Below are 121,896 nucleotides of genomic sequence, written 5' to 3' on the forward strand. Positions count from 1 at the left end.
AAAACTCTTTTGGGGCAGGCAATGGGTCTTCCTATTTATTTCTACAGCAGCCAGCATAATGGGATGCTGATCCTCATCAAGACCCTTGGGCACAACAATCGATCAATCGTTATTAATAATAAAAACACGCTGGCCCCAGTTCTCCCAATACAAGACACAAAACTCGCTCTGAAGTCCATGGGATCCAATGAGTGAAGAATCAGGGTCAATATCAGCAAATAAGCAAATTAAAAATAAAGAAAATCTGTTCATTTAAAATGACATTAAATCCATTGAAAACAGACTTTTAGCTGCCTGGATTCCCCAGCCCCCATCAGAGCAATAAAGTACACAAGACAAATGGCATTAAGATACTGCACAAACGGGGAGAGATGGAGGCACTCCCCCAGAGCCAAGTACAATGGAAAATGAGAACCCTGGCTCCTGTCCCATTAAAACTTATCTAAGATTAATCACTTTAATAAAGTTCCATTTCCCCCTCAGTTCACTAGCAGCTCAAGGCCTGAAAGAGCCCCTCAGAGAGGTAGTTAGTCATGTCAGGGGCATACGATTCCAATAATCAAAAATAGGATCTACAGTCTTCAGAACACTTTCTAATACTGCTCCTACATGATAGTCTTTGGTAGTGGTGAGATCTGACTGAGAAAATGCTCAGAGTGGAAAGGTTCATTGTACCCTTCTCGCTCATCAAGCATGTGACAGGAAAGAGAGGAAACGGAATGATGAAGCTCAAAGAAGAGTCACAATTGGTGCTGACCCACTTGAAGGGGGGAAAAACGTGTCTACCCACGAGTCAGACACCTGACCACACAGACAACCTGAGTGATTTATGAACTCAGTAAGCCTAGTCGTGGGCACAGAAAAAGATAGGGTTTTTCTCTATGTTGCTAGTCAAAGAGCAAGTGAAGTGTTTTTGGATGATGTCCCTTTAACAGGAGAAAGGATGGGATGCTGGTTCATATGGTTCTGGGGCAGCTGAGAGCAGTGGCAGGGAGCAGGCAGCTGAAGAGGGGATGACCTTTGGGGGTGAGTAGTTGAGAAGTGGCCAGTGGATAAGAGAATTGGGAGGGGGTGGCTGGGAGCGTGAGTTGGCCCCTGGATTGGGAGTGGTGGCTCAGAATGACAGTTGGGAATCATGGTGGCATCTGGGAGTTAGGACTGCCAGTCTGTTTGGTGTACTTATTATTTAAGTGCTCCCATCAAACAGTCTTCTCTGGGGGCATGAACAGAGTTCTTTAAAAACAATACTAAAAAAGAAGACACACCACACAGCGATTGCAATATTTGTTGAGCCATGTCAACTAGATTAAGGCCAGGTCTACACTACAAATGTACATCGGTAGGGTTACATCTCTCGGGGGTGTGAGCAACGTAATTATACTGACCTCCCCCGGTGTAGATGTAACCCACTCACTTCTTGGGTGTGGTGTTCTGTCCCCTCTCGTGGCACTGAGACCACTTAGAAATTAATGAGGCTGCTACACCCTTAGCTAAGAGTCACATGGCTTTTAGCTCATGCAGGAGAAGCTCATGCGTTTAACTCCAGAGATCCCAGGTTCGATTCCTCCTGCCAATGACTGTGACATAGACAATGCTATGGCAACAGGAGAGCTTCTTCCACTGACATTGCTGCTGCCTGTCACGGAGGTGTATTAAGAAGCTCTCCCATTGGCGTAGTAGCGTCTTCACTAAAATGCTGCAGCTGCACAGGTATAGCTACGCAGCACTGTAGGTGTGGACAAGCCCTTAGATAGATTTGCTCAAAAATAAATGTACAAAAATGGGTGCAGCTCCGACATAAAAGCTGTAGTGCCTAAAAGTGCTCTCAGATTTTGGGTGCCACAAGTTCCCAATGGCCAGCTCAAGACTCCTGATTAGCAGAGATGCTGAGGGCTCACTTTTCTAGCTGATACCAGTAGGAGATACAGTTGCTTGGCACCCTTGAAAAATCAAGCTCAAACTGTCTCACATTGGGCCCCCAAAGCTGGAGGTACCTCAAACTGGTGGACAATTTCAACAGTGTTGGCCTCAGAGGACACAGTCTTTGCATCAAGCCCTAAAGATCAACACAACATGTGGGCTCAGGCAAAGCAGAGTTAGAGGGCCCTCCCCTGAAAATGTCCTTCCAGGAGCCCGTAGAGATTTAAAATCTAGACAGGGCCGCCCAGAGGGGGGGGGCAAGAGGGGCAATTTGCCCCAGGCCCCGGGCCTCACAGGGGCCCCCACAAGAGTTTTTCGGGGCCCATGGAGCGGGGTCCTTCACTCGCTCCGGGGGGCCCGGAAAACTCTTGCGGGGCCGGGCCCAGGAGCTTCTTCCGCTCCCGGTCTTCGCCGGCGGGGGGTCCTTCCGCTCCGGGGTGGAAGGACCCACCACTGGCGAATTACCGCCGAAGCGGGACCGGCCGCCGAAGTTCAGCTCAGTCTTCTGCGGTAATTCGGCGGCGATGGGCCCTTCCGTTCTGGGACCCGCCGCCGAAGTGCCCCGAAGACCCGCGGTGGGGGCCCCCCGCTGCCGAATTACCGCCGAAGACCGGGCTGTACTTTGGCGGCGGGTCCCACTTCAGCGGTAATTCGGTGGCGGGGGGGGCCCCCACCACGGGTCTTCGGGGCACTTCGGCGGCGGGTCCTGGAACGGAAGGGCCCCCCGCCGCCGAAGACCCCAGGCCCCTGGAATCCTCTGGGCGACCCTGAATCTAGAGAATGTTAACAAGAGCATATCAGCTGATTTGAATGTACAGAAGGGTGCAGGGCATAGGATGGCAGCCAGGGCTGGAATGGGGCTGAGTGGAATAACACCGGAGAGCAGGGAGTTGGAATTAGGCAGCTGGTGACTGGGAATGAGAGCAATCAGGCAGAAGGGAGTGAGCAAAAGGAAGACAGAAGATGGTGTAGTGAGAGCAACAAGTCCCCCAGGAAGAGCAGAGAAACGGCCTAACCAGGGAAGAAAGGTTGAGCTGGGAAATAAAGGAGATAAAAGTGGCTTCCAATGCCAGTTTAAGGCTTGGTCCTAATTTCTAAAGGTATTTATGGATCAAGTCCCAGCTGCATTTCAGTCTATGAACCACTGAGACAGCTGTGCTTCTCTGGGACAACACAGAGAGCACAGCCCAGGACGAAGCACGTGAGAGCCGGAGGCCAAGCATTCTAGGTCTAAGGGATCCAGCTATGGAACAAACTTCCAGAGACAGCCAGGAAAATCTAGAGTCTGTCAGTCTTCAGGAAATGCTGCAAAATCTTCCTCTTTGAAAAAGCCTTTCCACCATCAGAATTACAGAACATGGACCACTGCCATGGTGATGCTGGCTTGCAAGGAGGCATGACCAAACAGAGGCAGGGGACGTGCTGATTCAGGGCAGTCCTGCAGCAGCTTCTGCTAGCGAGAATCCTATGGAGCCCCCAGTGGAACTTAAAGCTGCCCCCACAGCTGTGGTGAAAAGCTACCTTTTGGCACAATCTGTATCCTCCAGCACTAGGAAAAGCAAATCCAGCCCTCAGGTTCTAATGCTGCCATTATATAAACAGGCATGTCAATTGGTCAGGAAATGTGAGTTCAAAGTCATGTAACTTGTGCCGTAGTGGGGCCATCTGCCTCCTGAGCGCCCCCATGCGGCAGAAGTTACATCAGTCTGTGGTGCCCTGCTACACAATGTCCCCCCACATCAGGGCCCCTTAATAACTCACAGTCCGCAGGTCATTACAACATTCCTCGGTGCCATTTAATGAGTCCTTACACACTGGCCCTCCAAACCTCAGTTCGGTCACTCTCTCCCCTTCTTCCCAGAGCTAGGTCCCCAGTCAATGTTTCACCAGCTTTACCTGGCTCAAGCTCAGCCAGCTGGTTCCAGCTAGCAAGGCCCAAACCCTTTTCTCAATCAATCTCAAACTATACATATAAAATGCTGGGGTTTAAATTAGCTGTTACCACACAAGAAAGAGATCTTGGAGTCATTGTGGATAGTTCTCTGAAAACATCCACTCAATGTGCAGCGGCAGTCAAAAAAGCGAACAGAATGTTGGGCATCATTAAGGAAGAGATAGATAATAAGACAGAAAATATCATATTGCCTCTAAATCCATGGCACGCCCACATCTTGAATACTGCATGCAGATTGGATCACCCCATCTAAAAATAGATATATTGGAATTGGAAAAGATTCAGAACAGGGCAACAAAAATGATCAGGGGTATGGAACAGCTTCCATATGAGAAGAAATTAAAAAGACTGGGACGTTTCAGTTTGGAAAAGAGACGACTAAGGGGGGATATGATATAGGACTATAAAACCATGACTGGTGTGGAGGAGGTAAATAAGGAAGAGTTATTTACTTCTCATAACAGAAGAAATAGGGGGTCACCAAATGAAATTAATAGGCAGCAGGTTTAAAACAAACAAAAAGAAGTCTTTTTTTCACACAACGCCAAGTCAACCTGTGGAACTCCTTGCCAGAGGATGTTGTGAAGGCCAAGACTATAACAGGGTTCAAAAAAGAACTAGATTAATTAATGGAGGATAGGTCCATCAATGGCTATTAGCCAGGATGGGCTGGGATGGTGATCCTAGCCTGTTTTGCCAGAAGCTGGGAATGGGTGACAGGGGATGGATCACTTGATGGTTACCTGTTCTGTTCATTCCCTCTAGGGCACCTGGCATTGGCCACTGTTGGAAGACAGGATGCTGGGCTAGATGGACCTTTGGTCTGAACCAGTATGGTCGTTTTTATATTCTAATCAGAGCTGGCTAGCCCTGGCCCTTAAGGGGCAAGCCACCCCTTACGTGTGCCAGTCTGGCATTTACTAGGTGTGCAGTACAAGCATAAATTATACTCCCTTATTGGCATTCTGTGAAAATACAGCCCCAACATAAGGGGATGCAGCGCCTACTGAAGTTAATGGAAATTGAGTCTGCTTCTACCAGGCCTCTGTTTGCTACCTGGCGATTTGCGACAGGTGCAGGAGTAAGTTAAAATAGGGGGACTGCTTTATATTACACCCTCCTGTCAGTTATTTTCTGCCAACATCCCATTTTCCTCCCTCTCAGCATGTAAATCACACTCAGTTTGCACACTCCCTGAATTCCGGAAGTCACACCCCGTAGCCACTTACGCTCACCTACACCTGTTGGCAATTTACGCCTGATGTGTAACTTACATCAGTTTATGTTACTGCTCAATTTCTGTAGGAGATTTGGGGGATTTGCACTTACTGACTTCAGACTGAATTTGCTCCTGTATCTAATCTAGATGGCAAGGGCCCAATTCTGCCCTAAGATGTGTGGATATAATAATAATAATTAACAAGCAATAATCCCTAGCTTTTATTGAATGCTTTTCATTAGTAGTGCTCATTATTCCATTTTACAGATGGGGAAACTGAGGCACAGAGAAGTGCAGTGATTTGCCCAAGGTCACCCAGCTGGCCAGTGACAGCGCCAGGAATAGAACAAAGGTATTTTGAGTCCCCATCCAGTGCTCTATCCACTAGGCCATACTGTGAATGCCATGGATTTTGCTGGGACTTTTACCTGTGTTTCTGAGAGTCAGGTTTGTTATTTCCAGCCTCCGTTGATCATTTTCTGCCACTTTTGTGCACTGCTGGTGCTCAGTAAATAAGGGATAGTAATGAAAGTGCAACATTTTCTCAGGCTAAATAAAACCACCATGGTAGATCACCGCTTCAAAGAAAGCCACTTGTTTGACAGACTCTGGCCGACCAAGGGTTGCAAGCATTAATGAATAAGGAAGATATAAACCTTTGCAAGGGGGGCAAAAAAATGGATCCTGATTTTTGGCCCTGCTTTGCATCACCCACCAGCATGAAACAGCCATAGAGCTGTTTTTCATGGCCCCTGGAGAATTCCCCATGCATGGGGACATCCTTGTATGGCTTGGTGACCTTCCCAGCATCTAACATAGGGATGTGGCCAGGGAAAAGAGAACATGGCCCAGTGGTCTCTATTCGCTGGCTGCTGGAATGGGCCCCTTGCTCTAATTTAGGCAGGGACCAAATCTGTGGCTGGATTTCCCTCCGGATCAAGGGAACACAAAGCCACACTTGTGCATCTCCTTGCTGATCTGCACCAAGTACAGCTTGTCCTTCTGGCCTATGCACCGTGCATCCTCCAAAGGATCGGTTTGGAAAATTCTAATTCCCTCCAGGGTTGAAAGAGATACAGGAAGGACAAGATTTGAAATGTCTTGTTAAAACGGATTGCACTGAAGCCAACATGGGTGAGATTTTGCAGGTCTGGAGCTGGAGCTTGGGGAGGGGAGGATGGCAGAGGAAAAAACTGTGTGAGAAGACAGCGCTGCAAATGCCTTATCTTTACCGGGAGCAGCAGCAGCTGTCTAAAAGCCTGTGGAAGCCAAAGCAGCAGTGACAGATTGTTTTATAAGAATCTGGAGCTAGTCCAAAGTAATTATAGTTCCAAAGTCCAGATCCACCTCGATGGCTATTTCTGAGAGTACAATACAAATGAACACCTTTCAGGAGAAAAAAATATACCCACTGCTCAGTGTAGGTGCCATGGGGAATTTTTTTTAACAGCAGGAGTTTTGATAGGCTGTACCTTTTCCTTTAGGTTTCCCATGCGGGGGGGAGGGGGCTGCCAAGCAGTGACAATGTGAGAGATTTAAATCATTCATGACTCAGTTTGTTAAATGGCTCATTGGGACCCGTTGCCAGTGCTCTCATCATCAGCGGGATGAGAGACAATGAGCAGCAGGTAGGAGTGTGAAATTGCTGCTGCAGCTTTTTGGGTGGAAGAGGAAGAGGAAGCTTGAAGAGCTGGGCTTCCCTTTTAGCCTAAAGGGGGAGAGGGATCATTTTACACAGTCATTGTCAGAGAAAAAAAGTGCGTTTGAAGCACAGGAATGGGCACCAGGAACTCCTGGATCCTAATCCACCAGGCTCTCACACTGACTCACTGAGGCCATGACTGCATTACCAACTTTAGTTGATGCAAATTACATTGCCGTACAGCTGCCAAAGTTTGTGTATCGACCAGGCACATGCATACTTGACTGCTTGCATTGGTGCTTGCTACACCACCAGGAGTGTTTGTGGTGATGCAAATGGCGGTGTGCCATGGGTAGGTATCCCAGTGTGCCATATGCTACCATCTGGTGCCAGGCCTTTTGGGAAATTCTTGCAATGTGTTGTGGGATAGAAATGGCTCTCCCAGGGATCTGTGAGATCTAAGGGTCAAGTTCGCAGCATGCACCTTTCTCCATCCCATAATACCATCCGTATCCCATAATTTTCACACCTTTTTTTTTAAATCCCACAAACCTGTGTGGCACTTTTCAGTGTCCGCCATCCCTGACAGAAGCATGGAGCCTGCAGAGCTCTGTGCTATTGTGATGAATGTTGCAAATACAGGATGCATAATTCTCCTGTATTTGCAGATCCACAGCAAGTTTTGCAGTAATAGGGGTCATGATGATTTCTCGGAGGACAGTCTGCTGAGGGACACAGTTCCAGGTTGTTCATGACATTCCTTGAGCAGCTGCAGATGGTGGAGGAGTGTCACATCTGGGCCTGAGAAACAAGCACTGACAGGTGGGATCGCATCATAATGCAGGTGTGGGACAACAAGCAGTGGCTACAGAACTTTTGGATTTGTAAAGCCACATTCCTGGATCTGTGTGCCACGCTTGCCCACCCCAACACTTCACGACAGCGACACCAGAATGAGAGCTGCATTGATAGAAGCAAATGACTCTGGAACTTTTCAACACCAGATTGCTACTGGTTAGTGAGAAATCATTTTGGAGTTGGGAAATCCACAGTGTTGTCTGTTATGCATGTGTGCAGGGTCATTAATTGTCACCAGCTACACATGACTGATTCTCTGCAATGTGTAGAACAGAGTGGATGGATTTGCAGCAACGGGGCCCCGTTGCCTATCCCTATTTTGGCAGCACACATTTACCTGTTTTGATACTAGGGCACCTTGCCACAGAATACGTCAACAGAAAGAGCTACTTTTCTGTGATGGATCAACGGGGATACTTCATTGACATCACTGTGGGCTGGTCTCAGAAGGCACATGATGCTCACATCTTTAAGAACACAGGACTGTTCAGAAAGGCGCAAGTAGGAACAGTCTTTCCCGGCCAGTGGATTACCATTGGCGATGTAGAAATGCCAAGTGATTCTGGGGAACCCAGAGTATCCTCTGCTCCCCTGGCTCATGAAGGCGTATACTGGCCACCTCAACAGCACGAATGAAAGCTTCAGCAGGTGCAGAATGACTGTTGAATGTGCTTTTGGTAGGCTGAAGGGACGCTGGTGGTATTTACTCACTAGATTGGATCTCAGTGAGCAAAATATCCCAGTGGTTGGAGCTGCCCGTTGTGGCCTGTGAGGCAAAGGGGGAAAAGCTGCCATCTGGGTGGAGGTGCAGCCAGGGGCGGCTCCAGGCACCAGCACGCCAAGAGTGTGCTTGGGGCGGCAAGCAACTGGGGGCGCTTTGCCGGTCGCCGCAAGGGCGGCAGGCAGGCTGCCTTCGGTGGCATGCCTGCAGAGAGTCCGCTGGTCCTGCGGCTTCGGCCCTGGGACCAGCAGACCCTCCACAGGCAAGCCGCTGAAGGCAGCCTGCCTGCCGTGCTTGGGGCGGCAAAATGTCTAGAGCCGCCCCTGGGTGCAGCGGCGGTCTGGTGAGCTTGAACAGCCAGACACAAGGGCCATTACAAGATCCCAACATGGAACTATGCAGTTGAGGGAGATTTTGAAAGAGCACTTTAATGATCAGCCATTGTAGTGTTCTCTGGACCTGGAGCTTTGAGTGCTGTTAGAAATTGTGTATTGCTCGCTGTACACTTATAAATATGACTGGTTGCATAGCGATACTCAAAACCCACAGTATTTGTAAATGTACAGCATGCACCACACACAAGCTCAGGAAAGCATTCTGCAGTATGTATTGTGAATTGATAAAGATAACTGTTCTCCATAAATAGAACTTTATTGGGTGAGAAAAACAAAATGTGCAAAAAAGCCCAAGGCAATGTCATACATAGGGGCCCTACCAAATTCACAGATTGTAATGGTCAATTTCATGGCTATAGGATTTGAAAATTGGTAAATTTCACATTTTCAGATGTTGAAATATGAAATTTTATGGTGTTGTAACTGTGGGAGTCCTGACCCAATGGGGGAGGGGGTCAAAAACCTGTTGTGTGTGTGTGGTGGTGGGGGGGTCATAGGATTGCCACCCTCAGTGCTGTGCTGCCTTCACAGCTGACCCGGAGGTGGAGGTGTGTCTGATCTCCCTGCCCCCACCTCCCAAGCAGCTGTGCCGGGGATGGACAAATTCTGTCCCTCCCCAAACCCAGTCAGAACTAGGAGTCCTCTTCGCTTTCGCACTCCGAGCAGCACAGGGAAGACTGGACCCACATCCACAAGTCTCCAGCTGCAGGAACCTCTGTGGCCACTGCCTAGTCCCAGAGCATCCTGCAGCAGGGATAGGCACCTGGAGGTGGGTCTGATCTTTCCCCCACCCCCCAAAATGGCTGTGTGTGGGGATGGACAAGTCCTATCCCTCCCCAGCCCAGCCGGAGCTAGCAGCCCCCTTTGCTGGGGTGCTCCTAGGAACAAGGGGACACTGGATTTCATGGGGAAGGGCTTATTTCACGGTCTGTGACGCATTTTTCACGGCCATGGAATTGGTAGGGCCCTAGTCATACATATTTGTCTTACTGTCTGGAGTGGTTCATGGCCATGAGTGCCAGCCCCAGGTCAGACTGTCATGAAGCAGGGCAGAGACCTCAAACTGGTGGTAAGTTCTATAATTAGATTTCACCAGCCCAGGAACAAATGTAAAGTCCTGAAGCACTATAACAGTCTTACCATGGAGTCACAGACAATCCCCTTGGCCATGCCAGTCTCTCTTGCCACCCAGGCAAGCTGGGCTTAGTGATAGTTGGTTGCTATACACTAGTGATTTCCCTACATACAAATTTAGTGACTGTTTGGAAATCTGAATTTAAACTGAAACATTAATACACACTTTAAAAGCTTATACAGTGTATGATAAAATATGTGTATCTGAAAAAGTATAATAGATTTGAAAAGTATGAACATAGACTAGCTTCCTTGCTTCCTTATACAGCTGTTTTTTATGATGTCAGTGCATTCATTTCGGTGATGTTGGCCAACCTAATAATTTCAAATGATGATTTGTAAGCAAAGTCTAAATGAGCTCTCCCTGACAGCTAGTGATGAGCTGGGGGCTAAGGCTTCAGGGCCAGATTATATTTACATTCCCACCTAATCTACCTAGGTATTCAGCAAACAGAGCTGTGTTGTCCAAGTGATAGATTTTGGCTGGGGTTGAGTTACAAACCACTTGAATGTGGGGGGAATGGAGGATGAAATGTTGTTCTTATTGTATGAGTAAAGGGCAGTAGAACTGTACTTAGCCTGTGATGATTTGAAGGCATCAAGAGAGAGGGTGGGGACCTGTCCCTCTCCACTGTTTAAAGTCAGAGTTGATTAGGCTCCATAGATAGTCTTTTGTTCTGTTAAGTGACCACTGCAGCTGAAATCACTGATGATCAGGTGTAAGTGCTTAGTCCTGTTGTGGGGACAGTGTTCCTGTGGGTACAGTGTTTTTGTGTAAGAGACAGCCCAGACTGCACTAGCAGCGAGGTTCCCGCACTGAGGGCTCAGCTGAAATCACTGAGAGCTGGTGGAACCTCAAGAGACCAACTCGCAGAGGTCACAGTGGTAGGTGACAGCAGAAGGTGACTGTGCAGGGCCATTGGCAACAGAGTGGTGGAGTGAACGGTGGCACAACGAACAGCCGTGGCCAGAGCAAACTGTGCCTTTTTGTCCCCCACCTGGAAGGTGTACTCACGTGAAAGCACCTCTGAACTCTGAGTCTCCACTGACCAAGGACAACACCGGTGAGTGGAGTGCGGTGGAGGGAAAAGTGAGGGGGGCATGTTAAATAAAGATTTGTTTGTTGGACTATATTTTAGTCACTTTGCTCCAGAATGCTAGATTTGTGACTGAGAATGGAAACTTATATAAATATGTTTCCCAGTAGGCCAAGATTTTTAAAATGCAGTATTTGCCAAGGTTGTTATCTCACATTGTTGCTATCTTGGGAGGTCATTATGTTGGGGAGTTTCTGTACTAAACATTTTTATTATAATTAATTTTTACATAAGAATGGTCATACTGGATCAGACCCATGGTCCATATAGCCCAGTACCCTGTCTTACAACAGTGGTCAAGGCCAGGTGCTTCAGAGGGAATGAACAGAACAGGGAATCATCAAGTGATCCATCCCCTGTTGCCCATTCCCAGCTTCTGGCAAACAGGCTAGGGACACTCAGAACATGGCGTTGCATCCCTCTCATCCTGGCTAATAGCCACAGATGGACCTGTTCTCCAGGAATTTATCTAGTTCTTTTTAAAATCCTGTTATAGTTTTGGTCTTCACAGCATCCCCTGGCAAAGAGTTCCCTGGGTTGACTTTATATGGTGTGAAGAAATACTTCCTTTTGTTTTTTTAAAATCTGCTGCCTATTAATTTCGTTGGGTGATTGCTAGTTCTTGTGTTATGTGAAGGATTAAATAAAAATTTCCTTATTCACTTTCTTCGCATCAGTCAAGATTTTGTAGACCTCTATCATATCCCCATTAGTCATCTCTTTTCTAAGCTGAAAAGTCCCAGTCACTTTAATCTCTCCTCCTGTTTCATACCCCTCATCATTTTAGTTGCCCATCTCTGTACCTTTTCCAGTTCCAATATATATATTTTTAGGATGGGTGACCAGATCTACACACACTATTCAAGGTGTGCACGTACCATGGATTTATATAGAGGCAATATGATATTTTCTGTCTTATTATCTATCCCTTTCTTAATGATTCCCAACATTGTTTGCTTTTGTGACTGTTGCTGCACATGGAGTGGATGTTTTCAGAGAACTATCCACAATGACTCCAAGATCTCTTCCTTGAGTGTTAACAGCTAATTCAGATGCCATCATTTTGTATGTATAGTTGAGATTGCTTTCCAATGTGCATTACTTTGCATTTATCAACATTGAATTTAATTTGCCATTTTGTTGCCCAGTCACCCAGTTTTGTGAGATCCCTTTGTAGCAATTCGCAGTCTGCCTGGGACTTAACTATCTTGAATAATTTTGTATCATCTGCAAATTTTGCCATCTCACTGTTTACCCATTTTTCCAGATGAATATGTTGAATAGGACTGGTCCCAGTACGGACCCCTCAAGGATACCACTATTTATCTCTCTCCATTCTGAAAACTGATAATTTATTCCTACCTTTTGTTTCCCATCTTTTAACCAAGTTACTGATCCATGAGAGGATCTTCCCTCTTACCCCATGATGGCTTACTTTTCAAAAGTCAATTTAAATTAAATACATTTTTTTAAATTATATATTTTTTTAGAAATCTAGATCTGTTATGTGTTTTGGTGTAACTTGCATTTTCCTTATGTTAAATTTGCATTATCCTAACAAAACATTTACTTTATTCACTTTCTTCACATCAGTCAAGATTTTATAGACCTTTAGCATATCCCCCCTTAGTCGTCTCTTTTCTAAGCTGAAAATTCCCAGTCATTTTAATTTCTTCTCCTGTTTCATACCCCTAATCATTTTAGTTGCCCATCTCTGTACCTTTTGCATTTCCAGTATGTCTTTTTTGGGATGAGGTAACTAGATCTGCACACAGTATTCAAGGTGTACATGTGCCATGGATTTATATAGAGGCAATATGATATTTTCTGTCTTATTATCTATCCCTTTCTTTAAAAAGCTAAGGTTTCAGAGTAGCAGCCGGGTTAGTCTGTATTGCAAAAAGAACATAAGCTTTCGTGGGCTACATCCAATGAAGTGGACTGTAGCCCACAAAAGCTTATGCTCAAATAAATTTGTTAGTCTCTAAGGTGCCACAAGTGCTCCTGTTCTTTTTAAAAAAAGCAAACAGAATGTTGGAAATCACTGACTGCCGCTGCACACTGAGTGGATGTTTTCAGAGAACTATCCACAATGACTGCAAGATCTTTCTTGAGTGTTAACAGCTAATTCAGACTCCTTCATTTTGTATGTATAGTTGAGATTGTTTTCCAATGTACATTACTTTGCATTTATCAACATAAATTTCATCTGCCATTTTTGTTGCCCAATCACCCAGTTTTATGAGATCCCTTTGTAATTCTTCGCAGTCTTCCTGGGACTTACCTATCTTGAATAGTTTTGTATCATCTGCAAATGTTGCCACCTCACTGTTTACCCATTTTTCCAGATCATTTATGAATATGTTGAACAGCACTGGTCCCAGTACCGACCCCTCAGGGATACCACTATTTATCTCTCTCCATTCTGAAAACTGATAATTTATTCCTACCCTTTGTTTCCCATCTTTTAACCAGTTACTGATCCATGAGAGGACTTTCCTCTTACCCCATGATGGCTTACTTTTCAAAAGTCAATTTAAATTAAATACTTTTTTTTTAAATGTATATTTTTTTAGAAATCTAGACCTGTTATGTGTTTTGGTGTAACTTGCATTATTCTTATGTTAAATTTGCATAATCCTAACAAAACATTTACTTTATTCATATCTCTTTTATATATCTCATTGGTCCTGACACCCCCCCTGTAAATTCGAACACCCCCCCTAATTTCAATTCCTGGGGAAACCACTGCTATACACCAAAGATCACGAAAGAGTCAGGCAGCTTCCAGTCTCAAGAGACCAGTCACTTATCCCAGATCAATTTCTACCTTAGATCTCACACCAAAGATAATGCTTATAACCAGTCCTACTGTAAACCATCTAAGGATTTATTAACTCAGAAAAGAAATGAGAGCGTAATTACGAAGTTTAAAGCAGACAAACAGATCTACACAAATGAGTTGCTCTATGGTTTTAAAAGGTGACAGAGGTGTAGCTATCTGTCAGCTCTGAATGTCTTTTAAGGCTAAGCCAGGACACCCTGCTGATCTATGCCTCTGTTTCATAGCTTCAGCCCTGAGAGAGTCCAAACAGCAAAAGAGAATAGAATATTTTCTTGTCAGCTATTTTTACTTCCTTCTTCCAGAATTCAAGCTAATGGGATGAGCCGTTTTGCATGTAGCCTCTTCATGGGTGTGAAGGGGCAGTTAACAAAGTATTTGTATTGTTATGTTCCATAATGGGCCATAGGTTTTGACAGGCCTCCTTGATAACTAGCACATGATCCCTCCTGACTGAGTTCACAGTTTCAGAGCAAACCTTTTTAACAGTTATAAAGCAAAAACTTAACTATTGCCTTATAGCATGTGATAAAGACACCATATGTGAGTTATTACACGCTGCAATTTACAAGCATTTTGTAAAGACTAAACACATTGTTATAAATTCAATACCCATCTTAACCATAGTAAAATGTGGGTGAAACAGATTGGTTTCCAGTGATGAATTTGTCAGTGCTCAACTAAGGCCTAAAGCCTTGGCAAAAGCTGGCACCTGGTCTGCCAGTGTCACAATATTTTTAACATAAATTAACAGAGTGGAACTTTAAAACTGGAAAGGCATGGGAGTAAACATTTCTGTCTATTTAAGTGCACAAATGTAGTGTGTTGTGGCTACAAATTACCCCAGTGGTGGTTCTCACAGGTCAGTATGTGGTTATCCTTTCTGGCGTGGAGCAGTCGGGGTGTTGATATGCCCTTTGATACCAGGTGGCATGTTGAAGGGTGTAGGAAGCAGAGATCATGGAGTTCAAGGACTGCAAAGGGTGGAGGGCCCAGGATTTTTGGACCTGTAGATCATAGAATATCAGGGTTGGAAGGGACCTCAGGAGGTATCTAGTCCAACCCCCTGCTCAAAGCAGGACCAATCCCCAACTAAATCATCCCAGCCAGGGGTTTGTCAAGCCTCACCTTAAAAACCTCTAAGGAAGGAGATTCCACCACCTCCCTAGGTAACCCATTCCAGGGCTTCACCGCCCTCCTAGTGAAAAAGTTTTTCCTAATATCCAACCTAAACCTCCCCCACCGCAACTTGAGACCATTGCTTCTTGTTCTGTCAACTGGTACCACTGAGAACAGTCTAGATCCATCCTCTTTGGAACCCCCTTTCAGGTCATTGAAAGCAGCTAGCAAATCCCCCCTCATTCTTCTCTTCTGCAGCCCAGTTCCCTCAGCTTCTCCTTATAAATCATGTGCCCCAGCTCCCTAATCATTTTCATTGCCCTCCACTGAACTCCTTCCAATTTTTCCACATTCTTGTAGTGTGGGGCCCAAAACTGGACACAGTACTCCAGATGAGGCCGCACCAATGTCGAATAGAGGGGAATGATCACATCCCTCGATCTGCTGGCAATGCTTCTACTTATACAGACCCAAATGCTGTTAGCCTTCTTGACAACAAGGGTACACTGTTGATTCATATCCAGCTTCTCGTCCACTGTAACCCCTAGGTCCTTTTCTGCAGAACTGCTGCCTTTTCTGCAGAACTTCCGTCCTAAGTGTAAGACTCTGCATTTGTTGAACCTCATCAGATTTATTTTGCTCCAATCAATCATTTGTATTTGCTGCCTGAGAAGTCCCATTATGTTTTGGTGCATTTCCCTCTCCTTGTCCTGCAGGACTCTTAGGACTGTCTCCTGTCCCCTCTTTCCTTCTCCATGCTGTCTGTCATATTGGCCTTCCAAGCCCTATGATCTCAGTCCGATGCAGTACTGGCTTGCAGGATCTCACTTAACATGTCCTCTTCTTTCTCCTCCTCAGGCTCAGGCATTCTGCGGGCATGGAAGCGTTATTCCTCAAGGCCATCACGCCAAACACTGCTGACAAAACCAGACCGATGTAACATTAGATCTACAGTCACCACGGAAAGGGAGAGAGACTTTTCAAAATGATTTCCATAAACACTTTTGATAAGAAATGCTTAGTGATGCTTCAGCTCTGGAGCACCTGCACACAGGGCTGGTTTCCAGCCCCAGCCATGGTGAGCATGGCCTGCCAGGGGCAAGCAGGGAAAGGCTGATCTGTTGCATTTCAATCTCTATTCCAAGGCTATGAGTATAGGGCAATGGCACTGAATATTGGCACTATTTTCCACAGGCAGTGGTGGTTCTAACTGATGTCTCACTCCGGAGGGTTACAAAGGCACAGAGAGAAAAGCCTGATACACTTATCATGAGACCCCCTTTCTCTGCTGGAGTAAAGAGGCCAAGAAGTCACCATAACTGATTATCAGTGAATTTCCCTATTGTAAGGGGTCTCCTCATGTGGTGTAGAACAAGCTGTCAATTCCCCTGTCACCCTTCAGCCTTCCCACAGGCCTGTTCTGGTCATTCCCTCTGCAGCATCTGGCACCAGTCACTGTCAGAAGGATACTGAGCTAGATGGACCCTTGGTCTGATCTACTCTGGCCGTTCTTACGTATGCTTTATTTTCAGGGTGGGGGCTTTCCTGGGGAAAGAGGGTGTGGCTGGATTGCAATACTCAAGCTATTCTTGACAGCTTGTTTGGGGCTAGCCCAGTGCAGAGCAGTACTTAAGGGTGCTCCAACTTTGCTGCTGTCACCCCAAGAACCCCGCAGTGCCAATTGGCAAAGGATTCACTGTTCTGTACGGTTCCTGTCAGGCCTGACAGACTCATTACACCTCTCATGCTGCTTTCATAGTGTAGCAATGCAGTGACTCACCAGCACGGCGTCTCTTGCTGGTCATCCAGAAAATTAGATTTTCCAGCCTTGGCGCACCCTCTGCTGGCCAATGTCCCCACGCAGGGGAACCCCCAACCCTCTACCCCCACCTCACCTCAGTGACTACTGCAGTCACCACCTAGCTCCCACTCACTGGGGCAGACTGCAGTCTACACCACTCATCATCAGCAAGGAGTGTTTGGACCTGCTGCCTTTGCAGGGGCGGCTCTAGGATTTCTGCCGCCCCAAGCAGGGCAGCATGCCGCAGGGGGGCGCTCTAGCGGTCGCCGGTCCCGCGGCTCCGGTGGACCTCCCGCAGGCACGCCTGCGGATGCTCCACCGGAGCCGCCTGCCGCCCTCCCGCTGGGACGCCACCCTAAGCGCGCGCTTGGCACGCTGGGGTCTGGAGCCGGCCCTGTGCCTTTGCCTACCCTGGGCTGCACCTCTGCAACTCCAGTATCCTTCCCAGTCTTTACCAAGGCCTGCAGCCTGGGGGTTTTCCCCACCTAGAGCTCACCAGCTCCTCTGGCCTTTCCCCAGCCCTGCTCCACTCTAGGTACCCTGCTGCACTCCCAAGCCACCAGGCCTATCTCTCTCCACCTCTAGAAAATGACTGTCTGAGCACCTGCCTCACAGCCCTTTTATAGGGCCATCTATGGCCTGATTGGGGCATGGCCCCAGCTGTGGCTGCTTTCCCAATAAGCCTACCCTATTGGCTCAGCTGCAGCCCTCTCTAAGGCTGCTTTTAACCCCTCTTAGCCGGAGTGGGGTGACTGCCCCGCTATAGATAGCATTTATCCAAAAAGGGTCACGTGAGGTGTCTATTACAAGCTTATATCATACTGATCCTCATAATCACGGTGAGATATATAGATGGATGATATTTAAAGGGTTATGTTACATATGTAGATATTCTGAAAATATGTCTTAGAGTCTGTGTCCCAGCAGATTTGTCACACAGGTTCTGCTAGCCAAAGGGATGTAGATTCACCTGTCTGACTAGATTCATATGTAAATTAAGCATTGTAAGCCAACACAGTAGAAGTCCATTTTTCACATGGAGTCAGCAGGAGGATGTGAAACCAATTTGGAGCCAGCACCTTAGGAAAGGAGCCACAGAAGTCAGCCTGACTCTAGGGACAAAAACAATGGACTGTGGGGGAGAAGAGGAAGGTCAAAATCCTTTTATTCCTTACTGAGAAAGCAAAGAGGACAGTGCTTTTTGCATTAATGAAAAAGAAATCCCAACCAGTGCTGGCTGGTGATGCTGGGAGATTGCTTTAGGTGAGAAACTGTTTAGACTATGAGAAGGGTGTTCTACTTTTGTTCTATTTGTAACCATTTCTGTTCCCACTTCTTATCCTTTCTCACTAGCTTTTAGATCTTAGCCTTTTGTAATAAACTTGATTTTCACTATAGATATATCTCAATGCTGTGATGTTATAAAGGACCCGATCCCGGGTTGTACCAGCCAAACTGCGTTTAAACTGTTTCTTTAGAGACCGCAAACCTGGCGAATTCTGTGAGTGTCCGGTGGCTGGACACAACAGGAGAACACTTCAAGCGGGCTGGTGTATATCTATCACTAGCCTGTAGAGAGAGAGTGAGGTCTGAAGAGACCTGGAAGGCAGCGCTCGTGTGGCCAGAAGCTGATGGTTTCAGGGAGCTGAACTACAGCCTGCACAAACAAGGCTGTTTCACACTAAGGGGAGGTAGCAGTGAGGTGCCTCACAAACCTGGGTACTGCCACAGCTGGGATGAGGGATTGGAACTTGGCTTTTCCACATTGCAGGAGTGTGCCCTAATGCCTAGGCTAGTGGTCTTGTTTTCTCTCCTGTTGTTAAAGCTGTTCCATGCCATTTTTTGTATAAACTACTTGACTAGTCATTGGGTCAGAGATAGAGTGAGAATTACTCTATAGCTTGGTGGCAAGGGCATTCATCTGGGAGAGGGGAGACTCAGATTCATATCCTGCTCCAATGACTATTGAATTATTTATACACAGTGAAACAGTTTCAACAGTAGAGACAAAGGACTAGTCTACACCGAAAACTTACATTGGGATAGCAATGTCTCTCAGGGGGGTGAAAAATCCACATTCCTGAGAGATGGAGCCATGCTGACCCAACCCCTGGTGTAGACAGCGCTAGGTTGATGGAAGAATTTTTCCATTGACCTAGCTACTGAGGTGGATTAACTACTACAACAACGGGAGAACCCCTCCTGTTGCTGTAGGGAGTGTTTGTGTTGACATGGTCCAGCACTGCAACATTTTCAGTGTACACATACCCTAAGGAAAACTCACCCCAGAATATTCCATAGCCCAGTGCCTAGGACACTTTCCTGCAATATGGGAGACCCAAATTCAAATCTCTTCTTCATATCAGGCAGCGAGGGCAATTAATCTTGTGTCTCCTATGCCCCATGGGCTAAAAGTTACAAGGTTGGTAACAGCTGCACGTCTTTGTCTGGCTGTGTTGTAATCGGTGTATAAAAATTACAAGTTGATACGACCAGAAATTCATGTCAAATTTCCTGTGGGAGCTTCAGGCTCAGGTGCAGCGCCATCCTTCCTAGTCTCTCCCTGTAACACATGACACTCTAGTCTCCTGTGGGCTGTAATACTTTGTCTCATTTCGGTTGATGGGTTTAGTGTGCAGGTGCTGGCTGCTGGCCTGTGATATGTAGGAGGTCAGACTAGATGATCTGCTGGGTCTTTCTGGCCTTAAACTCTATGGCTCTAAATTCACTATTAACAAATAACCTATTTGTCTGAAAAATGTGCCTCCCTCTAGTGCTGAGGGGCTATTCTTATTAGCGATGGGGAGGGTACAGCTCTTCCTTCTCACCGGCATAGCACCAGATGACTCAAAAGATTTTCGGTGGCAGAGCTTCCCAGCTTAGGAAACCTTGACAGAAGCCAGCTGCTCAGCTCCCACATCCCCCGCCCCCCGGAACCACCACTACAGCTGGGGGCAGCAGCGAATTAGTTAACAGCCTTGATGGGGTCCGCCCTCGTTAGGTTTCAGGATTAACGCCTGGTCGAAGGGCGGGAGGGAGCTCGCGGCCCCCAGCTCCTACAGCTCCACCCGGCCTGCGGCGGCGCCAGGTCTCTCCGCCCCGCCCCTCTTCCCTCCCGGCCCCGCCCTCTGCCCGCGCTGCCACACTCCGCATGGCCCCCGACGCGCGACGCGCCCTGCCCCCTGATTGGGCGGTGCAGGCGGAGGGGCGCGCGCCCGCCCGCGTGTGGGCGGGGCGGGCGGGCGCGGCGCGCGCCGAGTCCCGGCTCGAGAGCAGCGGGCTAGGTTGCGCGGTGCGTTGCGAGCGGTTGCGCCGCGCTCTCTCCCTTGGTAACCGGAGTGCGGGCGGAGGGGCGGCGGGGACTGTCCGCCGCTGCCAGCAGCCCCCGGGACTCCTGCCCGGCTCCACCCTCCCGGCCGCCGAGAGCGCGATCGCGGGTCCCGCCGCGGGGAGCGGAGCGAGCGCGGGCGGCGGCGGCGGCTCCATCATGTCGACGGGCGGGGACTTCGGGAACCCGCTGCGGAAATTCAAGCTGGTTTTCCTGGGCGAGCAGAGCGGTGAGTGACCCGGCCCCGCCCGGGGGCTCCGGCCCCCCCCGCCTCACCCCGGCCGGAGCCAGGACCCCCCTTCCGGCACCCCCGCCGGGCCAGGCCCCCGCCCCCCCCCCGTCCCCGCCTTCCGCCGAGCGGGGATCGGCCCCGGCCCCGGCCCGGCCCCCCGCGGGAGCAGGAAACCCGCCCCCCGTCCCCCCGCGGGCCCCGGCCTCTCCCGCGGCGCCCTCGCCCGGCCTTGGCGCGCCCGCCAGGGTCCCCGTCCGGCGGGCTCTGTCCTCGCCCCCGGCGGAGCTGAGCCCCCCCTGCCCCGGAGCCGTGGCGGGGAACAGCCCCTCGCCCCACCGGCTAATGGAGCCTGCCCGGCGGTCGCCGTGGGGCTGGGCTCGCTGTCGGCCGGGGACGGAGGGGGCGCTTCTCGCTGTGCCCGGTGGGGTGCGGGGTTTGATGCCGCTGGGTCCCAGAGCCGGGCCCAGCCCGCTGGGGAAGGGTCCCTCCTCCTGGGGCGATTGTCATCTTGTGCGGAGAACGCCGGGTTGGGAAACTGCTGCGGGAAGCCGCCCTCTGTCCCCACCTTTCTGTGCATGGATTCATTTCCCCCCGTTGAAATGGTCTTGCTTCCTTAGGTTGCAGCTGAATGATGCTTGACTGGGATCTTTACCTTTAATATCTTAAATTCAGCCTCCCTTTCCCCCCCCCCCCAAAAAAAAGAAAAAAAATGGAATCAACTGGTGTTTGCTCCAGTGGGGTCAAGAGGGAAAAATGAGACTGACCAGTACTCCTCTGAATGTATTTTAATTACTATCTCTTTGGTAATGAGAGGAAGAGATAGCAAATAGTGCAGTTCTGATAGAAGCAGCTGCTGATTTCATATGACCTGGGTTTGGTTTGTTTCCTGGGGAGGGTGGAAACAGAACCTGGTAATTCTGTTAAATAGTGGATTTTTTTTTTTTTGGGAAACTGTGATTTACATTCCAGTGAAGTGTTTCTAACACCTTAAATATTTAATGTAGCAAATGAGAATTCCCTCCCCCTCTTTGATGGAAGAAATCTGTATGCCCACTTCCTCCTCAGTAAAAGGCCCTCGCTATCTTACCAGTGCAGAGCAAAATCCTGATTTCACTTCCTTGGGAGTGGATTGCTTTATTGAAATATATTGTTTGCTTTGGTAAGATGTGCTATAATGAGACACTTTGATTAGAAGGGAGCAAAAATTTAGTCTCTTCTGTCCTTGGGTGGAGTGGAGTTGGTATCTGCTGCCACAGCCAGCACTAATGCAGTTTGACATCTGCCTGGAAAGGGATGCTAATCCATAAAGGATCCCTTTTACCTGCTCTGAAATGACTTATATTTTGGTTTCGCTTCAGTCTACTTTAAATTGTCTTGGTGGTGGGAGACTGCTGTTAAAGCAAATCGAGCCATATACACGGGCAGTTCTCTGCCTCTTTCCTTTGTTGGGAGAGAGCTCTTTTCCATATTATGCTCATGGGGTGAACATCATATGCCCAACTTGTATATCTTTTGGGGTAAGTAGTCTAATACAGAAAGTGAGGTGCTGCCTGGACAGCCATTTTATGAGAATTTCAGGAGAGGGTGGTGTGTAAAGACACCGTTCATACCAAGTAAATATTGATAAAAATGAGTTTAAAGTGCTTGCTGCACACCCCTGGGATGCTGATGCTGCCTGTTTTCTTGTGTTGCTGCTGTTTAGTTTGGGAGAAGCCTTTTAGTATGGGTCTCAGAGGAAGATTTTTAGCTTCTTATACTGCTTATTACATCTCGGTAGGTAGCTTTGTTAGTTGACAAATGAATTTCTCACATATTTCAGTTCTATCCAACATACTGCAGGCCGCCTAGTGTCTACATCTTCCAATCCTGTTCATTTTTGTGCTTGAGCTAATCATGTTTGTACCAGAAAGGTTTACATGATTCCCATTGCTAATACCACATGTATATTTTGGGGGTAGGGGGGACAGGAGATGATCATGAGTGCAATGTAGCAGAATGCTACCAACTAACGCACACTTCTGATGTACATGATTAAATGAGGTCCTCATGTACAGTGGAAAAATCACTACTTTTTCCATGCTGTCAAAGTGAGGTTTAGATAGCTCCACGCCATCTTGAGGTAATTGTGTATTTTTTTATTAGCCTGTGTTTGACTCTTCAAGCACTATATATAATGGTAACTAGATAAATGTGCCCATAGTGATGTTCTTCTGTGCAATGAAGATAATGCACATGCATCTTTCATTATGCAGTGGCTCAGTGCTGTGAATTTTAATATTGGATTTTGCCACCGTTTAGCTCATTCTCCTTGTCCTTTCGGGGTTGGTGAGCGAAGGTGCGGAGAAATCTAGAAACAAACAAACCCTTGTAGAATAGCAGTATTTAAAAATCAAGCATCTGTTTAAAAAACACTGCAGCTGGAATATCTTTTTCACTTCCTGTTTAGCTAAATCATTGTCTGCCTTGTTGGAAGGCCATAATTAAAGGTATCCTACTGCTGCTCAGCAGAGAACAGAATGCTGCTTTTGCATCGTTTTTCTTTCAGTCACTTCAGAATGGCAAGTGAAATGTTATAGTGGGCTCTGCTGCTGATTAGCTGGAGATGCATGCCAGGACTAAGATCAGGCTTCTTGTGTTGGCTGCATTCAGTCTTTTCAATAAATGTATGTTCCGTGATTTTTAATTGGAGTTTGTTAAAGGTTTTAATAGCTTGCACAGGCAATGTAGTAATGTGATCAAGGATAATATCTTGCCATGTGAAACTGGATATGTTTGTGGAGATTTCCGTTTTAAATAAGACACAGAAAACAAAGTTAACAGTAAAAGATGCAAATCACATCTATTGTATTAAGCCATATTACAGCAGCCTTCTCCCTAGGCATGTTTGCTTGGACTGCAGTGATTCTTCCTGATTATGCTATTCCTTGTTATCTGCTGCAGGTTCTCCTGCTGTACTAAGATGCTAGTGCTTCTGATTGGTGTTTTTTTTTTTTTTTAAGATTATAAACCTCCACCTTCTCCCCACTTCCGGTGTCTCCTCAGTTACTTATATTGCCTGCCATTCATGCTTTAAGTATCAGAGGGGTAGCCGGGTTAGTCTGGGTCTGTAAAAGCAGCAAAGAGTCTTGTGGCACCTTATAGACTAACAGACGTTTTGGAGCATGAGCTTGGATGGGTATTCACCCACGAAAGCTCATGCTCCAAAATGTCTGTTAGTCTATAAGATGCCACAAGACTCTTTGCATTCATGCTTTAGTTGAATCAATACCTTGAGAGCTCTCCATGCTGGAGAAGGAAAGCTGACACACTGCTGCAGTCTTCTGCCAGTGCCAATCAGTCCGTGGTAGTGTGTTGGCTGGATGACATAAAATCACTTGCAGCTTCTTTCAGGATTTACTGCAAGGTGCTGGTTCTCAGCTGAAGTACATTTTTACTTCCAAACTAGATTAGCAATACTTGCTGCAAATGGCTGTAGATTCCTCACCAGCCTGCAATTTATTCCTTGTCTGGCTAAAAAGATCTCTGAACCTTGTCTTTTTTGTCTGTGGTATAAAGACACTTATTAGGCTAGCAATGAGTAAAATTTAACTGGTGCTAGCCTTGATTGGAAATAGTAATTCATGATTGCAGATTACATAGAGTTTAGTAGTGTTAAATATGTTAATCTTCCCTGAAAAGACGGAGCTTTGTGCTGAGGATTTAGATGCAGCTAGAGTAAAATATATATAAAAAAATATAAAATCTGTCTCCTTAGTACCTTTTGATCTTGTTTTCTTTCAGGTGATTTCTGGCAGACTAAATGTCTCAAGTTAATATTTAATCACTATTTCTGGGTCAGATTATCAGCTAGAGTGGCACAAACCACCCTTATTAAAGTAGTTTTTCAAATAAAATTGCTGTGTGCTTGAAAACTATAGAAAATGTTCAGCGGTCTTGTCCTCTTCATTTTTGTCTTGCATGTATGCTCCTCCTTTCATTCTTGTTATACCTCACCGGTTTCCTATCTGAGCAGGCAGGAAGAATTGTATGCCAGTGGCAGGTAATAGAAGTATTACTCTTGCTGATTTCATTGCATGTGTTTATACCATGAGTTTTATTAGAAAGGAAACCTGGAGGGCATCTATACAGGGACATCAAACACGAAGCAAGAAATCACTTGCATTGGTATGTCAGGTAGGGGTGGGGAGAGAATGTCTGTCTGCCTTTTCCCCAGGCTGTGGATGCTGCCCTGCAATGGATGACCAGAAAAATCAACTATGTCAATCTGTATCTATTTTCTAAAGCACTGTATCACCATGGTATCTAAGTGTTGTGCAACAGCTAGGGGATATATTTAATTGTATTTTGAAATGCTTAACAATTGGGTTAGTTGACGCAATGCTGGCCAGTATAGAGCGGGCCGAGTCATGGTTTCTATGTCAGCTAGCCATGGGACCAGAGGCTTGCGTGTGACTACCTGACACAGTGGTGATCTCAGCTTGGTCACCAGCAGCTGAGGACATCGTCACCATGTAACTTGATTCTTTAAGTATGATTAAACTTCCAGTGAAGACAAGTCTGAAGAAGCATTGAGCTTGCCTGCCAAAGATTAAAATCTTGTATCCTTCTCTCTTTCCCGTGTTTACCCCTTGTTCCATTGTATTTGGGATATTGTTATTGAGGTCCAATGGTTAGGGCTGCAGCCTGGGATTCAGGAGACCTGGGTTTAATTCCTTGTTCTTCCACAGACTTCCCATGTGTCTTTAGGCAAGTCACTTAAACCTCTTGTGTCTCAGTTCTCCATCTGTCAAATGGGATAATAGTATTTCCCTACCCTACAGTTGTGTGGTGACAATAATACATCAAGGCCTGGTCTTCACTTAACACTTAGGTCAACCTAGATGCATCACTCGAGAGTGCAAAAGATGTAGTTAAGCCGCCCTAAACCCTAGTGTAGACACAGGCTGAAGGAATAATTCTTCCATCGACCTAGCTACCACCTCTTGAGGGGGTGGATTAACTATACAGTGATGGGAAAACGTTTCTGTCACTGTAGCAAGTATCTACACTACAGTGGGGTAGGTGTAGCTGCAGCTGAGCCACTGTAGCACTTGTAGTGTAGACATATCGTAAGGGTTGTGAGGCAATCTGGTACTACAATAATGGGGGCTAGATGCATGTTGACTATATATCATCTGTTGGAGGATGGCTTCATTAGAGAGAGATCTTGTGTTTGGATCCAAAGACAGTAGCAGTTTTATGCAAATGCCGTCTACAAAATGGATAGAGATTAAATGATCTTCCCTGCTCCTAAAGGTGAACTGAGTTCTAAAAAATACAACTGTTTAAGGGCTTGTCTACACTACCCAGCGATTGCTCCAGCGGGGGTCGATTTATCATGTCTAGTATAGCGATTGATCCAGTGGGTGTCGATAAATCGACCACTGAGCGCTCTCCTGTCGACTCAGTACCCCACCAGAACGAGCGCAAGCGGAGTCGACGGTGTTGTCAGAGTTGTACCAGTGTGGTGCTCTGCTTTCTCCTTGTTGATATCACTCGGCTGCATGCGTGAGTTCCCTCTGTGTGCTGCCCCAGCTCTGCGCAGATAGCTGACACAGCAGACCCGACGAGAACCCCCAATAACTACAGAGTCCAGTAAGATGCAAAGCCACGTCGGCTAGGTTTATTGCGACCTCGGACACCCGTGCAGGGTCCCCGTAGATTACTTAGTCTACTGGGCGTACTGCGAGAGAGTGCCTCTTGGCAATGGACCCGGCTCAGTGGCGGGACTTTCCACTCCCCCTTCGGCCGGACAAAGACACCGCCCCAAGGATGCATTCTTATACACAGATACAAACAAGTTACACATCACACCTGACGTATTGAGGTGCAACCTTTCTACGTAGCACGGTACAACCCCTCTACGTATTAAGGTGCCGCCTCTCACCTTGTACATGTTGGTTCGATCAAAACAACTCTATCCATCATTTTACCCTTTTGCCCCTGTCATTGGGATGGGTCGGCCTGTCCTCCTGTTATCTATGGAATGTTTCAGTATAGTGTGTTCTAGTGCTGTGTTTATGCTAGGTGAATATATGCTTATGCAGCATCAACCCTTTTCGTGCCAGCTTCTGTGAGCAGGGCCTACCTCTGGCTCACAGCTTAACTTTGCTTTATGTTAGCAAAGTCTTGACCATTACTTTAGTTCAGGCCTCAGGCCTCATACTGGGCCTTTATCAGGGCCTGCACTTACTACAGACGGGAGAGTGTCAGCTGTCGACTTACTGCAGTGAAGACAAGTAGATCTAAGTATGTTGACTTCAGCTATGCTAGTCACGTAGCTGAAGTTGTGTATGTTAGATCGACCCCGTGCAGTAGCGTAGACCAGCCCGAGTCCACCAGTTAGCCTTTGGATGTAGATATTAAGTAGCTAATCTTTGCCTCACTGTTGTGAGGCAGTGAGTAGATGTTATCCCCATTTTACGGTTAGAGAAGCTGAAACAAAGGTGAAGTATCTTGTCTGAGTTTACGTGACCAATGGCAGAGCCAGGATTAGAATTTAAGGCCCCCAGGCTGCTAATTCCATGCTCTTTCTTCCAGACCACAGTTACTTGTTAAACTCCTTAAAAAAGACAGGTAAGATTACATCTGAAAACAAGAAGAAACAATTAGTTCCCTTCTCACTTGCCTGCTAAAACCTGGGTTTGCAGTTCTTTGTTAATTCTAAAAAATTGAATTTACAGACACCTCAGTTGGCGTAAGGAATGTTATCCCCATGCGTGGTGCAGGTGCTGTGAAGTGATGTATGCTACTGCAGGAAAGAGCTGTGTCTTGAGGACCTGACTTACGGCCCAAATGGGGTAAATGGCTTTTCTGCTCACCTTCTACATGTGACTGTGTCTTTCTATAATCCTGTAATATTGGAAATTCTCTTGTGGTCACTGGATCCCTAACTTTCAGGAGTAGTTAGCTAGTGACAGCTGCTTCTGTGCTGGGAATAGTCTCTCCCAAAGGGAAGATGTAAGTCCCGGAAAATGTCTTTCCTGGTATGAATGAGCCTAGTTAAATTCCAAGTAAATACCTGCACTCATTTTATTATTTGAGCCCCCTGCAGACCTGTTTATGTGCACAAGTGGACTTGGAGCTCACTCTTCCTAAGTAACTCTTGCTGGCTCAATGAAATGCTTCTAAACTAGGAGGAAAATCTATTTTGACTGCAGCTGTAATCCAGCTCTTCACCATGGTAGTGACCCATGTTTAACTTATGTGAACAAGTGGTGAATTCTTAGAATACGCTGATGGTCTCGACTGGCTCCTTGAGGGGAGTATGAGCTCTGTTTTGTTCTGCATACCGTTCTGAATTCTGCTTTGCTGCCGGCCCACTCTGCACCCTGATAAATCACTGCTGTAGCCAGAACTCCAGCCTGGGCTGCGCTGAGCTGCTAAACAGTTAAATCTTTTCACAGCTTATTTCTTAGCCCTCTCGAATGTCTGGTCTTAGATTACACTCATATAAATTGGCCTTGGGGAAGTCGTGTGTGTTCTCTCCCCCTCTCCCCACAAGTAGTTGCACAAAGGAGGTTGGAGATCAAACTGTTGTTCAATGCTTGTTTTGGAATTTTATTTTCTTTCTAACATTTTCACAAAGACAGAGACACAATCCTTAACATACCAACTGCCAGTGGATGCCAGCCCCAGCTAAAACCAATACTTGCCCCAAAGTCTCTCCCCTGCCTCCATACCTGATCAGTCTACTGCCATGGCAACAAATTACAACTTAACACCCCCAAGTTACATATGCAGCCCTCCCCAAATCATGTCACTAAACTGTTGCTACCAGAACTGCTGCTAACTCACCATCCTACTTTAATAGGTCAGATTTTAAAAATAGTCAACAAAACATAGTCGGTACCAATCCAAACTTCCCAAATTTCAGGGTCGGTTGTATCATGAAGGGGAAGGAATCCCAAAAGTGTGGATTCTTCTGCTCCAGGGACTTAACCCAGCAACCCACACAGCAAGAGCATCCCAGTCAATCTCTACTGCCATATGTGGCATAGGCTGAGGTGTAGATACCTCTGACCATTGAGGGCAACAGAGATGAGCAGTAACTTGAAATGCACCTGTAACTGACTAGGAAGGAATTGCAAAGCTCTGAGCACTGATGTTCCATGCTCATGGCAGTCACTCCTTACTGCACAAAGTCTCAGGATAGCCATCAAGAAATATCTCTTAGGGCTTGGCTACACTTACAAATTTGCAGCGCTGCAGCAGGGTGTGAAAACACACCCTCTGCAGCGCTGCAAATTGTGGCGCTGCAAAGCGCCAGTGTGGTCAAAGCCCCAGCACTGGGAGTGCGGCTCCCAGCGCTGTCCGTTATTCCCCACAGGGAGGTGGAGTACGGACAGCGCTGGGAGAGCTCTCTCCCAGCGCTGGCGCTTTGACTACACTTAGCGCTTCAAAGAGCTGCCGCGCTTTGAAGTGCTAAGTGTAGCCACAGCCTTAGTAGAGTGCTTGACAGCCCCTCCTGGAAGTGTCAGAAATAGATGCCTATTACAAGGTTCGCACCGAAGAGGAGCAGTTAGAGCTTTCTGGCCTGGTCTGAGTCACAGGGCCACTGTGATACACAAACATTTAGGAACTTTGATAGCTCTAATAAGATATTCCCAAGGCTGAAACATAACATGGGGATTGCCATGCTGTAGGCCTTGCATAAACAATGCAAAAAGTAGTAAGGAAACCGAGGTTAACAATGGACAAAGCATAAACTCATAAGTGGCCTTGTAAATAACATATAGTTAGATTTGAAAAAAATAGTGAAGAGTGGTTGATAAGCTTGCAGCTGCAGCATTGCTCACTAGCATACTTTGTAGCTCGTGGACACTTCCTGATCTGTACAAGGATTGGTTACAAAAATTAGTAGACTAATCATAATAAATTAGATCAGTGATAAAGTGGATGATACACTTAATACTATTGATTCATGATTATGTACATTGGATGTGTGGTATGCCTTGTAAACACCCCCGCCCCCAACTTGAGTCTGATCAACTCAAGTGTAGTTTGATTGTATGACTGTAAAGAAACCGCAGTGATGAGTCTGTGGTTGAACTGATTTGTTCCCAGGAACTGGATAAAGGGTTTTCCTAGAACTGGCCAAGGTGTTCTGAATAAAGTGAGTGGAAAAGAGCTCTGAAAAATCCCAGCGCATGCCAGATTAGCTGAACAGTCAGATACCTTGTCTTCATCAGTGGGCAGAATCAGCTGCTTCAGAGGCATGTGCAAGAAACTCTGCAGTTGGAAGTGATGGAATAACCCACTCCACAAAGAGAGCTTCTTCTAACCTCCATTCATTTAGAGGTTGGCTTGTACTCTGAAACGTGGGTTCAGATCCTTTCCAGCACTTTAAAGTCTTGCTGATTTAACTTCAGATGTTACTGCTCTTCTTTAGCAATGTATTTTGTGCAAATGAATTCCACAGTAAACTGACTGAACCATTGTATTAAAAGATAGGGCAACTTACTCAGTAGTTAGCATAGAGGCCACCTAGGCTCATTCCTCTAAATGTTTCCCCTTGTCAGCAAGCACAATTTGCTTCTGATTAGGTTTGAGTTGCAGCTAATTTACTTTCTTACAGTTCTTGATCTCTCAAATGCTAGGAAAGTAGTGGAAACTGTATAGTCTGCGTTAGATGAAAAGGAGATGAGACCTCCTAAGGGAAGAGCCTCATTGGCAAAGCTGTGAGCACAAGGAAAGCAGTCAGTAACAAAATGAAATTGATGTGATCCTTATCAGTTTCACTGCTGCCAACAAGGTTCTGGATAGCTGCTGTGGAAACTGGTCAGTTTTCATATCTGTAGGTTGGGAAAGCTCTGAGCCAGGGAGGCAGTGGAGCAGTCTGCAGTCATGGGAAGACAGTGCTGCCTCAGTCCACTCTTGGAAAACTTTCTTTGCGGAAGTACTTAATTTCTTTTAACAAAGGTGTTACATTCTGGAAAAGGTGGTGGTATCGGTTCCTTACCTGCTCCCTCTGCCCCCGGCAAAAAAAAAAAGTGGCTGGGAGAAAATCCAGTGGATGTCTGGGTTGGAAGGGGAATGAGAGAATATCATTTATTTTAAATGCGAAGAGCAAAAGGGCACCGTGCACCAGGATTGAATCTCAGTGAGAGCAGATGGAGTTTCGAATTCGGTAGAGGGCATTAGAAACACAGATAACTGGAGAACACTTTCTATTACAGAGGCAACTGAATCGCCCAGGAACTTAGTCCCTGGTGCACAGTCAATTCTCAAGAAATGAACAGGGTTGTTCAATTGTTTGTTTTTTTTAGCTGCATGGTTTGGCTGTGTCTGTAGCACCTGGTCCACAGCAGATTTTAATTCCTCCTTGTTGTAATAGACATCAGTGGACAAATCCCAATGTTGGAGGCTTGCTGCCTTATTTTGATCCCTCCTGAGAGCTGCTGTGACCGTCTTGTTCTTCTGGCTTCATGTTAGTGAGTTTGCAGCAGCAGCTTTTAAATAAACTGTCCACAGCTCACTCAAAATGGCTGAAACTCCAACTAAAGAAAATGTTTCATCCTGCAGAACTACTCTGGAGACTTCTGGGATAGCTTTACCTAAGCAGTGCGGCCACCTCAGGCATGCTGTGCAGCAAAAGGAGGCTCCAATTAAAAAGGCTGAACAGACTGATAGCCCCAAGGGAGTTTGGCACAGAGCCTCAGGCAGACCCAGAGCTTTCATCTCTGACCCCTTGAATGCCTTGCATAGCGCTTTCTCGAGAGCAGCTGGAAGGAGCCTGCCCTGTTTCCGGACCAACCTGTCAACTCGTGTTCCTACAGCCTCTACATCCAACAGCCTCAGCCTTCAGAGCCGGCTCCTGCAATCAGTATTTCATGTGCATGCCTTAACTGTCTATTCATAGAATCATAGACTTTTTAAGGTCAGAAGGGACCATTATGATCGTCTAGTCATTCCTCCAGCTCCCTCCATTTCCATTACTCTTAAAACTGCCTCAGCTTCCTTTAATCCAAATTTTGCCTCTTCTGCCAGACAACCACCTCTAGTGCCTTTCGCTTCAGATCATAAGTCTTCCCTGGCAATTATGGCTCCATCCTGGCTTCTCCTTATTTTAGTTGCCATATAAATCCCACACAATCTAGAGGAGGATGGGCCTTTTTTTTTAAGTGCACCCCAGATGGAATACAAGTTTCTTCCTGTCTCGATTGGTCGATTGGTGGATGATCTAATCTATCTCTCCACTTGAGAGAGGGCTTCTGAGCCCATAAGAGCACTCAGAAAAATGTGAAGTAGCAGACCAGTCCACTCTATTAAATGAAATGTCCCAAGACCTTTCTCTCTTTATCCAGAAAAGACCTCATCCAGTTAAGAATACGTTGTAGGGAAATGATGCAATATTTGTGTTGTGGTTGTCTAGATGGACTGCGACCCTGTTGTACTAGTCACAGCACAAACTTATAATGAAAAAACAACCCCTGCCCCAGGAATTTGCAATTTAAATAAAAATCCAGAGAGAGATGTTCCTGGTCTACTTTGCTATGAGTTTTCTAATTTAATCCCTTTGGGAGAACCTTGAGCTCTGAAAAGGAATTATTTGGGGATCTTCTCCTGTGGTACTTAGTCAAAGATAGTCCTTCACCCAAGAAGGAAATGGGTTCCTGAATGACTCTGTGGATAAAGTGGGTGTGGTAACTTTAAACAAACCAAAAAACCTAACCTTTGACTGTAACTATCCTAATTGAACGAGGAGTACTTGTGGCACCTTAGAAACTAACACATTTATTTACAGATAAAAATTTGTTAGTCTCTAAGGTGCCACAAGCACTCATTCTTTTTGCTGATACAGACTAACACGGCTACCACTCTGAAACATATCATAATTGAGTCTTTCTGCACACAACTTGGCCGTGTGAGAATGGGTCAGACATTCCAGATCAGCTACTAGCCATGTCTGTCTGATTCCTGGTTTCAGTGTTGGGCTCTGTCTTGTCTTTCCAGCTTCTTTCATGAGACAGCACAACAGCCCTTGAGGGCATTGACTGACTGCCCTTTGCCTTACATTTCAGGTGTCTGATCTTTCAGCAAAATGTAAGCTGCTTGCATTACCTTTCCAGAGGAAGGGAGGGGGAGGAGAGGAAAGAATTAGTTGAGTGCCTACCTGAGACGTGTAGGGAGTGTCAGAATTGCTTTCTTTGGTATGTGTCAAATAGTTTAGAGATTAATGCCTGGCAAGTACTTGTCTGAAATGCCTGATTCAGATAGGCCAGACTGCTTTTGGTTGGTCTCTCCAGGCTCTTTGCTTTCAAGGAAGAATTATTTTTTTCTGTTGAGAACAGGGAGAGCAAGGAGACATGGCTCTTGAGGGTATGTCAACACTGCGCAAAAAATATATACACACAGCTTGGGCTAGCTAACCTGGTTTGCTGTCATTGGTTAAAATAGCAATGAAGACATGGCACCTCATGTTAACTGCTCAAGTTAAATCCGATAAAGGAGCCTGGGGTTGAACTCAAGCACCTAACCTGAGTGAAAAACCAAGTTGCTGTTTCTTCACTGCTTTTTAACTCAGGTTAGCTAATATGGCTTAAGAACACACTTTTTGCAATGTAAACATCCCTTCAGTCATCTGCTAAACTGACCACCAATTCCTCTTCAATCTGAATGGAAGTGGGAGGGGAGCTCCTGTTTTGTGTCCAACCATAGATCTTAAAACACTTGTAAGGGGGGACAGGACTGAGGCTCCGCAGCTGTGACTCATGCAGCATTGTGCAGTGAATTGGCAGCTGCTGAGCTGGAATAGAATTTCTCTCTCGAGTCCCAGTGTAGTGTCCAATCCACAGGATCAGAGTGCCACTTAAAAGCAGTTCCTCCTGCCACATGGAACGAATGCGTTAAAGATGCTCTTAATTGTCTGTGTTTTGGAGGGTTTTAGAAAGAAGTGAAGAATGGTTCTTGCAATTAATTAGAACTAACAAATGTATGTCCCTCCAGTGCTAGATCAGAGAGGGAGGGGTTTAGCATTATTCCTCCTCTGAAGTGTATTGCTTAAGGGGAAGCACATTTGCTCCAAGATATGCACATGCACGGTCCCTCATCTAAGCTCAGACAGAAAGTTGTCCTTCCTTAAACAACCTGCTGATCAAGAAGAGCTGCAGAATGATCCAGTGGGCTGGGAGTCAAGAGATTGTTTGATTCCCAGCCCTGGCACTTACCTGCTGTGTGACTTTGGGTCAGTTAATCTCTCTGTGCCTCTGATTCCTCTCCAGCATTTGACTCTTTGGAATGCAAGCTCTTCAGGACAGGGACTGTCTCTTGCTGTGTGTGCTGTGCATATTGGCCCCCAATTTTAGGGTGTCTAGGATGTCTATCTTATTGATGAGATTCCATCTCGAGATGCTCACTATTACCATGAGTATCCATTGAGCCCGATCCCTTCCAGCCTGTAGGAATATGAGAGCCTCATGGAATCCTGCAGACCTTGCTTACACCAAGAGTCTCTAGATCAGGGGTCGGCAACCTTTCAGAAGTGCTGTGCCAAGTCTACATTTATTCATTCCGATTTAAGGTTTCGCGTGCCGGTAATACATTGTAACGTTTTTAGAAGGTCTCTTTCTATAAGTCTATAATATATAACTAAACTATTGTTGTATGTAAAGTAAATAAGGTTTTTTAAATGTTTAAGAAGCTTCATTTGAAATTACATTAAAATGCAGAGCCCTGTTAGGATATTGATATTCAGGCCTGTCTGCAAAGGCCTATACTTTTAAGAATTTAGGTGTATTCTTATCACTTAGCTAGTTATAGAGGTATAAAAGAAAGACAATGATTTTGATTCTATCTGTGTAAGGGCCTTCTCTCACTGTGACAGTCTAAGGCCTTGTTTAGTCATATTGAAATAAGGCAATCTGGGGCTGTTAGGAAGGTGATCCGATCTATCACCTCCAGAGAGAGGGAAGAGCCTAGAACGTGTAAAAGGAAATTTAGTTTGATAGTTTTCTGTCTGGTAAGAACTCACTTATCAATAGACACAGCTGGAAAACCCTTATGTCTGTGTAGATGTAGTTGTGAAATCCTCCCTTCTGTATTGTTTTGTATGTTTGTTTGCATGGTCTCGGTCTGGTTCTGTGATTGTTTCTGTCTGCTGTATAATTAATTTTGCTGGGGGTAAACTAATTAAGGTGGTGGGATATAATTGGTTAGCTAATCATGTTACAATGTTAGGATTGGTTAGGTACGTTTTAGTAGAATGATTGGTTAAGGTATAGCTAAGAATATTACTCTATAAATTAGGGGCAAAAAGGAAGTAAGTGGGGATTCAAAAATAAGGAAAAAGGAACTTGGATTTACGCTTGCTGGAAGTTCACCCCAATAAACATTGAATTGTTTGCACCTTCGGACTTCGGGTATTGTTGCTCTCTGTTCATAGGAGAAGGACCAGGGAACTGGGAGAGTGAAGGAATAAGCTCTCTAACAAGCCCCCTGGACCAGTGGCCAGGACCTGGGCAGTATGAGTGCTACTGAAAATCAGCTCGCATGCCGTGCCGCAGGTTGCCTACCCCTGCTCTAGATAGTTTGTAGGACCCACTGGTGAGAAATTGACAGAGGTACGTGCTGTGTAAACTGGGTCAGTCTTTCCTAGCTTCACGGTTATGAAGTCAGTCTAATACTCTGAGGGTAGCAACATCTGGGCACAATGACATTGGATTTATAGGGAGAAACTTTGTGGCAACCATTAAATAGACTAACAAAGTATATGTAATGGCTTTATGTCTTTAATGGCTTAATGTCTGCGGAACGTGGGTAATTGGGTTTTTCTTTAAAACAAAACCAACCCCCCCCCCCAATAATTAAGCTTTACTTTTCCTTAGCTTCTCTTTCTAAAAAGGCTGCATTTTGGGGAAACTTAAGAAGTGTTTTCATCTGTGCTTAGTTACGCTGGTGTATCATTAACTGGTCTAATTGATTTCTCTGGGTTGCTGTGGAATTGCATCATCTAGGTTAAACATCTCTGTGGCATGTAACCCAGGCAGGATTGTGTGCAGCTGTGGTTATCTCAGCGCAGTCCCAGGGTGCTCTTCACAGGTATCTGTTGCCAGTTTGGCTCAGCAAATGCTGCTCAAGTTCCTGCAGCGTTGTATGGTAAAGTGCACTGAATGTAAGTGAGCACTGAATGTTCATTCTGCACAATCGCTTCTTGCCTGTCTGTCACCTTCTGAAACCTCAGTCTAAATATGCCTTAAAACTGAACTAATGTGAAGATTATTCTGAATACTTCTCATGTCCTTCCACCCATCCCCCTGCCCATATCTCAATTGTCTGTGATTGCGGCAAGGGTTGGAGAGAGAGGAGCCACTAAGGTGGCTGAATTGGGAAGTTCTGTGCCTTCTTCAGAGGAAGAGTTAAGACCAAATGCTAATCTTTCCACACTTGGCTAGCAAGTGCCATTTATAGCATCTGTCTCCTTCATAGACAGTGGGAGCTGGAGCTTGTCTGAGCCCCATCTTTCAAGCAGGAGGAAAACTGCTGCTGGGCAAGAGGAAGGCTGTTGGCTGCTTGTGGGCATGGTTGGCGATGACCGGGCATGGTGGGAGTGAATTTTACTTGCTGAAGACAGGAAAACATTAGGAGGAATTTAACTTGTTGCAGGGAATGGAAAGAAAAAAATGCACACGGATTATAGAGCAAGTATGAGCCCTGATTCCAAGTGAATAGTCTACAACACCACCTTCCGGAATACCTTGTAGCACCTTTCTGAGGTACAGTATCCTGATATTTCCACAATTTTCATGTGGGGTGGTTGATATTGAGAGAGGTCAAGTGACTTGCACAATGTTGCCCAAAAAGTCAATGGCAAAGCCAGGTCCCCTGATTCTCCTCTTGGCTGCAAGGCCACAGAACATGCTTTCAAGGTTTGTACAGAAAGTATTGAGCAATAGGCTGAACAGATGGACAGTGGTGAGTTAGATTCCACTTGGAAACTGGCAGGATGGTGGTCAAGGGGAATAACTACCAGACCCCCTGTTAGCATTAAGGTGGAATGGCAAAGCCATAGGTAAGGTTGTCTCAGAGAATAATGTTAACAAGGTAAAAGAATGGAAATGCTAAATGTTTTGCTTCAGAAATATATTGCAGTGCCACCCACTCTTACATCTGCAAGCGCATCCTGATCTCTGCCTCTGGACATTCCCTCTTCTAACATCGCTTTCAGGGCCTGTGAAAAGTCCTTGCGTGTCAAATACTATGATGCTATGAAGGAGGAATTTCTCCCAGGAGACCGATTTAATTTGCTGTATCTAAACTGTTGCCATTGGACAAATGCTTGATAATGACCAGCCTTGAGGAGCAAGGGGTTCTGCCAAGCTATTTTTCTTTTATAACTTCTGGGGTGCAATTGTGGATATTCTTTTATGAGGTCTTATTGCTGCTCCGTCGATCAGATAAAACAGGCTCTAGCTCATTAAATTATGTAAATGAAGTCAGTCTTCTGTCCCCATTCAAAAAGAGAAAATGGAACGCAAAGAAGGGTTTGGATACTTGTACCAGCCCATCCACGTGGGGGTGGGAAGGAAGGTGAAAGGGCAGCAAATACAAGACGTCCAAATTGTTCTTTTCATAATCAACTCATCTACAATCCACACGCTTCACCATGGTGACAATGATCTCTGCCTTGAGACTGGTGTCTGCAAATCTACCTTTTGGGCTGAAATATCTCTCTTCAGACATGACTAGCCCAGCTTTTACGATTCTCCTGAAGCAGTTGCAAGTAACACTTCAGGGAAAGTCTTAACATCCTGTTAATCTCAGTAGTGCCTGAGGACCAACCAAGAATGAGCCCCATTGGACTAGGTGCTCTACAAACACCAGTAGACAGTCCCTGCCCCAAATAGCTTACAGTCAAAATAGACAAGACACGCTGTTTGGGGTAAGGGATATCATGTAAGCAGTGAATGTCACGTTAGTTCTGTGACTCTTTTGGGTGTGTGTGTAAATAAATTGTTAGGCAAAAGTCAACATGGTTTCTGTAAAGGGAAATCATGTCTTACTAATCTATTGGAGTCAAGAAACGTGGAGAAGGGGGATCCGGTGGACATAGTGTACTTAGATTTTCAGAAAGCCTTTGACAAGGTCCCTCACCAAAGGCTCTTGTGTAAATTAAGTTGTCATGGGATAAGAGGGAAGATCCTTTCATGGATTGAGAACTGGTTAAAAGACAGAGAACAAAGGGTAGGAAAAAATGGTAATTTTTCAGAACGGAGAGCGTGCCCCAAAGGTCAGTCCTAGGACCAATCCTATTCAACTTATTCATAAATGATCTGGAGAAAGGAGTAAACAGTGAGGTGGCAAAGTTTGCAGACAATACTAAGCAGCTCAAGATAGTTAAGACCAAAGCAGACTGTGAAGAACTTCCAAAAAGATCTCACAAAACTAAGTGATTGGGCAACAAAATGGCAAATGAAACGTAATGTGGATAAATGTAAAGTAATGCACATTGGAAAAAATAACCCCAATGATACATATAATATGATGGGGGCTAATTTATCTACAACTAATCAGGAAAGAGATCTTGGAGTCATCGTGGATAGTTCTCTGAAGACATCCACGTAGTGTGCAGCGGCAGTCAAAAAAGAAAACAGGATGTTAGGGATCTTTAAAAAAGGGATAGTCTCTGTCTTATTCTCTATCTTATTCCCCTTATATAAATCCATGGCACGCCCACCTCTTGAATACTGCGTACAGATGTGGTCTTCTCATCTCAAAAATGATATACTGGCATTAGAAAAGGTTCAGAGAAGGGCAACTAAAATGATTAAGGGTTTGGAATGGATCCCATATGAGGAGAGATTAAAGAGGCTAGGACTTTTCATCTTGGAAAAGAGGAGACTAGAGGGATATGATAGAGGTATATAAAATAATGAGTGGTGTGGAGAAAGTGAACAAGTAAATAACTTTTCCTTATTCCCATAATATAAGAACTAGGGGCCACCAAATGAAATTAATGTGCAGCAGGTTTAAAACAAATAAAAGGAAGTTCTTCTTCACACAGCGCACAGTCAACCTGTGGAACTCTTTGCCTGAGGAGGGTGTGAAGGCTAGGACTATGACAGGGTTTAAAAGAGAACTAGATAAATTCATGGAGGTTAAGTCCATTAATGGCTGTTAGCCAGGATGGGTAAGGAATGGTGTTCCTGGCCTCTGTTGTGAGAGGATGGAGATGGATGGCAGGAGAGAGATCACTTGATCATTGCCTGTTAGGTTCACTCCCTCTGGGGCACCTGGCACTGGTCACTGTCGGTAGACAGATACTGGGCTGGATGGACCTTTGGTTTGACCCAGTATGGCCGTTCTTATGGGGCGAGGTTTAGTTAGGAAGGATAAACTGAAGGGGAGAAGGAGAATGAGGGGACGGGGCAGGACACAGGAGGAATGAAGCTGAAGTGAAGAGACTGAGGAGGCAGGGAGATGGTTGGAACAAACACCCAATTAGCACAGGGCAGAGGTAGTTCAGTCAGAACTGTAGAAAGTTATCTTGTCCCTGTCCAAATGTCCCTGTTTTGGCTGCCTCTGCAGCTGCTCTGACCAGCTGGAGTCTCTGGCTGGTTCCTCTCTGCAGGTTTTTCACCAAGGGTATATGGCCAGAGGGCAGGGAGACACTCCTGGATCTTAGTCCCTCATGGAGTAGGTGGGAGGGAGTCTTAAATACAAGCTACCTCAATTGCAGTGGATGCTCCTTCTGCTATTTTAGAGATGCAGACAAGGCAGAAAATATGGATTTTCACCTGAGATTTAAAATGAGCCTTTTCCAGTTGGCAGGAAGGAGAGAGAGAAGACCTTAATGCCAACAGTGGCCAGATGTCGAGGAATGGAGAGGAAAGTGCTAAATGAGCAGGAAAGTGAAGCTGGAGTGAATCCATGAAAGGCTTGAAAAACCAAAGGCCGGCCCTGGATCCTGGCACAGATCAGTGAGCCAGTGGGGTTGGGAATGGGGTGCTATGGCCATGATGATTTCTGTAAGTGAACAGCATTCTGCATGTGCTGGAGTCTGCTTTCCTCACCAGGAGCCTTGCCTTTAAAGGTGAACTACAGGGCTAAAAATGAACCAGAGATGTGCTGACTTTTTCCTCTAACCAGGAAGAAATAAATGTTGTTGTTGCCGCCTCAGCCTCGGTGAAATCTTCTGGAAAATAAGACTAGATGTAGCATCAGTAATTCAGAGCATGGCTCATAAAGATGGCCATTTGCAGCCCAAAGTGTCTTTTTTTTTTTTTTTTTTTTTGGACCCTCTGTGCGCTCCTCGGTCACCCAGCCGGATGTACTGATTTGTATTTCAGTAGTCCCTTGAGGCTTGCAGTCAGGATCAGGGACCCATTGTGCTGTAGAAACAAAGCATGACAGTCCCTGCCTTGGAGATCTCAGAGCCTAGTTTTGTACCAAGATTTCTGTGCTTCAGACTGTTCGCAGAGTGTTCTGCTTCAGCTGGTCACAAGGTTAAATGATGAACATTAATCCATATTTGCAGTTTTGTAATAACTTCATTTTTATTTATGTAGGTAGTGAAACCTATTAGACCCCGAGGGACCAAGCTGTGACTACAGACCTCTCGTTAGCGATGACGAGTCATAGAAATTGGACATGTGGGGGGGTTGGCAGAGGAAAAGACCTAAGGGGACGACATGACCTTGCACTTACGCTGGTCGTTAGAAAGGACCAGGGTCAGAGGAACAGTATTCCAATGGCTTGTGTGCTAGCTTGGGACTTGGGAGGCCAAGGTTCAGTTCCTTGAACTGCCCCAGATTTTGTGTGACCTTGAGTAAGTCATTTTAGTCTCTCTGTAGAGTGGGGATAATAGCACTTCCGACTCTCACAGGGAGAGTGTTGTAAGGATAAATACACTAAAGATTACGACATGATCAGGTGCTATGGTATCAGAGATCATATAGTACCTAGGAGATAAGGTTTTCATCCTTCGTGCTAGGAATCCCTAGATGGCTTTGTTGCTTTTGTTCTGTACTGTACATCCTCAAAACTAGTGATCATGATCACATGGCACCTTTACAAATGTCTGGTTGGATTAAACTGATCCACAGAACAAATGTAAAGCTCAGCTCCTTTTATTGGTAGCCACCATTTATTTCCTTTGGCCCAAGCTATTGGAAGATGCATCCTAACAATTACTGACACATTCCAGTCAGTCATGCACTTTCTCATGCAGCTGCTAATCCTGCTTTCCTGCCTTTGCTCCAAACATGCCTCTTCCTTTCTTTAAAGGTACAGTGCTGTGTATTATCACTGACAAGTTGTTCTTGAGAGAACTTATATCAAATATTGGAGGCATCGCGGTCCATTCTTTCAGGGACTTAAAGGTGAGAACTTCCAAGAGGTGGAAGGAAACTTTAACATAAGCACATCTGTTGAAATCTGTGGGTATACTGTGAAGGGAGGCCATATTATTATTTTAGGATTTCTGCAGTATTTGTTGTTTTTAATTGTACAGAATCCAGCCTCTGATTTAATCTTCAGTACTTGTTGCACAGCCTCCCCTGAGTCCAATACCAGAGTAATGGGCACATTAGATATACATTAATTCAATTTTGTGTCTACCTTGTTAACCTAGGTGTTCAGAAAAGTATTGTAGCTGTTTCTGGTGACAAAAGGAGATATGTTTACTCATTCTCCACTCACTGTTTATGCTGATGTCAAAGGTGAACTGTGACTGCTTAAATTAGATACAAATTTGAACCAAACACCCTGAGCTTTAGGGAAGCTCCAATTTGGATATCCTCTCTAAGTGAAATGTAGTCATAAGGCATAACAATCTAAGTAAGGCCTTATCTCAACTGGGAGCAGAACTATGCTGGCTCCTGCACCCTGGGCCAGCTCTAACTTTTTTGCTGCCCCAAGCGCAAAAAAAAAAGGCTCCCCCCCCCCCGCCAAAACAAAAACAACCCCCCAAGCGCCGCCCCGCCAAACCAAAAAAAAACCCAACCCAAGCGCCGCCCCACCGAAACAAACAAAAAACCTGAGCACCGCCCCGCCAAAACAAAACAAACAACCCCCCTCCCCACAGCACCGCCCCGTCACCCCAAGATTGGCCGCCCCTTACAAGGTGCCGCCCCACGTACATGCTTGGTTGGCTGGTGCCTGGAGCTGGCCCTGGCTTCATCGATTAAACGTTCATTTTTGCAACTTCACTCCCACATTTATTCCCCACTTACCCATGGTGTTTCCTTTTAGCCACTCATTCTCCAGCACTAGGTTTTCCTGTCTTACAAACTGAGTTAGATTGGAATTCTCCTTGCCTCACCATCTTCGGCATTTTTTTCTACTTAATATTCCAAATAAAAGGTGTTGCCTTAAGGGTGTGATGTGCAATTGTCTTAAAAAAAAAAAACCAACAAAAAACTTTAGGCTTGTGCCTTTTCTCAGGTGCCTTGTGTACAAAGAAGATCTGAACATTTTTCCAGAAACAAACTTCTAAGAATGGCTTCTTTTTTTAAAACGTTAGAGTTAGGTTTTATCTAGCCTTGAAAGGGTCTATGAATAAGTGAGATGAGGTTGGGGGGGCAAGTGGTAAAAATAAGCAGTAGAGAGGATGGGATTTTTTAGTCACTGTTCAAAACAAGACAAAAAAAAAATCTTACTTTGTTTATACTTCTCTTCAGTGACTGACAAAGATGTCCTCGCTCCAAAACATTAGTCACTGGAGTAAAATAAGCAGAAACAACGTTTTTGAAGAGTCTAAAATTCCCCCCCCTCTGTTTCTTGTTTTTGCTCATTTGGCTTTTGCAAGATCCTCATCATTTCACTTGTTCTCCAGTCATCATAGCCTAGTCTTCCAGGCTAAATAGGCTAGTGGGATGCTAATTGCCCCATACAAATGTACACAAGTGAACTTAGATCTCTTTCAAGTCTTGAGGGTGGAAGCCAAATGCAATTCAGCGTGGGTGGCTTGTATAATGTGCACTTGATCATCTGTATGCACCATAATTAACCAACAGAAACTGGTTGTTTGCTCACTTATCAACAGTTTACCAGAGGAGGAAGGAAGGGCAGTGGTTAGGTCTCTAGCCTGGGCTGGGGAGACCTGGCTTCAAGTCCCAGTTCCACCAGGCTTGCTATGTGGTCCTGGGGCAAGTCACTTGACCTCTGTGCCTCAGTTCCCATCTGTAAAATGGGGATACTAGCGCCATCCTTTTGCACTAAAGTGTTGTGAGGATAAATACATTTAAAGATTGAGATGCTCAGATACTATGATAATGAGGGCAATATAAGTACTCTAGGTAGACCCAACCTTAAACCTAGTTGCAAAAGTGACCTTTGAAATGTCAAATCCTAAGACGAAAAATAAAATGTCAACTGAGCTTGCTAAAAAAATTCCAGGCTTCAGTTGGCTTTTTCCATTGTAAGTATGTTGGAAGCAAAAATGTACATAGTGGGCTAACAAATTATTAGTTTGCGAGGTCTATGGTGTCTAAGACTGGAAAATTGCTTGCAAGGTCCTGCACAAAAAAGGGGTGTAGCTCCAAAATGGTCTTCCTCTTCCACTCCCACAGCTTCCTCTGCTGCCTAGGAACCCCCCCCCCCAAATAAATAAATAAATAAGGTCTGGGCACTGTTGAAATCATGTTGGCTTAATTTTCTTTTGCATTCCCATTTATGTATAGGAGACCAAATAATGTGACTGAAGATTAAACTTAAATTTCTTCCCCTCTGATGGAAAAATTAGGTTGCACCACACATCTGTTTAATAGTGATAACAAGCATTTGCTTGTTTAGTTTGTTTTTCTTTTCAGAAAGTAGTTTCAATGCCTTCAGAATATTGTGCTGTACTCAGATTGTTTTCCCAAAATAAAAATCTCACTTCAGTAGACACAGATTGGAGCAATATGCTTGCTGATTTTACTTCAGATTTCTGCCCTGCGTTAGATATGAGCTCAGTGCCTGGGATGATGCTTAGGTTAATGAGTGTACCATCCCAGCAGAGCCACCAGGTCCTGTGACAGATAGCATCTCTCTGCACCTGCTCAGTGTGATCCATTAGATGCATGAGCCTTAGCATGCCTAACTGGAGAAATAAACTCTTTTTTTCAAAGAATGTTTTAACTTGATTTTCCACAAAGGGCTGGTGGGTGCTGTGTACTCTTCTGGGGGAACCATCGAACATTTGAGATGATGGTTCAGTGATGGGAGTCCTGGTTTGCTCATTATCTGTGAGCAAAAAAACCCATTGCCAGAATGTGTCAACTTTAAGAAAACCTGTTTTTTTCTGGGAGCTGTCACTTGGGAACGTCTTGGTCTAATGTCCCCAAATTTAGATCACTGACCATACCCTGTGCCCCCCTGAGGTGCACTAAATGTCAAGGCAATCTGGTTGACTCGATATTTTTTAGAGCAGTTGGAACAATCAAGCTTTAGATAGAAAGCCGGTCTGAACAGTAAATTTGAGTGTTTGTAGAAAGGTGACTAAAAAGCAGGGATAGCACTGTTTCTTTCCATTTTTTTGTTGCTTAATGGTGTGAACAACTAGAACACTTATTCTAATTTTCATCTTTGTCTGAAAGGCATAACATGGCTACCAGGGATGCAGAATTAGAATATTTTGTTCTCTCAATGTGGGAATCTAGGAAATTAACATTGAATCAAGCTGCTGGGTGGTGATGGTTGTTTTTGACGTACAACTGGCCTTTATAAAAATTGTCTGCTGATGCAGAATTGCTGTTCTGCATTCATGGACTGATGAGGAAAAAAAACAGGAGTTTTTTTTACTGTCATATCTGAAATGACTTAGCATTTTTTGGGGGTGTGGGGTGTGCACACATGTAGGTTGGTAATATGTAATTACCAGTACAGTATCCACCTAACCTGTCCATGCCTGTTACCTTCCCAACCAAGTTCCTGTCCTGATTAAGAGAAGTTGTGATTTTATGTTAGCAAGTCTGGAAGGCTAGAGTACATTATACTAAGTAATGATCCTGCATTGCATCTGGATTTCTTTCATTTTTGGCTTATTTATAAAGTGCTTGAAGAACTTCATGTGAAAAGCGTGATATAAGCTCAAAGTATTAACTTTGTTGAAAGATTAGCTTAAAACTTCACCCCAGGTTAAGCAACACAGTTACTTGGTACCAGCTGAATGCATCCTCATTAGCACAGTATTTGCAGAAATTCTACTTAATTAAATCACTGACCATGACTGTCATTTAATAAATGTAGATTAAAGCAGTTCCTTTGAAGACAACCTGATAGAGCCTTCATGATAAGAATACTCAAAATCACTAACTTAAATTTGATGATCTTACTCCTTTCTACAAGATCAACAGTATGTCACATGTGGATTAGTTCTTTGTGTATCCTTTGGCTTGCTCTGTAGGCCTGCACTGCATATTTGTCTGCTTCTTGCATCTCTCTGCATTTTCTTCCATTCTTTCTTTTGTACATGGAATACTCTCCTTGAGCAAGTCTCTGTCCTCCTACTTGTCAAGAACCATTTGTTGTAATGCCTACAAGAAATTGAACTAAGAAATGGGTCTCAAGCTCCTGTGCGGTAGGCTTTATTTGTATAAAAATATCCAGCTGTTTAAGCACTCTGAACCGTCATACGTTCCTAGGTTGTGTGCTCTCTGGAGCAGAGAACGATAGTGGGTGACAGAATGATATTGTAGTGTAAAATTAGATACTAGTCCTATAACCTCTAGAAAACTTTTACGCTGAATGTACTGAATTGACTACCCTTAGCCACAGAATAGGCATCGACAGAGGGAAACTTCCTCACACAACCCATCAGCGCACATACATTTTGAAGTGTCTTCTGGGAATTCACTCCTTTGCTATTCTGTGAGGCTGACAGTTACCTTCCTAACTTTTGGACCCCTGTCAGCTAGGAGCTGGACTGTCCCCACCTAATTTATTTCACTGGAATGGAAGAACCATTCATTGATAAATATTTTAGTAGCTGTTTGGGCCTGGGTTGAGTCTGAACCAATGAACTTGAGGTGAAAATTTCCAATATCCCATTGACAGTCCTGGGAGCCATACAATCCCCTCCATATTCCTATTCTGATGTAAGTTTTGCAGTGAGAGTATTGCTCCTCGTTGCTGGTAAGTTGGAGGATACATTTGTAGTGTACGTGCCAAAATGGGCCCTCCCACCATTTAGAAATCTTCACTAATTGTAAACTAATATCTCTCATCACATGGTGGCATCCTCTTGTCTGACACTTAGTAATTGTCCTTGATTTTTCTGTTGTGCTGCAGTAATTTAACTAGGATGGGAGGAAAAAGTATTACCAAGATACCTTTTCAGTTTAGGGAGCAGAAACTCTTGGACCACATGTTATGGTGTATTGAGTATTATGTTTCAAAGGGATCGGTTACACTGTAAGCCTCTGATTACTGTTTTATTAAACTTCAGTGACATAACCAATCACACTGACCTACCTTGGTACAGAGAATACAGGACACATGGAGCTCAAATTCTCTTACATGTTACAGGGAAACCTCATCACATTCCTGTAACTCTCTAACAAAAAAGAAAGGGATGATAATCTGAGATAATCCAGAAAGGATCTCAGTTAGCAGTCAAACTTGGTGACTGCAGGTGATGAATCAACAGGCAGTAGCACTAAGCATGTCACTGGTGCTATCCCATCTAGTGTGCATGTGTTCAAATTGCCTTTGTTCATGCCTATAATCCCAGGGGAAACTAAATTATGCAAAGGAGAAATGTTTAAGGTTTTTGAAAATGTTTTAAGCATTTCTGCCCTGGAATAGAATGAATTTTCCCTGTTACACCCAAGCCATGGCTTGGGTGTAGAATTTAGGATGGAAGGCGGCAAAGATAAAGACAATGAACGTTTGTATTTTAAAGTACCAAGGAAAGAAAAGGAATTTTCCAAGGGGTGTCACTGTGACTGACTCATCCTGCTCATTTAGCCTTTTCTGTGTTTTATTTTTATAAGCCTGAAATAAACAAAAGAGCAAACTGAAAGCTTGTACTTCGCTCCCATCACTTTTGAATCCATGACTGTCTGTTTAGTAAGTGTTTGGAACGTGAACTTCAATTTGCTGATGCTGGGGTGCAACTCCTGTAACAACTATGCCATGTGATGATTTGAGGATCACCCAAACCAGTAAGGGGTTCAGTCACCGCCTACCCTATAACCTTGGGAAGCCTTTGTGCTGTGCTGCTATGGTTCAGATCCCTGACCCCAGCAGCTAGCCCACAAACATAACGTCTCACCCTGGCTCTCACCAGCCAGCCCAGTTACTCTTCGCAGGCTGAATCCAACAACCCTTCCAGTTCTGAGTCTTCCCAAATACACCTTCCCCGAGTTCTTAAGTACCAGACACTAGGACTGTTCACCCCGGTTTGTCATCCCCCACACCAGCTCATTGGTACGTGCACTCCACACAGTTTACACCCAGAGACCTGCTTGGGATAAAAATAAACATAATTTATTTAATAGGAAAAACTGTTGAGTTAAAGATGATATAGTAAGGGAACACGACTGTTTATAAGTTACACAGAAAATAAACAAAGACGCAACGTCAGTCTTTACGCTTTCATATTACAGTAGAACCTCACAGTTATGAACACCTCAGGAATGGAGGTTGGTTGTAACCCTGACATGTACAGCCATAACATTTTTGTTCAGAGTTACATTCTTTCAAAAGTATACAACGGAACATTGACTTAATTCAGCTTTGAAACTTTACTAAGTAGGAGAAAAATGTTTCATTTAAATTAAGATGGTTAAAAGCAGCAAGCACAGAAACAGTTTCCTTTCCTTGTCAAATCTTTTTTTAAACTTTCCCTTTATTTTTTAGTAGTTTACGTTTTACACAGTACTGTACTGCATTTGCTTTTTTTGGTCTCTGCTGCTGCCTGATGGAGTACTTCCATTTCCAAATGAGGCGTGTGGTTGACCGGTCAGTTCATAACTCTAGTGTTCGAAACTGAGGTTCTACTGTAGATAAAATCTCTTTTCTAATGGTAGTTACCTATTGCCGTAAAACAGTTTCCCACCATACCCCCTCGCTATAGGAGGGATCCAGCATTCCTGGACAGCCTCCTACCTCAAGACTGTCCCCCAAGTTCTGGATAAAAAAACCTCTGTTCCATTTCTGCTTTCAAGAGGCTTTTTCCTCATCTCCCCCCGCTTCAGTCTACAGAGACTCATGGTTAATTAGAGTGGGGAAACTTTCTCCTGACTTGATGTTAGATTTCAATTTATCTCCTCCATTTCTCTTCACTAACTCTAATGGTCTACCATTTTATTTTCTTGGGCTGGACACTGGATAGTCAAAGGAAGCTGGTTTAATGTAAATAACTGGTTTGGGAGGTGTCTTTCTCAGCTTGACTGCTCACTGTCCTGTTATGAGGTGGAGCTGAAGTTGCACCACAGATTGAGCATAGATTTCTATAGTCAGATACGTACATTCATAACCACAGACTGCATACGTATCTCATAATGACTGTCAAGTTGAGAACATTATAAGCTTTCATAAAAGACCTTACTCGATATATTTTTATAGTGCAGTAGCAGTATGCAATCAGTTGGATTAACTGCTTATTTTGGCAGTTTAAACCTTCTTTTCTTCTCTTGGGGTGTCTAGACCATGATGGTCGTAGTCACCAGAGCACATTACAACTCTGGATCTGGAAGAAGGCTCTTGCTTTATGTATTAGATGTTACTGTCCTGAACCCTTAAACTTGAGGAGGCAAAGGAAATGCAGACAGGTTCAAAAGAATCAATCACTTTTTAGTGCATCCCAGCTTAACACAGCTTTCCATCTGGCACTTGGGTGAAACAGCTTAATATGGGAGCTTTGGCTAAAAAGATCACGAGCAAGCATTATTGTTGGCCTTATTACAGATTGTCCAAATGAGTAGCTAGCCATGGGGTCACCAGGCAGTCCCCCATCGTACTGTGCAAAATTGCAGACTCATGTACATGCACAGCTGTGTGAAACTGATCATGATCAGCTAGAAAACAAATAACGTAAGGGTAGTTAGAGGAAACCAGAAAGTCATACCATCAGTAGAAATGACATGTCTTCTGTTAATATTTTGGCATTCTTGATATCCCAATGAGTCGCTCATTTTATATCATAAAACTGTTGGATCTCTTTGTCTAATGTCACAAAATGAGCATTTAAAGGAATGATTCATGCAGCCACATTGAAGATCACCATAAAATTTGTGGTTTTGCAGGACAAGCAGAGTCTAACTTTGTTCACCTTCTATTGAAGCTAATTAATTTTAGGCATGGGATTCAAGACCTGAATGCGTCTGTCTCTCCACTTTCTCACACCTAGTCAGCTTTTTGTCCTCACAAGAGGAAGAAAAGCATTCGGTGTGGGGTGATTCCACAATGAGAAGGAATATTTTTCATAGGTATTCATGACTTGGAAATTCATCATGCATTGTAACTCTTCACAGATCTTCTGGGCTGTATGTTAAGTTTTATGTAGTAGGAGCTCTTCGTTCATTCCTCTTCTGGAAGTGGCATTCGCTGCACAGAGGAGAATATATCAGTTGTGCTAGAGCCACTTCCATAGAAAGCAGATCGGCATTGTCAATAGACCTTTTATCTATCGTACAGTTTAATTACTCTTGATCTGTTTATGTATTTAATATACTTATGTACTGCTTTACAACTTCAAAGTACTCTTCAAACAACCAATTAGCTATTCAAAAATAATACAAGACATTGAGATGTAAAAATTGGATGCTACGAATGATTAACTGCTCTTCAAGAACTCCTTGTGGATTTTTGCTCTGTGTAGCACGTGTTCTAAATTCAGTATCTGACCAGTGTAACCTCTATGTAATGTGCACTTAAAAAAAAAATAAAAATCTGATTCACCTCCCTCAATTTTTCACTGCCATCTCTCATATAAAGGTCCTAACGTAAAGTTCTTACAATATTGCTATTTGAAGGTAAATATCAGTCATATCTTTTTACTTCAGTTGGGCTCAGACTTCTAGGTAATGGTCTCCCTTTCCACTACCAACACTTGTTTTAGCATTTTATTAGGAAGCTGTCTTGGGAAACTGATTTGATTAGAGGAGAACTGGAATTGAGTAACAAGAACTCATTCCGTTTTTCAGCGATGTAGCAGTCATTTCAGTGAATTTGCTTAGTAATCTTAACTGTATGAGAACACTATCAGAATAGACTTGACCCCAAAATAAAGGTTTTTATGAAAACTCTTTTACAACAGCTAAAGTCAGCAAATAATTTCATTTATTTTTTCAATTTTAATTTTGAGAGCTTTCAAGCAAACCGTTCCCTGTAGTGTTTCCAATTGAAATGTTGTAACAAATGCATGAAAACAGAATTGAAACTAACTAGAAACTGTAAACCAAAATAAAAATAAGAGCTGGTTCTATTTTTGTTTGTATGGTACCAAGCACATTAGGACTTCTGAGTGCTAATGCAATAAGTATAAATAACTTGTCTTCAGTGTCTCAGTAAAAATGCAAAGTGTAAAGGGTGGGATCATTCAAAAAATGTGCTCACTGTTTGGCCAAATTCTGCTCTCATCCAAGTTATTGGCAGTTTTACTACTGACTAAAATAGGAGCAGAGCTAGGCCAATGCTGTATGTGTTGGACAATCCTATCCAAACAGCATAAACTATCAAAATTGCCTTGTTTGAAGTCTTAACATAGCTAAGGAAACTTTTTAAAAAAGACTTTGGTAAAACATTCTAAACAAATGGAGACAGTTTCTGATCTGGAGCACAAAATAAGTACTACACACAATCTGTTTCAACCCTTTGGTTTCTTAGTTGCACAATTTAAATGTACTCCTACTTGACATCCCTTAGGACAGTGGTCCCCCCAACCTTTTTCGTCTGGTGGACACCAGACGACAAGCCACCGAGGACCGTGGCCAGTGGATGAGCATCCGCCGAAATGCCGCCGAGAAGCAGCAATGTCAATAGGCGTCGCCTCCGAAATGTCGCTGAGAAGCAGCGTCATCCAGAGGTGTCGCTGCTGAAAATCAGTGGCATTTAAGCGGCGATGCCTCTAGATGACTCTGCTTCTTGGCATTTTGGTGGATGCCGGTCTGCTGGACAGCATGCGGGTGCACATAGATGTCCCGGTGGGTGCCATGGCGCCCACCTGGGGGCACCGCGTTGGGGACCACTATCGTAGGACACTTGAATGACAATCCAAAGGTGATGGGTTTGCAGTTTCACCAGTCTTGGGAACTTTGGCCAAACATGCAATATCTACATGGAACTTGAATTAGCTCTCATTCACAGTTCCATTGGGAATGTGAAATCCACTTTTAAACTTCCCCGAACAGAATTGCTTAGAAGCTTCTTCCACTTGCATCTGTCAGTGCCAAGGTGTCTGTAGTAATGGAATTAAATACAGGATTTATTCAGTAAGGGAAGACTTGCATTTTAAGTTGTCACTTAAACCAACATATGCTGCTGTTCAGGAAGGGCAAATTTTCTTCATCAGCACTTTTTTCAGAGCACCTGACTGAGGCAGAGAGGAATATTTCTAGGCAAGATTTCATATCCTTTGTCACTGAACTTTCCTAGGAGAAAATCTGTGGCTTGTTGTCTAGTATGAATTCTATTTGCCATATAAATTAGGAATTTAATATTCTAAGTTATAAAAACCAAGCTGGAAATGAGACTTTGCTATGCATAGTGTTTAAATAAATAAATAAGCTTCCTCTCAAAAGCAGTGTGAAGGCTGTCAGCAAAGTTAATAAGACTTTGTGCGAACTGGTTCCCATACCCTATTACCATGGTATGGGTATCTAGATTTTCCTGTCTGACGTGGACCCTGATCATAGAATCAGTTTGCTGTCTCCAGGTTCAGCTACTGCAATATGCTGTACCTGGGGTTAACTGAACGCCATGAAGAACCTCCACGTGGTATAGCATGCAACTGCCAATCTTCTTACTTGCGTAGAATGGGAAACTTGATCTTCTAATGCTGAACACACCATGCCAGCTCTTGATCGAATACTGAATCCATTTTAACATCCTGTTGATCTTAAAGATCTTAGTGAGCAGGGCCCTGAATATTTTACACATCCTCTTTCCATGTCCTTGACTTATTATGGCAACTGCCCTTCTCAGGTACTTTGGTCTACAGCTTTGAAACTCTCTTCTATGAATGACTAGACTACAGATCCTTTCACCTTCGCAACAAAAAACACGTATCTCTTGAAATATTTCAGACAAGGGTAGGATAGTGAATCTTTCATGGTTTGCTCTCTCTTGTTTTGATCATGCTTGCATACCACTGTGGTAGGTACGTTACAAATATTTAGAACTATCAACAGACTCTGCATTTAAAATGCCTTTATATTTTCTCCACACTGATTCTGTCAGAGATAGAGGGCTTGGCTATACTGGAGAGTTGCAGCGCTGGTGGTGGCTTTTCAGCGCTGCAACTCACTCACCGTCCACACTTGCAAGGCACATACAGTGCTGTATCTCCCTGGCTACAGCGCTGGCTGTACTCCACGTCTGCCTGGGGAATAACGACTGCAGCGCTGAGGTGCCAGTGTAAACGGTGATTAATCTTACTACGCTGTAACTGACCTCCGGAATTTTCCCATAATGCTTTTAACTAAGGAACTCTCTTTGTTTTGTTGTGAACTCGCGGCTCCCGGAGCTGCTTATCTAAAAAACAAGCACAGCTACTGGTTGCTGTGAATCAGGCAGGCAGGGGGATGAATGTCCACAGCCTAGTGTTTGCTTGAGGAGAGAAACAGCACGGGGGGAGGGAGGGAGTCCATCGGAGCAGCTGCTTATCTGGTCTGCAGGCTATTTGCATTTAAGAGTGAATGAGGGGTCGGGGAAGTGGTCAGAATTTGCAAGGCAGGGAGCTGACAGTGTCGGCTCCAAAAATCCACTCTCTCTCTCCCCCACGCTCCCTGTCACACTGCACCCCACCCCCTCTTTTGAAAAGCACGTTGCAGCCACTTGAACGCTGGGATAGCTGCCCATAATGCACCACTCCCAATACCGCTGCAAATGTGGCCACACTGCAGCGCTGGTAGCTGTCAGTGTGGCCACGCTCCAGCGCTTTCCCTACACAGCTGTACGAAGACAGCTGTAACTCCCAGCGCTGCACACCTGCAAGAGTAGCCAAGCCCTAACTACTCAGCTACTGATTTTTGAAGTGGCTTGACGTAATGAGGAAGCGATGAGTATAATGTTTCTTGCCTTATTAAAGAATGCTCTTCCTGCAGCTTGGAACCCATGATGACTAAAACCATGTGTTTATAAAGGACATGAAACGTGTAAAATGAAGGAGATTCTGAGAAAGAAACGAGATAAAATTACACCACCAGAAGATGTTACTTCGTTACATATTTTCATACTGCAGTGCTTTGACTCTGATCCTCTTAACCAGCAACATGTGGCAGATTTTCAAGCTCCTCTTTTCCAGGACTGAAAAAATACAATGGAGAAGTGACTCCATTGTGTTGGGATTTGGAAATGCACAGCTGATTTCTGTGGTTACACTTCTCAACATGACTGACTGTGATGAATGGCTGTATAATCTACAATCTGGATAATGGAACAATGCCATTGGCCCATGTAGGTTCTTTTTCTTGTCTAGACATGACTACTTAAATCAATCTGGTAGCGGTTTTTTTTTTTATTAAATCCAAAATACTTAAAGATAGGAGTTTTTTTTTCAGATTCCACTCTGAACCGTGTGTTTAAAAGAACCCCAAAAGAAGTTGAATTACCATTTTTTGTGTAACTGATTACTTAGCACAATACTAACTAACCTCTTAAACACTTTCAGATGTTCCTTATTTCGAATAAAACTGCAGCTTGTTACTGATTGCTTAATCAAATCTTGTTTTCTATTTATCACAATATATTTTTATGGAGAGCCACAAGGACTGTGTTGTATCACAAGGGAGACTTAGCCATGCATTAGTATAATTAGAGCCTCAGTGTTTTGTTTGCATTAACTGTATCAGCATTTGTTGTGATTTAAATCGTGGTGAAGAATGGTGAATGTTGAGCAGGCTACCTTAATTCATGTAGACTCTAAAGCATTTGCATTTGGGCAGAAAGTGTGTGCCTAGATGCTGAAATTACAAATTAAAAAATTTATGTCCAGCTTTACGTGTGGCTTGTCGGTGGCTTCTCACTTGGGCTGTGCTAAGCCACTAATAGTATCCAGCCTCAGTGTGTAGTATTTGATTTTTATATCCCACATGAATTTTTCAGTGTGGATATTGGTAACTTTTATTTACACTAGTTTTTTTTTTTACACCCGTTATACATGAGTTGCAAGTTTTTGAAACTATCTTGTGTTTAGTGAAATAATAGAGCTGGTGCTGGTGATTGCTCTGCTAATACCTAAAGGATAGGATACTGTGGCTGAAGTCCAGAGACTGAGGCTGAAAAAGGAGTAATAGTTACAAAACTTCTAAACATCTGTCTTTTCCTCTGTTTTTCTAGTGATCGGTGTTGTTGTAATCACGCTTCCCAACATTGTCAATCACTAAATAGTCAGTGAGAATCTCTGAGTTGGACAGAATTGAATGTTCAGTTGTGAAAACCTTTGAGGTTCAGGAATATTTCCTTCTGAGGCAGGTGGGCAGAAACCAGGGCAAAATACAGCAGCCAAAAGGATAGACTTCTTGTAGATCTTCTCTTGTGCTTGACTTGACTGTTCTGCTGCCCATGAGGTGTTCTGATCACTCTGGCACTGCCCATTGCGTTCTTCTGAATACAGGAACTCCTCACTTAACGCTGTAGTTATGTTCCTGAAAAATGTGACTTTAAGCGAAACAATGTTAAGTGCATCCAGTTTCCCCATAAGTAATTAATGTAAATGAGGGGGTTAGGTTCCAGGGACATTTTGTTTTCACCAGACAGAAGACACCCCCCCTCCCCCACAGTTTTAAACAAACAGTTTAATACTGGTACACAGTGATGGTGATTGTGAAGCTTGGTTGAGGTGGAGCAGTCAGAGGGTGGGATATTTCCCAGGAAATGCCTTACTGCTAAATGATGAACTAGCAATTGGCTGAGCCCTCAAGGGTTAACTCTCACAACACTCTACAAGGCATCAGGAAAGGAGGGAGGGCAGAGAGAGAGACACACACCCTGTGTATGGGAGAAAAAATGTGCATTTCCCCTTTAAGTAGCTGACCCCAGGCTTAAGTACACTGCCTTGTTAATTAAATCAGCTTGCTGAGATGGCAGCTACTGCCTGGAAGCTCCCTCCCTCTGTAGTGTGTTCCCCCTGCTCTGTGGAAGATGGGGTAAGCGGGGTGCAGGGGGAGGGGGAGACACCCTGACATTAGCCCCCTTCTTTGCTCCCCTCCCCTCCCATACAGCAAGCAGGAGTCTCTGGGAGCGGCTCCAACGCAGAGGGCAGGAGCAGCACATGGCAGTGGGGGAAAGGACAGCTGCTGCACAGGGAATTTAGGGGAGCAGGGTACTGATGGGGGAGCTGATATGGGGGCTGCTGGTCCACTCTGGTTCAAACCACCCACCAGCCAGCTACAACGGGCTGCTCTTCCTGCAAGAAGTGGACAAAGCAGGCGACTGCCAAACGCTGTTAGAAGGGAGCATTTCACAAATTTAAACGAGCATGTTCCCTAATTGATCAACAATTTAACATTGAAACAGTGTTAACCAGGACGACTTTAAGTGAGGAGTTCCTGTACTTGAAGCTTTGTTTTGGATTCAGCACCAGTACCCTAGGGAGTCCCCAGACAAGACCAAATGTTACTGGATTGAGTGGGCCATGCGGGGAGGGAGAGAATGTCTAGTCTGCCTGTGGCGGATGAGTTAATCTATTGCTGTCAAGGCTGGTTCCTAGAGTGCAAGCAAGCTTCTGCGTGCGTGGTCTCATTTTCAGTAGTAGCACTTACAGTAGGATGTGCCAGGCCTTGAGAAATGCTAATATTTAAACTTCCCATTCATTTCCCTTTTAACTTCTTTGAGATCAGCATTTCAGCCCCCTTACATACCTGATGAAAAACAGAAGACTTCTGAAAAATAGTCTGATTTTATGTTAGTATTTCTGGTCCCTCCTGTTTGCCATCCCCAAAGACGGCACATGAGCCGATTTTTAATGGCATTCTGTGGCCGCCGCTGGCCCCGCTCAGTCCACTGCCGAACCCCGGCAGCCGGCTGAGCGGGGCCAGCAGCGGCCGGGACCCTGGCAGCAGCAGTGTGCCATTAAAAATCCTTCCTGGCCCAGCCTGGTCTTCTCCGTGCCCGCCCCCTCCCCCCCACCTACTGCTTTCTGGCAGGGGCAGGAGCAAGCTTGGTCCTGCCGGCTGTTGCTGTAGGGCAGGTTCTGCCAGCACCCAAGCTTCCCCCTCCCCCGCATCTTCCCCCAGCGTGCTGCGTCGTGCCCCACCTCCTCTCCCTCCCTGCCGCCGTGCGAGGGAGGGGAGAAGAGGAGCCCCAGTGCCCTCGATGCTCAGACCGGGAAGGAGGCAGAGAAGAGGCAGGAGTGGGGCCTTGGGGAAGGGGGGGTGGAATCAGGGTGTATCCCTCTAGCCCCCTGCCGTTAGCTGCTCAGGGTAGGGGGCTGGGAGCACCTGATCCCAGCCCACCCCCCCAGTCTTCTGCCCTGACCCCTGCACCCCCCCATGACCCCAGTCCTCTGCACCCCCCACACATACCCAGACCCCCACACCCTCTCTCCTGCACCCACCTCACGCTCCCAGCCCTCTGCCCTGACTCCTGCACCCTCCTCTCACACACCCTGCCCTGACTCTTGCACTCCACACACATACCCACCGTTCACCCTCAGCACCAAATGGGAGCGCCTGCATCTCCCCCCACAACATTCCTACCTGCACCCCTTGCACCAAATGGGAGCTGCCCAGGTAAGCGCCCCACACCCAAACCACCTGCCCCAACCCTGAGCCCCCTCGCTCATTCTAGCTCCTGGCCAGACCCTTCACCCCCAGCCCTGTGCTCAGTGCAGAGAGAGGAAGAGAATGGGCTAGAACCAGGGAGAAGGTAGGTACCCACTCTGTGTGGGCAAGGCCAGGACCCCAGACTGTCAGCGGGCTGAGTGGGGCCGGCAGCTGGGATCCCGGCTGGCAGGAGCCAGTGGACGGGACCCCAGACCAGCAGTGGGCTGAGCCACTCAGCCTGCTGCCGTTCTGGGGTCCCGGCCCCGCTCAGCCCGCTGCCGGCGTAGGTGAACGGAACCCCAGGCAGACAGCAGGCTGAGCAGGCCGGCGGCGCAAGATCAGCATTTTAATTTAATTTTAAATGAAGCTTCTTAAACATTTTGAAAACCTTGTTTACTTTACATACAACAGTAGTTTAGTTATATAATATATAGACTTGTAGAGCGAGACCTTCTAAAAAATTTTAAAATGTATTTATTACCGGCACACGAAACCTTAAATTAGAGTGAATAAATGAAGACTTGGCACACCACTTCTGAAAGGTTGCCGACCCCTGGACTATTGCTCTTTTAAAATGTTCAGCTGTTGATATCCATCAAAATTGAGCTCCATACCTCTCCAGTTCAGTGTCTTTGCTGCTAGGGAACTCCTTGAAATCCTGCAGTAGAAAAAAATTGCAGCTGATCAAGGAGGGCTCTCCAGTACAACCACAATAGCTAGCACAGATCTATTCCCAGTGTGGACATAGAATATTGAACTGGCATTGTCTCCAGAGAAACTACCATCCTAGTGATCATGGAATAACTTCTGTGCCGTAGCTTAGCATTTCAGAAAGGATGTGCTTTCATTGTGAATCTCTGCCCCCAGCTTGGATTTTTGGCTGCTTGCATTATCAGAGCTGTGGCCTTCTGTATTAAACATGTAGTATGAACTGATAGTGCTGGTGCTGACTTCAAGCATTATACAATGTGCAAAATAAACTCGCTTTGAATATCTCTGTATAAAATGTGCAATTTACTGAATCAAATACAAAACAAAGCCAAGGTCTTAAAAGCGGCGCAAGTTAAATGGTCTTGTGTCTGGAAGAGATCCTAATGAAAAATACCTTTTCCAATCTTTTGGCTATGGATAACTTTAAGTACAAGCGCCATTTTTTCCCTATCTCCCTGCCAGTCCTGACATGCCTAGAAACAATATTAAAAATGTCCTTAAATGGCACTGAGCTCTTAGATCTGTGGCGTAGTAGACCTTTATCCAGTCATCCTTCAATATGTATCTGTCAGCTATAGAAATCAATTTTCTTTATATTGTGGCATTTGAATCTTAGTGGATTGATCAGATAAAGGGAGATCCTTGAGAGGAATTAAATTACTGTGCTTGGTAAGGCAATTTCATGTCTATTTGGTGCCATTTAAAAGATTGTGTTTGGAGTTTAACGCTTCGGGTCACTGAGCCATGTGAGCGAGCAACTATGAAGTGGTCCTGCAGCTGCAGTGTTTTGAAAGCCGAGTCTTGCTGTTGTGAAACTCCTCATTGTGCTCTTGTTCGAAGTTATTAGTGAAGTGCATGTTGAGGATGCTCTAGCAGGTGTTGCGCAGAGGTGCACTGGTGCCAGTAAGTCTGGCGCTTGCTGTTTGGAAGAGCTGATCAGGTTCTCCTTTGAGCTCTAGGGAAAACGTTGTTTAATTTTCATGCTCTAAATAAATCACGTTCTGAACTTTCCTATGACATCAGGCCTGTTCTGTCTCTGGTGTCCTGGGTTTTCTGAGATTGTTTTGTCGGCCCTTCCCGTTAGTTTCTGATGTGTGTTCCTGTGAATGAGTATTTCTGGGATTCAAATGCCACCAGTGTGGACTGAAGCTGAATCCCTCTTCTCACAGCCAATGAAAGAGCAGCATTTTCATATCTATAGCAGTCTTCTGGGATGTCTCTGCTAATGCATTTCCTGTCTCAAATGGAGTGGCCATGTTCATAAGCAGCTCTTTACAGACCAGCTTCTGCCTTTGTTCCTTCCACTAGGTGCACAATATGTAAGTCTTGCCTTCTAACATCGATAACTGGAGCTTCCAGTAGTGTTGTGGAGAAATGGTTTGGTGTAAAGTCTGGTGTCTCTGCTGTGCTGGTCCTCCCAGGCAGGGGAAGCGACAGACCTCTCCTCTTCCCCCCACACCCATCCAGGCAAAAGGCTTTGTTGTCATTAAGGTGGTCTCTTCAATAGAATATTTTGAAGATCAGCAGAAGCTTGTTCAGGTCACTAAGCAAGCTGTGAAAATTAAATACATTGCTCCTTCCTTCCCAGGATAGTATGGAAAGCATGTGGAGAGGCTTCCCTTTCCTTGGCATGTACCAAAATAAACGGCTATCAAAGGCAGTTCATTAGACGGACTAGGGCAAGGGCTCCTTGCTGAAGGAACCTTTTTCTGAATCACTACCCCAGACTAGCTGGGAGTTCTTCCCATGTTTCTGTTGTAGATCAGCCTAAATCTTCCCAGGGCATGCAGAATTGCTTCTTTTTGGGAAACCTGGGTTCAAATTACCATTCTAGAATTGAGAACAGTGTCCTGAGGGTCAGTACCAGCTTCAAATATCTGTAAATACAGAGATGGACAATTAAATTGGCATGATAAAAGTATACCAAACAGTAGGTAGAGAAGGTAGATTTGGGGACTTCTGTTCACTTTATTTCACAATCCAAGAACATGGGGATATTCAACAAAAACTGCAAGGTGGGAAATTCAAAACAGGGTTGGGTTTTTTGGGGTGTTTTTTTTTGTCACACATTGCATGATTAGTCTGGGGAACATGTCTGAGGCCAAGAGCTTAATGTGATTCAGATAGGATTAAACGTTTAAATGCACATGCAGAATATCCAGATTTATTATGGTAATACCCTGTATTAAAATAACTAGGCATATAACCCTCACGTTTTGGGACATAAGCCCCCCCGGAACATTGAGTGTTAAGAGGAAACTTTTTTCCCCCTGGGGCAGCTTATCCTGTTGCTGCCTGCTGCATGGTTTCTTGCATCTTCCTCTGCATCAGCTTGTATGGCCACTATTGGAGATGCAATGTTGAGCTAGATGGACCATGTGGGTCTGATCAGTATTACAATTGCTATGTTTCTAATACAGCAGTGTTGGAGCTTATAAATGAAAGGATGCAAGAGGCAAAACGCTGATTCAGGAATGAACTCTTCTACCAACATGGACGAAGAAGCTTACAAATCACCCCCGCATATTCTTGGTCATCTCAAAGCAGACTGAACTTGAAGCAAAATTATTCCTATAGGTGACACTTTTTTTTTCTCCTGCACTCCTACCCTCTTGTTCCAAAATCTCCCACATTTATTCCAAAATAAACATATACTTCAATAACCAGGGCATCTTTCCCACCCTGCATGTCCCTCGGCCGCACACGCATCTCTCCAGTTCCCCAACTCAGAGCCCTGTAGATCAGAACACTTGACATGGACTTTCTCCAGGTGGCCATGCTCAGAAAATAGGAGTCCCTTATTCCTCCTTGTCAAAGGGTAAACTACACAGGGTAAACTACACAGGGCTTGTCGAGGCTTACTGTGCTGCAGCAGCACAGCTGTTGTACTAATTGTAATTGTAGTACTTGGTGAAGACACTGTCCAGTGGGAGAGCTGCTACCATTGGCTTAGGCCATGTTTATACTACAAAATTAAGTCAACCTAATTTATGTTGGCATATAGCCCCCGCAGTAATTACATTGCTTGTATGTGTCTACATTTTGCTCCTTGTGTTGGCGGCACGTATCCTCACCAGTAGCATTGTATCGATTGAACTGGCAATGTGGGGGCATTGTGGGATGGCTCCTGAAAGCTAGTAACAGTCGACATAAGCAACTCAGTGTCTACAGTGACACTGTGTCGACCTAACTACATCAACCTTGACTCTAAGCTGCTCATGGAGGTGAAGTTATTAAGTCGGCGTAGCAGGGTAGTTATGTCATGGGAGCTAAATTTAAGATGTAGACACTTCCATAGTTAGGTCAACATAAGCTGCCTTGCATTGACCAAACTCTCTAGTGTAGACCCAACCTTAGGTACTCCACCTCCCGGAGAGGCGGTAGCTATGTCAACAGGAAAAGCTCTCCCATCGACATAGCACTGTCTACACTGGGGGTTAGGTCAATATAAGTATGTCACTCAGGGTGTGGAAAATCCAGCCATAGGCCTGGTCTACACTATAGTTAGTCGATGCAAGGCAGCTTATGTCGATCTAACTCTGTAAGCATTTACACTAAAATGTAGCTCCCACCAATGTAACTCACCTACTACATACTGATTTAATAACTCCACCTCTGCGAGAGGTGAAGCACTCAAGTCGACGTAGTTAGGTCGACGCAGTGTCAGCATAGACACTGCACTGCTTGCATCAACTGTTGCTGCCTTTCAGAAACCGTCTCACAATGCCCCACACTGGCAGTTCAATTGGTGCAAGCGCAACTGGTGAGGATGCGCATTGCCGACATAACTGAGGTTGACTTAATTTTGTAGTGTAGGCTTGCGCATAGATTCATGACTGTATCTTCAAGCTTAATTCAGCTGGGGCAATGGCATTCTCTTAGGGCTTGGCTACACTTGCAAGTTGCAGCGCTGGTAGAGGCTTTCCCAGCGCAATTGTACCCCCACACCACACACCAGCAGGGCAACAACCAGCGCTGCTGGCTGCTGCGCTGCTGTGGCTGTGGCTGGCAGTGGGGTGGGGCGAGCGCATGGCTCTGGATCTGCTCATCAAGCGCTGTGACACACACACACGCTTTTTTTATCCTCGAATAAGGAGAGATATCCCAGGATTTAAACTAAAATGCTAAAATGTTTTGTTTTGTTTTGTGTCTTTGTTTTTGTTTGTTTTTTCCGGGCTCCTTTGGAGCTCGCTTCTAGCTTACTCATCAGCTCTTTCTGTGCTGTGTTGCTCCTGTCAATCAATGATGATCTCCTCCTCCTCCTCTCCTCTCCTCTGTGGCTCTCTTCCCTCTCTGCTTGCTGCTCCTCTAAAAAAAAAAAAAACAAAAACCTGATCATCTGTACCTGGCTGTAAACAATCAAATGAGAGGCAGGCAGGGAAACAGCGGAGTCGTGCAGGCTGTTTGCAATTAAGAGTTAAGACTAAGGTCAGAAAAATGTTCTGATTTTTCAAGTCAGGAAGCTAAAACACACACAGTTGGCTCCAAAAATCTCCTCTCTCTCCCCCCGCCCTGTCACCACACTCCACCCCCCACCCCCTCTTTTGAAAGGTTGTTTTGAATGCTGGGATGGATGCCTGCCTATAATGCATCCTCCCAACAGGGCTGGAAAAAATGCAAATGCACACACACCAGCAGCGCTGGTAGCTGTGAGTGTGGCCACACACCAGCGCTGCTCCTACACAGCTGGATGACCAGCGCTGCAAACTACCAGCGCTGCAAACAGTAAGTGTAGCCAAGCCCTTAGACTGACAGGCAAGAAGCATATGTAGCAGAACTGGGAGCTCACTGCATGTTCACTCTTTCACAAAACACCACTTGACTTGACTCAGACGAATCAGATGTGGCCTTCAGCCAGACCCTGGAGACTTACGCTTCCTTAGTCAGCAAATCATCTTAAACCCTCATTCTTACTTGTCTTGACTCATAATTCTTGGCCCATCCAGGATCTGATCCTTCCCAGCCAGAAAACTGCAATGTTCATTTTCTGTGGTCTGGCTCTGCTAGTGCAGGCACCCACTTGGAAACAAGTACTAAACACCAATGCATCCGAATACACTAGGCTCCTCAAATGAGCTAATTTCCCCCCCCCTCCCCCTTAGTTGTCTGTTTCCTAAAGGAGCTACTGGAATGTTAATCACTTGATTACCCATTAATGGAGATAGGGGAGTAACTGGTCTCTTTCTGTAAATTATGGACATGCTTAACAGGGGAAAGCAGTCAGCCAACAAGTAGGCATGAAAATGCTTGTTTACACTGGTTATTGCCAGATTGACTGGAACTGAATCCTTCAGTCTGCACAGGTGACAGCCAGATTGTGATAGGAGAACAAAGTGTTTATTTCCTGCTGGTTTATCTGTGGCTATAGCATTCTTGGTAGCTAGCTCTAAAATGCATGTTGTTTCTTGCATATGTTGATAAACACAGAGCATCCATATCAATTTACAATACCAATGATTAAAAATCAGCCTTTGTGTGAGCAGTTAGATACTTTTTCAGTTTGGGAGGAAAACTCTGGTAATCTCAATGTGGCGATTGACAAATGGCTTTGAAATGGTGCCCACTTTTTTTTTTTTAAACAACGCAGTTTACCTGCATGCAATGTATTTGAGTAGTCCTAAGTTTCACTAACTTGTTGAGGCAGCAATAGAAATGAATGTCATACATTTTTCCAGAGTACCAATTGTGTACTGATTAAGGTCCTTTGGGGAGATTGTGATTCTCATGTGCATCTGTATCACCTGGAGAAAGAAACACTAAACTTATCAGGAATGTAAATGTTAAACACAGGACCTTAATTTCTCTAGTTTATACAGTTTACATCTTCACACTCAAAATGGGACCTGTCACGGAGTCACCGGGCCAGTGCTCTGGAACTGCTCCGAATGAAGCCAGTCAGGACTCTGGTGTAGCCAGGCCTTCCGAGCAATGTGTGTTGGAGGCCAGGCAGTCTGGTCCAGCTCAGTCTGCTGTTGCTCCTTCTCCTGGTCTTTGTCATGCTTCCTGGGCAAAATGTCACCTGGTCACATCCCCTCTTGGTTCTCAGGTTATGAAGGCCATAGCTTATGTGCAGGCACCTGGGCAACCTCACCTGCCTCGAGGGCCTCAAAGTCTCAGCCCAATTCCCACCACCGCATTGGTGCTGTACGCAGGGAAACTGCAGTACGCACAGTATTAATACAGGACAGTAAGGTTCATGTGCAACATAACAAGGGGGAAACCACACTTTGTCACATCGCCATAACTTACATTCTTGGTCTTCCTTTCTGTACTGTCCCTGTTAGCGTAGCACTTCGGGATAAGCTGCAGTTGATCATATCAACCATTGACATAAAGTAAATAGCCTTTATTTATTTATTTTTTTTTTTTGGTGCGTTCATCTGCTAGGTAGATGTCATCCCTCATTATTTCATGCCATTTCACTCTGCTCTGTTATTTCCCTTCCTGCTTGTTCTGCACCAGACAGTCATAAATATTCATGCAGACTTCCTGCCATCCATTTAGTCTTGTATACTTAGCTGATAGTCTGCTCCCTTAAAAAAAAAAAAAACAACCCACCACTCAGGCTTTGTCTTAGCATATGAGAGCTGAAGGCAGCCTAGTGCTAGTGAGCTAATAGATTAGTGCTTAAACCTCTGGTTTTGTGGAGTTGCTGGGAAACATGAAGGTCTCTTGAGGTCTAGGATATTGCTTTTTGTTGAACGATCTTCTCAAAATTTCTCAACAGTTCTGCCCTATTTGGAGCACTTGATTTTTCCCTGTTAAAATCCAAGTTTATTAATTCAGAGAATTTCAGATATTCTAGCTTCTCTTTACTGCTTTTATTTCTAGCCAGATGCAATAATGAATGTCTAGTCTTCTGTTATTTTTTAAATAAATTGACTGCATCAGATGCTTGCTCATTTTTATCACCTCAATGTAGCTGTTCTGACTTGCCAAGTATAGTCCATTTTGGATTAATCTTCTTTAAGGGCTGAGATGCAACTAATTACAATATCAAGAGAATAACTGTTAAGATTAGAAGGAAAATGGCTACTAGGTGCCATCAGTCAAGACTGTATGATAAATTCTCCAACTGTGGAATGGAGATTGCCAGTAATGGGGAGAAAGGCACACACTCTCGAAGTAGCTTACAGCACTGGCTGTTTCATTCATTCTTTCGTCAGGTGCTGCACTTTGACTGAATTCACTGTCATCTTGTAGAACTCCCACTTCTTGTGATGCTGGAAGACGCAGTTCTGTTATGTTCTTTCCCCAGGTGAGAAGCTGTGAGTGTTGAAAGATAATGGCAGGGATAGTAACCCTGGTTGAGACCTGAAATGTCTGAGGTGAGCAATACTTATCCTTCCAGTAAACGTGTGGTTGAGGTTTGGATGCCAGTACAGCTTCAGATGATGGATTCTTAGATATTTGTGTTTCTACAAGGTTACATTTTGTAGCTGCAAATAGCTCTTGTTGTCACTAGCTTCTGTAGAGCTTCTCCTCATGGCCACTGGTAAGTAATGAAAATTCAAGCACAAAACACTTAAATGCACCTTGCCTGTAGATCATTAGTCTGGCTTGGGGGGCTACCATGCGGATTGAATTCCAGTGATGCAAGTTCTCAGCTGAGGAATCCTTGGCACCAGATAGTGTTAAGACTTTACTTCCGTAACCAAGTGCTACCCAGCCAATCTCAGCTGCCACAATGACGTGTTGGGTGAAAGGTCTCTCATGTAGCTGGGCACCTGGCCATTTATGGGTTTGAAGATAATGACCAGCGCTTTGAATTGTATCCAGTTTATTGAGTTCATTCTGGCCCACTCCATGCGGGGGCAGCTGTCCTATGCTACCTGGGATTTCCATGTGGATTTTGTGGGTTGCCCGTCGGAGTCAGCCTTGACGGCAACAGACTCACAAATGACTGAGGTCTGCATGACAAGCACTTCAGACATCCAGCGTTAAAGGGAACTTTTCAGATGCTTGGAGCTGTGGACAGTTACCAAATAAGGGCAGGAAACAGAGCGTATGAATGGAATGGGAAGGAACAGAACACAGGAAGGGCACAGTTCTGGCCTGTGAAAGGAGAAAGCGTGTTTGGAAGAAACAAAGGCGAGGGAAGAGAATCTACAGGGAAACAGGCAAAAATGGTAAAAGGAGAAAAATATGACACTGATTTTAGACTGGTGAATTTTAATGGATCTATTACCTAGACTGTTCTGTCAACTCTGTTTTTAACTTCAGGGGATGAGAAGGTGGGGAGAAAGCAGGTGATGTAGCAGTCTGCTGCTGTGAAGGATGTGAGCCAATCTACTTCTTTGCATGCATAATTGTAAGAAGCAATTCAGCTGGAGCAGGTATCTTCCTTTTGAATTGACACTCCAAAGGGACAATTATCCTCCACTCTCCCACTCCCCTGAATTTGAATTCGTGTGGACCCATCACTATAGTCTTGCTAATTTGTAGAATTTATGATGGCAGTTTTCCGCCTTTTCTGCTGTGCCACTAACTGATTGTGTCTGAAATAGCTGCTGAGTCTGGTGAGATGTGCAATGGATTTAAGCTCCCTGAAATACTGTCACTATACAACACAGATTTCACTGTGTGCATGCACACATTGCACCAGTATGTGAATTAGTATGACTGTGCCATTAATGTTTACAGGATATATAAAATTCAGACTATAGGGCAGGCAGATGAACTTCAGATTTATCCTCTGGTTCTTTGTTCGTAGCCTTAATTCATCTTGGATACTACAGTGATTAAGTGCTCTAGAAATACCTGGGCACTGGTTTGTCTAATTCCAAGGGCTTGTCTACAAAGAGAAGTATCCTGGAATAACTACTTTGCATTAGCTTAAGCTGAAACGCACAAAGGCACTTTTAGTGTAGAATGAGTGCCCACCACAGGAGCTAGTTGTGGAATAGCTGTGGCACTTTAAATTCACGCCCTAATTTATTTTGTAATAATTTCCCTGTTTAGACAAGCTCTAACTCCATTGCTGGACAGAATGTAGCTTTCAGAATCTAGGCCATTATCTCATGTTTGGGCTACAGCGATCTCTTTCTCTCCAGCCTGAAGGCAGGTTAACACTCCAGTAGCAAAGTCCATTCAAAATACTGCAGTCAGCATCTATCTTCCTAATTTTTTCTCTCTCTCTTCTTCCCCCCCCCCTTTTCGGTCCCTCTTGAGGCTTCCCTTTTTCTTCTGCGTTACAGCAAACTTCTAGCTTTTACTTTTCAAGGCTTTCCCAATTTAGTACCCTTGTCCTTACCTATTCTCTTATCATACCAGATTGTGACTCTTCCCCTTTGCTCTGCTAACAATGCTAGTCTCATCTACTCCCATGAGCATCTCCATGACTTCTTCCCCACTGCCTCTTATCCATGCAGTACTCTCCCCAAATTGGTTCACACACATCCTTCATATCCCTTATGGGTCACTTTTAAAGCAGGAGGACTTGCAGATATCTTAGAGAAAGGTAATGGTGTTCTTAGTAGTATTGGTAGTTTAGTTGGTGAAATGCCAACAAATCTCAGATAAGATGAAAATGTATTGGCAAGCTTCAGCTCTGCAAATTCTCATTGGCTCACAGTTCCTGTCAAGTACAGGAATGTACCTGTTAATTACATCTGTCAGAGAGCGAATCACAGCATCAGCAGCACCAGAAAATGGCGATATTTCCTTCTGACAGCATTAAATTGATGTATGCCCAGTGCAAGGGCTTATCTTCACTAGACTTTTTATTTCTTTTTTTACTTTGAGATAGTTGATTTCCAGTTAATATTAACATGCCCATAAAGGCTGGTGGGGACATTCCCCAAATGTTTGATGCAGACTATAAAATTGTTCTTCAGCCTAGGTCAGTGGTTCTCAAACTTGTTTTTTTTTCATGGACCACTTACAAATTGCTGAGGGTCTTGGTGGACCACTTAATGATCTTTCCAAGTGTTGTCTGTACCATTAGCTATTATAAAGCGCTTTGGATAAAAGCGCCATATAAAAAAAAACCTTAATAGTTAACAGTTTTTTGTTTTACAAATAAAAGCACACAACTTGTATTTTAATACCAGTATTCTTACCTTTATCTAATGCAATGGATGTGCCCTTGCGGGCTGCCACAACAGGGGAGAAAGCTGGGCTGGGAAGGAGTGGGGTCTCCCCACCGCAGCAGCCCCTGAGCTGAGGCTGGGACGGGAAGGGAGTCTCTCCCCAGCAGCCACAGCCCTGGAGCTGGGGAAAGTCGCCTCTTTCTCTGGCGGCTGCAGCCCTGCACATCCCAAATTCTCCACACCCCTTCTTCTCATCCCACCGCCCCCTCCCACCTACCCCCTATTCCCCCCAAGGCCACCACCTCACCTTACATGTGTGTCTTCTCCAGGGTCCCGGCACCTAATTAGTGGAGCCACGCCTGCCCAACTCCACTAATTAGGCGGGTGGCTCTTCCTTCTCTGTGCGGCTGCCCAGGCATGCATCTTAGAGGGGACTATTCACGGACCACCTGAATGGAGCTTACGGAGCACTGTTCGAGAACCTCTGGCCTAGGTTGATCCTGCTTAATGTGGGTACCAGAAAGTGAAACTGACTAAATGATGAAATTGACTAGTCTAGTCTGTTTTTCATTGTCTGGGATGAATGAAATTCAAAATCTGCAAAATGATCTTTATAATTCTTCTAGTTTTAATAATCATATATTGAGTAATACAAAAAAATGCAAGTATCTGATTTTTCTTAAATGGATTTGGGGTTAAAATCCATATTTAACTTGTTATATATTTGAAACTTATTGACTGACTTAATGAAAAGGATCTTAAATAACTTCTGAAAAGCAAACCTGTTTTTTTACAGGAACAGGACATAAGTTAAGTTGGCTGGGGGATGAATTCTCAGGAAAAGAAACCCCATTTACTTTGTGTGTCCGGATACAAAGAAACCCCCTGCTTGTTCAGTATGATGCAAGAACAAATATTATTTTCACCTTACACAGTTCGTTCTCTCCAGTGGTAACAGTACATAATGTTCCCAGATCCCGGAATCAATGGGAGACCCAGTTCAATTCTAGAAACTAGTCTGGAAGGCATTCATACAGTTGGTTACACCCTGGGTGGCCAAAATATACTGTTATTACCTGATACTTAGCCATTCAGTATTCCTCTTTCCTGTCCAAGGAAATAAACACTAACTTGAGTTTGGCCAAAGATCTGTTACAAGTAACAATCTTGAAAATTAAAGATCACTTTTGTTAGACACAAGACTCATTCTTTAGGGTCTGAAAACCACAAATTGACAGGGGTTAGGAATAAATGTCTTTGGGCAGATTTATTACATAATTCTCCACTGCAGGGCTTTTCCTTTCTCTGCATATTTTGCTACTGGCCACTGTTGGAGACAAGATATTGGATTAGATGGTCCACTGGTCTGATCTGGTATTGCAGTTCAGAAGATGCTCTCCTTATGTAAATGAACAGTGAGAGCAATTTGACAATGGAACAGCTATTGCGTTTCATCAGTGAAAAATATTTAAGGGTGAAAACTTCTGTAGGCAAAGCCTGTAGTAAGAAGAAATGGCTGGACTGCGTGAGCTGAAAGGTCCCTTTCACCCCTACTGTCTGATAGACTTGTGCAATCCTCTTCATTCTGACATTCCAAAATACAACATTCATCTTAAGTAAACTTAGAAGCAATAATAAATGTCCTGTAATTATGTAAATGAATATTGGTTGCTGCTGGCTCTGTCAGCATCCACAAGAGAATCAGCAAGTTCTGCTTTCTGCTTTGGGGAATGAAGCAGAACTTCCACTGCATGATAGTAGAGATTATATAGGAGGATTTTTTAAATAAGCTGCTTTAATCACTTTCATATTCCCATTCTGCAGTGGGAGAGTGGGCTGACAAATCTAAAAATAAACTTCCTTGATGGCTGGCTCACATGGATCATTTAAGTCAAGTATGAACATGCCCACCTGTGGGGTTTCTTTTTAAATGAGTCTAAAAAAGGCTTTCATGCATCATTCTCCAATGTGCTGTCTTTCCGCTCATGTGCTGTCTTTCCGCTCAGCTACACGTCTTCCCTTTCTGTGGCTTTTATTTCTAGCTCTGCCGTAGCTTATCTCTAGTGTTTCCATGCTCTCATCTTTCTTATCTTTGAGATCCCATGAATGTCCTGTATACTGAGGACTCAAGGTTTGTTTGAGACCAAAAATGAGAGAACTTCTAGGACTTGTAATTCACCATACTGCAGCTTTGTCAGTGGTAGCTAAAGTGCAGTGTCAGATCATCTGATCCTGCCATGAGCAGGATTAGACACAGAACAGGGTTAAATGACAATAAAAATGCCTGAGCCGTGCACTACAGCTGTTGTTAGTGAAGTATACTGTGGTGAATTACTCATCCTAGTATAGACAAAAGCCAGTAGGAATAGCTTTAGAAATCCACACTGCAGATTCTGCACTGAACTCTCTTAGGTAGGATGGGCAACGGGTAGCTTCCTAAGTATCCACGCCCTCAACTATCTCCCCTTAAAGGAGACCAGTGAAGTGTGGTGACAGGGACTTAGGTTTATGCCCTTTTTTTGCTTCCTTACAAAGCACACCTGAAAGGCTTTTAAAGTTTCCCTCTGCTTAATTTTTACCTTTAGAAATAACAAGAATGTCAAGTCTTAGTTTTGCTAGAGGAATTCTTGGAGGACCCGGAGAAGTGGATTGGAAGTTTTCTCATCTTTTTACCGGAGAAGGCAGGGGCTGTTGAGTCTTTCAACATATCCTTTTTTGTCTCCCAGTTTTTCTAGTCTGTGTGTGTGTGTGAGAGAGAGAGAAAGAAATAGGAGGTTATCAACATTTTGAGCACTGAATAAAAACCTCTTCCACTCTGAATTAGGTTTCACTGCTCTCTGTCTCTGTGAGATCTTAACATTTGCCATCCCTGTTTTTCCTGGAAGACTTTGTGTAGGAAGCCTGAATTTCTAATTTAAAACAAGCAAACCCCTAAAAAAGGGACAGGAAGTACTGTCTGTCTTCATACATCATAAAGGAGCAAAGTGGCACAATCCCAATTTCTTTTTCCTTCGTGGGTCACTTTTAATTACTTTGCCTGAACTCCTTCCCAAACTCCTGCCTGGCAACAAATGACCTTCTAATCCTGGCTTGGCAGGAAAATGATTTTGCATGATCTAATGGGTCCTTTCCATCTCTAACTTCTGTGAGTCTCCCTAGTGACTCATTAGAGCATGAAATGAAGAGCACTTTTTGTTGCACTGCCAGTAGTGGCCAATAGCATATACTGTTAATGCAGGCAAAAAGGAATAGTAGAGACCTGCTATTATTCAGTTTTATTAGTGGATGGCTCTTGTGGGGTGTCTACATCTCTAATATGCAGTGCAATGGAAGCAGAGTAACAACATCTTTCAGGAAGCAGATAAACTTTAAATGTGCATGGTAATTTGTCTGATCAAAACTGTTAGAACCAGAAGCTTATCGCCATGACTTCATTTGTATCTGAATACTCTAGGAAATGCATGTGGCATTTGGTTCTAGTCTTCCTAACACAGGGCGTTCATCAAATGGACTTGATCAGCTTTTATGTGCTTTGATTTCCGAACACGGATTTTTTGGTAAGGAAGTGATCCATAGAAGAAGGCCAGCTTACAAAGTACTGTGTAGCAAAGCCATAACAAGGAATTTTTGCGCCCGAGGCAAGGGCTGGCTCCAGGCTGTTTGGCAATTCGGCGGTGGGTCCCTGAGTCCCTGTCGGAGGGAAGGACCTGCCACCGAATTGCCGCCACCACCGCTTCATTCATTCTTTGGCGGCAATCGGCAGCGGGTCCCTGAGCCCCTCTCAGAGAGAAGGACCTGCCGCCGAAGATGCGGCAGCGGTAGAGCTGCTGCTGAAGCACTGCCGATCGCAGTAGAGCTGCGCCCCTCTGCTTTGCGCGCCCGAGGCAAGTGCCTCACTCGCCTCGCCCTTGTTACGGCACTGCTGTGTAGAGCAATTTGTTTCTTTTTAAACTTCGAAAAAAGCTTGCTATTGCCTTTTTAAATATAACATATAGGGGCTGGATGGCCTGAGTTAATGGAATGGGAGTAATAGTGCCTGGCTCAGCTCGAGCCTGGGTTAGTAGTGACCCAAGGCCTGATTTACAAAGTTATTGATGCGTCTGTGAGTGCAGGTAGGCACCCAGGGGGCTTATAAAAGCATCAAACTCCCTTTGAAGTCTGAGTTAGGTCCTCTCTAACATGCCACAAGATGCCTGTATACATCTTTAGATACCTTAATACCATTGTAAACCTGGCCCCAAGTTACTCCCACCTTAGCCTGTGTGAAATGAATTGGCGGTGTCACTGGACAAAGCATTCATGCCACAAACTGCTGCTCCTTCTAGTCAGACTTAGAGCTCACAGGCTGAGTGGGACATGGAGACTTCTGTCCTACACATCTGGTCTCTTGAGGTCGGGGCTGGGACATGCTGGTGGTACAATGAGAAGGGAGTCTGCATTGCTGCTGTCCCTGGGGCTTTCACAAATACACTGTCTCCAGCACCTTTCGTTAGCGGTGTTGGCTTAATCCCTTCCTGTAAACAACAAAGCATGCGTCCCACCTTTATATATTGTAACATGCTATTTTCTGGTTGCTCAGAGCCCTGCAAGATTGGGGCATTGAACTCTCACTGTAATGGAGTTGAGGCCATCCAGCAGCTCAGGTGATCCTGCCCTTTGATTGTTATGATGTGCAGAATGGTCCCACCCTAGCACTGTGCTTTTTAAGGAGAAATGTACGCTAGTTCCCCCATGCAAGGAGCCTAATTTAATGTGTTGAGAACTGAGTAGTATGAGCAAGGAAGAGGAATCATCCGAGTCCTGCCTGCTTGAGAGGGGAGATACGACAGCACTTTAGGAGGCTGAGAAGAGTAGATCTGCCTTAGGGTGATCAGCAGCTGCTTTTAAAAGCCCTCTGGGAGATGCACTCTTCTCACTGGCAAAGGCTGTATGATCCTGCTTCTCTTTCCCACCAGTGAATTGCTGCTAATGGAATTGGCTCCTGGAGCTGGGAAAACCTCATCCTACCTCGTTTAAATAACGACTGGGGGGAGCAGGAGGGAATGTCTGTATCTTTCCAGTTCTGGCTTCTGTCTTTAATGTGTTTGGCTTAGGTAATTTTTTGTTGATGTTTTAAAAAGATGCAAATTTAATGCTCTTTAGAGGTGCCAGACTGAATATGAAGTCTTCTAGCCCCATGACATAAGAACATACAAATGGCTATACTGGGTCAAACCAAAGGTCCATCTAGCCCAGTATCCTGTCTTCCAACAGTGGCCAATGCCAGGTGCCCCAGAGGAAATGAACAGAACAGGTAATCATCAAGTGATCCATACCCTGTTGCCCATTTTCAGCTTCTGACAAACAGAGGCTAGGGACACCATCCCTGCCCATCCTGGCTAATAGGCATTGATTTATCCATTAATTTACCTAGTTCTTTTTTGAACCCTGTAATAGTCTTGGCTTTCACAACATCTTCTGGCAAGGAGTTCCACAGGTTGACTGTGCATTATGGGAAAAAATACTTCCTTTTGTTTGTTTTAAACCTGACAGTTCTAGCATGAACAATGGTTCTGACAGCTGCCCATCATCCATCAGTCTTGACCTCCTTCTAGTCTCCTTGCCCATGTGATCCTTGGCTTCTGCAGAAACTGTCTGCAGATGTTCAAAGTGGTGGTGTCTGACACAGGCAACTCTACTACTACTTCTTAGCGTAAGTGCACCGTGTCTCAGGCGGCATGTGACCAGGATTCATCACCGAATTTGATCTACTGGTTGGATAAATTAGCTTCCCCAGCTCGGGCCGGGTACTGATGGGGAGTGCAATGTGGACGCTGATCCAGGCCTCCCAACATCATCACTAGCAACTGAACTCAGGCCATCAGCTCATCTCGTACCACCGGACTGGCATCAGTATCTCCTACCCCCGTGGTTTGGACATCCCTTAGGGGAGGATCTATAAATGGAGATTCTCTATGTCCTAATAAAGAGGAGAGGCTGGAAAATGGTAGAATACAGGTAAGATCTGATGAGAAACTGTCAAAAGAAAAAAAGAATCCCATTCAATTACATCATGTAATGGAAGACAGCTAAAAAGGGACAAGTTTTTAAAGTGCTTATATACCAATGCTAGAATTCTAATTAATAAGATGGGCAAACTAGAATGCCTCTTATTAAATGAGGATATTGATATAACAGGCATCACAGAAACTTGGTGAAATGAGGACAATCAATGGGACACAGTAATACCAGGGTATAAAATATGTCGGAAGGACAGAACAGGTCATGCTGGTGGGGGGAGTGGCACTATATGTGAGAGAGAGCATAGAATCAAATGAAGTAAAAATCTTAAATGAACCAAACTGTACCATAGAATCTCTATGGATAGTAATTCCATGCTTGAATAATAAGAATCTAGTAGTAGGGATTTATTACAGACCACCTGACCAGAATGGTGTAGTGACTGTGAAATGTTCAGGGACTTTAGAGAGACTATTAAAATAAAAAAATAATAATGGGGGATTTCAACTATCCCCATATTGACTGGGTACATGTCACGTCAGGACGGGATGTGGAGATAGTTTCTTGACACCTTAAATGACTGCTTCTTGGAGCAGCTAGTCTGGGAACCCACAAGAGGAGAGGCAATTCTTGACTTAGTCCTAAGTGGAGCACAGGATCAAGTCCAAGAGGTGAATATAGCTGGACTGCTTGGTAATAGTCACCATAATATAATTAAATTTAACATCCCTGTGGTGGGGAAAACACCACAGCATTCCAGCACTGTAGCATTTAATTTCACAAAGGGGAATTACACAAAAATGAGGTTAAACAGAAATTAAAAGGTACAGCACCAAACGAAAATCCCTGCAAGCGGCATGGAAACTTTAAAAGACCCCATAATAGAGGCTCAACTTAAATGTATGCCCCAAATTAAAAAACCTAGTAAGAGAACCAAAAAAGAGCCACCATGGCTAAACATCAAAGTAAAAGAATCAGTGAGAGGCAAAAAGACATCTTTTAAAAAGTGGAAGTTAAATCCTAATGAGGAAAATAGAAAGGAGCCTAAACTCTGGCAAATGAAGTGTAAAAATATAATTAGGAAGGCCAAAAAAGAATTTGAAGTACAGCTAGCCAAAGACTCAAAGTAATAGCAATTTTTTTTTAAGTACATCAGAAGCAGGAAGCCTGTTAAACAACCAGTGGGGCCATTGGATGATCAAGATGCTAAAGGAGCACTCAAGGACTATAAGGCCATTGAGGAGAAACTTAAATGAATTATTTGCATCAATCTTCACAAATGAGGATGTGAGGGAGATTCCCAAACCTGAGCCATCTAGGTGACAAATCGGAGGAACTGTCCCAGGTTCAGGTGTCATTAGAGGAGGTTTTGGAACAAATTGATAAATTAAACAGTAATAAGTCACCAGGACCAAATGGTATTCGCCTAAGAGTTCTGAAGGAACTCAGATGTGAAATTACAGGACTACTAACTGTTATCTGTAATCTATCATTTAAATCCGCTTCTGTACCAGATGACTGGAGGATAGCTAATGTGATGCCAATTTTTAAAAAGGGCTCCAGTGGTGATTCCGGCAATTACAGGCCAGTAAGCCTGACTTCAGTAATGGGCTATAGTAGAGTTTCAGACACATAGATGAACATAATTTGTTGGGGAAGAGTCAACATGTTTTTAGTAAAGGGAAATCGTGCCTCACCAATCTACTAGAGTTCTTTGAGGGGGTCAACAAGCATGTGGACAAGAGGGACCCAGTGGATATAGTATATTTAGATGTTCAGAAAGCCTTTGACAAGGTCCCTCACCAAAAGCTCTTAAGCAAAGTAATTAGTTATGGGATAAGAGGGAAGGTCCTCTCATGGATTGGTAACTGGTTAAAAGATAGGAAACAAAGGGTAGGAATAAATGTTCAGTTTTCAGAATGGAGAGACGTAAATAGTGGTGTCCTTCAGGGGTCTGTATTGAGCCCAGTCCTATTCAACATATTCATAAATGATCTGGAAAAAGGGATAAACAGTGAGGTGGCAAAATTTGCAGATGATACAAAACTACTCAAGATAGTCAAGTCCCAGACAGACTGCGAAGTGCTACAAAAGGATCTCTCAAAACTGGGTGACTGGGCAACAAAATGGCAGATGAAATTCGATATTGATAAATGCAAAATAATGCACATTGGAAAACATAATCCCAATTATACATATAAAATGATGGGATCTAAATTAGCTGTTACCACTCAAGAAAGAGATCTTGGAGTCATTGTGGATAGTTCAGTCCACTCAATGTGCTAATCATCCACTCAATGTGCAGCGGCAGTCAAAAAAGCGAACAGAACGTTGGACATCATTGAGAAAGGGAAAGATAATACAGAAAATATCATATTGCCTCTATATAAATCCATGGTACGCCCACATCTTGAATACTGCGTCCAGATGTGGTTGCCTCACAGTTGGGAAAAGTCACCTGAGCAAGTCTGAAAAGGGAGATACCCTTAAAATCCCCAGTTGGAGACAGTTGACTTTTAGCTCTGAAGTGAACGTAATTGACTATCACATGGTATACTCCTTCAGGCAGAGGAGTTTGAGCTACAGCATGTGAATAGAACCTGGTTAGCATTTACCTTTTGTTGCATTCTCCAGATCAGGGCTAACCTTATAACTAGTATGCAGAGGCAGAAAAAACTCCTGACACTGATTTTTAGCTTCCTTAATATTTTTCTGTCTCGTGCAGGTCAAACAAGTTCCCCAGAATCTGGGTCTGGTGCTTTGTTTGAGAACAAATCTTGATTTTCTCTTCCTTTTATCTGTTTTTATTTGCTAGCCTTTCATCATTTCCAACAACTCCCTGCTGTGACGTTCCTTACCTCATTATACAGTTCAGCATGTGATTGCTGAATCTCACCTTTGATTTTCCTTATTTTGGAGAGTCACTAGAAAGTAAAGCAGCTATTTTGGCTTTCAAATATGCTGTTGATAACTGCCAGCTCACCGGCACTGCAGTGTTGGCAGGAGTAAAAAAGTAGCAAAATAGCCAGCTGATTGGACTCTGAATACACACAGTGAATATGTTAACAAGGTGCCATTTTATTTAGTCACTCTTCTGATCAGACCCTCTCTGTATAATTGGATATTTGTTTTATGGGTATGTTTTGACGAGCAAAAGAGGTGTGTTAGCTCTCCAGTTCATAGAATTTAAGGCCAAAAGGAACCAATGTATCATGTAGTATGACAGGCCATAGAACATTATCCATTAACCCCTGTATTGAGCCCAATAACTTACGTCTGACTAAAGCAGATCTTCCAAAAAGGCATCCAGCCTTGAGCTGAAGGCAGCAAGGGATAGAGAATCTATCACTTCCTGTGCTAGTTTGTTCCAGTGGTTAACTACCCGTGCTGTTAAAAATGTGGGTCTTATTTCTAATGGGAATTTGTCTGACTTCAACTTCCAGCCATTGGTTCTTGTTCTGCCTTACTCTGCTGGATTGAAGAGCCCTTTAGGACCTGCTACTTCAGCTCACAAGCCCTGTGTGGCTCTTTTACAGTTAGTGTGGCTCGTGGAGCCCCCCCACACTCCATTCTCTGCCTACCAGGTGGGGGGGCGGGGCTTCTGCCCTGCGTCGGGGGAGGGGAGAGGGCTTCTGCTCAGCGGGGAGGGGGGCTCTCAGTGCTTTAGACCTGAGGGGCATGCCTGCTGAAGCCCCAAGCCCCACTCCTGAACACAGCACCTACGTCAACCTAAGTTTTTGGTGTAGACTAGGCCAGAGCACTAGCTGTGGGATGTGGCCTGTCTTCACATCCTTCGAAAGCCACTATATTTAAGTGCAACCAAACCCCCGTTCTCATGCCTAGTTAAATGTCAGTATAAAGCTGGTGATAGTGATACTTGGGCCTGCCTGAGACCACGTCTCTCCCAGTGTGACAGCACCACAGCTGTGATCAGGATGGAGTTTTTAGGCTTTGTTGGTTAACTCCTTTCCTCTATCTTAGTATACTGAGGAAATGAATTAACCAACATGTAACATGTTGTTAATCACTGTTTAGTACCTGGTGTGGACAGTCATGTGTAAAAGCATATGAGGTGGTCTAAAAGGTTTCAGTCAACATGTTACACACCAATCTCCTTTTCCTGGTGTAGACTGAGGCCTGGTCTACACTTAAATATTAGATTGCCCTAGCTACATCATTCAGGGCTGTGAAAAATTTCATACCCTGTGTTACATAGTTAGGTTGGTCTAACGTTCACTATACTTGCAGCTAGGTCGATGGAAGAATCGTTCTGTTGACCTAGTTACTGCCTCTCGGAGAAGTGGATTGACTACATCGAAGGGAAAAAACCCTTCCATCCATGTAGGAAGTGTCTATGCTGCAGTAGCGCTGCTGCAGTGCAGATATACCCAAAGCCTTTGATAGCAAGGGACTGCTGGTAAGACAGCTTCCATGAGTGGCCTTTGGCTCTTGTGTTGACTCCTCTTGGTGTGAAATAGCCAGTTTGACTTCCAAGGCATTCCTCAAGGCTCACCTAGAATCTTTTGTGAGGTTGGGGAGAGCTAAGGAGCATGGGGCATTCAGGGCCTTTCAGAGGTGGGAAAAGTGGTGGTTGTTTTTGGCCATTTCTTTGGTTTTTGGCTTGTGATGGAGGGTGTGGGGAAGTTGCCTTATACAGGCTCTGTTCCAAATATTGTAGGAATGGTTCTTTGAAATCAGTGTTAAGCCTCTACAGCTTCAGGGTGGGTGTCTGTTTATATAAATCCAAATCCATGAATTTCAAAATCTGAGGCTCGCCGATTCCCTGAAATTATAGACCCAGTGGGAAGTCTGCATACTGTTGGTTCCAATCACTTAGCTCTCACTTCTACCTAGACGCTTAAAGCAAGTTTGCACTTAGAAGTGGGATATTTTCATAGTCATTGTGGAATTAAAACTGTAACCAGTTGGTATCAAGCCTAACCTGATTAGGTGACTGATTTATTGTGTAAGGAGAACCTTTGTCCCTTAAAGGAAAAGAGTTTAACTGAAGTGCATACAAATAACCAATATGTAGGTTGAAGTAGTTTCAATTCAAATTAATCCCAACAGCAATCACCTTTTCCCTCCCCTGCACCTGCCATTTGATGCTGGAAAGATAATTTAAATGAGGGTATTTGGGGTGTAGGGAGATGTGGCAAATTATAGGAGAGAGAACCTTCCTGTCTGGTGGAGCTGTATTTTCAGCAGCGATTACTTCCAAGAGACCCAGAAGTACAGGAGAGGAGTTCTAGAAGCTAGTGCTGGCAGCCTGCTGGCATGTTTTGAAGTACTGCTGTGTATGCTTCACTGGGCATTATGACTGGTAGTCCTGTTGTTGATCCTTTCAGTGCCCTGTCCTAGTAGGCTGGATTCGCTCTTGGTGCAGGGAGATAGATTGACCCCGCTGCACCTCAGGGCTCCTGAGAGAACCAGCTCAGTGGTAGTTACCTGCCCACTCTCAGAATTTCCACTGGGGGCTCTGTAAATTACTCATAGGGGTGCAGTGCGGATTTGTTGAGTTTGCGCTTCTGAGTGTCTTGGTTAGATCCACTGCTCCCACTCTTTGGGCTATGCAAGCACCCTTATGGAGGGAAGGTGCTGTTCTGTTTTGCTGCATCCTCCTGATACACCTTCAAATAGCAGCGCTGCACCAGGGTCTACATCAGCATAGATGCTGGAGTGAAGCATGCGGTGAAGTTAATCTGAGACTTGCAGTGTCTTTAGATCTGTAACTGACCTCTGCTTTGTGTTCACTCTGCAACACATCTCCCTGTTCAACATATTTGTATTGTTGTGTAGGGTTCCCAGGACAAATCTGAATAAATTTGGGGCTACCCCTGCTTTATCTCAGATGCTTGCTTCCTAAAGCTGTGCGTTGAACAGAATATTAGTTACATCTTTACAAAGGCAGCCCTCGAATGTCTTGTGAAATTTGATTACACTTACAGGGTGGAAGCGTTTACAAAGTCATGGAGAAAGTCACATCTGGACTCAAAGGCTCTGTCTCAAAGGCTCCTTGTTGGAAGCTGCAGGTTTCATTTCTTATAGCAGAGCTGGATTCAAAAGGAAGCAATAGTGAAATTCATGGACGCTGGAAATAGAATCAAATGCTCTGTTGGGGTGGCCTTAGAAAGCCTTTGTTTGTAGAGGTTTGGGCCAGTGTTGTCAAAAAGACCAGTCATTCAGGGTCTTTTTTAGCTTCTCCCCAGTCCCCACCCCCACTTTGTGGAAGGCTACATGCTACTGCTTGTGGGGGGCATCTGGTGGTTCTGAGTGCCACAGGAACAGAGAAGCTCTGGCTATTGCTGAAGTCTACAGCCCTGTGCAAATCGAGCTGCCACATCTGCAACTGCATTGTGTGGGTGGGTAGCATGGAGGTAATGCAGCTCTCCCCTTTTGTCTGTTCTGCACCCCCTGAACTAGCCTATATGGAAATCACTGCACTGGTGCTTATGGAAAGCCCTCTGGCAGTGTGGAGTACAGCAGCGAAGCACAGTGCATAGCAGTTGCTTAGCACTAGACGTACAGTACAAGGATTTTAAAATGCCAGATTGTGATGAGGCACAAGAAGGGATTTGGTTTCACCAGCCTAACATTCCACCTCCTCTATTTTCTTACTGACTCCTTTAATCTAAACTGGCACAGAAATAAGAGCAAGTGGTGGGCTAGGTAGAAAAGAAGTTTGAGATCAGGTCACTTGTGTCCTCATCCCAGCTTAGCCACTGACATGTGTCACTCAGAGGCTAGCTGCCTTCATGTGCCTGCCTGATTTACAATGGGTATGTTACTACTTACCTGCCTCTCAGGGAGACATGAATGTTTGACAGTGCTTTGAAATCTCTGGTAAATGCTATTGAAGCACCCAGTACTAATAAACATAGTGGTGGAGAGCCATTAACAATGGTATGATGCAGGATCCAAGATACAGTAACTCCTCACTTAACGCTGTAGTTATGTTCCTGAAAAATGCGACTTTAAACTAAACGATGTTAAGTGAATCCAATTTCTCCATAAAAATTAATGTAAATGAGGTTAGGTTAGGTTCCATGGAAATATTTTTCACCAGACAAAAGACTATATATATGTATATACATACACACACCTCTACCCCAATATAACACGAATTCGGATATAATGTAAAGCAGTGCTCTGGGGGGGTGGGGCGGGGCTGCACACTCTGGCGGATCAAAGCAAGTTCGATATAACACGGCTTCACCTATAATGCAGTAAGATTTTTTTTTGGCTCCCAAGGACAGCATTGTAGAGGGGTAGGGGTGTGTGTGTACGTGTACGTACACACACACACACACACACACACACTTTTAAACAAACAATTTAATACTGGCACACAGTGATGATGATTGTTAAGCTTGGTTGAGGTGGAAGAGTCAGAGGGTGGGATATTTCCCTTACTGCTAAATGATGAACTAGTAATTGGCTGAGCCCTCAATCCCTCCGTCCTGAGCCTTGGTGTGTCCCGCCTGCTCTATGGAAGATGGGGTAAGTGGGATGCAGGGGGGAGGGGGACACCCTGACATTAGCCTCCCTCTTCCTTCCCTCTCCCCCTCCCACACACACAGCAAGCAGGAGTCTCAGGGAGCAGCTCCAAGGCAGAGGGCAGGAGCAGCACATGGCAGTGGGGGAGGGATGCAGCTGAACTGCATGCAACTGCTGCACAGGGAACTTAGGGAAGCAGGGAGCTGATAGGTGGAGCTGATATGGGGGCTGCCGGTCCACCCTGGTTCCAAGCCCCCACCAGTTAGATGCAATAGGCTGCTCTTCCTGCAAGCAGTAGACAAAGCAGGCAGCTGCCAAACTAAGTTAGAAGGGAGCACAACTTTAAACGAGCATGTTCTCTAATTGATCAGCAACGAAACAACATTAACCAGATGACTTTAAGTGAGGAGTTACTGTATGCTGCAAGGGGTAATACATGTGTTGTCCACAAGAGTGGATCGAAGCTAATGTGGTGAGGAATATCAACTAGATCCTGTCCAGGTGTTTTGTGAGCAGGGGGCCTGCCAACTTCACCAGTGCATTTCCATCCTGTCTTGTGATACCAACTATACGAGTGTCTTTCTCCTGCACAGTGACTACTAGTTGTGTCATGTGCATGTGCAGTGTGAGTTAATGGAGATCAGAGGTAAAATTTTCAAAAGTGAGTAAAGCCAAGGTGAACAAAGATGTTTAGGCTCATAACTCCCATTGAAATCTAGCTAGGAACCTAAATACCTTTGTGGATCTGGGCCTAAGTCACTTTTGAGAATGGGCACAATTGGCTAAATTTTAAAATCAAACACAATAATTTGAAGTTAATGTTGTAGCTGGACTCATTATGTTTGCTTGTTTTTTTGTGTGCATTTAACTTGAATTTCTTAAATAACTGAATGGCTTTCGGAAAAATGGTAGTGATTATTGCAACGATTACATCCACTGAGTTCCCTTTTCCCCTTGGCCAGTTTAATTGCATAGTATTGATGGAATACCAATTAAAACTGGAATGCAGTGTTTGGTCACTTGTTCTAATTTCACACTAAAAACTGTTCCTTGAACCTGTTTTTCTCTTTTCTAGTGGGGAAGACCTCCTTGATCACCAGGTTCATGTATGACAGCTTTGACAACACCTATCAGGTAATACAATCAATCTCAGCATTTTATGGGCCCAGTCTTGTCAAACCATTATTCACGGGGACTCTGCTTGAGTCCAGTGAGTGAGGGTTTGCTGATCAACCAGTCTCCTAAAGACTGGGAAGAAAGCTGTTTGGGACCCCAGGGTCTGTGGAGCATAGAGGGGAGAAATGAGAAGCTCGTTGTTTAAAAAATGTGTCTAATTCCTGCTATGTAAGCAGAGCTCTGTATAGCTCAAAAGCTTGTTTCTCTCTTTCTCCCAACAGAAGTTTTATTACCTCCCTCACTTTGTTTCTCTAATATTCTGAGACCAACATGGCTATTGCACCACTGTATAAAACTATTAAGGACAGGTCCAGGCATAGTTCTCTCATATCCCACCTCGGGTTTGAACTGGCAGCGTGGTTTCTGACTGCTGGCAACAGAAGGCTGAAATAGTGGCTGCTGCTACTTACTCCGTTCAGCTCTGTAGCGCCAACACAGCAGCATTTTGGGGAGATTCTGTCAAAAGCCTTTCCCCCCCTTAATAATGGTTTCTTTCCCGTCTCTCCATAGCTCTCCATCACTGCAGCTAGGCAAGTCAGACAGAACTAAATGCAAGTTCCCATTAAATTAGCAGTGTTAGCAAAGCTTCTATAGTGTAGGATGACTACAGTACACATTAGCCTCTCCTGGGAGCAAACATCCGTACAGATTCTGCCCACAGTAATTACATGGACATGTTAAAGCAGTTCTTTTATTTAATCATCTCTCTTTCCCACAGTACTTCTTTCTTTCAGCTCTATTCTTTTCTCTGTGGAGCCTGTGTCCTAGTTTTATTTGGAGAGCTTTGACCCTCAAACTTTGTTAATGCAGCTGTTTCCATGGGGAGAGGTCTGATGTAATAAACTAAGTGATTGCAAAATGAATGAGTGGGACTTAAAGATAGAGAAATCTTGGGGGCTTATCAAATAATCAGTTTCAATTTACCTGTCATTGATGTGTGCCTGGCTTTGTGCTTTGTACTTGTATGGCACCGTTCACCTGAGGATGTTTAGTTTTACAAACATGATCATGACTCAGAGGCAGGGAAACATTATTCCAGATTTTACATAACACGAGGTGGTGGATAAAGTTCTAGTAGGTTAAGTGACTTGCCCAGGATCGCACAGCAAGTCAATGGCAGAGCCAGAACCCAGATTCCCTGCAGCCCAGTACCAAGTTCTGAATAGTGGAGCCTTGTCAAAAGTCCAGTACTGTATCTTGAACTGTTTGGCTAATTCTAGCTATAGGTGGGTTGACAGATGAGCTTATCTTATGGACCCTTCTGACAAATGTAGGTGCACTCTTCAGTTCTGAAAGCTTCCACAGCCAATCGCTAGAGCCATATTTGTCGGGTTCAGTTATAAATAGGAAGTTTGTGTTTGAGCAAATATTTTTTTGCTTTGTGTGGGTTTTTTATTCCCAAGTTGCCAAGTAAGAGGCATGCTGCTGTTGCCCATCAGTTATTAATAAGCTGGTTTCAGGAAAGCAGCAGTTGTGCAGACTTACAAATCAGCAGAGGGTTCCCTGCTGTGTGTTTGGGGGAGGAGGGGACACATGAGAAATAAAATGTCATGTTTGGCAAAGTATGTTCCTAACAGGGATGGGAACCCTTTGCCTGCAGGTGGGGTTGGGAGAGGCTGCATTGTAGATATTATGCAGTGCTGGGGAGCAAGGAAAGGCCAGCAAGGACAGAGGCCCCAAATTCCTGACCACATTTTTAAACAGCTAAGTAGCAACTTACTGACCACTTGCTCTTCTGTTTTCATGCTCTTTCTGTATATGGCCTTTCTGAAAAACATGCGGTAGCTCAACCACAGGATATGGGCTTGGTGCAACAATTACTGAGTGAAAGTTCTATAACTATTATGCACAAGCTCATACAGAAAAATAAGGCAAACACGCCATACCCCAGGATCTCAAACTCAAATAACCATGAGGGCCATATGAGGACTAGTACATTGGCCCTAGGGCTGCATCACTGACAACCCCTGTCCCGGCCCCCATTCCAATCTCTTCCCCAAAGTCCCCACCCCAGCTCTGCCCCCTCCTTGCCCCTATTCCAACCTCTTCCCCAAATCCCTGCCCTGTCTCTTCTCTGCCTCCTCCCCCCTCCCTCCTGGAAAGCACTAAGTGCTGCCAAACAGCTGTTTGGCAGCGGGAAGCATCTGGAGGTAGACGGAGCAGTGGGAACGCGGCATGCTGGAGGGTGGGCAGCAGGTGAGGGGAGCTTGGCAGCTGCAGGAAATAACTCGGAGGGAGGGCGGGGGGGGGGCGCAGGGAGCTTGGCAGGCCGCAGCAAATACTCTGTGTGTTTGAGACCCCTGCCATACCACCGTGGGCGAACATTTGTCATAAAATGATCACTCTATATCTGACCTCTTAGTCCTCATCCTCAAAGGAAACCTGCGCAACACCTCCAAAAGACAAGCTGGGAGCTTAAATTCATAACGTTACTAATCACTGAAAATCATGGTCTCAATAAAGACACTGGATTTATGGCTGATTACAACAATCTGTAACCCACTAACCCCCCTTTTTTATCCTATGACTGCAGAGGTGTTAACAGGCTACTGTACCTTGAATGGTCTCTTAGAATGTGTTAACTACTTTCGCTAAATAATCTGTTCCACCTTGTATTTAGCTGTGACACTCTGAATACATTTCCCAGACATGAAGTCCTCTGTATAGCTTGAACGCTTGCCCCTCTCACACCCAGAAATTGGTCCAATAAGAGACATTAGTTCACCTCCTTGTTTCTGTTATGCAAGAGAACAGACTAGAGGATTGTAATGGCTCCTTCTGGCTTTAAAATCTCTGATTCTGTAAGCATGTAGAAATGGAGGGAGGATGGTCTCGTGGTAAAGGTACCTGCCTGGGACTCAGGAAATCCAGGCTCAATTCCTGCTCTGCCACAAACTCCCTCTCTTACTTTGGGCAAGTCACTTGTATTCTGTCCATTCCCAGTCTATAAAATGTGGATAATAACATTGCCCTACCTCACAGGAGTGTTTAGGATAAATACTTGGATACTGTGGTGAGGGGGCCATATAAATATCTAGACAGATACTTACAGTGGATGGGGCTCTTTATTCCATTTAGGTCCACCTGCCTCCTTTAAATTTGCAGTTGTGCCTCACAATGTATCTCTTACCTACAGAACCTGTAACTACTTGCTTCTGTTGGTTCCACACAATAACATTTCTGTGTGTGAAGAAATGGTACCCAAACTTCCCTAATTCTTGCTCTACTTTAGTTTAATTTCATGCCCACTTATTCTTGTATCTGACAGTAAACTCTAATAGGCTTATAGCATCCTTCTTACTTCAAGCCCGCTAATCCGCACTACAGGTTTTCCCATCTCTGTGCAGCTGGGGACAGAACCAGAGCTGGCTTTCAGTGCCTGTCTTCCTCCTGTCAGGAACTTGAACAGATGCCCGGCTTCTGTGTCCTTTTTTTGATATACGTTTTATTGTATTTAAAAGTTTAGACTCCTAGGCCTTGTCTGCACTTGCGGCGGAAGGTAGGGTACGCGTAACTACATGCTGCAGAGAAAGGCAGCGGGCATCCAGACTCACTGCAGGATGTAGCTACCCATGGTAGTGAAAAGCTCTGTCAAGGGGAGGCAGCTGCCCTTGCCAGACCCTTTCCCTGCTGCCAGAATCTTTCACTGCGATGGGGAAATGCTCTGGCAAAGAGGAGGCAGCGGAATACTACATAGCAGTGTAGACATGGGAGGGTACATATCCACAGGGTTCAGGCATGTTTTTACTCATCTAAGCAGTGCCTCACCATCTAACCCGGCTGTTTATACCAGTGCTAGCTGGGTGTTGGTTCACTACACGCCGCCACAAGTGTAGACCTATCCCTGGATTGCCTGTCTTCTTGCCCCTGCCCTCTATTCTCACTTCACATATTATCTGGCTAGAACTGTGCAGCTGGCCATATCTGGCTCATCTGACTCTACTCAGTGTGTCAATATCAAATCTTCATGCTTATGAAGATCTACACAGCATAATGTTATTTCCTATCCTTTGTGTAGGAGATCCTGCAGATACAATGCCAGGTTAATGAGACACCACTCAATCTGGGATGCAGAGAGATTTGTGTTGCGTCTGACCTCCTTTAATGAAGATGGAAACTTTCATGCATAAAGGACATTTCACTGAAAAGTCCTACAAGCTGTATACCCAGCCCTCAACCTGGCATTAGGGCACGAAGGAGTCTCCATACTTAATACCTTGTGGAGAGCTATGTTGCTTTAGGCACAGTGGCATTCCTACCAGGGTTATAACTTGAGGTCTTCTACATACCTACTTATGGGGTAGGAAAGGCTAGTAAAGACTTCATACCACACAATCACTGTTCCATCCTCTTCCCTAGAAGAATCAAAGTGGCGAAAGGAGTGGAGAACCTTCTGGGTAATCAAGTCTATCCCTCAGCCAGGACTGCTGATCCGCTGTCTTTGTTCAGTGTGAAGTGCCACTAATGATGACCCCCTCATGTCTTTGAGCTAATCCAAGGAATTACTTGTATTAAGATACCTGTTGGAGATGGATTAGTGGCATATGAATCTTGCTGGTATATGACAGCTGGGTCCAGATGTTGAGGGACCTTTCCAAATTAAATGCTCTTAAGGCCTCCACAGCATCAGACATTGTTACATCAAGACTTGTTTTGACTGGGGAAATTTCCCAAAAATTGCAAATCCGACTCACTTGAGCTGCTATTGTACATGAAGCTCTGGCACACAGCAGCTGGGACAGGCTTCTCTTTGAGCTCAGCCTCCTTTTTACTAAACCTGTTGTAAAAACTATGCTGGTCACCAGGATGTTGTCTTACTGTGGCTCCAGCTGGATCAATCTGAATTTTTGGTGCCACGCTGGGTTGTGTGTGGTGCAAAATCTTAAGGCTTTTCTCTGTTAAATATTGTTTAATTGAACAGGGAAATCCGTAAAATATCAGGGAGAATGGAAACTTTCTAGAGGCAAACTTTAATGTAGCTTTTCTGTTTATCAAAACCTTGTAGCTTGCTTAGCAATGGAAGGGAAGTGTTTTAATGTACCAGTCTACTGGGTCCCCCAATATGTATATTTCAGGGGTTCTCAAACTTCATTGCACTGCGACCCTCTTCTGACAACAAAAATAACACACGACCCCAGGAGGGGGGGACTGAAGCGTGAGCTGACCCAAGCCCCACCATCCAGAGTGGGGGGGCCAAAGCTGAAGCCCAAGGGTTTCACCCTCAGGCATGGGGCCTGTAACCTGAGCCCCACCACCTCCGGCTATAGCCGAAGTCTGAGCCCCAGGCGGTGGGGCTGGGACTTGGGGCCCCAGGCAGTCTAACACCAGCCCTGGCAACCCCATTAAAACGGGGTCGTGACCCATTTTGGGGTCCCAATCCACAGTTTGAGAACTGCTGGTATCTTTCATCTGCTCACCTCTAAACTTTGGGATCCTTCACAATTCTTGATGATGGAAAAGCTTTTGGGTCATCAGCCTTGGAAATCAACCTTGTTTCTTTCATATCCCTCCCTCTGGCTTCCTCCCAAGATGCTGGCTTTCTCTAGTGAGGAAGTGTCTTATGCATCAAATACTGCAGCAAGCAGCAGAGGGAAACTGACTTGGATCATGCAGTGTTAGTCAGTTTCCTTTTGCAACTGGCTGGTTGCATGAAAACCACCCATTAGATCGGGGTCGGCAACCTTTCAGAAGTGCTGTCCCAAGTCTTCATTTATTCACTCTGATTTAAGGTTTTGCGTGCCAGTCATACATTTTAACATTTTTAGAAGATCTCTTTCTATAAACCTATAATATAGAACTAGCCTATTGTGGTGTGTACAGTAAATAAGGTTTTTAAAATGTTTAAGAAGCTTCATTTAAAATTAAATTAAAATGCAGAGCCCCCCGGACTGGTGTCCAGGACCCAGGCAGTGAGAGTGCCACTGAAAATCAGCTTGCGTGCTGCCTTCGGCACCCGTGCCATAGGTTGCCTACCCCTGCATTAGATTGTCCCCCAACCTATTGGAAAGTGTGGCAAGCAGATGGTAGAATGCCTACAATAAAAAGGGATCTTGTGGTGCAGAAGCATTTTTGGAATAGGGGTTCTTCTGATTTTTAGGATGAAGCCTTCATACCAGAGCTTAAGGAAAACTAGACCCTTAATGGTTGTGTTTCAGTTGATACCAGGTTGCTGGGACTCAGCTTTCTTCTGGGCTTCATTGATATCGTTTAATGGTACTGCCGCATCAAGGGGTCACTCTGTTAAAGCCATGGTAGTGTTAGTCGCCCCAGTCCCAGGTCGGTCACACACCTGCAATACACAAAGCTGCTGCGCTGTTTCCCAATCCTGCACTAAATGTTAAACGCAGCATCACCAAGGGAATGAAGACTTTGGGATCAGTGCTACCAGAGCTGTTTTTAACACGATTTCTCCCTTTCCCTCCATTTTAGTTAAGTTGGCATCAGGATTTCTGTTGCTATGCTCCAGTAATGTCTAAAGGCACAAAGAAAACTCTGCTGTCGTATTCGTGTCTGTGAAATAAATGACCAAAGTTGTGTACAAACTGTGGTTAACTTAATTAAAAATGTGTCCTTTTTATGCTGTAATCTTATGCTACTAATAGGCACTAATTTTGCCAATATCTTTCACCTTGTTTAGGGATGTACTTAAGAGTCTCGAGGCTTAAAGTGGAAAAAGCCTAACCTGTATCTTGCTTACAAATCCCACTGAAGGAAAGCGCTATCCCATAAGTATGGCCCTCAGATGAGCTTGTGCCAGATCTAGTCTAGCATGATAATTATTGAATACCTGTGAGAGAAACAGATTACACCTGTTTTGTTTTTTATTGAAATCTGACACGATTTTTTTACAGGCAACAATTGGCATTGACTTTTTATCGAAAACCATGTACCTGGAGGATCGAACAGTGAGTAAGATTTTGCATGATTTTTCTGTAGTCACTTGGAAAGAATCCGCTATTCTTGGTATGTTTTCTAATCTGTCACAATGCGAGCATCCTTCAGAGTTCTGAAGTGGCCTGGAGGTCTGGAAGTAACCCATCCAGCTACCATGCAGAAGATCAGTGGCTGACTCAGGCTTGATCCCTTGCTTCTAGGCTGTGCTGTGGAGGCAACCTGGGAATGTAGGGAAATGAGTGTGTGCCACTTGAGGTTTTTCACAAGTTTTGAAATAAGCCATATTCAGTCATTCTTGATTTGAATAGGCAACGTGATGCAGCATTTGGGGAGTAAAGGAGGAAAAAGTTCATGGCTCGGGGAAGGTTTTAAAGAGTCTGCTGTTAGATGGGGTTTTGAAAAGGGCCACCCCCAAAAGTTCCTAATATGTGGCTGGGGGCTGAATATAAATTGGATCATAACTAGAACTGCCAGTCTGTTCCCCAACTCAGCAGAATATGTATAACTCATAAATATATGCAGGTTTACTCTGTTTAGCACAGTACTGCCTCTGAAATTAAGCCAGTGTTCCACAGAAATTAACGCCCTGGTCCAAAATTAGCTCACATCCTTAATTAAGAAATACAGCAGTGGGGCATGTATTTGTAGCACACAAGTTGTATAACTCTGCACAAGCTGATGGTATTGGGTAAACTCACAGTAAAGATGATTGCATTTTAAGTGATCTGACAAATGAGCATGCTTTTCCTAAAGCAGTTCAGGCCCTTCCATGTTTTTCTATGTGTATATGTATGTATGTATGTATGCTGGTTTATAGAGCATCTTGTATTTTCTTTCAGAATCTAAGTGGTAAGAGAATTTCATCCTTGTCATCTGTGTTTATCTCTATTCCTTTGCATTATGGCTAAACCTTACATGCAGCTGACTGACTAGCATTCATCCTCCTTGAAAAAGCCTGTTAGTTTAGTAGCTGCTCCAGTGGCTTGGCAGCAGCTGAAGACTTGCATTTAGAAGTGGTCTTGAATGTGATTCTTCCAACCCCCTTGTCAGACAGGCCTCTCTGGTAGTGATGCACTTGGGCCCCAGGAAGAATGGCAGCAGAGCATAAATGCCTTCTGTGGGTGGATGTGCAGATTGGCACTTGCCTCAGGTTTCCTGCCCGTCCTGTCTGGCTGGAAAACTCAGCCATCCTATTGCCCATCCTCTAGAAGTGGGAAGGGGCTTTTGAAATACAAAGAGGTGGGAAATATAGATTCCTCTGGACTCCTTTAGGCAAAGAATACACTAGCTCAGGCTATGTCTGCAGTAGCGCCTATGTCGGCAACATTTATGTTGCTCGGGGTGTGAATGTTCCACCCCCAAGCAACATAAATTACACCGACATAAGCACTAGTGTGCACAGCGCTGTGTCAGCAGAAGAGCTTTTCCTGCTGATATAGCTTATGCTGCTCATGGGGGTGGTGTTTTTCTGCTGATAGGAGAGTTCTCTCCCGTTGGCATAGAGCGTCTTCACCACGCGCATTGCAAAGGCGCAGCTGTGCCGCTGTAGTGCTGTAAGTGTAGAGATGGCCTTAGATACCACTGTGGATGTGAGGGTTGCCAGAAGGAGAGGCAGTTTGCTACTGCTCCCAGTCCCAAACAATCCCTTGCATGAGTTATATTTTTATTTAGCTTTTAAAAAACCAATCAAATAAAATGATTTACTCTTTATTTTTAGTGGCAGTTTGGCTTTTTTTTTTTTTTTTTTTTTTTAATTTTCTCCCATCCCACAGATCAGGTTGCAGCTGTGGGATACTGCGGGTCAGGAACGTTTCCGTAGCCTCATTCCCAGTTACATCCGTGACTCTGCTGCTGCTGTAGTAGTTTACGATATCACAAGTAGGTATATTGCACCGGGTTTGACCTTTTCTTATTTGTCTTGCTTGTTTGACTGATTTTGTTAGGTACGGTTGCAATTATGGGACACAGCAGGTCAAGAGCGGTTCAGGAGCTTGATTCCTAGCTACATTCGTGACTCCACTGTTGCAGTTGTTGTTTATGATATCACAAGTGAGTGGGGGGAATTCTGCATTTCTGATACTCTGCTCTGTCATTCTCTAGCCTAGCTCTGCATGTCATATCACAATCATGTGGTTGGTCTTCATCCTGGCATGAACAGTGTTTCCTTTTACCGTAGTCAAGTTTTTAAACCAGGCACTTCTGATCACAGCTGTTTGTAGCAATGTATAAATGGACTTATAAATCTCCCTTGCTGAAATAATACATTTATGACCCTTTCCTATCACATGGTTTGTCCCAAAGCCCTGAGCACTGGCTGGCCTAGTCTCATCTGTTCTTCTTTTGGGTACCATCTCCATCTTTGACTTGGTCTCAAACACTGGAATCACTTGCTTGCATATCTTTGAATTTCTAAATTAGCGCTTTCCCATTGAGACCATTTGAGAACTGCAGCTTGCTTCACTCCATTGTCCTCAAAATCTGGGTGTGGGCTGGGGAAGGACATGCCATGTTTTTATCTTAATCGGTCACTTCCATTTTCTGGTATTTAAAGCTCCATGACTAGGGATTTAGCCTTTTAATAATGTACTCTTTCATGTCATAATAAGGTATGTACGCTTTTGAGGGCTAAAATGTTAATGCTTTCTGACCTCCACCCTGAAGACTGATTAAAAAGGCCAGAACAACCCTCATTTACTGGCTTTTAATTTGTAAAGAGCAATAATTTTGTTAAAGGAGAAATAAACCTTCTGAGGTTTTTTCCATTTTAAATCAATAGTGACTGGATGAAATAGTCCAGTTCTACCCAAATCCAAAAAGAGTGTATCCTTAGTCATAAATACTCTAGAAGATTATAGCAAGAATAAGGGCTTCCCTTGTAAATTTATTTTAATTGTTATAAATAAACATTTTAAATTCAGCTAAAATTGCATGATAGCTGTGAATTTTGGACTTCTCTACTGTCCTAATGATTATTGCTAAGTACTAAAGCAAAGCTTTATGCCATTAAGCTGTTGGCAAGTGATCAAGTCTTAGATGGTTAAGACTTACAGCATTTCACTGTACCACTACAAAGCCAACAGTTACCACAGAGATCTCCCTATTTAAGTGCAGGCAAATACTTTGGCATCTCAACATACACCTCTGTGATTGTAGCTATTGTATCTAACTGTTAAATTGAATGGTACAGCAGTTGATATTAAGAACACAGCTTTGCAGACAAGGTTATTGTATATTCATTAGTTAATACCTATTTCTAGAACCCTATTTTGCAGCGTAGATGTTAATTACCTGTTCTACTAAAGCTGCTGGAATCTGGAAGGGACTTTTAGTTAGAAAAGTGCCAAAGGATCCTTTTATGTTTTGTTTTTTTATGTAACCAGTTCTGAAATTCTTTTGAGGTCAGTGATCAACCCAACAAGAGTTGCTAGTAATTACATAAGCTAAATATTCCTAGGAGAACAAGCCTAAAACTAGTGATCACAAAATGATTAAGCAACACAAAGTGTAATAATTGCTGTTAAATGTTTTTTAAATCCTTGAAACAGTAGGGCCCTCTTACCAATGCATATATTCAATGTTTTTTCAAGTCACGAGTAGTACAGATTAAATAGCAAAGTTATTAGGCCCCCATTCTGTATGTAAAATACATTAAACTGCAGCCTGGTGTAAGTGTCTATGCTACAATGGAGCCCCTGCCAATGGACTTACTAACTCCACCTCCGTGAGAGGTGTAGCGCTTACGTTGATGTAGTAGGGCGACAGTGTCCATGTAGACACTGCGTTACTTACATCACCTGTTGGGTGCCAGCCCTGTGCGAGGCTGACAGCCAGAGCCCTCCCCGCCCCAGCACTGACAGCCTGAGGTGTCAGCACCAGGGCTGCGGAGCTCCACAATGCCCTACTTCCGTTGATGGAAACTCCTGGTGAGGGATGAGCACCACTGACAGGAGGAGCGTGGTGTGAATGTGAACCTTCACTTTAATTACCGCAGTGGCTGCACGTCGACTCAATTTTATAGTGTAGACAAGCCCTTTGTTCAATAAAGTGAAATAATAATAGTTCTTTAAAAGTAGTGATAAACTCTTCATAATTTGCACTCTGATATTAAAAGTCCATTTATAATTGGATAGATTAAGTTCAATTGCAGGTGCATTTAAAGCCAAAGGGTAAAATCCAAGATCCACTGAAATAAATAACAAAACTCCCATTGACTTCCATGGGGTCAGGATTGCATCCATTGATTCTACATAGCCCTAATGCACCAATTACCAGAGAATGTGAGGCTTTTATTAAGATTTATGGCTGTATTGGCAGTGGTCTGGGAAGAACATTTTACAGTGACACTCATCTTTGTCCACTCTTCCTTACTAGATGTAAACTCATTCCAGCAAACCACAAAATGGATTGATGATGTCAGAACGGAAAGGGGCAGTGATGTCATCATTATGCTAGTGGGAAATAAAACAGATCTAGCAGATAAGAGGTACGGAGAAATAATTCTAATTTGTACATTTTTCTTAATCATGTGGCCAATCTGCTGCTGTTTTCTCTGAGAAAGCTCTGTTTAAAGTGATTCTATTATTTTTGGTCCAAAATCTAGTTTGTTTAAATTATACTGAAGCCAGATCTGAATAGAATTTTCTTGATTTAAAAAAAAAAAAAAAATCAGTTGAAATTTTATTTAAACATTTCCTGACTTGATTGTGAGCTCACAGGACGGGTGGTGTGTGTGTTTGCGTGCACAAACCAGAATCAGCGACATCCATAAGAACCAGGTAGTAAAATTAACCAGTCTAGCTTCATTGTCCAAGCTGAGTGAAATGTGTCAAGTCAATTGCATCAGTGAAAGAGTAAACTAGATTTAAAATGTTTAATCATCTAGGTTTAATGCAGGTGACTAATTTAAATGATTATCTTGAATATTCCTTTAAACAGTTTGTTTTTAATGTAGTTAAAATTAAAATCTAAAGCATATTTAGAATTTTATTTAAAAGAGAAGCTTCTGTTGAACGGAGTGATTTTTTTTCTCTCCCCTTCCCCCCTTGTCGTACCTACTGTACTTTTTTAGGGGGAAAATTTTTCAGGCACACTAATGCGAAGTTGCACTGGCATTTGGACATTCTGCTGCCTTGCTACAGTGGATTTATGCTAATCTCGCAATACACAGTGGTACAAAATAGTGTCTTTTTAAAACATAAACACACAATGGCAGTATGTCCTTCTGAACATGACAATATTATAGCATCAGACTTGGTTAAAGTGTAAATTTCATGATATTAGCTTCCTATGTGTCATAATCGTATATCACAGGGGTAGGCAACCTACGGCACGCGTGCCAAAGGCAGCACACAAGCCAATTTTCAGTGTCACTCACACTGCCCAGGTCCTGGCCCCTGGTCTGGGGGCTCTGCATTTTAATTTAATTTTTAAATGAAGCTTCTTAAACATTTTAAAAACCTTATTTACTTTACATACAACAATAGTTTAGTTATATATTATAGACTTATAGAAAGAGACCACCTAAAAACGTTAAAATGTATTACTGGCACACGAAACCTTAAATTAGTGTGAATAAATGAAGACTCAGCACACCACTTCTGAAAGGTTGCCGACCCCTGGTGTATCATAAACTTGAGTTCAGGGAAAAGTATATATTGAGGACTTTAGGATATTTGTTTGGAAAATCGTTAGCTCCTTTAAACAAAATAAACTGAAATACTTTAACTTAAATACCTTAAGCAGTTTTTTCATACTTCCAGGTTACATACAATTATTTTGAAAGAAGTTAAATAACCATGTTAAGGTTTAGCTAAACAGGGCAATAATTGCTAGTTAGCACAGCCTGAGAGCACGTAATTCTTATCAAGCCATCCAAGTGTAGTTCCTGGCAGGAAACTTAGAAAATGGCCAGTGGCCACCTTGGCTTTATTACTGAAAAGTTTAGTGTATTGTTCCACAGAAATGTAGGGCTGGAAGGGATTTTGAGAGATCATCTGTCCATCCCCACATTCTGGGGCAGGATTGAGTACATGTAGACCATTCCTGGTAGGTGCACTGTAGAAGCCCAGCTTGTGTTCTGAAATGTCCCCTTCCTATGGTGGTGGCTGGAGACAGTACCTAGCAGGTATAACTACATGTGTGTTGGAACTATGGAGACATCTCTTGGGCTGGAGGCAAAATCCTAATTGTCAGGATGTTCATATCATTTGCTCTAATGTTCTTCTCTTCCCCAGGCAAGTGTCCATTGAGGAGGGAGAGAGGAAAGCCAAAGAGCTGAATGTAATGTTCATTGAAACTAGTGCAAAAGCAGGATACAATGTAAAACAGGTAAGTGACGGGGCAGTGTGTGCTGTGCACTCAGCCTGCTGGAATATTCTTACATCCTGTGATGAACCAGGGTACAACATGCTCCATGGTGGTGGAGATAAGGAAACTGGCTAAGGACCCTAGAGGAACATCTACTCTTCAGTCCACAGACAGCACCTCCGTGGGGTGTTTAGCTGTCATTTGAAAGACCCACCTGCAGTAAATTGCTTGGAATCCCATTTATCCACGTTGAAAGGATGGATGATTTGTCTGGGATTAGAACCATAGGACTCTGGGTATTCAAAAGCTGATTGGACTAGTTAGCATGGTTGAAAGTGTGGGAAGTCTGGGGTCTCTGATCTCTGACACTGCTTTGCTATGGGACTGTGGAGAAGTCAGTCTGACTACATTTCACCTGGGGTAAAATAGGAAGAATAATTAAGCTTCACCAGGATGATAGTTATTTGGAAAGCACTATAAGTGTGAATGATCGTTCTCTGACCTCCAGCCCATCCCCTCCAACTACAGACTGATAGATTTTACCCTCCCCAACTTGAAAGTCTAACAGCTTTCTGCAGTGCAGCAGCATTCAGATGAGTTGCTGTCTTTTAAATGCTGAACTGCCAAATGAAGTTCTTTCTGCCTGTTTTACTGAAGATAAATTTTGCATTTGGCAAATAGCTAATCAGCCTAAGCAGTAAAAGCTACAGCACTAACCTTGTGTGTTTACATGCAATAAAATCCCTTTTGTTTTTTCTTGCCCATGTAGCAAATATCTGTAATTGCAGAATGTGAACAAAGGGTTAGAGCCATTCGTGTTCACTCAGAGGCAAGAGCAAAGATGGGGTTTGGTGACACAATTGCTTTACTGACTTGGCATTTCTCATATATTGCCTATTGCCTCTAAGATCTTTGACAAGCAGCTCTATGGTGAAGGGCAGTGAGGTGTTAAAAGTTGTAGAACTCTTCTGTTGAGATGTAGGAATGAAACTGCAAAGCAGCTAATGTACGAAGCACAGAATAATCAATGTACATTAATAATTGTATAACCCTATTGTATCAACTTACTGCACAATTATATACCCTAGTCTTGTATACACTGTGTATCCAAATTAATGTGTCAAATACTAAATGCCCCCTGCACACCAAACGGTAACTTATTTAGTTAGCTTGCTGCACGATTTCAGTGTTTAAAAACATGGTAAGAAATCAAGCTGTTTTGCTATATTTCAAATCTGTGATTTTTTACGTGGTCTTGCCAAGCACAAAATACTTAAGCAAAATAAAATGTAAGTGACCATCCAGGGGGGCGAACAAACATTCTGCAAACAGAGTTTGGCTTCCAATCAAAGGCGATTGTATGGGAAGCCTTGAATATTCTGAAGTGGTTATTTAGGAAGGGGCTGCCTTTTGGAGGATGCAGGTTTCACTGCTAATGAGGAATGGTGGTGCCCACTCACTTTTTGGGAGGGTCGGGGGGAGAAATCCTCTGGACTTACCCAATTTATATTCTCCTCAAGGTTACTGTGACTCCCTGTCCAGGCTAGGAAGGCAACATACGTCTCCAAGAGCTAGCTAGCTAGCTGTGTTGGACAGGGACATCTGGGTCCTCCGTGCAGTTATGATAACCCAGAGAAGCCATTGGATAAAGAAGCTTTTTACATCATGTGTCTGGGCTTCATCTGGGCATAGATCTCGCATGAACAAATGACACAAGGTGCAACTAAAATAAGCACTTAATGAGGTGACCACAGTGTATGTCATTAAGGTGGTGGTAGACCCATTTAATGCATTATGTGAGGGCAAGCTTTAGCTTTTTGTGCCGTTCAGGAACTTTACTGAGCGGATTGTCAGCACAAAGAAGCTATTTCTGTAGTTGTAGCCACAGTTGCCAACTTTCACATGGTAAATCAGCACCGACTTTCACAATAAACCAAAAATCAAGCTAATTCTATTTCAAAACAAGCCAATCCCTGAGAACCCCAACACTCTGTGACTAGATCCCCGCCCCCCCAGTGTACAGTCTGGACTGTGGTGGGCCCACTGTGCACCCCTGACTCTCTCCCCCCCCTTTGCCCCTGCTTGCCCCTAGCCCTTGCTTCCCCCCCTTGGCCTGTTTGCCAGGGACTGATCGGTGTGGGGGGCGGGAAAGAAGCAACAAGCTACAATAAGCTACAAGCCAAAAACTAGCCAACAAGCAATTCACAAGCCAGTTAAGCCAAAAACAAGCCCAATTTCTGTTCTTTGGTTTTTTCCCGCGGGTTTTGCATGTCTGGTTGTAGCCCCTTCCCTGAAAGAACTTTAAGAAACATATCAAAGGTTCTGTGCAATCAAATGCCTTTAATTTCTTAATTGTAAGACAATTTGTAAAATGAACTTTAGCTAAACCTGGAACACAATTTTTGTTCTATTTTCTGAAAAAGATTCAAAGGCTCATCAGTAGGATGGGTTTTTTTTTTTAAACTATTGAATAAACTAAAGATTTTTGGATGCAGCAGAGTTTTTGTTTAGTATTCAGCAAATCACAGCGGATGGTTTTAAATCCCTGGAGGCTATTACATGGCATTGGGTGCCATCATAATACAGATGATTAATAATTCATATACCTCTCAAATCTTCATGTGGAAATGGACAGAGGAAAGCTTAAGTGAGCTGTAGCTGTAAGTGAAGTCAGTATAAGCAAGTACACTCAGATGGGCACTTGACAAGAATTTAGGAGGAGTTGTTCTTTCGGTGGGTTTTGATCTTTGTAAAGCAGGTAGGATTTAGATTTTTAGAATCTTCAACAAAGCAAGCCCAGAAACACGGCCTCAACGCCCAATAAATAGCTGTTGCAGAAGCAGGTCCCAAAAGGGAAGAGACAAGAAAGATCATTAGTCATTCCGTTTTCCATTTTCTTTGCTGCTGCTTTCATTGAATGATCTCAGATTATCTTACTGAAGTGTCAAAGAAATTCTTCCCCAGACAAAAAATGAGAGAGGTTATGAACAGCACCTCAGAATGGGTGCAACCCCTATGACCTTCTGCGTGAATCACCATTTTTACTAAGACGGTATGAATGGGGGCAATCAAGGTTGACCTTCCTGTGGCTGATAACTTCTGTTCATAATAATGTGATGTGAGCTAGCTCTGCAGAATAATTACTGTCTTAATCTTCATACAGGAAGTTGATTCAAGTGTTAAATTACTTTAGTCCTGAAATGCATATTTTGGATATGTATAATGAAATGCATTTATGTAAAATTCTAGATCAATCAGTACTGCATATCAGGCATTGAAGTAAAAATGAAGCCTAGAATAATGGCAAATCGCTAATTTGCCCATTTCAGGATGGAAATTCGAAGAAGATTTTAGCAGTACATTTAGTATGCAGGTTTGGTGCAAAATATGGTGGCCGATTGCATTGATTAGGGACCGTGAACTAATCTTTGTCTACTCAAACTGTTGTAACATAAGACAGTTTTTAACTCTGTTACAATTTTGAATGTAAATTGTCAATACCTCCTTCAGCCACCATAGTCATTCCTGAAGGCCTGGCAAGTTAGTCCTGCTTCCAGCCTCTCTTTTCAGGGCAAAGTCCTGTTCCAATATCTAAACCCTTCAGGCTTAATGCTTAGCTGGCACAGTGGATGACCTTGGAACAAAACTTTGCAAACAAAGTTATTTGGATGCAGACAAACTTCCATTCTTGTACTAGTAGATCTTTCAGTGGCTTTCTGTACTTTTGACTATAAGGTATTGACTCAAATACAATATGTAGTAGGAGTGAACGGAACGGCGGTTAGCTAGATCTTCTTATCCCTTTCAGATCCCTGAAAGTCATGGTGAGCACCTACTTCTTTTCCTTAAGGCATCACATGTAGTGCTCCACATGTTGAGTACTTTCATCCATCCTCTCCAGCATATACAATAACTCCCCACTTAATGTTCTCTCGCTTAACGTTGTTTCAAACTTACGTCCCTGCTCAATTACAGAACATGCTCCATTTGAAGTTGTGCAATGCTTTGCTATAACATCGTTTGGCTGCCTGCTTTGTCCCCATCAGCTCCCTCTCCCCACAGCGCCTCCCGCCCGCCAGCAGACCTCGTGGATTAGCACCTTCTCCCTCCTCCCCCTGCCTCCTACCTGCAGCAATCAGCTGGTTTGTGGCATTCAGGAGGGAGGGGAGAGGAGCGAGGACTCGACGCGCAGGCTCCCCCTCCCTCCCCTGCCTCCCGAACACTGCGAGCCAGCTGATTGCCGCAGGCAGGAGGCAGGGGGGAGCCTGTGCGCTGAGTCCTCACTCCTCCCTCCTGCCCCCTGAACATCACAAGCCAGCTGATTACCATGGGCAGGAGGGAGGGGGGAGGAGCGAGGATGTGGGCATGCAGGTGGGGGCTTGGGGTAAGGAGTGGCATGGCGGGCCGAGGGTTGAGCCCCCTGCCCCTGGTGCTTGCAGAGTAGGGGAAGCTACCGCTGCTGCACAGCATGCGTCTCCTAGCCTCCAGCACCTTCAGCCTCCTTGCCTGCCTCATTGTCCCCAGTGCCAGTGGGCTGTGCCTGGGTGGGGTAAGGTGGGGGCACCTCCCAACTATAGTTCTGTACTGTACAGCAAAAAAAAATTCCCTGGAACCGAACCCCCCCATTTACATTCATTCTTATGAGGAAATTGGATTCGCTTAACATGGTGCCTCACATTGAGACACCATGAATTCCAGTGTCCCTAATATGTGTGGATGACACTGAGCTATGGGTCCTTCTCAAAGCACCTAGTCTCATAGGTCTCATTGGTTGAGCAAGTGCCTGGAAGCCACAGTAGGTTAAGTTTGAACCAATCTTGGAATAAGTGAGGGTAAGAAGGAAATGTTTTGGAATCTATCCAGTACAATAAACTCATTGATCAAGAGCATCAGCTTCTGGTTGTTAAGAGCAGGGTGTCTCAGCCGTCATGCTGAATTTTAATGCTAACCAAATTGTTTGTTCTCAGCGCTTGGGCACTGTGATAGATGCCTTACAGACCTCTACAGTGGTTCAGAAGTGGTATTTGCCCTATATGTTTTGAAATATAGCGTGTAAGAAGTTTAAGATCTCATTCCACCAGGGCAGACTAATGGGTAATGACATCAGGCAGGAGACAGCAGCCCCAAGACTTTGCTCATTCCACTCATCGTGCAGCCACAGAGGTCCCTTGTTCCATAGTGTGACACCAGTGTGCTGTGGGGCTGCCACATCTCATGGCTGCTCTCTGGCAGTGAGCTCCCTGCCTCTTCCACCAGAGAAATGCAGGGAGTGGGTTCTTGGGACCTGAGCATGGCAGTCTGGCTCAACTGCACTTATGTAATGTTCAAGACAAGGACAGAATTGACCTCCTGGCTTCCCATCCCAAAGAAACTTTGTGGGGCTCTCCTTCCAAAGTAGTGGCTCTCCCCCTTCAGGCCCGAAAACCCCATTTGGTCTCCAGGAGAAGAAAGGAAACATGAGCCGACAGGAAAATAGTGCATTGAACAGAGCCCTTCCCATCTTGAGGAGAGGAGTGGAACACGTGTTGGTTAAGCAGAAAACTTTGTTCTCCACTGGTTCATAAGCAATCAGGTACCTGACTTGATTCTGGGGCAGTTGGAGGTACAACCGTTTGCAGTCAACTCAAACAGGTGGAAAAGGTTTGCACCAGAAGATAAACTAGCTTGGAAGCCTGGGCACATGAGGCTTTTTCAATTGCCTGGTTCCACCTGGTGTTTGCATGTCCCCATCCTCGCCCTGGGAACAGCTCTAATAAAGAAGCTGATGGAAGAAGTCTCGTCCGGTCTCCTAGCTGCAGATTCCACCAAGACTGTGTTTCTCTCAGGCTTCTACTCTACTCCCAGATCTGTTAGTTCAGGGCCCTCTCCAGACATGCAGGTGCAGATTTCTAAAGGCATTTAGGCACCGAACTCCTGTTAAAATCAATGGGGGCTAGGCTCCTGAATACCTTTAAAAATCTGAGCTCCAGTCCCTATGCATGTGACACTCTTCCTGGCTTGGGAAAGGAGAATATTTGAAGGAAAACGGGACGGTGAGCAGCATTTGACAGCGTTCTGGCTTGAGGGATGTCTATTCCAATCGCCTGTTAGAATGTTGATAAGGGTGCTTCCTGGAGTTAAAGTACTTACATCAGAGCAAAATTGTCCCTTCTGCTGATCTAGGATTCCTCTAAGTGGGTTTCAGGAAAGCCCCCCAAATTTCTTATAGATTCAAGGGGTCACTTCAGGATTAAGGGGAGGCTAGATTGCTTGCTTAAATTTATTTAACAATAGTTCTGCCCTACTGCAAAATTCTCTTTTTGTTCTATTTGCCGGCACAAGCAGGGCTATAAAAGGCTTTGAGATTCATGCTCTCCAGGGTGTGTGTCACAGACTCTTACAAATCAACAAGCCACCTGAGCCCAGAGTCCATTAGGGTTCACTCCACTGGCTCTGGTGAAGTCTCAGCAGAGAAAGGGGAGGTCTCTGAAGAACTCTTACAGCAGCTGTCTGGTACGTTTTACATGTGTTCTCAAAGAACAGGCTGAATGTGGCAGCAGGTGATGTGGCATTTGACAGGACCCTGTTCTGTAGAATGGGTTAAGTCTAACAGTTCGGCGCTTTTCCCGTCTCTTTGATTTTTGTCTTTATCTAGCGGAGAAGAATTGCTATCGGTTTCTCATCACTGTCCCTGTAGAATGAGACCTCTTCCTAGTCACTGTTCCCCTGGGACAGACCCCTCTCTCTCAGGTCTAGTACCTGGGACAGAGACCACCCTTCCCTTGCCGTGTTGCTGAATGGACAGTGAGGGAGAGGAGGGTTGAGTATGGAAAGAGTTGAGTGCCCCTGGGTTAGAGAGGTCCATTAATGATCCAGTCCTAATTTCTTTATGATATTCTGCGCTGTTAGATCCCCAGTTCAGTTGGATCAATTAGCTGGCACAGGAAGTGATTTGAAACTATCACGCCAAAGGGGGTGGAGTATCTTGACTCTACTGAACTGGCTGCTGTCCTGCCTGATGTCACTGGAGAAGTGATCCTTCAGTCTGCTGTGGCAGAGTGAGATGTGAAAACTGCCTGGGAAGAGATTCTCCTTGTGCCTGTTGCTCTTTCGTGCTCCTGTGTTTCACCCCCTGCCTTTGAAAGGTGCCAAGTGTATGCAGCTGCCTGTGAAATTCCTAAGTCTGAGAAAATACACTGACTGCTAATGTGGGTACGGAAGCTACTGTGAAGGAATAAGGTCTCTGTACGAGGCTGCTTTCTAGCCATCCTACTTTCCCTAATTGGATTTATTCACACATGTTCTGGCTGATAAGCACATGGTTCATAAAAGGGAAAGTAGATTTTCTTAGCTGCCAAATTCCCTTTTTTTAGTCCAATAATGTTTGTTAGAAATGTAGCGAAAGGCATAATTTTTGTGCCTTGCCAGACTGTAAAGAAGGGATTGCTGTATTAAACTTATCCTGGCTGTCAACAGCTGGCTTTAAATGCCATAATCTAATCAGTTCCCATCAACAGATTCATTTTTTAAAAACATTAATTTTTGACTGAATTTGTGACCTTGACTTTCAGTGCTGGTGAATATTGCTAGTGTGGGGGTGGGACGGGAGGACTCGTATTCCACACGTCAGTAACACCTTCCTTCCAGGGATCTCGGAGCACTTTAAACAAATCAGCAGAGTGCACTGGGAAAGAGGGATTCTCCTAAGAGCTGAGGCACAGAGAGGTTACGTGATTTGCCCAGTATCCTACAAGAAGGCTGACAGAGCTGAGAATAGCAGCTATTTGTTGGTGTTCTCTATAGATCCTATCGTGGTAGGGCCAGATTTTCTAAAGAGCTCCACACCCACAGTTGGGGTCAGACTTTCAGACAGGTTCAGCTCCTATTTAGGAACTGGAATAAGTGGATAGATTTTCAAGATTACAGCATGTTGGGTGCTGAGCTTTTGAAAATCGGGCCTGTAGGTGTCTAGCCTGCGGCCCCTCAGCTCCTTGTCCTGTGCTCTAACTACAAATATCCTTCATCCTCCCATCCTTTTTGTCTCACGTCTGGTTAATTCTCCTGAAAATAGCAGGTGAACTTGTACTTGGTTCTGTATTGCGCAGTGTCTAGCAAAACCAGATAGAGGTCTAGGATACCTTAGCTTATAAATGTTCACGTCCCTCTAGGTCGGGTTTACCTGGATTGTGAGCTCCTCCTTGGAGGTCCAATGGCTCCCTTCATCTTTCTCATCACTTGCCTTTACATTTCATCTTAAACCCACTGCTGCCTGCTGAAGTACAAAACCGCTGCTCCTCCTCCCTTTCTTTACCCCTAGTTTGCATGCGGGGAGCTTCCAGTGGCTTGTTTTGTCTCCTCCTTGGCTCTTTCCCAGCACTTGGATATTTAGAGGTTCAAGAGAGGGGGAGAGAGGATGGTTGCCCAGTGGTTGGGGCACTAGCCTGGGACTTGGGGAAACCCAGGTTCAATTCCCAGTTTGGCCACAGACGTCTCCTGTGCCTGGGGAAGTCACTTAGGTGTTGTGCTTCAGATCCCCATTGTACAGATAGAGAAAATAGCAGTACCCTACCTCCCAGGGTAATTAAAGAGAGCAAAGTACTCATACTACAGTAACAAGTACCTGAAATACACAGCTGGGCGATAGGATTGATGACGACTTTGAATTTCCCTTTTCAGAAGGATGTACTTTGGCCTGGCTGGTAAAATAGCCATAGGAAGGCACTTGAGTTTTTTTCACTTTGAGTGTCTCATCATCCATTCTGTGACCATCCTAACATTTTTCAACTGCTGCTGTGCATCTAGCAGATTTATTGAGCTGTCCATAACCAGCAAAATCTGCTTGAGTAGTTCAAATTATTTTTCTAATGTGCATTAACTTGCATTTGTCCACAGTGAATTTCATCTGCCATTGTGCAACCCATTTGGCTAGCTTGAAGTCCCTCTGGAGTTACTCAGGTTAGATGAACCTAAATCACAAATCACTTACTTGTCTGCGAATCCTGCCAGCCTGGTAGTTTCCCCCTTCCTCTCCTTCCCCTTTTTCCAGCTTATTTAAGAATGCACTAAACCTTACTACGGATCCTTGCGGCATCCAGCTTTTTGCCTTGTTGAAAATAAACATTTTATTCCTTGTTTTCCCTCTTAGCCAGTTTCTCATGCTTGGCAGAACTTTATCCCTCTCCTCTTGGCCCCTTAAGTTTCTTTAACAGCTTTTTTGCAGGATTGAAAGTCTGAATTATATCTGCTGGTTCTCTCTCTGCTTTTACTGACATCCTCGAATGATTCAGATAGGTTTTCCACCCCATGCCCACGCTTATCTTGTAGATTTGGAATTCTGTTTTTAAGATTCAGTGGTGTAAATCCGAGGCCACCTCTCCTGACTTTCCTAAAGAGAAGAACAATGCGTGTGTGGCAGAGTAGCCACCTGTGACCCAGAGGAACAGGGAGTAGCTAGGTCTGTTTGTATATGGGATTTGGTTGAGTATACTTGATGCTGTGGAGTAATAGGGCTTAGTTCACTTGTGGGTTACTTGGGCACTGCCTATAATATAGAAGCCTTATTTTTGGAGCTCGGGGAGAGGCTTTTCCCCAGCATAGATCCTGAAGCCAGATGAGGGTTTTCTTTAGGACTAACAGAAAGATGTGAGAGCGGAACTAGGTCAGGTTAAAAAAAAAAACAGAGTGGACTCTCTTATCTGAGAATCTGGATTAAATGTGCCTGAAGTGAAGGGTGAAGTAAAGCATCCTTGAAGTTCTAAAGGAATGGTTCTATTTTTGTGGTGTTTGATGCATGTCCTTCACAAATGAAATGCTTCAGCATGGGATGGGTGACTGCCCAACTTGCCTCCAGATCAGTTTGCTCTGCCCCTCCAGTATGGTATCAAGTATCAGAGGGGGAGCCATGTTAGTTTGTATCCACGAAAACAATGAGGATGAAGTGGGGTTTTTAGCCACGAAAGCTTAAGCCTAAATAAATCTGTTAGTCTTTAAGGTGCCATCAGACTCCTCATTGCCAGTATGGAATGAGTTCAATGGTTGCTAATATATATTTTGGTTGGCCGCTCAGGCCCTTCATTCTTAAATTCCTTCTGCACTCTTGGCTTGATACTGTTGGGCCTGGTGACTTTCTGCTTTTTAATTTTGTGCCAGCACCTTCTCTTTTGACACCTCCATCTGACTCTCACCTTCTCTGTGTCGTTCCAGGGCTGAGAATGCTGAGAGCATCCTGTTGATCAGAAGTGATCGCTAGGCTACATTGTCTGCAGCTCAGTTTATTAATATTTATACAGCCATCATAAATGTTCATGGTGCTTTTAAAGGCAATTTCCCTGCCCTGAGGATCTTGCCATCTGTGTTCAGTTTTTCTTGTGTGAAATTTTTAGAGGTGACTACACTTTCAGCTCCTAAGAAACACATTCATTGTGTCTGAGACAGAGCTGCAGGACTTCTTTCAGCAGAGATCTGGCCTTGCAGAGGCCACAAGACCTGAGAGCCAGCCAGCTTCTAAGGATTCTTTTACAGGGGTGGGAAGGCTGCAACCTCCCCTGACAATGGGATGATCCTGGCAAGAAACTTGTGGGCCTTTTGATATGAGTTTTGATGTCAGTTTTGTATTGCAGTGTGGTGATGAAACCATCCTGCCCTGGAAAAGGCTAGACTATCTTATAGGACTGTTCTGCATCCGGAGGCCAGTCATGAGGGTGGCAGCCGTGAAGTGAGACTTGCATTCCTTGCTGGAGGGAGGCATTCATTATAGGACTCAACTGAAAAAGCACATTTGTGCCTTAAATGTAGAATTTGACCAGCTTGGTAGTGAATGCTTGGAGAACAAATGAAATGCTAGGCAGGAAAGGATGAGTTGGTAAAGAGGGAATTCAGACACTGCCAGTAACGTGTGATCACATGTTTGGCTTATCCCAAAGTCACTACCAAAAGAGAATAAGGCATTTCAGTTCTGGAAGAGCAATGGGCACTAATATAATACCACTAGACTCTTAGGACTGGCAGAGGAAGAAGAGATGGGATCTTAAGTAGCTTCTTGGATCACTGGCTGTAAAGATTTCGCCTCTTAAGAAGGATGATCAATTTTACATTGAGAGAGCCAACCAAATCCCTCTTTAAATATGAATACAAGTAATGGGCTTGGCAGGGCTGTCTGCAAATGATTTGATCACAATGGCCATGAAAATCCTGCTGATCATACGGGAAAGATAGAGACTTTCTCTCTCCCTGACTTCCTCCCGTGATCCAGGCAAAGTGCCAATGTCTTTCTAGTTTAAAAAATGGCCTCTTGAAAAATGCATTGGAGGCAGTGCTGCTTTTCCTAGCAGTTATGTATGAAGTATGCTGGCAAGACTCTGTTTTGGGAAGCAGAGGTGAGGGAATGGATGTGAGACGGGAGCGAGAAATTGACCATCTGAGAGGATCTTGACACCAGAACTCAAGCTGGCCGGATATTTAAGTCTAGTTCCCCTCTGTATATTAACATGCCAAATTGGTTTAATTATTTCCTGATCAGCAAATCCTTCCATCCATTCACACTTAAGAAGAACAGTCATTTATCCTATAGGCTTCCTTGCCTGCCTGCCTCCAATCCACTGCCGATGGACAGTATTGTTAAGCATCTGACAAGCTGATGTGCTTTGTCGGTATTTCTTGTCAGTGGTTGCTCTTTATTGCTTTATCGTAGCTGGTGTAGGAGAATTCAGTTAAATCTATCAGCAGTCTGACTGACTGGATGGTTCAGGGGAATTGAGGGAGGACATGGAAACCAGCACTGGGATACAGAGTTTTGTTCTTCTAGGTCATTGGTTCAAATCCATCCCAGATTGGTGCTTCAGCCATCAGAGTCTGGCTGGGCCTGCATGAAATAAGTTTGTTCTGTTCTCAGTTCATGTCCCAGTGAATATTGCACATGTGCTGGTGCCATTGGCCAAGGACTGAACGGACATAAAGGAGATTTTTGAGATGGTCCCTTCTTAGCAGAAGTGCAATGTGCTTCAGGTGCCACATGACTAGGATTCATCGCCGAATTTGATCATTAGCTTCCACAGCTGGGGCTGAGTGCGATGTGAACGCTGATCCTTCAAGAACAAGGATGAGATGTTGATAGGAGCTGTGGGGGGAACATGCTTTGCTAATGCCTCTCTTATATCACTTGTTAGTTTGGCAGCACACTTGTAGCAGCCTGCCACCGAATCAGTAATGACAAACTGACATAGGGCAGACTCCAAACACAATGTGTAGCCCTGCCCTGGGAAGACCATGCCTACGTGTGATAGAGGTGACGGGTTGGTCTGTTTTATTTCAGCAACGTTTGCATAGCTGGTCATGCCAACAAAGTCTTATTGAATTTCATTTCAGCATTGTTTACAGGCAGTAAATTCATAGTATGAACAGGTTCACCCTGGATGTCTCTCAAAGTAGCTCTCGAAGTTCTTCAGTTTCCTGCAGAAGCTGGGTTATTGGAGCAGATGGAGGAAAGCTTGGTGTTATCCAAGGAGATCGGTGAAAGAATGAGATGCCTTCAAAGGGACGCTACTATAAGGCTGACACAATGACCATGGGGTTCGGATACTTGGTGTCTGTTTCTATAGGAAGCATTGTGTCGGCAGGTTATAGTCTGTGGCTTCTCAGCAGCAGTTGCATATATGTGCTCAGCCAACTGACTGCAAAACTCCCAAGCACCTGGAATCTTCCAGCCCAGTGCCATGGTGCCTCTCAGCACACAGGCAGGTAGTACCTGGTAAGCTCAATGTTAATCTTGTAAACGTTTAACTGACTTGCTGTGTCAGTTTCACTCTTGTGTCTACTACTGGGCGTGTGCTGTGTATACTAGCACAGATCCAGCCCTCTGCTCTTGCTGGGGTTGTTCTGCAGGGGCTACAGAAAGAGGAAAAACAGGTAATCTCATGCATCTTCTCTTTTCACACCCCAGAGGCTCAGACTTGAGTCTGTATGTAATTCCCAGAGGCATTGGGGGAAACAGAATGGCGCTGTGGAGGGCTGTGCATTCTCATCTGCTTCATGTGGCTGGTTCTGCCAGTGACTCTGGAGAACACGGTTCAGCAAAGGCACCGTCCTTCAGTACATGATTCTCCTGCAGGAAAATATCAGAATTCCACAGCGTGAGGGAAACATTTCCCATGTCACGCATGAACTCTGATGTATAACGTTAGGAAATACGTTCTAGACAGCGGACTAATGAATGGGATTGGGGGCATAGGCCCAGGGCAACCCGGGGGGGCAAGTGGCGCAATTTGCCCCTGGGCCCCCGCCTGGCGGCCGTCTGGGTCTTTTGTGGCATTTCAGTGGCGGTGGGCCCTTCAGTGCTGCCAAAGACGCAGAGTGACTGAAGGACCCCCATCACCCAAATGCCACCGAAGACCCAGACCGCCACTGGGTGAGTACAAGCGCTGCAGCTCCCCCGCTTTGCCCTAGGCCCCCTGAATCCTGTGGGCTGCCCTGCATAGGCCCCTAGTGGCAAACGGTTGCAGGTTGTTGTCTGCCCAGAGGGCTGAGGAAATGCCATCCGGCAGACACCGCACAAAGCTGAGCTCCACATTACAGGAAAGATACTGGCTAATTGTAGAAGGCACAGAAGAGGGGGAAAGGTAGGTTTCAGCGTAGTCCCTCGCTTTAAAACACCAAGTAGCTGGACATACCAATGGAAATGTGGTTGGACAGGTATGAATTAGAGGCAAGAAGTGTGCATAAGTGGGAAGGACAAACACGCATCTAGCAAAGCATGGCAAGAGCCAAACTCGCCCTACACTTGAGGCGTACATTCTCCTGCTAGAACTTGGCATCTGTCTAGTGCATGGCATGTCGCTCTGGAAGTGTAACCGGTAACTAACCCTTAGCATCCCATGGAGTATAAGTAGGGGCATTTCCAGCAGATTGAGGGATGTGATCATTCCCCTCTATTCAGCAGGCCTCATTTGGTGAGGCCTCATTTGGAGTACTGTGTCCAGTTTTGGGCCCCACACTACAAGAAGGATGTGGATAAATTGGAGAGAGTCCAGCGGAGAGCAACAAAAATGATTAGGGGGCTGGAGCACATGACTTATGAGGAGAGGCTGAGGGAACTGGGATTGTTTAGTCTGCAGAAGAGAAGAATGAGGGGGGATTTGATAGCTACTTTCAACTACCTGAAAGGGGGTTCCAAAGAGGATGGATCTAGACTGTTCTCAGTGGTAGAAGATGACAGAACAAGGAGTAATGGTCTCAAGTTGCAGAGAGGGAGGTTTAGGTTGGACATTAGGAAAAACTTTTTCACTAGGAGGGTGGTGAAGCACTGGAAAGGGTTACCTAGGGAGGTGGTGGAATCTCCTTCCTTATTGGTTTTTAAGGTCAGGCTTGACAAAGCCCTGGCTGGGATGATTTAGTTGGGTTTGGTCCTGCTTTGAGCAGGGGGTTGGACTAGATGACCTCCTGAGGTCCCTTCCAACCCTGAGATTCTATGATTCTAGTTGAGAGGCTCTGAATTCTCATGTACACATGGACAGACTGTCCGAGGGGAAGTGATTTGCCTAAGGTCATTCTGCAAATTGGTGCGATAACCAAGACTGGGGTCCTGTCTCCCACACTGAGTTCCTTGTTTCCAAACAAGGAAACATGGATTGTTTTACTGTTACTATGTAGCTAGTGAGTCCAACTAATTTAACTTCTGGAGTTAATGAGGAGGTGCACTTCCCAGTGTCCCAGATCCAGAGGTTACCGTGGGTGTTGGTCTCTGAGGGTAGCCAGTGCAGATTTTGAGATAGACAGGCACGTATGAAGTCATTCTGTTTTGTCCAGCAGAATTGGAACACATTGTCATAAATGTTACTACGCTTTTAATCCGTTTTCTTTTTCTTTTTCAGCTTTTCCGACGTGTGGCAGCTGCCTTGCCTGGAATGGAGAGCACACAGGACAAAAGCAGAGAAGACAGTATCCATTACATGTTTGAGCCAAACTTTTGTGGATGTACAGCTAGGGGTTTGCACGCAGGGGGACATGCAATCCCTGAGTAACAGACCCAGGATTGGGGAGGGAGAGGTATAAATCTAAAACCTGCCCCTGGTGGCTGTCTGCCTACCTGTTGTTAGTTGGCTAATTGCTTATAGGCATCACAGAAGCGTGTGTTGAGGAAAGGGTACGATCCTTACAGACTAGTTCAGCAAGGGTGTTCTGTGCTGTAGAAGCAGCCTGGAGCCGTGTGGAATAAGCTGTAAAGAGGCTGAGGGAGCTGTTGAGCCTAGGAGCACGGTGGAGTGGAGGGGTGAGGGTTATGCAATGACATGAGTGGATAGGTGTAGGGATGGTCAGCTGGGAAGTGCCTTGGAAGTGGGACAAGAGGCCTGAATTTAATGTGGTGGAAAAGGGGATTAAAAGGAGGCTGACATGGTCAGATCACCGGCAAGGGAGTTCTCAGCCCAGCATTTTGAACAGGTTGGATGTCAAGGAGGCTAAAGAGGTGGAGCTCGCAGTAGTCAGGAGAGAGCCCCAAAGAGTTTGTGGTCTGGACAGAGAAGGCAGGATCTGAGATGTGGCTTATAGAGCAGCGGTTCTCAACCAAGGGGCCAGGGGCCCCTAGGGGGCTGTGATCGGGTCTTTTTTGAGTATGGGGGGCATGAGCACGCTTATCTTCAGGGGATGACTCCAAAAGGGAGAGCAGGGGTTGAGAAAGAGGAGGGCATAAGAGTGGGATTGGATGGATTTTTTTGAGGGTGGTGCTGGAAGGTGAGAGGTGAGAATCAGCATGGATGATCAGGAAGTTAGAGTGGAGGAGGAGGAGGAGAGGAAATCACAGCAGATCTTGATCTTATTTGAAAAAGCGGGTAGAGGACAGAGGGGAGGTTTTAGGGGATAATTTGGTTCAAATACGTAGCTGGCCTTGTGAGCCTACGAGTCAGTGAAGGTGGAGCTCTGTAGTACTGTTTGGCAAGGAACGAGGCAGGAACTGTATGAGCGCACACCTGCAGTGGAAGAAGTAAGTGTATCAGATGCAAACTGAAGGCCTTTTAAGCATCACATTTGTTGCGGAGTTAAAACCATGATTTTAGCAGCTGTACGTTGCAGCTGCTAAATCCTGGCTTTGTGTGACATGTACTTGATTAATCAAGGACCTTTTCTCAGCAGCACACAGCTGACAGGCTAATCAGTGCCCATTTTATTAATAAGAAGGACAGTGTTAGATCCTCAGTCCCTGTATGCGGTGGCCCCTACTGACTCTTGCTGCCTCCATCAGGGAGTTATATCCAGTCTCCAAATGGGAGAGCAACAAAGCCACTTCCAGTTGGGCTTTCTGCAGAGTGCAGATAGCAAAACAGCTTGTCACGGTGTGTCCTCTGCTGTAGAAGCAGGTCAAGACCAGTGGTGAGTTTTTTCCCACTGCCTGTTTACAGAACCATGTGGGTTCAAGGAACTTGAGCTTATCATCAGGCTTTTATGCTCCATAACTCATCTGCATGGTGCTGGCAGAGCTGTAGTTTTAAGCATCTTTCTCAAGCAGCTTCCTCTTAACTGTTAGAGGATTTAGAGACTCAAAACTACAAGACAGAACTGTAACAAAGGACTTTTCAGTTCTTTGTTTCTTGCTGACCTCATCCTTCCCCATTTATCTCCTTCCATCCCCTGTAAAGAAAAGCTTCCTCCCCAAGAGTAGATAATTGGTGTTACCAGCTGCTTGAACTGTGTGCTATCCCGAGCTTGCTGAGCGCAGAGAGATTTGAGACTTGTGCTGAGCTGACATGAACCAGCGTGTTTGGGGGGTAGTGATCAGCGCTCCGCCTGTGATCTCTGGGTGCACTGTAATGATGGAGCATCAGGTTTGGGGACCCGAGCACCACAAAGGAAGTCGTTCATTAGAGGCTGTGTCAGGGGGGAGTGTTTGAGTGACCTTGTGCCATTGTTCGCGATTGGCTGTCATTGCAAAGGGTAGGTTTTGGGAAAGCAGCACACGTTGCTCAGTGACACCAGTAAGCAGCAGTGAGAGAGTTGGGGGAAAGGATTCCTGGTTATTTCCCACAGAGGTGTTCTCAGCGCCTGGGAAGGGTGTGGTAGTGTGGGAGGGTCAGTGCTCCTACACCCCAGGATGGGTCTGATATGAAAAGAGATGGGGGATTTGAACAAGCTCCTCTAGGAAGTTACAGGTTGACTGAAGACTCAGTACTGTGTAGAGTGCATGTAGTGCTCCTGGCCCTGGAGCAGATGCTATGGGTAGAATTAACTGAATGGACGTGTCTGTACTTGGGGATGGTTTTTTTTCTGATCCAGTCTAGGGCCAATGCCAAAAGTTACAGACTCAGTTAACAGTGCCATAGCACCCTTCTAAACCTGGTAGATGAGGGGCTGAACCTTAAATCTTATTACCCTCTTCTTTCCCCCACTGCAGTTCTTACACACAATTGCCAATTTCTGGGCAATCACTTGTGAGCGATTGGAATGCCTTATGTTAGGGGTGTCAGACTCATTCTGCAGCCAGAGCCAAATTCCCATCTCTCTCTCCGTGAACCTGGAGTTAAACTTTCACTAGTCCTTTGGGCACTGAAGCCACCTCACTTTCACTCTTCTTCTTTCCTGCCCCTTCCCTCTGTCACTGCTCCTGGCTACTGGTGCTGTGGGGTGGAGTGATAGTGGTGGGGCCGGGGGGAGGGGAGGCACTCTTCTCTGAGGTTGGGGTACTTAGAACAGCAGGAAGCTGTGGGATATGGGGGAGCAGAGAGGCATCTGCTCTCCTGACCCCATTGCTATGGGGCTCTGCAGTGGCAGCGAGAGGCTGGGAAGAAGTCTCTTTACGCTGGGACCTTGTAGGTGCTCAGGGAGAAGGGGAGTGAGGAGGAGCGGTAGATGCTTGTGACCAATCAGGTATGAGTTCTCTTAAGCTCCTCCCACTTCAGGGGTCCAGCCCTGTTGAAATGCAGGTGCTGCATGTTGAATGCCTTTGAAGTGTGGAGGTGGTTGCAAACTGGAAGGAAGGGTCCTGAAAGTAGGATCTGCTGCACAAGCCATGTATTTGACACCTGGGCTTTGCCATTAGAAAGCTGCTTTCAGAGGAGATACAGCTGCAGTGTTGGCTTCAAAAAGATGGCTACTAAAATGGCAAGCTAATCAGGACAACTCTTATTTATAATCCAATTGTCACAATTTGCCAGGCCTAGGAGACACATACTCTGTACCAGTCACTCTCTGTCTTCCCTGGCCCACAGAGTGGTTGAAAAATTGTCCCGGGGTCCACCATAGCCCTCAGTCCTATGTGAATGGAAAGGATTGTGGGCTTTGGGCCATGGGGCGGGGGGGGGGGGGTTGGCTGAAGGGTGTGTGGAGGGGTTAATGCTGCTGAGATGAACTGGTCCTTCCTCACTGTCCCAGAGCTGCACACAGGGAAGGGACGTGCAGGAGCTGCTCTCTGATAGGTGGTGAGAGCAGGGCCGAGGGAAGGGAAAAGAGCAAGCGTCTCTCTGCTCTTGCTGGGCTCTGCTGGCCAGTGGGTGTCTCCCCACCCACTGAATGATTTAGTTGGGGATTGGTCCTGCTTTGAGCAGGGGGTGGGACTAGATGACCTCCTGAGGTCCCTTCCAACCCTGAGAGTCTATGATTCTATGAAACCTGCTGTTCTCTACCACTGGAAAGCAAAGACTGAATATAGTATTTGTTTCTAGCCCTAGTGGTTTGAGAGACGGGATGTACAAGCCATTGTCTGGCTAGCAGTGCTTTAGAAACTGGCCGAGATCTTCAACCTGCATGCCTTTCATTTCCTGCTGTATGAGTATCTTGGAAGCAGGAAGAGGTGATTTAGGAGGCAGCAGGGAGGGAAAGATCTTCCGGGGTGGGCACTGCATTTCTAAGAGCTTGGCAGGGACGTCCCAAGCCTGGCCTGGGCACGCCCTTCGGTAATTAGCACAAATCTCAAATCAGTAAAGGGGGCTAGGAAACCTACCCTGACTTGTGTCTGAGGCTGGGACTTTCAAGGGAGGTGCCCCAGTGGGGGTTGGCGCCTAGCTGTGTTAGGCTTCTCTGCACGCCAGCCAAAAGCCCCACCTAAAGGCAGTGCAGAGAAATATGGCAGGAGGAGGATGACTGTGCCCACCAACATGGCTGAGCGAGGCTGGCTTTGGACCAGGCAGGGCCAAGGGGGGGCGCTCCCACTTGTTTGCCTTAACTTACTTCTTCCAGTGATCGACATAAAACTGGAAAAGCCTCAAGAGCAGCCCGTCAGTGAAGGAGGTTGTTCCTGCTAATACCACGTTGCTTCTCTTACCTTCCTCCAGAACATCACTGCTTCCCCTCCCTTTACTCTTCATTGACTGCGGTGTGAATATTGGCTTGAACTGTCCCCTTTCAGTAATAACGTATTGCAATTCATCATTGCTGGCTGTCTCGTGGAGATGATCTCTTAGCTTCACAAGCACGCACACTCAAAAGAAAATGTCAGTGTCTTCATTATTTATAAGAAAAAAAAATAAAGCCAAAATATTCCAGCATATTCCAGTTATAACTTTAAAAAGATAGGTACAATTTCTTAATGTTTGTTCCTTTTTTAATGTTATGATATTGCACTTTGAAATGATGGAAATCGAGTAAGTTTTGAATTGGACTTGGTCAAGAGGTATGTGCAGAATAACACTTATCTTACCCACTTGATTTCGCTATCAAACTGGAAATGGCTAGACAGCTGTCAAAAGAGAGGCAGAGTTGGTGTATCCTTAAGGATTAGATACCGTCCTTTCAATATAAAATAAACAAGAGCTATAACATCCTCTCCGCTGAGATGCTCTGAATCTTTTCTCAAGCCCCAAACATTTTGGAAACCTGAAACTTTAGCAGGGTTTTGATGCTGAAAAAGGCTACTGAGTCTTTTAGTCTTTGCAGAGTCAATATGAACAAATTTCCAAGAAAGCAGACCCAGAAATACTAAGTGTCTTTCTGATATTGATAAATGGCTCTTTTGGGGAGGGACACATGTGCTAACGAAACACTTTTGCGGGAGACAAGTAAACAGATGTCTTGGATACACAATTGGCTTTAAAAGCATTGTTTTCTTTTATGTAGAACTCCAATAAAGTAAATTATTACCTGAGAGATTGGAACATGACGTTTTGGCTATTGTATCGGGGAGAAAAGCAATTTTTAAAAAAGGAATTTTTAAACAAAGTTCAGCTAAAAACAATTTTGTCAGTGGATTGTCATGTCCAAATTGTAGCAGAAAGACAAAACGGCATTTGATGGAACAAGTAGAAATGTTACAATAATTGACAGTTAATATGGGGTGGATTGATTGAGGATCAGCTTGTGGGTTTCCTTATCATGGTCCTAAGTAAATTGGGGGTGGGGGGATGTTTACTTGTGAGCCTATAGAAGTAGATTTGAAAGACCCTAAGTGAAAAAGAAGGGAATTTTAATAGGATGGAAAGAAACCTATGATTATGCAGACGTATGCCTTTAATTTTTAGCATTTTTTTATGTTGGGTCTTCCAAGTTGGTTTAGTTTTTTCATTAGATCTGTATAGTTTGGTTAAATAGCTAGTAATTTAGTTTTATATTTAACTAAGCTACAATTAACCATTTTTCTTTTATATTTATTTCTCGGCTTAATTTTTTTCACTATTTTCAGTATTTTTTGTTTTGCTGAGGAATCCGTGTAGAGCTTTGCCAGTGTTGCAAGATGTAGCTATCCAAGAAACACAGAGAAACCAATACACTAGATGCGCACCCTCGTAATCTTTACTAGTCCTTGTGAAATTGCTGTGTCAGTTAATAAACACAATTGTAAATACATTGTTTGCAGGAAGAGTATTGCTGAGTTACAGTGCAGGAAAAAATCGACAGTCTAAAGATGGAATTAGACTCCTCCCTTCCTAACCAATGTGGGGGGGGGGAATAGTCCCCCTCCCCCACGGCTGTCACCTGGCAATATGCAGAGAAGGTGTGGAATTCTGCATTCTGGAGCTGAATGTCAAATCAATACCTGCCCTGGGTTTATAACAACTCTGCATACCAATAACTTATCATTAAAGGCAAAAATGAGATGTAAAGTGCTTTTATAATGCAATATTAAAGGCGATTTTTTTTTGACGTGGCATGTCTTGAAATAAACAGTGAAATATGATGGATCATATTCTTTATTTCAAAGAAGCTGATGTGGGGAGGAAAACCTGGCTACTTTTCCTGTATTGTAGTCGCCTTTATTGTGCAAAAAACCCATCTTGCTGCTTTTAATATTCAGTTTTCTTTGGCTTGGATTCTTAAAGTAATTCAGTTTGTTCTGTAAGCAAGCACAGCATTTTTGCCTCCACTAAAGTATAAGGAAAACACTAAAACAAGGTGCTTGAACAGCAGCTGTTTGCCTAAGCGTGAAATGTTTGACAAGCCAGACCCTAGATAAGTCAGATGGTTACTCAAGCAAGTAGCCCTTACTCAGCTGAGTCGTCCTCCTTATTTTAATGGGGCTACTTGTGCAAGCTATGGGCTGCTCATGTGCGTAAGGGTTTGCGAGATCAGCCCATTAGGACTTGCCTTTGCCTGAAAATGAATGTTAGAACCTGACCTCGAGGAGTCGTGTCTTGAACACGTTCAACACTTTGTGGTTGCATAAACCAGGACAGCTCGTGTTTTTAACATTTTCAGTTGGTTGTGGTAGATTCCCACTGAAACCAGGGCGTACCTCTGACTAGCAGACGTATTTAACACAACCTGTCCCTGCATCCACTGACTGCAGTCGTATATAACATCGTGTTAGCTTCATGACTCCCAACACACGTTCCAATACTACCCCATTTTCTAGTGAAAGGAAGCCCCTGATAATGTACATGGAAGCAGAATGTTTGTCTGTATGGTGCTTCCTCATTCCAAGCTGTCTGGCTTTTCTTTCCACCCATGATAACAGGCTCGTTTTTAAATACGGTTTTAAAACAGTAAAAATTTCCGCTTTGTTTCTTCCCCCTCCCCACTCTGGCTTGATGATGTACAGTACATTCTGCAACTGTCCATTACTCACTTTTTGTCTTGATGCAAAGTAGTTGAATAAATTGTAAAAGGGGAGAAAAGGTTCCTTCTCTTCTTCATGTTGGAATGTCACTGGTACCTCAGCTCTGTTTGATAATATAAAACAAAAACTCCTTAGCGCTTGAACTAAATAAATACCTGTCTCATTGGAACTCTTTGATGGCTCTTTTCTCTGAGGAAGGGCGGGGGGGAAGGGACTTGGATTTATTTACCTAGCAGGAGGCTTGAATCTCTTCTCTCTTGGAACAAGAAAATAGCTCTACCTACCTCTTCCCACAAGGTAAGCTTCCTGTGTCCATGAACTACTCTCCAGTCTAAGCTGCTGTGCCCTGTTCTGAAAATGTAATTTCACAGAGAGCATCACTGGTGCTTGTCTGGTGGCACAAACCAGAGCAGCTTTTGCAACGTTAGCTTTTGGCTGTAGCAGTCACTCTCTCTCTCCTTCCCCTGCGGCTGGTGACCACCTTGACTGTGGAAGTCAGTAATCTCCCCTCTTCTGTTTTAAAATCCTTGTAAAGAAAAAATGGCCATCCCATAAGCAGGTACGTTGGTGGCCAGCCTCTGCGTTGAACCCCGTCTGTTGGCCCTGCCAGTCCTCCTGTTTAATTCATACTCTGACATCCTAGAGACAGCTCCAAGACTGTCATATTGTGCAGGCACGTGCGCAATGGAGAGGAAGCCACGACCGCTCGTGAAGATCCTGCTGGTAGGCTCCAGCTTCATCAAGGGGAGAGATGGTAGTTGTGGGAATTGCTAGTGAGGAAACAGCAGTAAAATGCTGAAGTGCTGGTACATGTAGCAATGACTGGGAAACACTAGCCATGACCATGGAGGGAGAACTTTGGGAGAATTCTATAAGCACTTAGGGATACCAATGTGTGAACCACGCATGGCCTAACATCAACTCATTGGCTCAGTGTCTCAAAACACACAATGAAATGTGTCTTATCAACTGGTTCTCCAACAAATGAGCTTTTGGGTTTCCCGGTAGCTTACAGGAGGCGGTGGAACTAGTATCAGTGGATGCTGTCAGGCACTGAGCCCTAAGCGTATCTGTTGGCAGGAGATGAGGAAACGCTGAGTAGCATTGTAGAGGGGCTCAGACCTGAGAGCTAGTTGGGGTGTGGTCACTGTGGGAGGTTCCTTCTAGTGTGAGTTACATTGACCTGTTCTCTAGGGCTCAGTGAGCCCAGTTGTGCAGAGAACCTACGTGAAGTGTTTCCTGGGGCAGGGTCTGCAAAGGATGCTCCTGGCCCTATTATGTGCGTTCACCACCCCCGGAGAGGGTGACTTGCTAGTCCTCTTTCTCCTGGGCAGGATGGCCCAAGTCCTATGGCTACCCCATTTCTAATCCAGAAATGTAGCCCCTGGACTAATGTCCCGGCAAGCAACGAGCTGAGTGGTCAACTCCTTGTGACTGTTGCATTCTGGGATCTGCTGCATCTCCTGTTTGGCTTTCCTTGTGGCTGAAGAGGGGGAAAACCTTGGATGGGGCCTCTAAACCCCTCAGACTTTCTCCTGCTCTTGCATCGTAGTTCCTGAGCTCAGGCTGGGCTGCGGCTTGGCCTCTAGGGCAGCTGTATGTGTGTCAAAGTGAGGAATTCCTCCCTTCAGCGTGTCAGTGGTTTGGCGTGTGGCAGCTCTGCGGAATGGCAGGCCGTAAAGCCAATCACAAGCCCTGAATCTTAGTTTCTGATGGACTGCGACCGTCTAGATGCTAAGGTAGTTCTGTGATATCCTTACATAATGGCTTGGGGGCTGGAAAGAAGCTCTTGTTTAAAAGATGCTGTGGTAGGGTGGGGGGGACGCGGGAGATAGAGGTGTTGCAGCTGAAAGCCAAGATCAAGCTTTCCTCTCTTGAGCCCAAGCAGGATTGGGAGGGGGTTGTACTCTGTGTACAGGGCCTAGCACTCCAGGGCACTAATCCCCAGTTGGGGCGTGTAGGCACTACTGCAATACAAATATTCGAAGCAGGCTTCCTGCTGTAGTGCTTGAGCCATTACCGTGGGACAGGGCTGCATTAGTTCTGTTTTTAAACGGCTAGTTTGGCGTAGGAGGGGAGATACCTAGCATAAGCAGTCGTCTTTGCTGGCCACTCACAATGATGCCTAAACAGCTAGTAGATACTATTGGCTTGGGATCTATTTACTGGTAGGTGAAACTATTAACATGGTAGTACATTTCCCACAACAATCGTGCCCAGAGGCAGCTATGGCTATTTGCCTTCCTTTCGTATGTAACTAAAGTGTATTAATAATTTGGAGAAAGTCCAGAGGAGAACAACAGAGATGACAGGTCTAGGAAACACGACCTGTGAGGAAAGATTGAAAAAAAAAATGGATTTGTTTAGTCTGGAGAAGAGAAGCCTGAGGGGGGACAAAAGTCTTCAAGTACATATAAGATTGTGATAAAGGGGAGGGTGATAAATTGTTCTCTTATCCGCGGAGGACAGGACAAGTTATGGACTTAAAGTGCAGCAAGGGCGGTTTAGGTTGGACATGAGGAAAAACTCCCTAACTGTCAGGGTGGTTAAGCACTGGAATAAATTACTCAGGGAGCTGGTGGAATCTCCATCTCTGGAGGTTTTGAAGAACAGGCGAGACAAACCCCATCAGGGATGGTCTAGATCAGGGGTGGGCAAACTCTTTGGCCTGAGGGCCACATTGGGTTTCTGAAATTGTATGGAGGGCCAGTTAGGGGAGGCTGTGCCTCCCCAAACAGCCTAGTGTGGCCCAACCCCTGCCCCCTATCTGACCCCCTTGCTTCTCACTCCCTGATGTCCCCCCTGGGATTCCTGCCCCATCCAAACCCCCTGCCCCCTGACAGCCCCCCTGCCTCATCTACCTCTCCCTGCCCCCTGATTGCCACCTGCCACCCCATCCAACCCCTCCTCAATCCTGATTGCCCCCCCTCCCCGGGACTCCTACCCCATCAAACTACCCCTTCTCCTGACTGCCCCTGGAAACCCTGCTTCTGACTTCCCCGCTGCCCCATCCAACCCCCCCTCCTTCCTGACTGTCCCCATTCAACCCCCCTGTTCCCCACCCTCTGACCGCCCTGACCCCTATCCACACTCCCGCCCCCTGACCACCACCCCGAACTCCCCTGCCCTCTAGCCAACCCCTCCGCCCCCTTACCGTGCTGCCTGGAGCACCAGGACAGGCAGCCGTGCCGCCCGGCTGGAGCCAGCCACACTGCAGCGCAGAGCACCAGGGCAGGCCTCTGGTCTAGATAATGCTTAGTCCTGCCTCAGCCCAGGGGCCTGGACTAGGTGACCTGTCGAGGTGCCTTCCAGTCCTACATTTCTATGACTCTGTTAAATAAAAAGTTGACATCAACCTTATTAATATAACATTAATGTTACAGTGTAAACCACTCAGATGGCAGGGATTGGAAAAAGTCCAGGATCCCCCTAATAACCTCAAATCTTCCATGTGGCTCAGAGACACTTGAGTTACTAGCAATATTAAATGTAACCAGGTGTGTCACTCTGGACAAGTTACTTCAGGAATGTCGACACTCCACCAACAGGAGAGCTCCCATTGATGCCGTTAATCCCCCTCCAGGATGGGGAGAAGCCTCCCGTCGACATAGTGCTGTCTACACTGGGCATTAGGCCGGTATAAACGCGTCGCTCAGGGGTGTGGATTTGCCCATCCCTGCATAGTTTATAGGGTAGACCTGGCCTTAATCTCTCTAGTACTTATCTGGCCCCTATCCCTGTAGTACCTGGGAGGTAGGAAAGTGCTAGTCTCCCCATTGTGCAGCTGAGGAACTGCTTCAGTTTCCCATCTGAAAAAGAGGGCAAATAAGCCTTACAGCCTAAAAAGACTGGAAGGCTTTCACCCATTTTTTCATAGAATATCAGGGTTGGAAGGGACCTCAGGAGATCATCTAGTCCCACCCCCTACTCAAAGCAGGGCTAATCCCCAGACAGATTTTTACCCCAGTTCCCTAAATGGCCCCCTCATGGATTGAACTCATAACTCTGGGTTTAGCAGGCCAATGCTCAAACCACTGAGCTATCCCTCCCCCTTCTCCTATTATATTACCCACTTCATTGACTGCATGCAGTGGAATTTAGCCCATGAAAGCTTATGCTTAAATAAATTGGTTAGTCTCTAAGGTGCCCCAAGGACTCCTGATCTTTTTTCTTTAGGGCAGGGACTGTCTCTTCTGTTGTGTTTGGACAGGGCTCGGTGCAAAGGAACACTGCTCACCGCTCGAGTCCCTGGGTGGTGTTATAAATCTAATAACCTGCGTCCCCCCATGGCCCGCTTTACTCCAGCCTGTAAGTGGGTGCGGTGGCAGATTCACCAAGAGACGGTCAGGGCTCGGTAAATGAAAAGCGAGGAAGCTGAAAGCAGTGCTCTTGCATTCAGCTTGTGCTTCACGATAAAACCTTCCCCAGGGTTAGGGCTTTATTTGATGTCAAATGTTTAAAATAGATAAAACGAGGGGAGGAGGAGGAGCAGCATTCCTGGGGCACTGATTTCAGGCCCACGGCTTGAGCCTGCACTGATCAGCAGCTGTTAGTAACTGGTGCCTGCTCCACGGTCTGTCCGAAAGGAGCCATTCTTGCCGTGGGTCCTAGTGGACCTGTAGCCACACCACAAAACCTTTGGTGGTACCTGCTGGGTGCTCTCCCCCACTGACCACTAACTGCTTCCACCCCTGCACCAATTCTGTAGGCAAATACAATCCCTTGTGGCCCATCCCACCCCCCGCTAAACTCCACAGGAAAACAACCCAGCAGGAGGATCCTGGGTGGAGGCTTGTGTATTTGATCTTAGACGTGTGCACAATGCTAATGATCGAACCCCATGTACAACCTGGAGGAATTTTAAGACCCGTGCAACCTCCCTGCTGCCCCCAGTCCCACCTCTTGGGACCAGACTCTGGGTACAGGCTACCCTGCTGCAGCTTGAGCATGCATCAGGGACCTTGGCTGGGGGAAGGGTTTTGATGTGCCATCTTCACAGTGCCACCTGCTGGCTGATGGCTGCATTGCAGCAGTAAAAGTAGCAAACACAAGTATATACTGCCTGGGTAAGACCACAGGAGACTGGCAGATCAAAGCATAGATTTAAAGTTCAGTGTTAGGCCAGATGGGACACACTGATCAATTCCCTCCTGTGCCATTTTGTTTTAAACTGTAGCTTCTG

The 121,896-nt window shown here is 44.9% G+C and overlaps 1 protein-coding gene across 4 annotated transcripts; it reads left to right on the forward strand.

The window, feature by feature from the left end:
- The first annotated feature begins 20,038 nt into the window (after positions 1-20,038).
- RAB6A (RAB6A, member RAS oncogene family) lies at positions 20,039-115,837 on the forward strand. 4 transcript variants are annotated; one of them, XM_039529366.1, is made up of 8 exons: positions 20,039-20,259; positions 81,465-81,523; positions 88,417-88,470; positions 90,232-90,337; positions 92,831-92,942; positions 94,693-94,786; positions 109,609-109,675; positions 113,903-115,837. In XM_039529366.1, exons 1-8 carry the CDS (start codon positions 20,190-20,192, stop codon positions 113,965-113,967), a joined length of 627 nt encoding a protein of 208 aa, XP_039385300.1. In that variant the 5' UTR covers positions 20,039-20,189; the 3' UTR covers positions 113,968-115,837. The 4 variants fall into 4 exon arrangements, with proteins under 4 accessions (XP_039385300.1, XP_039385296.1, XP_039385308.1 ...); XM_039529362.1 differs by lacking the exon at positions 90,232-90,337 and adding an exon at positions 90,403-90,508 and having other exon boundaries at positions 20,042-20,259; XM_039529374.1 differs by lacking the exons at positions 20,039-20,259; positions 90,232-90,337 and adding exons at positions 64,097-64,119; positions 90,403-90,508.
- Positions 115,838-121,896: the final 6,059 nt, after the last annotated feature.

This window comes from Mauremys reevesii, linkage group 1, assembly GCF_016161935.1.
Source record: "Mauremys reevesii isolate NIE-2019 linkage group 1, ASM1616193v1, whole genome shotgun sequence".
Lineage (NCBI taxonomy): Eukaryota > Metazoa > Chordata > Testudines > Geoemydidae > Mauremys > Mauremys reevesii.

What these genes read in the sequence shown, in the direction of transcription:
- RAB6A (XM_039529366.1), top strand. Translation starts at nt 20,190, where the DNA reads ATGTCGACGGGCGGGGACTTCGGGAACCCGCTGCGGAAATTCAAGCTG. An exon ending in TGTACCTGGAGGATCGAACA is followed by an intron (nt 88,471 to 90,231) that starts GTGAGTAAGATT and finishes CCCATCCCACAG; the next exon opens with ATCAGGTTGCAGCTGTGGGA. An exon ending in AGTAGTTTACGATATCACAA is followed by an intron (nt 90,338 to 92,830) that starts GTAGGTATATTG and finishes CTTCCTTACTAG; the next exon opens with ATGTAAACTCATTCCAGCAA.